The sequence below is a fragment of the Malaya genurostris genome, chromosome 1 (genome assembly GCF_030247185.1).
Source record: "Malaya genurostris strain Urasoe2022 chromosome 1, Malgen_1.1, whole genome shotgun sequence".
Classification (NCBI taxonomy): domain Eukaryota; kingdom Metazoa; phylum Arthropoda; class Insecta; order Diptera; family Culicidae; genus Malaya; species Malaya genurostris.
The window spans coordinates 8180147-8305217 of NC_080570.1; the positions used below are offsets into that span (position 1 = coordinate 8180147).

General features: G+C 39.2%; 8 protein-coding genes across 15 annotated transcripts; 4 read left to right on the plus strand and 4 right to left on the minus strand.

Annotated features, from left to right (window-relative positions):
- Positions 1–1093: 1093 nt before the first annotated feature.
- Positions 1094–38438, minus strand: LOC131431465 (cyclin G). Its single transcript, XM_058597195.1, has 7 exons — positions 37510–38438; positions 36186–36783; positions 25036–25559; positions 17029–17271; positions 5657–6031; positions 5352–5575; positions 1094–4150 (listed from the first exon to the last, which is right to left on the minus strand). Exons 3-7 carry the CDS (start codon positions 25537–25539, stop codon positions 4066–4068), a joined length of 1431 nt encoding a protein of 476 aa, XP_058453178.1. The 5' UTR covers positions 25540–25559; positions 36186–36783; positions 37510–38438; the 3' UTR covers positions 1094–4065.
- Positions 38439–43302: 4864 nt separating this feature from the next.
- Positions 43303–45187, minus strand: LOC131431473 (protein farnesyltransferase subunit beta). Its single transcript, XM_058597208.1, has 4 exons — positions 44991–45187; positions 44664–44920; positions 43927–44607; positions 43303–43861 (listed from the first exon to the last, which is right to left on the minus strand). Exons 1-4 carry the CDS (start codon positions 45078–45080, stop codon positions 43423–43425), a joined length of 1467 nt encoding a protein of 488 aa, XP_058453191.1. The 5' UTR covers positions 45081–45187; the 3' UTR covers positions 43303–43422.
- A 1813-nt stretch (positions 45188–47000) lies between these two features.
- Positions 47001–81721, plus strand: LOC131431479 (F-box only protein 11). Its single transcript, XM_058597221.1, has 7 exons — positions 47001–47526; positions 47942–48827; positions 63200–64921; positions 64991–65235; positions 65317–65497; positions 68877–69951; positions 75032–81721. The coding sequence occupies exons 2-7, from the start codon at positions 48737–48739 to the stop codon at positions 75159–75161; spliced, it is 3444 nt and encodes a 1147-aa protein (XP_058453204.1). The 5' UTR covers positions 47001–47526; positions 47942–48736; the 3' UTR covers positions 75162–81721.
- A 408-nt stretch (positions 81722–82129) lies between these two features.
- LOC131431489 (adipocyte plasma membrane-associated protein Hemomucin-like) lies at positions 82130–95094 on the plus strand. Of its 8 annotated transcripts, none has more exons than XM_058597250.1 (4): positions 82130–82738; positions 86560–86681; positions 93760–93968; positions 94047–95094. In XM_058597250.1, the coding sequence occupies exons 2-4, from the start codon at positions 86578–86580 to the stop codon at positions 95063–95065; spliced, it is 1332 nt and encodes a 443-aa protein (XP_058453233.1). In that variant the 5' UTR covers positions 82130–82738; positions 86560–86577; the 3' UTR covers positions 95066–95094. The 8 variants fall into 8 exon arrangements, with proteins under 8 accessions (XP_058453233.1, XP_058453241.1, XP_058453250.1 ...); XM_058597258.1 differs by having other exon boundaries at positions 82130–82661; XM_058597267.1 differs by having other exon boundaries at positions 82130–82605.
- Positions 95095–98886: 3792 nt separating this feature from the next.
- LOC131431524 (exocyst complex component 2) lies at positions 98887–102190 on the minus strand. Its single transcript, XM_058597307.1, has 6 exons — positions 101973–102190; positions 101078–101907; positions 100197–101015; positions 99337–100136; positions 99218–99274; positions 98887–99151 (listed from the first exon to the last, which is right to left on the minus strand). Exons 1-6 carry the CDS (start codon positions 102079–102081, stop codon positions 99076–99078), a joined length of 2691 nt encoding a protein of 896 aa, XP_058453290.1. The 5' UTR covers positions 102082–102190; the 3' UTR covers positions 98887–99075.
- Positions 102191–106171: 3981 nt separating this feature from the next.
- On the plus strand, positions 106172–107891 carry LOC131431533 (cysteine and histidine-rich domain-containing protein morgana). Its single transcript, XM_058597319.1, has 4 exons — positions 106172–106376; positions 106478–106557; positions 106617–107386; positions 107459–107891. The coding sequence occupies exons 2-4, from the start codon at positions 106488–106490 to the stop codon at positions 107714–107716; spliced, it is 1098 nt and encodes a 365-aa protein (XP_058453302.1). The 5' UTR covers positions 106172–106376; positions 106478–106487; the 3' UTR covers positions 107717–107891.
- Positions 107824–108867, minus strand: LOC131431544 (RWD domain-containing protein 1). Its single transcript, XM_058597328.1, has 2 exons — positions 108414–108867; positions 107824–108354 (listed from the first exon to the last, which is right to left on the minus strand). Exons 1-2 carry the CDS (start codon positions 108696–108698, stop codon positions 107905–107907), a joined length of 735 nt encoding a protein of 244 aa, XP_058453311.1. The 5' UTR covers positions 108699–108867; the 3' UTR covers positions 107824–107904.
- A 3389-nt stretch (positions 108868–112256) lies between these two features.
- On the plus strand, positions 112257–114678 carry LOC131431552 (uncharacterized). Its single transcript, XM_058597339.1, has 3 exons — positions 112257–112620; positions 112691–113398; positions 113461–114678. The coding sequence occupies exons 1-3, from the start codon at positions 112445–112447 to the stop codon at positions 114575–114577; spliced, it is 2001 nt and encodes a 666-aa protein (XP_058453322.1). The 5' UTR covers positions 112257–112444; the 3' UTR covers positions 114578–114678.
- Positions 114679–125071: the final 10393 nt, after the last annotated feature.

A 125071-nucleotide genomic window follows, 5' to 3' on the forward strand; every position in this document is an offset into this window, starting at 1 on the left:
CAGGTTCAAGACGCATCAAAGGTAAAAACATAAATCATACGAGTCAAACAATACACAATAAGGACATTTTGAGGGTAATCACCATCACACTACAAATACACATTTACTGTTCTGAGCAGTTATTTTTTCCCGGTATAAAGAATGGCGTGCGTATGCTACTCCTGCGACTACATAAGGCAATTCCATCTTACGTGATTGGTCATCAGAGCGGGATACATTCTTGTAAAGTGTTGGTTACCTACAAGAATCAGCGGATTACATGTCAATTTTGAGAGCAACCCTACACTGGATCTAAGAAGATAATTTCAACCAAAGATAAGGACAATTGTTCAGCAATGGATATCTTGATGTCTTTGAACAATCTAAAGAAATTTTCCAAAATTACCGTCTTTGCAAAACAAATGGTTTATCATACTAAATACATGTGCAACGTTTCATTCCAGTTCGTTTCAAAATTAAGATTTCATGTAAATGACATGGAATTTTTCGGATAGTTTTTTTTTCTCATTCTTCAGTCACGAAAGCAGATGTGTTTATAAATAAATCAAGAACTTTTATTTTTTTCTTCATTTGTTCTCAAATGAAATGTAATTGCAGTTTCTTGTTTCTTTTTTTCTCTTCTCTTCAGATATCTTGATAGATATAAATTATACATACACAATGTTTTTCTCCATCATCTTCACTACCATCCACGTTTGTTGTAATTCACATGTTTTAAAAATCCACACCCCCGGATACGGTGTGAGGAGACAATCTCTGCTCGGTATTCCTATCAAAATAGTGCTGCCACAAAATGTGCTTTTTTTGCTGTTATTCTTGTATCTTCATTTTCTTCTTCTTTTTTGTTATTTTTTTTCATTCTTATCAAATAACCTAACCGATGTTTGTATATAATAAGTGGGAGGGGCTTCTAGAGGCGCGGTTCTGCGAGGAATGCTTTTCTCCGGCCGGGTCAAAATAAAGAATGAAATGCAGTTTCCACCAGTGAAGACTGTAATGCCGTTACCAGTTTTGACCGAGCACGATCGAGAAAATCATTCCCCCGGATGGTGGGGGAAAGTGGTTCAGGAGGTTATTTGGAAAGTACATACAAGTATTGGAAAGTACATACAAGTATATATATATATATAAAAAAAGTTTGGTTTTTGAAGTACGATTACACGAATTTACAACTAAAAAAAAACGAACGAGAATTATAAAGTGCGATTTTTCATTTTGTTGTTGTTGAATTCGATGAGATGTTTTTTTTCTTCCTCTATTGTGAAACAAAACTTACACACGCGTGATGGAATTGGGTGAATAAAAATCTCTTTTTCGGTTTATCTTTGTTTGTCTCTTGCCACAGCACAACGAGTTAGGTTTACTACTCTTGCTTTGATTCTTTGACGCTTCGCTCGTATTGCATCGTTTGTCTGTTTTGTAAATAAATAATTTGTTAAAAACAGGAAAAATAATTTACAAAAAAAATATAAAGAGGGAAAGGAAGGTACACACATTTTTTTTCTTCTGCTTCTTCTAGCGTTTGCCTTGTAGTTTTGTTTTACTTTCGGTTAAAAAAAATAACGGATTTAGTTACACAAAAAGATAACTTTTGACATCTTTCTTCCCTTTTTCACCGGAATTTCTTCCGTGAGTAGGGTTTATTTTTTAAATAAATCGAATCACAATAACTTTGTTTATAAATTATTATTTAATAGTTAAAATACTATATTCTCAGCTTGTTTTACTCACTTTGTTTTCGCTCGTTAACATTCTGATTTATTATACTTTCAGAGACAAGATTTGTTTCATTTTGCTAGTTTCTTTTTTGTTTATTATTTGTATTCGATTCACAGCTCTGTAGTGCTAGAAATGTAGGGGGGATGCAGCGCACCTATTTGTTTTTGTTTGTTTGTTTAATATCGCGTTCACGTCGTACGACCGTCAACCGGAAGTATTCGAGATCAAAGATAGCGGTGAAACAAAAAAAAAGATTTTTCTTCCGGTTTTCCAGTACAAGCAACGTGATCGGTGAAAGTATCGGCTGAAGAAGATGTTACAACAAAATAGGGCACGCTGCATCCCCCCCTTTCGTCACACTGTGTTCATGTTGTCCAAGCTTCGGGTGAAGTCGTGAACCGATACGATACGGTTACTGCTACTATTACTGCTGTAGTAGTAGTAGTAGTAGGGTGATGATGCTACTACCATTGTTTTTTGTTGTGATTTTCGGGGGTAGTACGTTGTTGCGTCGTCTCAATGTTTCGCGACGCGGAAAAAGAGATTTTCCAGTTCCGTTTTTTCTCTTGGCTTTTCGTTTCTCTCTGGATTTGGTTTGTTTGACCGATTTTTGTTTTCTCTCTCTCTCTCTTTCTGTTTTTCTCACAGATATTACTACGACAATGTTGAAATACAGAAACGTAAAAGGGTTTTTCTTCAATTGTTATTGGTGTGTAGATTGATTTACTAATAGCTTTTTGTAGCTGAATTCTCTATTCTTTTCCCTTTTGTTGATGTTCGTTATTTGGATATAACGGGTTGATTTGTGAGTGTGTGTGTTTTATTTTAACTTCCTTATTTGCTATAAAAGCGATTAGACAAAGTTTCACTACTACACAGAATAAAATTATTTTTTTGACTTTTTTACTTTTTCTGTATTTTTGGATTTTTTGCGTAGTTTTAAATGTTTTCCTTTTGGCGATTTACAGCTTGATTTTCGGCGTTTGTCGACCTAGAACAGACTTTCAACGCCGAAAAACAACCGGGATTTTAAGTTTTTTTTCTGGGATTCCTTTATGTATCAGAAAAGAAATGAGAGAAACTCTACTACAAAAATCACACAAGCATAACGGTTTAACGGTTATATTCTTTTTTCCACTTTCGTATGCGTAAAATATCTAATAACACAATCAGTACTGGCTTATTGAATGATTTTTCGCGTTTTGTTTTTCGTCTTCTTGCAAAAAGTGCGGCGTGCTGCTTAATATTTTTTTTCCACAGAAGATGTAAGATTTGTGAGATTTTTTCCTTCTTCCTGCTGTTCGTCTCTCTAACAAATGAATTGGCGGTCAAGTCTTTTTTCCCTATTCTCTCTGCTTTTAAACCTGTCGAATAATTCTCGTTCTTAATCTTCTCTGCTTTTTTTTTGCTTTCGACCTACGCGTTAAACACCTATGTCCTAGATTTTTTTACGTTTTGTATATTTTGTACTTTTTTTGATTTTATTTTATGCTTTTTAATCTTTTTAGTAATAATTTTCCCAATGATTTTGTTCGCGTTTTTTTGTGTGGATTTTGTTTTTAGCTGGCTTAGATTAATTAAATCTGTATTTAATTAGATCTAGGTAAAAAATCAAAACAGTAAAAATACAGTGCTTACACTGGCGCACACACACAACCCGTCCTCTCTTTCTCTCTCGGTCGGTGTCCTTCCTCTAAAGCAGTAGAGCAGAGGTGTCCTTCAGCTAGCGAACAAACGAACGAACGAATGAACGAGTTTAGCGTGTGCGTGGTGTATGTGCTTGCTTGAATGTTAGACTGGTTGTTGTAATGTTGGGGATTCCTTGTACAGAATCCAGCATACAGTTGTCCTTGTTTTATACTTCTGTCCACGGTTTTGGTGTCGATTGCTCAGGCGTGCAAAGCAGAAACCTGTCCACTATCCTTGTGTTTTGTTATTCACTATTATTGTTAGCCACAAAGTTGCTGCTCACAGAGTCTCTTCCTCAGCCGGAGTCTTCTTTCAGAAAAGAAAACTCACACAAAAAGATTTTTCTTAGCTCTTCTTCTTTTTCGATCGTCTCACACGTCCCACGTATCAACTTTTTTTTAGTCACGTGTCTTTTTTTTCATTAAACTACCCGCCAGATAACACACTTGGGAGGCAGCGATGAATCAAAGTTAACAAAAATAATAATTCTACCACTAGTATAATTATTGTGGTAGTACAAATGTTGTAGTTTTTTTTAGAACAGAAATAGAGGGCGCCGCACTCGTCACACAGGTTCGACACTTTTATTAGCTCACTTACACACGCGTTTGCTTGCGTTATTACGGAGTTCGTGCGCCGTAGTGGCGGGAGTCGGAATTACTCGTCAAACTGTTCACAAACTGCCACAATGGGTGAAGTGGGCCAATCTTCGCCGTCGTCTTCGGAGCTAACGCTGCCAGTTCTGTGGGAATGGAAGAATAGACAAGATGAAGAATTAGTTTTTGTAATGCAAATGATGCAGTCTGAAAAAAAGATTGTGAATGGAACGAACACTTTGATAAAAAAATACCGCAACCCACAAGGAAGGCATCTGCAACCGTTTGTAGTTTACTTATACACTAATAACAACAAAATTTAGTTAACCGCAACCGTAAATCAGCTTTTTTCTATCAGTTCTGTTTTCATTTTGATCGCTTGCGTATCGGGCTTCCATTTGCTTAGAATCGGAGTTTATGAACGATGGAGTATAACATCGTACAAGTGCTGAGCTTCGCGGCATCAACGTATGATTGTTGTAAAATTATTAAAATACCTTACATCAAATCCAACTGGAAAACAAACCAGCCAAAGGAACACGGCAAGTAAATTCCATTGGATATAACTTGGATTATATTGGATATATAAGGAAGCCACTTTGAGTTACTGATAATTCGCTTATTTATCAACGACCTTTCCAAAATGTAACGATTTTGTAGTGTTTCAAGAGGAAGATGTTCATCGAGTTTATTCATTCGAAACGATAGACGACAATTCCTTCCTTATGAAATCTAGACCGAATTTTCTAATCGATTTGCAATGTTCTTTTACAACATTTTTTTTAGCTGAGTGAGTTGGAAAATGTTATCTGATTTAGTCGACTTTTGACAGACACATGCATGCTTGCTGTCCAGGCTACAACTACAGACAATTGCCACTAAATTCATTCTGATCAAAATAACTATCCAACAATCCCATTGCTCAGAAGAAATTTGAGCAACAAACGACTAGTTGTAGATCACACAGGTATTTGCTGTTCGGTATTGTTTTTGCAAGCTATTCCAATGAGTTACAATGTCAAATTCTATTTTCTGTTCATCTCATTTTGCATCGAACCGATTGCAATCGCTCTATCAGTAAATTTTTTTTTCAAACCCCCCAATCGAATCATCGATTGCAAACGTTTTTAGATCACGCTTAGAAGCCAGTTATCGTATCTTAAAGTCCCGATCTGGAAGAATTTTTGGTGTCAACGATTCTGTTGAGATTCTGGAGGCCAAAATCCAGTGAAACAGAATATTAGATGCCATTGATGTATAAACTCAAAAGCAACGAGCCGAGAACGCATCCTTGAGTATTGATCCAATCAAAAAATACAAATACAAGAAAAATGAGTCGCTACTTACCTAAATCTAAGATTATTATTGTTAACGTGACTGTTATGGGCGTGATGTTCTGCGATCGTGGGCAGGTACGAGGTGAGCTTGTCGGTCGGGCGCAACACCTTCATGGTTCGGGACGAGAGTTTCCAAACCAGCCGCTGTTTGTACGGCATCTTGTGTTGGCCGTTGTACTGCGACAGAATTTTCGCAACAATACTGTGACTGTAGAAGAAGCTGCTGTCGGGAATCTGCAAAAATTGAGAACAAAAAAAAACAACAGACAGAAATAAATTAACCGATGCTCTCTGATAAAGGCTCACACAACTTACACGACAAAACTTTTGCAGATGGATGGCATAATCAACCAGATCATGAATCTGGCGATTGAACAACCCGATCTCCTTGTTCGCACTGACGTGTGCGTCCATCTGGGTGAAGATCATGACCAGAGCCAGCTCCGAGGGACGGATGCTGGCGCAGCTAGCATCACAAGCCAGAATCTCCAGCCGCATCTCCAGATCCGCCAACGAAATGGCCGACGAAAAGATATCGCTCAGACCGAGGGCATTAGCGGCATTCTCGAAGATGTAGTAGAACAACCGGATGAAGGCCAACGCCGTTACCGGGGCGCTGTTCATCTGGACACCGAGTTTGTTGGCTACAATGTCCGCCATTCGTACTAGATCACGTGACGTGCAACGGCACTGTTGGCGAGAGAGGAAGAACATTCATTAGAATCATGCGTTCGAAAAGGCCCGAAACAAGTCGTGTGCGAGTCGTACATGTCACGATTTTGTCGTTATCGGTTGGCCGTCTCGGCCGTGTTTTTTGTATACTTGAGTTCAGAATAACAGCTAGAAACAGACATGGTCACGTGTTGCTCACTTATGTGATATAATGAGCAGAGCAGCTTATGACAGTCAGTGTCACACGTATAGAGCCAATGCGAACTTGTTGTGGGTAATAAAATAGCAAACCACGCGTGGGTATTCGTTGGTCAAATAGAAGAAAGTGAAAATAGAAATCGATTAACACGCCTTGGGATGGTCGGAGAAATAAAATAGTAAACTCGTGTGTATGAAAAAAAAATAAAACACTTGTAGTGCGGTACTATATGTTATGCGAGTTACCCCGAAGAAGCACTCGTGTGCCCCAGAGTCGCTTCGACGATGCTAGGCTTAGCAATTATTCAGACGCGTGCCATCGAATCGGCCAGTTGTGTGATGATGGTAGATAGTAGCTTGTTCCAGATTGCGCAGCAAATGTCGAAAACAAACCAATACACAGCAGTATAATCAAATTAACCCTCATCGTGACATTCGATTCGTGGTTTATGCGATAAGGCCGAATCCTATTGCGAAGCATGCATGCGGTGTTCTAGCGATTCGGTCGGATGGTTGTCTTCTATTGGTTTCTCGATAACAACCGTTTGCGTCGTTAAGTAACGGCGGTTTATTTTTGGATTAGTGACTTAAAGCCTTTCGAAATCAGCACGCTTTTCTGAGGGGTTATGTCAATAGATGACTTTCGTAACCAAATGTGTAAATAAAATCATTCCATAACGGAACGTCCTCTTATAGTGGTTTTTAACTGTCTTTCATTCTGAAGGGGCTTAATCGAAAACAATTGTGCAGGGCCATAAACGATGACATTTGAATACGTAGCTTTATAATATATATTCGGAGAATACTACCATTTTTGTTGTTCTGGTTGACAGATTTGCATGGTCGTATTGCTAATTGCTGTACGATCGATTTGGTCAAAACCAGTGGATGGAATTTTTCACGCGGTCGCTGTGTGTAGCATTTTTTTTTGTCATCTGCTGCAATGTGTACCGGTGCAATGTGTATTCAATTTCGAACAGTATTCGCTAGCTACATCAGGAATCGTCGTTTGACAGTTAAAAGTTGTGATCGTTTCCAAAAAGAATATCATCCGAAATTCCGCAGGAGAGTTATCTCGGACCCTTAATATTTTTACTGTACTTCAACGACGTTAACTTTTCTCTTGAGGGTCCTCATCTATTGTTGATAACAAGATTTATTTCAATATCCGGGACTTAGAAAACGCAGCACTTCTTCAACGGATATTTTAAATGCGTTCGCGACTAAAAAACAGTCTAATTTAAATGGAATACTTTCCATACTGGGCAGACATCAGTGTCAAAAATCTCGGCATCCTTCTCTATGAACAACTAACATTCAAACAATCGAACAACCACATTGCAGCATTCGTGATGGGGATGGCTAAGTACTTGAAATTTGTTTGATCGCCTTACTCTTCGTCTAACGCCGAGGAACAACCATCTTCAGCTACCGCGTTAAAAAATTCGCGGGCTACTGATTAGTCTGGACACACTGCAACGAGAACTTTTTCGCACTTACCCCAAATCATAGCAGATGTTTTGAACGATCGGATTGTCTGTCTCGCGTTTGGACATATCCCATACTGCATAATGCTTAGTGAAATAATGAAGTGAGATCTTCGAAAGAGGAGTTGACTAATGACTGTTTCATTCAAAACGGTTTTTCCCAAAATAAGCATCATACATAAACATCAAGTGTTTTTATTTATCTTTAATAGAAAAATACAAAAAATAATGGTCTGCTTTACGGATAAATTACCGAACTTGGCGGTGAATAATAGCCCATCATTTTTTGCGCAGTTGAAAATTTCTCAAAAAAAGACAATATCATTCCACTTATACTACTTATTCACTCGTAGTTTCCGGTCATATGTTATGTTTTACCCGATTCTCGATGACATCTCGACATTTTTTTTTTGCAGTCGATTTCGGTAATTTTAAAATGTTTGCGATCTTTCCTCCTGGCTTGAATTTTTACTGTCTTTTGCGTTCCATAGTTAATAATTTTTTACTGTACTTCTAACGAAATTTTTACTACTGAATAAACAAACCATCCGTAGCTTAAAAAACGACATATTATCTGAAGTAGTCCTTAAGTGCTCAGAAATTCATATTCAGTGTCTACAGTCTGCTGTACCACAGTACCAAACAGTCTGCTGTAAAACCTTTTTAGGTGTGTTTCTATGTACGTTCTTTTTTATCAACGATACGTACAAAGATTTTATGAAAACCGTAGTTTAGACGAAATTTTGTCGTCTCTAGAAGATTCGTGAAGTCATAGTCGATACTGCAGAAAAACATGCGTTTCCTCGCAGTAATCGGATCCGCCATGAATATCCTCAACTGATTGGACAAAATCTCCGGGGTTTTCAGATCTAATCTCTTCAAAAATTAAGTCATTTTACAAATTACGTTCTTATGATTTGAGTCATATGCGGATTTACGTCACCGACAAATTTCATATTTTTTGCTGTGGATATAAATATTTCATTTATAAATAAATGTGATATTAGCAAGGCTTTGCTTTTCATATGAGTGAAACTGTCGATTAACTAGATCATGTGCAATCGCATGAAACTAGTAAAAATCGGACGGCATAATTGTAATTGTAATTGTAATTTATCAGCCCACAACCTGGCAGACCGTGTCCGCCCATCTGCTTGAGTGAGGTTCACTTCAAGCTGGCTGTGAGCCTACTAAAGCCTGACCGTTGATATGCACTAGACCGTATAGCACACCGGCTTCCTCCACCAGCAGGCGCTGCTCTGAGTCCCACTGGTTTCAGATACATTAGGTTAGGGATAGTGGAGATAAATAGGGAAATATAGCATTTAGAAGTTTACTAACTACTACTAACTACTGTCTTTGTGGCTGAAAATAAAGCGTACGGAACAATAATAATAATTACAATAATAACAATAATAATAATAATGGTAATAATAATAAAGTGACATTAAAAACAATAGTGCACTTACCCCTCTCTCCCCACCTTACCTCAGCTTAACAAAGGTCAAGTTATCACTCAGTTACCACCTTTTCGTCGTTCTCTGGAGACGCCCCAGGGTTCTTCTTCCTAAAATTTCCTTGCTCTTAGGCCTTCGATGACAGTTCCTTATTTCAACATTCCCGTTTCATTGCGCCCCCACCATGAAATGAAATAAGATAAAATAAAGTCAGGTGTTAGTAAGTCTGTTGGATCATATGATGCAAGGTAAGGATGCGCATTCAACACCAGATTGTCCAGGGAAGCCACAGTATGTACACAATGGCACGATTGCTTAAAATGTCTTCACACCTGCCCTGATCAGTTTCGCCGTCAATGCAACCTGTATAACATCAGTACCGATATCGAACCGGATCGGAAGGTTTGAAACTTCCCCAACGGTTCATAAGATGTCAATCCGCTCCTATTCCTAATCAGAGATGCCAGAACCGCAGATATGTCTGTAAATCTGCAAATTTTACAGACTTTTGAAATTGTCGCGACCTTTTTTCCAAGTTCGTTTAGTTATAGATCATAGAGAAATTTCTGCAATATTTGCTAACAGCAGATTTGTTTTCAGATATACAGACTTTTGCAACGCTGTCTGAAGATATTTGAAATTTTTTTTTTTTTTTTTTTTTTTTTTTTTTTTTTTTTTTTCTGGCATCTCTGATAATAATAAGTCCACTTTTTGAATTTAATTCACCTGTTCCGGACGAATGTGATATATTAATCACCCCCATTCTGCATCCCGATCGAGTCGGACCCCGTCAAACGAATGTAAAAACCTGCACTCTGTAATTCGATCGAGTTATGCCTTTGTATGGAGAACTCGATCGAGCTACAGAACGCAAAACTTCACACCCGATCGAAACAATCCGACTCGAACAGAACACAGAGCCGGGGTGAATAAACATCCCAATTGCATCAGTAATGCCTGAAACAACCCAATGGCCCATTGTCAATTTCAAGCAGTATCAGTCATGTCAACTCTGTGATAAATACAGATGATATAATAAATTCGTTTTACCGTTTTAAGCGAACGATCGATCTCGGTATGATCCGACTTGGTCAACACGAAGTGTAAATTGACTCCCACCCTCATCCGCCAAGCAGGGTACGCGCCCTGTAGTTTATCATCCTAAGCTCAGGGCAATAGGATAGTTACTATTAATAATATAAAATTTATAATTTTTTTAATAAAAGTTTACATGTTGCACACTTCCCACGTTAAGAATATTAGCAACAGTCACAAAGTGGGTTGATAATCGAGACATCTATAGTAAGATGTTAGTTCCTTATCAACAGTTGCACTCTGCCCCACCGCTTGCTAATACTCCGCACCTCCTCATTCTGCTAAAAACAGGAGTCACCAGTCATCATTTGACACCGTGTAGGCATGAGGTCGGGGCTTGTGACGACCAGAGCTAAGTCAATCAAACTGCCGATACAAACAGTAAGATATGATATTTGTCGCTCCTTCCAGGATGTCGTGCACCTTTGACCCCCAACTAGTAAAAATCGGACGGCATAATATTCGAAAATATAGGGTGTGGAGCAGGGATTCTCATTCCAGGCAAGGCTGAGTGTTGTCATGTAATAAAATGAATTTTTCATGCCACTGCTAGTATTGTGACTACTTTCAGCTCTGCAAGATCAACTTCCCTCGCGTGAATGGTAGTCAACATCGATATCATCGTTTTTGAAACAGCAGAACCAATTACCGGTCCGTTGTTTATTTAACAATTGCTTATCTCCAAAAGAAATATATTAACTCAACCAAAAACACAAATAATGCAAAACAAAAATAACTGATGTGCGTCGAAGAGGTTTGTTTACCCTAAATTTAAGCTTGATTCAAAATAATTTGGATACGTCAAAATCAATCAGCTTCTACAGCTCGAACCGAATAAACCTCACACAAAAGGTTGAAAGTGCTAAACAGTATAACTTTGTTATGTAAAATTTCTTGATAAGCAGATCCCTTACAAGCCTTAATAATAAACGATGGCAAGATTTTGTTCGATCCCCATACGAGATACTCGCCTTGGTGTGAAAATATTTGACCTTCTGAGTTAAAACTGTGTCACCTCAGTTTTAAAACAGCAAGGTTGCGCTTGGATGATGAACGACCGACCGGTAAACAAGAAGCAACTACCACAAAAATTTTTCTGTTATTTATAGCAGACAGAATTTTGTTTGCTCGGTTTCCAGGTTTTACATCAAACACGGAAGGGGGAAGGTAGGTGCAATGATCGGAATCGAGACGTAGCTTGCCGCCTGTGTGACTGTCCTAATGAATGACACGATGTGTTTTGTTTTTAATCGCTTCCATGTACACTGTCGTGTGTGAGTGACGCGTTTTCTTGGTGTCTATTACAGGCGAGTTGTGGCCGTCGCAATTCAATCACATCAATGCAGTCGTCACTCGAGCCGTTCCTTAAGTTTCTGAGCAGTGACAAATGATACTCAAATTCTCTATGAAATTGTGTAAGAGGCTTATGCTAAATGATGAAACTATACATCAATATGAAATATGACGTGCTTATCGTGCTTTTTTTCAATCCCGGATGTGCAATCAGCTGCCAATCTCTGTCGCTCCGTACTCCGTCATAGCTTTGTAAGGTGATAAGGAAACTGCTTTTCGCTCATGTTATCAGATTATCTGCCATTGTCTAGATTTCCATCGAAAGGCAAATATAAATGACTAATGTTTACAAGTTAACATCTGTTTATGATTGTGCTATGGAATATCACTGTGGCGTCGTAACTTTTTTTTCTAAATTAGCATACATTTTATGTGAAATCGTTTCTGAACGAATGATAATGTTTCCAACGCACCTCTACTTCCTGTTCGAAATCTTCCGATCAATCCTCCGTTTGTAATGTAAATCTAGCTTCGTCGAATGAGGCAACGGATCAATGAGTATCTCCTTCGATATCGATCGTCGTAAATATATCATCAACCTTCGCAAACCGGCTCAGTCAGTTCCCTTCTCGCCCGCATCTGCTTGCATACAGAAACGATGCCACCGCTGTGTGTCGTCGGTCAGAGCGATGATGACGACAATGGACGAAGCTATCCCAAACTCAAATCAAGCAACACGAACAAAATACGCAAAAACCGAAAAAAATAAACAAGTTGTGCACTTCTCAAGGACTCGACGCATTCTCCGCTTCTGCTGGCTCGATTCGTACGGAGCGCGCAAACTTTTCGAGTCGTAATTCCGGTCATTCGAATGATTTTTCGGGTCGTTTACGATTCGACGGTGGTTTGTTTGCTGCCACTCGCTGAAGACGTTCCTATAAAACATGCTGGTTGTGGATGTGGATAGCAGCTAATACAATTGTGTTTGTATTCAATTATCGAACCAGCGATAATGCCGTTGGGTGTCAGAGATTTGCCCTAAGATTTCTCCTAAGTGTCTCCGAACTGTTGTAAATTGTTACAACAAAAACACGCAATCTAAATCGTCATGAAAGTGCGGTACAAGTGTTCAAATACATTTCAAACTGCTGACAGTTTGCTTCTGTTGCCAAAAATATTTACTAAATTTGCAAGTCCACTTCAACTGAATCATTGCATAGTTCTTTTCACAATACTTGTTATAACATTAGAAGTAGTTAAACTGGTTAAAACGATTCCGGGCCAGTTCAAATTTCGTTTCAGCAGTAATTTTTTCGCAAATTTTCATGTCTGCTATTCCATTCATCAGCTTTTTTACATTCACTCTGTTCTTTCGTTGGATACTGGTAAAAGTTAATTTCTTCTTGAAAACTGAAAAAACGTCTATAGTTAGAAAACAAAACAGATCATTCAGCCACATTTGCTGGAAATTACCCAGTATTTGTCGATTGATCGACATTCCGGGTAATACGGAGGATTCACTAGCTTGCGGTTCAACGGTAGTACACGCTTTTTCAGACATTTTTTCGATGCGAACTTGGAATGTGACGAATGGTTCCGTTTTCAGACTGCAACTGCAAATCGCTTGCCAAATCATGGTCTTCATTGCCAACTTGACGACGGCAAACACTAACTTGAATTTTCCCGTCCCGATGTCAAACTTTTGACCGGGAAACTGCTTAAATTGTAGTTCGAGGTATGTTTGGTCATCGATCAAAGTGCAGCTGTTGGGTTTCGTCAAAATAAGGTCGTGCCCGTTTTCTGGTCACGGAACTCTGCTTCAAGTGGCGGTTCTGCTCCTTTCCTGGCAAAAAAGGATGCGTTTTTTATGCGTTTTTTGCGCGGATTCCCAAAACTACGTGTTTTTTACGTGGATTTCCGAAGTTCAGCGGTTTTTAGTGTAAAGTTGTCCGTTTTACTTGTTCTGTTTTAGAAATGCATGAAACGTCGTTTTGGTTTTATCCCTAATCTCTTTTAAGTAAACTTCTAAGACATTTGGAATCGAAAAAAATGGATTACCGGAAATCTCAATATTTTTCGAAGTCTAAAATAATTTTTTATGGATTACACCAGGTCTGGACGTTTCATGCATTTCTATGCGGATTTCCAGATACGCGGTTTTTCACGCGGTAAATATCCCCCGCATAAAAAAGACGTCAGTGTGTTTCAATGGAATCAGTCGTTTGGGATTGATTTATTGGTCCTAAAAAGAACCGATCAATCATCGAAAAGAACCGATCAGAATCATTACCTCGTTGTTTGTTTCAGCGATGAGTTTCTCGTTAAAATAAAATCTTCTTCCTTGGTGCCTTCTAGGGGCCTACAAACAGGTAGTCACTGGGGGCCATATCCGGTGAATATGGTAAATCCGGCAGCAATTCGAAGCCCAATTCCTAGCAATTCCACTACGGTTGCGAGTGACTTGTGACACGGTGGTTTGTCTTGGTGGAAGAACATTTTTTGAATTTCTCACTCGATTTTCACAATCTCAGTTCCAAACGAACAGTTTCTTAGTCCCATTGCCTGCTTTAATTTCTCCGAAACGGATGCACGGTTCCGCAAATACCGTGTGAAGTGTGTATAAAATTGCAATCCGTCATTTAGTGATAATCGAAAAAAAAAAATTTTCCTATTTTTAGGTTTTATTAGTAGCTGGCCAAACGAACGAATTTCAGTTATATCGCTTCCCAATTCCCGGTTCCGAATTTACCGGAAATAGTGGTCAAAAATTCAAAAACGGAACTCTCATTTTCTCAAAGACGGATGAGTCGATTTTCACAGTCAAACAACTGCTAAAATATTGACTGTCGGCAGTCAAATTTGACTGTTGAAGTCATTTAACTGTGAATAGTGTGATTACATTACCAGGTCAAATATAAACTGCCGATCATTACTGGTCTGTGTCAGATGGCTAGTCTGATCGTAGCTTCAGGTTCAAATAAAAGGTTTTACGGTCTCATAGACTGCTATTCACTCTTGTTCGGATCCGACTTCCGGTTCCGGTTTGTTGCGGTTTGTACGATTCTCACGGAAAGGATGTCCAGTCGACTGACGACCGCTTTGACTCCGGAGTGTAGTGATGGATCCAGGTTTCGTCCATTGTCACACATCGTCGCAAAAAAAAATCGGTTTATTTCGGCGAAACTGCTTCAAACAGCGCTTGGACTCGATGATGTCGTTTTTTGGTCCACCGTAAGCAAACGCGGCATCACTTTGACAATTGCTTCCACATAGACAAATGTTCATGCAAAATAAAATACACACTGCCGATATCTCACGCAATTTTGATTCGGTTTCCGGTGTAATTACATCACTTGGCCGGCCGGAGCGTTCAGCATCTTCAGTGTCAGTTCGAGCACGTTCTAATTAAGCATACCATCGAAAAATTGTTGTTTTTGATGTTATTTTTTTGAGTCCCCGTAGCACTTTTCAAGCCTTTATTGCGCTAGCACTGTTTTGCCGTGAATACGACTTACTTCGCTATGTGGCGCCTTTTCAAAATTTACCCTGTACAAGACTGGGCAGAACTTTATCGCAAATATCTCTTGATGTACTTAACTTAACAAATTTTTTTTCTACAAGCTATCGGAAATATGATCAGGAATTTGTGATTAAATTTTTAACAGTGTGGGATAACCGTAAATAACTGAGAAACAAAATTTTCTGAAACTTTTGGAAATAATGGAGGAAATTCATCATGCTTGTTTGCCTTTTTCGCACCCGGACGACGGTTTTTAAGTAGTCAGGCACATATCAGTTCCGATTATTAGAGATGTGCGAAACAGCTCACATTGGTGAGCAGCTCCGAACCGATCAGCTCACCAAAATGAACCGATTCGATGTATCAGCTCATCAGCTCATTTAGATTGAACTGATGGTTAATTTTGTGACCCGTTTTTCTTGTGCCATGAGAAGTAAGAGTTCTTACTGATAATGTCTCATTTAATCCGTTGAAGAAGAATAGATGCAGGCATGGAAGAAATAACGAAACTTGGTGCAAACATTTCTTCTCGAAGATCCGTTCAGCTCGCATCTTATTCCTCGCTTCACAATGCGGCGAACTGGGTAGCAAATGAGTGAGCTGATGAGCTGCGATTCTTTTAAAAAGAGCTGTGAGCTGTCAGCTCACTTTTATGATTCGATTCATTGGAACAGCTCAGGAGCGAATTGCCCATCTCTACCGATTATCTACTGGACAAGTATAAAAGGTAAACACTGTATTGGAAATCGTTCATTTCTTCTAGTGCTTCAGCCGGAACTGGATGTACAGGTGAGGTTCTCTTACCAACATGGGTTAGAACAAACCAAGTATTAAACCTCAAACGCTCAGGTCGTGCTTTCGTTTGGACTTCAACAGTCGGGAGGAGAATTTAGTTTCAATTTTTTTTCAGGAACTTAGTTCCAGAATACAAGTTTAGAATTCAAAGCCTGCATGTTGGAACTGGATCCCGGAACTGAATTCCGTTTCGAAACTGTAGTTGAAGAACTTAATTGCAACTGAATTCTGAGCCTGTTCTAAGTTCTGAATTTAGTTCTTGAACTCAGGTAAAAGCAAAGCCTTGGTATCACATTTCTGTAGTGGAATTTCACATTCTGTTTCAACAGACTTCGCAGCCGATTCAGAGTGTATAGAACCATTGCGTGGCTGGTGCTACGATCCTACTGACACTACGAACCCTTCCAGTTCGGGGCTCGAACATACGACAATTGTTTTTTTTTTAGACCAGTGCCCTATGCATTGAACCACCAACTGGTAATCTCAGGTCGTCCTTAATTCCTGAATTCTTCGAACCGGTTCTTTTTAGAACCATTATCATATTCCCAAAGAACTATGCGAAATTCGAAAGTAAGAAGAAAGCGTTTCAGTTTAGATCGTATTCACGACATCCAGTTATGTCTCTGACATTACACACCCGTACTTTTTTTTAATTAAATAGCAATGATTGTTTTGAAACTATTAAGACTAGCGTCACTTCAATCACTGTAACTTGTGGATCAAACATCATAGTCATGCAATTTTGATTGGTATCTTTTGAAAGTTGGTATGCATGAAAAATAATACGGATATTCTGTTGGAACGCAATTTATGTAGCAATGATCCACTAGTTATTTCTGATCTGTGTCATCACAGAGATCGAAGTGATGCTCGGTCTTATGTCTGGTAACATTGATGTAAAATATTCTAGCTTGTAATCTTGCTCGAGGAACTTTTTGACTCGTAATTCGTAAATTGACTGAATTTTACAAGAACGATTTGAATATACCTTCCAAGCAGACTTCGATCTCAGAACTTCTGAGATCTAAAGTTACACGATTTTTTCCTACGCGTGTAAGACGAATTCACACCAAAAATGGAAATAAAGTGGAAAATATAATTCTGTCATCTTGTCTGTCTAATTTTGTCATCTTGTCGGTCAGTACGGGAACAAACAAACAACAAACTCACCTGTGAAATAGCAACCAAATCTTCGGTGTCGATCTGCGGCAGGGCCAGCTGTTGCACCGCCAGATGGAAGGAGCTGACCGAGATGCAGGCCATGTGCTTCGGGCGTACCTTCATCTTGGTCAGGAACCGATCGACCAAGTTAATGGCCGCGAACAGGACGTCATTCGGCAGCTCGTACCAGACCTTGAGGCAGCGCAGCACGTGTGCGGCGCCATCCCGGGTACCGATGGTAATTTCGCCATTCTATTTTGTTTTCGGAAGGGCAGGGACAAACAGAGAAAATAGAAGAAAAAAATGTGTGTTAATGACCACTGGAAAGTTTGTAAACAATTACGGCACATTGTCAGTTGACGGGGGATAATATCGTGCGGATTTAGAGGGGGAGGATGAAGCGAAGAAGAAAAAAACAATTTATTTTTAGGTGTTATTTAATCTACTAAAAATATGAAACTGGTTAGTGATCGTTGCTTCATCGCCGATCATTTGTCCCCGATGAGGAAGGAAAGGATTATCCGGGGGAAGGTTAAGGGGTAACAGCTTCTCTCGTACGCGCTACGCTATGAGCATAAATAAATCCTGCAAATGTGTGCGTTTGCTTTAAGAGCTTTGGCAAAAATTCTACATCCACTTCATTTTTAGCGTCATGTACTAAAAGCGAACCGACGAGAAATGCTCGAGTGGGTGCGTTATTATTATTATTATTATTACATACCCACCCCTGCTTTAAAAGTAGACACACGACTTAGCCACTGCTCGAGTGGTTTTCTCGAACGAACCATTACCCACCAAGTCGTCGAACCAGTATTTGGTATTTCGCTAGCTCGTGCAAACGCAGCAGCATCGCGACACGCTCGGTGTGTGTAGTATTTTTGACATTGAATTTCGGAATTTCATTAAGGCATTCGACGAGCCAGCCACCACACCACCACAGTCGCGGTAGGAGTATGGTGTTTGTTGCAAAGCTGTGTAAATTTTTCTGTACAAGATCGATGCTTGTTTTGCTCGTTGTTGACTAGGGAGGGCTAAACAACAAGTGTAGCAAGTTTCTCTGAGTACTGTGGTAACGAGACTAAACACAACTTTTACTTTCTGGAAAAATCGCCTTAGCAGATCAAGGATTGGCGAATCCGCCATTCCCTTTTAATTGTATATTTTAAAGATGATGTAGCGAAAGTTTCGTAAGGTTGACCAAAAATTTCCAAATATAAACTGAACAGGATAGAAAAAACCCTCTCTAAAAACTCAGCCGCTTGGCAAATTTTCTGCACTCACAACTCATGTCACTTGACAGCACATCTGTGTTCCAGCTGGATGCGCCCAGTCGGCCAGTTGACAGTCAACCCAGTCTGATGGAAAATGATGATGACCAGGCAGGCGTGACGGATAAAGAGACACGCAGCAGTATCATTAGAACCGTTTCGTTTTGCCACCTTTGCCGAGGCGAACTTTTCCAGCGCGAAACAACGAAATGTCAGCGAACGTGATCTCATTCATATGTAAATTGTTTCGTCTATTGTTCTCGTTGGTTCGGTTGGTTGGCAAACAAAGCCACCGTTGTGTGCTGCTGTTCGGTGAACGAGTTGATATTAATTAGGGCTGCTTGCTTTTGCCGGCTGTAGCGAAATCAACGGTACCGCTGTAATGGAACCGAAATCCGTTCCAGTTGTACTGGCAGTAGACAGCGATGTGTAAATTTAAATACAATGTCCATTCCGCGCGATTGTTCTCCCACGGCAGGTCGACAGAAATAATGACCATAATTTGGTGCCGCCTGTAAGAGGTCATTACGCTAGAAACCTTTGCTTGTAGTTTGAAGAAAACGACCGATAAATGGTTCAAAAACATCAGACCTAGACATTCCGGCTCGTCTTGGCAGCTAGCAAGCAAGAGGGAAACGCTGCCGCGTCCGTTTTGCTCCCTTTCTACAACTGCGCCTGGAGGTCTATTATCGTCTGGAAAAGCACTTCACAATCGCGTCACTTTTGCTGCGATAAGCCTCGGAGTGCGCAGTACACAAAAATCGCAAATAAATAGCTCGAAATACAATGGTCGACAGACGGATTCAGACAGGGCTATCTGCTGTTTCAAACCGGACAAATACGTATTGATTAAGCATTTGTACGCTTGCCGATAAGTTCACGAATGACCGGACGAATCCTGCTGATTGCTAGCAGAGAACAGCACTTGATAGGCTTTGGCACGCTCGGGTATCATTATTGATAGCCGTGCTTCAGTTGTTTGTTTTTTTTTCTTCAATTTTTCTTTGTCTCGACCTGTTTGGACTAACGGTTGAACTCGAAACCGAAAATATTCATCATTGTGGTGAAATCGGAACTATGTCGCTGTTTTGCGATTATTCTAAAAATAGACGATTCGCTCACAAAATAAAGGCAGAAGCTGGTGATACGCTGAAATACAATATCCTCGACCCAGTGTGCTGACTGTGGGTATTGTTTAAGTTTTGTTTTGTTACAATTCGACAATTTCCAAACAAGCCGTGAGAGTTGCTGTACTTGAGGGAACAACATATCACGTGATTCGCAGGTGATCCTCATTCATGGGGAAGTTCGTTGATTGTCATTGTCGCACATTGCAATATATCGAATTCTACTCTCCAATTCCGGAGAATATATTCTTCCCTGGAAAGTAAACTTTACGGTATTATTATACACTCTGTTATTTAAAACTTGTTCTCAACTGCAAATCGCTTGCCAAATAATTTCTTTTTAGTTATCTTATCAGTAATAATTGAAATATTATGGCCATTTCTTCGAGTCGGGCTACGTTACTTGAAATGCTCAAGATTTCCTTAGGATTGATGAACAGATTCTTTCGAGTTCAAATCCAAATGAATTGAATATATCACTGTACGTGGTCGCATGGCATCGACGAAATCTTATTAAAGTTCTTAAGATGTGTAAAGCTTCGTGTATCTGTATCCCGAATTACTTTCCGATTTTTTTCTCTTCTTCTGCCTAACAGTAGTTCAATATTTCTCGATTGTGAATAAGAGAATGCCTTTTTTCAGACACTTTATTAACTCTGTTAATGAAAACTTGAGTTTTTTTGTGCGCAACTGCAAATTGCTTGCAAAATCAGATTTTTTTAGTTATCTTCTTAGCAATAAATGAACTATTGCGATCATTTCCTCGAGTCGAGTTACGTCTGGAAAACTACATACATCTTTTCCAACAGATTGCATCCTCGGTACTTCGTGACAACTAGCTCTATATAGCTTCCGTTATCGTTTTTCACCCATATAGCCATCTGGTTTTGATCCAATACACAGTTTGGCTGCTTGCTGACAAAATAAAAACGATAGCCTTCATGTAACGCATCCTTCGGGTGGTATTTTTAGAGCTATATCTCCTTCCAATGGTTCTCGGTTATAGTTTGGCAAGTCATTTATACTGAAATCAAAGAATTGCACTGTTGAGGTCTTGCATCGTTGAAGTTTCAAGCTGCTGACTTCTTGCAGTTTTGGACAGTTGTAGTCTCTGGCTGTTGGAATTATCCGTTCGCGAACGGTCCAAAAGTTCTTATCGAAGAACAAATGAACTGTAGCTATTCATTGAATAATGATAGTTCTCTGTTGTTTTCAATAGAATTGGAAGCAACCGAATTCTTTGAAAATGTTTACAAAAATAACTGCGCAATTTCGCAATGGTTGCACTTCGAGGAATCTGATGGAACTTGCATGCCCTCACGACCTTTGAAAATGTTTACAAAAGAGAATAATTGGAAGAAATATTGTATTGGAATGTTGAAGTTCTAAGTTATTGGAATCTTAGAGTTTTTGGCTGTAGTAATTTTAGTCTCTAGGTCTAGGACTTTTGTAGACCTAAGCTATTCGGAGTTTTGGACTATTAGCGTCTTGACCTGTTGACATCTGGGGCTGTTGAAAGTTTCTACTGTCCGGTGATTTGGAATGTTAAAGTTTTGAACTGTCGAAGTCGTGTGCTATTTAGAGTCTTGGACTGATGAAGTTCTAAGCTATAGGAATTTTAGAATCTGAGGAAATCTCTGACTGTTGGAATCTTGCGTTGTTGAAACCTCGCACTGAAGCCTAAGGCTCTTTAAGTCTTAAGATATTCGTAGTCTTGAATTGTTAGAGCTTTGAATTGTTGAAGTCTATGATTTTATAAGTTTTGAGTCTTGAGTTTTTAAACCTTGAATTGTCGAAAACTTGGACTGTTGAAGTCTAGGACTTTAGTAGTCCTAGGCTATTTGGAGTGTTAGGCAATTGAAGTTTTGAACTGTTGGAATCTGAAGCGGTTGAATTTTGATAAATGGTGTTTTGGAGTGTCGAAGTCTTGAGCTATTTGGAAGTTTAGAGTCTTAAGCTATAGGAATCTTGAAATATCTGGCTGATGGAATTATCGGCTGTTGGAGGTTCGGACTGTTAAAGTTTTGAACTTAAGGTAGCGCTTCGCCGTGGTCACGGGAGTTCGCTGCCTATCCCGGGGTTTCACGCACTTTACCCAAAATTGTGAGAAAACGGTAAAGAAAACGGAAATTCCAAGAACATACGATTCTAGATAATTAATTTTTCTATCGATTCGTATATAAACTGTGCCTGATAAACGTTTTTATCGAAAGATTTCGTGCGAGTTTTAAAAATAAACGAGTTTTTCCTTATTCTTTCGCACGCACACAATGTCAACGCATGCATTGGGGTGTGAAAAATGCCACATGCGGTAGACGCTAACAACATTTCTTTTGTTTTCGTTGTCCGTTCTCTCTGTGTAAACGTTGAATAAAGATGAATAGAAAATGTAAGTAAGTGTTACCACTTTGTAAAATAATTTCTATTCATGTTTCAGTAGAACCAGAAATCAGTAATGATTTTCATCGCTACTAGCTTTCAAGCTTTGTTGAAAACGTAGCACATCCCTACATATGCGAGTTGTTTATAGCGAGAAATGGAAAAAAGAAAACAAAAGGTTTAACAAAACTCGCACGAAATCTCGCGAAAGAAAAGCTTTCTAACTAATATTTTTCGCCAAATGCATAGTAAAATCATTTACCTACAATCGTATGTTTTTGATTTTTCGTGAATCGGGTTAGTATTGGAGAAATTTGCAATTTAGAGTAAAATTTCGGCGACAAAGCAAGAGGAAGCAGTGAGTTGTCTCGCTTCGACTTGACCACGGCGAAGCGCTACCTTAAGTGTAAGACTTTTCAAGCTTTATGATATTTGTATATTTTTTTAGACTTTTGAAGTCTATGATTCTTGATGTTTTGTCTTCGACTGTCCTAAACTATTGGTCTTAGAGTTTTGGACAGTAGAAATCTTCGGTTGTTAGAAACTTCATCTGTTGGAGTTATAAATTGTTGAAGTCTAGAACTTTTAGTATAAGTTCTTGAATGAAAAATTGGTAGTCTTGGAAAGGACAATTTTTCAACTTAGCAGAATGGGTTTGAAAGCCCTCACATATACTACCAAAGAAACCCAGTAAAAGACGACGAGAACCAAAAAATTAAATAGAAATACGATATCAGAGACAATTTAAATCATGATAACAAAATCACCCGCTATTTATGGTTATCTCATCCTACTCCACACATCACGAGTTGCTGAGAATATTTTCATGGAGCAACAATTATATTGTTACGTTCATTACAACACGAGATATTCGCAACCAAGCTTGATCAAGTCTTGTCCTGGGTAAGTCTTGAAAAAACGCCCCATAAATGAGAAGACGTTATTCACGTTCAAAAACGTTTCTCGATAAACATCGAGGAAAGGACGCAGATTCGTGCGCCACTCGTGAAGCGTCCCTCGATAAAATAGTATAAAATGAAGATAATCCGTTGCAGCAATCATTGGCTTGTAACGTATCGTTTTAACCAGTTTTCGATAATTAATTCCCGTCTCCATTAAATCTGCTCTCGTTACAGATCATTTTCCCTTAAACAACACACTCGCCTGCGTTGACTCGCGACATGACTGAAGAGAAAAAAAACTGGTTCTCCGCGGTTTAGCTAGACACCAACCATAGAAGGGGATAATTCGAAAAAACAACCCCTCTGCTGGTTAGCCCGGGAATCGCACAAAAAAATGCGAAAATATAGAACGTCCCAGAACAGCTGCCAGTCGGTTTGCTAAGTGCCTTGATTGAATGTAAATTCACCTATGATAGAATGAAACTAATTACGTGACAGGCTACAGAGAGCAATGAAATAAAAAAAAGCCGGAGCGAATATTCATCAAGTCATCATCACCGTCACCGGTTAAGTGAGTTGAGTTCGGTGATTGGCGGCGTATCAGGCGTAATACGGCAAACTCATCGCCACTGATTGAAGACCAGCTATAAACAGATAAACACAACGGCGCAAACGATCGATTTTGGAAAACATTTGCGAAATTAATTTGAACGCAGCGAGAAAAAAAAAACAGTGGCTTCTTATCGCACTTTGGGGTGGTGGTCTTTCGCCGTCGGTCAGGTGATGTTTGTGGAAAAAATAAATGCTTAATTATGTTGAAACGAGTTCGAATAGCCGAGTCATGGACTGTGCCTCACAAAGCCTACATAATCTTCTATTTATTTTCAACGATTGCTTAACTCCAAATTATAAATGTTTGAACTTGAATAATTTATTTATTTCCATTTTTTGGTTATGACCCTAAAGTGAAACTAGGTCGCATCATTCACACCGACTTGAATGTAGGAGTTTTATCAAACAGATTTTCCCGCGGATTGAAGTTTAAACATTATTTTTAACCATCAATATGATATTTAGAAAACAACTATAATAAAAGGCTGTGTAAGATGATTTAGAAACAACTATCATAAAAGGCTGTATAAGAACGATTTAAATATTAATATCACTACAAACTTTCATCAATAAAGGCGGAGCTAACGTCAGCAAAAATACTACAAACAGTATTTTTATATGGAGACTTTTATTGTTGACTCCAATAGAATTACTCCAGAATATTGTCCTAGATAGAGAAAAGCAAAGACATGTCAAAAGAATTCTTGTTTGAAAAAAAACTCAAAAATCTAACTGACGACGTTATGTATAGTTCTTGAAAACAATTTTATGAAATGCAAAGCTACCCATTCCATACTCATGCGATGGGCAATAACGCTAAATAATATATATAGCACCAAAGTATCGACTCGGTATCGGTATCCCTATTGAGCACTACTACTTTACGAAATTAGAGATGACTATTTATTATTGGCACGCTAGAGAACAGTTTAGAATCGATTTATTAGCCCTAAAAATGACCAAAAGTGTTAAATTTTGTTCAAAGCTTCTAGTTAGAGAAAACCAATCACGCCGTCATGAGTGTTCTCATGCTATTTGAAATTAATACAAAAAGTACTCAACGTTTGGAGCATGATTTTTGTTGGCACCTTCATTATAGCACGCTAATGATCAAGTTTAACCCATTCTTTCACATGCCTATTTTACAAGGTATTCTATACTAAAGTAATACATATTCACGTCAAAATTGGTAAACATCAGAAATTGTCCGTAGAATAAACAATGCTCACTTTCTGTCATAATGTTGATAGAATCCGATTGTTTAGCGTTACGTGGTTTGCAAATTAATCATCAATTTTCTTCAAACGGTCGTTGTATCCTATAGAAAAAGTTCAGTAAATTAAGCAATCATAGACTCGGCAGCTCACACAGAACACACGTTACGTTAAACTTAGGGACAAGATCCCGACAACAAAACGGAGCAGTCGTTTTGCGTGGAAGGGCACCGCAACCGGTTTCGGTTTCAATGGTGCCATGCTATTTGTCATCGTATGTACGCTGTGCCCTCGATGGTACAAGTAACAGAAAATACAAATAATGGCTTGCCTGTCAACATTATGAAACTCGTAAGTTCAAATGATAAATTGCCGTGAGCTCGATATCGCACAAAATGAATTAGGTAAATATTCGTATTGAGATTTGCTGTTTAAAACTATGACTTTACCGCAAGGGAAAAGGAGGGTAGGATATGGGGTATAGAAGAGAGAAAAAAACGTTTAAGGTACTTACGCATGACTGCTGGGGCAGGTAGAGATTCGGCTGGTACTTCGGTTCCAAGGCAAGCAGTTCGCTCAGCTTGGCCATCATCTGCTCGAACGACAGTCCGGACTGGGCTGGATGAGGAGGCGGTTGCTGCTGATGCTGCGGTGATGATGATGATGATAGTGATTGTTTCTGCTGTAGGGATAGCGACCTGGCACCGGCCAAGTCCGTGGTGGCGTCACCTCCGGTGAGGTGACCATCATTGCTGGTGGAAGCACCGGACGGCATCAGGTGATAGTCGTCCGGCGGTGCCATAAGAACTGCATCAGCAGCATCCGGTGTCCCAAGCCGGCCCTCTAACAACATCCGCTGATCTTGTTGCATCTCCTCGGATACCTGAACTTTGCTCAGCATCATCGACTCGTCGTCATCCATTCGGGCGCTCCCACCGTTGATGATGTCGACGTGCTGTTGCTGACCGATGTTGTTGTTCATAGTATCGACAGAATAGCAGCGTACAGGGACAGACATACTGAGGGCTGGCCTAGTACCTATTGTTTTTTTTTGTTGGCGCAACGGATTGCGTGGAAAGATGTAGGAAATCAGTTAAACTGGTCTCAAGCTACAACCTCGACCAGTGGTGCAAATGATTGTCCAGTAGGGACTCGAAACACACACACACTAGCGAGTTAGGTACTGAACTTCACAACTCAAAGCGCAACCAAATGTTCGGTATCAATGAACCTACTTTACTAATGGTCCAGCGGATATCGAAAATACGAATGCGTTTCAAGGAAGCGGCCTTTTTTGCTATTGTTTTTCGACGTGGAATTAATTCGATGAGAAATTTTCTGTCACACTCGGAACCCTCTCTCAGGTACAAATCAGTTATGAAGAAACTCAACCCTTCAAACTTTAATACCCTTTTTTCTGTAATCCGGACACGCGCACGGTACGGCACGTGACCTCCCAGATTGTTGCTGCTTCACCGTGTGCTGGTGTGTGAGTGCGCAACGCAACCCTCAACTCTAGTGTCTACTTTCGTACAAATCGGTTAACTGCTACCGACGACACGGACAGCAACCTTGATACGAACTTTACGGTTAGCCTTGTTCAATTTGTATAGCACCGTACCCAGCAAAACAAATTCCGTTTCATTCGAGGTTCTTGGCTTCGAGAATCGAGAATGTCGATCAACTTTTTGAATTTTCGAGTTTGATCGTCACTTGCTAATAGGAAACTACCGTCCAACCGAAACCAAAGGCCACGAAGCGGAAACGGAACACTGGAACGGGAACACACACAGGCTAGAACTAATATGTCTGTCTACCCTCGGGCGCTAGATGATGATTTATCGGTCGTACAACGGCGGGTGTTTATGTTTACTCTTTTCGTTCGTACTCCAAACCCAAAACGAGCAAGAGATATGGCCGAAAACTTACTTCTTAGGTGCTTACGATCTGGAAAATTGGTACACAATTTAATAAATGATGATCGGGTGTAGGTGTGATGAGTGAACGAGTGGAATGTGGGTTGTTTTGGAGATCGTCGTATAAACAGACAATCGAACCGCGATGCGTTATTCAACAGAGCCGATTCCGGCGAAAGCCTCGGTTCAGGTTGTGTGTGTGTTTGTTTGTTGTTATGATGAGAAATTTAAACCGACATCTTGTCATTGAAAATTGACCCTCGTTGCCCCGTTTATTTCCGCGTCACCAAACGAAACGAAACGCTGTTGACGGACGCGCTGTGATGTCAGTCGTCGTTGTACTTGTCGTGGTTGTCGTCGGGCTAAAGATAGATCCGGGCGGCGTTGATAGGAAAATCACACCACTAAAAAAAGAGGATGGATGATTCGGAAGATTTTTTGTTTACTTTCGAGTCTGATAGAAAGCTTGAACCGGAAAACGGGTTGGGTATAGGGCTGCCATCTTGGAGACATCACTCGCTTGATAGCAATTATATTTAAGGAAAAATATTCTGGAATTGAAGTTGTTTTTTTTTTAATTTTCTGTTATATTTAATTATAAAAATTGTAATTTAATATCTGAACGTACTTGATTGTGAAGTTGATTAAACACTGGAGATCTAATTACAAGAAGGCGTGGAAAATGCGCATTGTTTTGTCTTAGTGAGATGATTTTGTTCTTAGCGACAATTTTGATGAAACACAACTTTGTTTTCTATACAAGTTCTATGCAAGTTTAGGCAATATAGGGAAGTAATACACTATGGTCTTTTTTACGCGGTTTTTTATGTGTTTTCTTTTTACGCGGATTTTGGAAGTTTAGCGGTTTTGTTTTGTCTTAGAAATGCATGAAACTTCGATATCTGGTGTTATCCTGAAATTTTTTTAAGTTAACTCTTTGACACTTAGAAAATTTTCGATTTTTTTCAAAAAAAAGTTTAGATTACACCTGATCGAAAGACGAATTTCACACCAAAATTTTTTTTGCAAGTTACACCACATCTTAACGTTTCATGCATTTCTAAGACATTTGGAATTAAAAAAATTTCTTTCATTTTGCGTTTTTTTTTCTACGCGGATTCCCGAAGTTACGCGGTCTCAAATTCCCAAAGTCGATTTTTACAAAACTTTTTTTTCAGGTTACACCAGATTTCGACGTTTCATGCATTTCTAAAACATTTGGGATCAAAAAAAAATTTCTTCTATTTTGCGATTTTTTTCTACGCGGATTTCCAAAGTTGCGCGGTTTTTTACGCGAACTTCCGAAGTTACGCGTGTTTTTTTACACGAATTTCCGAAGTTACGCAGTTTTTTGCACTTTTTTTACGCGGTACGTATCCCGCGTAAAAAGAGACCTCAGTGTACACAAAATTATTCCGGTTTTGAACACTCACAGCTCAGTCAATTTCGTTTCGATTAGTAATATTATTTCACCTACTGATGTTTTTAACATTAGACACTATCCTGGAAGCAGCTCATGAGCCATGGAATCTGCCAGGGTTGCAAAAAATCAAATGTAATTTCGCAATCGGAAGGACTGAATAGTTTTTAAATGCAAAACATTGTTTTCCAATTATAAATACAGCAACTCAAATAGATGTAACGGGCGTTTTTCTAGGTTCGTTTTTCCAAAGGGATTACTCTATTGGCTGAAAGTGGTTTTGACAGTGTAAACTCAGTATTGTTTGGCATATCATAATCAATAGAAAACCTCCAGAACAACGTTTTCAAATCGTGTAAATTTATTTTCAAAATCAATGTTCAATTAAAACTTTTTATAGAGCAAACTTCTCTTCAGTGATGAGGAGCATTTTTGGTTGAATGGATAGGCCAACAAGCAAAATTAATTTGAAGCAAAGATAATCCACACGCCGTTCAAGAATTGACGGTCTATGGGCTGGTGGAATCCTTATTTCTTCAAAAATGAGGTAGGACGACGTGTTACCGTTAATGGAAATCGATACAGAACCATGATGAATGCCATAGTGTTGGTGCTTTTCCAGATTGCTCCGTGAGATGTGTTAAGCCACATTCCAGGATTGATAGAACACTTCCCGGGATTAGAAGAAAAGCACAGGGGAGTACGATGTTTTCCTATTAGGAAAATTGCTTTAATTTTCACAATCTCATCTCATCACCTATCGTTTTCCACCCTGTGTTTCGTTGCATAATTAGTAACAGTAAAGCTTTGTGAAAGATGACTACGTCACAATGAATGAAACGATATTCTAGACACTGTCGTGTAAAACCGATGCAGATGGCAACCCAAGTTGTGTATCAGCAGCAGGCTTCCCAGCAGTACTGCTTTTCAATGACATCCGCCACGAGATAGCATGAACTGTCGGAGCGCAAAGTCGAAAGCCCAGTCTACAATATGTGTGAAGCATACGCCGAACTGTAATGGCAACAGCGCTCGCATGCCTAAATGAATGCTGTCACTGAGACAGTTTGTACTCGCCAGATTGATGAGAGTATTCTATCCGGAGAGTAGTCAAACCGAACGGGCTGTTTGTATCCTGTTTCTTTCTGTTCGCTCATTCGCATAAAATGTTACGGAGACAGCCTTTGAAAATCGAAGACATCCTTTGATTTTAAGGGCATTACTGTTACGAAGGGCTGTCGCAAGCCGGCTGTCTCATCAATGTCTCTTGAAGCAATGAACCGGCTGTTTCTGGAGACGAGCCGTGGGTCATAGTGCGCTCGCACTATTTCGGCTGCCTCAATGAAATGGTACTAGTACATACGATTGCGTTGTTGGGATTACCTTTGCAGGAAACTTTAGTAACGTTTCATTACAATACCATTGTGAAATAAAGAAATTGTTTTAGATTTATATATACTGTTGGCGAAGGCAATGAATTTTAATAACTAACGAATATTAAAAGATAAACACTGAGTTTTGTGTAACGGCTCATATGTATATATGAATTTCTAAAGTATTGATCCTTACTGCTTCCTTCTTATTCCTAAAGAAACAGATACACTTCCATTCATTAACAATACTCCGAAAATGTCTTATGCACCCTTATTCTGAATAATGACGTTTGATTTTTGGATCGAATCGTAGCTACTTTTCACAACTAATTAATTATGTAGTGTATTTAACGTTACTCCACCAATAGTCGGCACACTTTGGTACCCGTGCCTCACCGATTTCGTTGAAACTATAGAATATGATACTCTGAACCCAAATAAGATGTTTGGTGCACTTTGAATAGTTTTCGACCATAAAATTGAATGGGCAACTTTTATGTTTATATGTGAACATGTGCTTTCAGATTTTCGCTAAAAGTGTTTTAAAAAGAAAAATATAATGAAACCATTATTTTTCCCAAAAGCATCAAATTTTTTGGTTTACCCCAAACTTTGTTACAAATTTAGTATTCTCAATTGTTCTTTTCCACATAGGAATCAATCAACTAATAGCTTAAATTTATTTAAAATAGCTTAAATTTAGTTGTTCATTTAACATTCACATAGGTTTTGCCAGCAGTTGAAGGAATGAGAATATAAAAAACGTTGAGTTCTTAATTTGTTACTACCTTTGAGAACAGATCTTCAATAAACCTCTTTTGTTTTCATAAATATCACAAAACTAGAAAAATAAGTTTATAAGTTTTTTTATGGAATTCAGTGCCTATTAATATAGCTTCATTGCGGCTTAAATTGACTTTCCCTTTGCTCTCATTGCAAGTTTCTAAGTACTCCCCGGACCTTGTAATTGAGCTCTTTTTCGTTGAGGTGGTAGATCTTTTAGTACCATCTACACAAATACAGGGTCCGCAACCATGAAGTTGATTGGGGGAGCTCGCAGATAAAAAGTAGTTCAACAGATGGTTGTTTATGTGAAGAAAAGTTAAGAAGAAATTTTCATCGCAAATCATTTAATCATCGCAAATCATTTAATTAAAAGCCTTCCATTTAGTTTCATCCATATTCGACTTCTTGTTTCGAAATTAAGGGATGATCAGTACCAAAACTGGGAATTTAAAAATTTAATTTTTGAATTTTAAATAAATGAAAGACAAATTCGTGTCATATACAGCTCTTAAATTCTGTTTCTCCTAGGATAACTAAAACAATGAGTTTCTTAGGGTCGGAAATGACTGCTACAATATTATTATTATTATTATCATTATTATTATTATTATTATTATTATTATTATTATTATTATTATTATTATTATTATTATTATTATTATTATTATTATTTTCATTATATCTTTTATTTATTCCCGGTTTCAAACTTAATTGTTCACCGGGGATTTACACCTACATTTTTCAGAACATAATTTCTTTTTAGAAAGAAAACTGTTAAATATGTGCAAAGAACTCGGCTCTCAGAAAGTTTGACTATTTAGTTACAATATTTATAGTTCCAAACGTTTGATTTTTTTAAATGCAGACACAAGCTACTAAGGCAATTAGATTTTAGAAAATTTTCGACATTATTAGACTTTTAACTGCGGAAGTCGGATCCGAATTAAATTCAATAGTTCGCTTTGCTATTCACGAATAACTTTCCTTTTCCGTGAGGGCGTGAGAGTCGACTCAAACAGAAAACGAAAAATGTGTACGAGAATTGTAGCGAGCGCATATAAACTGGATGTGCTGTTTGAAATTTCAATGCACCGCATCTTCTTCTGCGTGCGGCTCGTGATTGCAACATCTACATTTCCAAAATTGGATTGAGCGTAAAAGCACATAAAGGAAATGATTGAGATACTTCTAGAAGTTTACATGAAATTGTCCTTTTAACTGTAGATATAAATTTGGGCCTCAGTTACTTTTATAGCAAGTTTTGTGGTAAACAACGACATTAAGTTAAAGATTTCAAAATATACTGACACAAGCTTCTACTTGATGAAAGATACGCTTTAACCGAGTTTTAAATTTTACAATGTAAAGTGACAGTTTCAACGTGTGTAAAAGTCGCGAACTTCTGGTAGCTATGACCAAAATAATGTAATAGTTAATATGCTGTTTCTGGAAATAAGATAATTCTATGCATAACAGGAAGAAAATGATTCAGCAGATTATCAGCACAACCCTATATCATATAAGTAACCGTACTATATCCGATTTTTTTTTGGAATATATTCCAGGGTAATAGAAACACCATACTATTCATATATAGAAGAGAACTTGATATGTATGGAAAGCTTGAGACCACATTACTCAAGAAAGACATTATTACATAACTTGGGGAATTAAAACTTTTTTTCTAAATAAAACAAAATAAACATTCGAATCTGTTACGGGCAACCATGCTGCATTCCACGCTTGGAAACATATTTTTTTGAAGAACCGGAATTTTTCATTCAGTTTTTGCATTCAAAGCTTTGTTGTACGGTACCTGAAAATAAGATGTTTCTGGATGATTTTTGCCTTGCAAATTCCGACTCCAAATTTTTCACTCAAGGTTTTTATTCGATTGGTGGTTCAACGTATAACGAACTTAACGAGCCAGGTTTTGTATGTTTCATTCCTGACTTGAAAGAATTCTTAGTGTCCGTAGTATTGCAGCACTGGCCATGCAAAAATCCCGTAGACTTACAAGTCGACTGCAAAGCTAACGCTAACGAGTATCGAATACGGAATCTTTGATTTGAACATATCTTTCGCTACGAACATTTATTTACCGTTAACATATAAATCTAAAATCTGATTCAATTGGCTTTTACACTCTTATATAAGGAACGATTGCGCCTTTACTATCCTGAAGGAAGAGATAAAGAGGATGAAAATAATGCTCCACGCACATCAGTACGCGCATACACTATGAATGTTACAGCCCACAAACCGACCGCAAACTGCCTGAAAGGAGCACGCCGAACTGACTCAGCTATTAAAAAACATTGCTCTTTAATTAATCGATCTATCAATTCATAGAAGATCGACCAAAATATAAAAATTAACTTTCATTAAAACCAAAGTCCGTTCTTCAATCCGTTTCGTATTAGGAGTTTCGTATATTATTAATTATCAATTATATTGTTATCAATGCCCTACCAACGGTGATTGCTATGCGCAATGATCAACCGCTGCGCAAAGCAATCACCAAAGGCAAAACTAAAACCCACATGCTTGCCTCGAATCTTCATAGCAAACCAAGAGCAACAAATTTGAACCGCACCGGTTACTGTCGCAGACCTGGTCAAGGGAGAGTAATATTTTGCTCTCGACAGAAACAACGCAGTGACTGATACCCGAAGCTTACTGTCGCAACAGCGAGAACTTCATGCTTCTTCGGCTGTCGTGGACCATGACAAAATGTCTTACGATGGAATGAACTGTCGAACGAAGTGAATGACGGCAACGTTGGCTGTACAGAACTATTTGTCTAAGGGCTGTCGTGATGAAACCTATCACAAGGCTGTCATGGAAAGAGTAGCATGACATCCTCAATAATAATGTCGCGCGGCGGTACATTTGGGAAGCCTGATCAGCAGAGTACAATTACCAGTCGGATGCTTTGTTTGCGCTTCCTTACGTTGGAAAAAAAAAACCGGAGCAGTCAGTTGATAAGGCCCCCTCGGATGAAGTAAAGGCACAACTATTGGACTAGCGTAGAAAAATGGGGGAACGCCTGATTAGGACGTGTGAGCAGAGTGATGCTCGGGGTGGACTTTGCTGTGCATCGATCGAACCAGAAAGGAGAGACCTACATCGTTGCGAATGCTAGCTGTTTTTCTATGCAAGTATGTAAAACAACCTAGAGATGAATTCACAGTATTTTATATGAATATGGCATCCGCTTTTAAATATTTCAACAGCATCAAGCTGCCAAACAGCACCTGTCCGTGCTCATTAGGGTTCCCTACTGTGAATGCCGCTCACCCTCTCTTCGTTTGCTGGCACAGGCAGCATTTCGAAACACCCTTGCATAATTAAGCTAAGCAATATGCAAAACATGATTGAGGGTTGAAAATCGGAAACGCCAGTTGACGCCACTTCATAATGAATTTTGGCTTAATCTTTCCAGGTAAGTACGGTGGTAGAAACAATGCAGACGCAAGGGTCTTGTAAAGTAATAAACATAGGTTCGAAAGGGGCAGGTAGAGGATTGCTCACCTCAAACTAAATCCGGAAACCAAATGAGTCATGTACAAACTTGTCCATACAAGTCAATCCACGAAATTTTCCAGAGCAAAATTGCTTCTAGGATTATAATGATTATCAGTGGTTTGGGTCGGAGAGGCGCGCCGTGATAAGTCTAGAATTAGAGCAGAATGCAATTTCAGTTATAATGAATTCTGACAATGTTATCCTCATTGAACCCATTGACTTGTTGACCCAATCAGAATCTTTCAACATTCTACAAATGAGCTAATGACGGCTCATTGATTTCACAGCATAACTCAGTTAGAGTTCACACTCATACTAGCACAACTAGTCACTGTTAACAGGGATTGACTTTGTGTTTACCACTAATGCATAACTAGTGACGCCAACGAAGCTAAGCGTAAGTTTCAAAATTTGTTATGCAAGAAAACAAAAATCGTCTTCTCCAAACTTATGCGCTGCTCTTCAAGCGTTGCGTCAGTTCTTATCGTGTTGTGGCAGTTTGTGTAGCATTCGGCATACACTTAAGCAGCTCGTGACCGCATCCATCGGCGGTTGCATTAGAAGCTGTGTTTGTTTACATGCCAAGCCAATAAATGGAGTGTCATTCACCGAGGCACAGCTCTAATTGCTACACCACCCTTGCGGCGGGTCTGTTATCGTTGTGAATTGAATAAACATTGACTTGGTTTCTTTTATGTTTCTCTCACGAATACTGCTGTAACCGTGGTCTAGCAGAAACGCGGATGACCTGTAAATTGGGCTGATGAAATTTTCATTTTTTCCTGTGCAAACGGGTTTTTCTCTTTTGCTCTGTTCCGTCCGGACATGCTGATTTCTAGATTTCTTCTTTTCGCAATGCATGTAGCTTATTGCTAATAAGAATAACGTGAATTACAATGCACGGTTTTTCGTTAGAGGCAGAGAAATAAAAATTATTAAGTTGGTAGAAAATCTGAATCGAATATTTCATACTGAATAAAAATCGAATGAGTGTTGAAACTCATTTCACAACTAATGGTAATGAAAGCTCTAATGACCGGAGAAAGTATTTCATAAATAAACCGCGATGTGGCATTCGTAGTCTAGTGAAAACTGTTAATGCACTGATGAGTCGAAGACGAAACGTGAAAAGAAAATACAAGGGACATCCCTGAGAAGTTGTTCAAGCTGTTGACGTAGGACTACACAACTATTGTCAAAATCACTGCGTTAATTTTGGTTTCAAACATTCAAGAAACATCACAATTGTGGGAAGACGACATAACTACACGAATAAAAATCCATTACCGGTGTCATAATTAAGAATCATGAAATCATACCTTATTCTTCATGATTCCATAAGGAAAGTGATTGATATTATGAACAAAAACTAATCTCTCATGAACATTTACATGACATCAATCATTTTGCTCATGACATTTCATGAGACAAAATGTCTTCTCGATGTAGTTTCATGAGCAAAATAATTTCATGATTTTTAATCACGGCACCGGCAATGAATTTTTATTCGTGTAAATTATTTATTCGTTCGGGACGTTAGTAGTCATTGCACTTCGAGGCAAATGTTGTGGTGTTTTGCAAATAACATTAACTTTACGTCTGCTTATTTATGTTGAGAAACACCGCAGTTCAATATCAAAGTTTCCTAACTGAAACTATTGCGAGACACCTAAACAAAATGAAGCACTCGAAATACGAAATATTAAAACAAAAACTGTTCAGGAGTAGACTATATTGCGCTCATTCTTTCACAAAGTTTGTAGTTGAGCTTTTGATTCGATCAATTAGCAGACACAGAATGTTGGCCAATCCATCAATACAGCATCCTAGTCAATTATCACTTTTCAACATCAAATTATCGTATGATTACAACCCGAATATCTATGCCAAATATCCCGAATCAAGCAAAAATTGGCACCCTTTTGCAAAAGCGAAGATGAGTTCATACATAACTGTGCTACGAACAAACCGTATCGAACGAACTCACACAAGCATTCTAGCAACCCGCGTATGTATACGAGTTGCATCGGTATACGACCAATAAACAGATGATTCGTTCGCATTCCTCTCCACCACCCAATTCCTTCAAACCCACCCACAATTTCTGCTAGCAACAGAGCCAATCATCATCATCAAACAAGCTGCTGAATCAGTTTTGGCAAAAAAATCCTGTCAAATCGCGTTTAATCGTGCTGAAATATTGGACCGTTGCTTGGAAGTTTCTAGATCAGCATCGATTAGCTCACCGAGCAAGGGTCAAGAAGTCACCCAGAGACGCTCGGGGAAAAAAACGAACACAAAACTCTTCCTACTACTTTGTTTCTTAAGGTCATAACTCGGCCAAGTTGCTTCTTTTATGTTGAACCAAAAAAAAACATGAAATCTCTACAGATTCATGATGTTCACAGGCCTTCATTAATTTTAATTTCTAACAAAATCAAAAAAATTATCCTATCGCAATTTGAAGGCAAAGTAGCGATGAAAAAAATCAAAATGGCCGACTCCTACCTAGTAAAGCACTGAGTGGAAGAAAATTTCACCTCGGATTTATCGCCTATCGAAGAAACATCCGATGTTGGCTTGGCCAACGGTTTACGGGTCAACAAAAAACTATCGAAATATGCAATGATTAGAAACTTACCCGGATGCTTCCGTGATTGTAACTCTCACTTTTGCTTCACCCCAATGTCAGTAACAAAGAACTATTCGATTCGGGATTAGATTCTACAATGACGATCCGAATGGAGACTTCAGTTTGCTAAGGGGCTGCTGCTCTGCCTGCTACTGCGATGATGTACTACCACACACAACCAGCTGTTCTGCCATGGAATGTGTGCGTGTGCTAGCACGTAAACTTTCTCAGCTGATGATAGGCTTCTGTGATTGCGCGACGCTACTACTCCGCTGTCAGTAGATTCAATTCATTGGCACTGGAGCTTTTACGCACACTGACACACACACCCGCCCGTACGTAAATACTCGCAAACGCTGGACTGATGATGGGAACGGTGTTGGTTCGGTTTGTTGATATCGGATTTTTTTTTGGAGACTTTGTACCGTACAGGGAGCGAAGTTTGTACACGAATAAACGTAGAATACTGTCGTTATTTCGATGTGGGTGCGCGAGATTTTTCACTTTACTAGAGATTATTTGACTGTTGACGCAGATGATGGGAGATGATTTATGCTCGTTGTTTAGTGATTGCTAGCGATGGCAACATTAGATATTTGACAAATATCTGGAATACAAAATTAAAAAAAAAGATATGATTTTGGTATTCAAAAATAAAAAAAAAAAAACCTTAACATTTTATTTTCAATTGTAATGCAAAATCATGGCTACCATTGCGAAAGATAAATTTCATTGATAAAAAAACAGTGAACAATTCACAACCTTCCACATTGTTGACCAGAACGACTTGTTCGGTTCGTGTTTATAATAAGACTTATGACCCGAGCCAAGGTAAGTGGCTACCTACTTCGAAGTCGTCTAGACCGAGCCTTAGCCACTTGAGAACAAGAAAAAGAGAGCGGGATAGAGTAAGAAAAACCGCAAAAGCAACGAATAGCCGTCATCGTATTCTCAAGGATTATTTTGTTTAGTTGAACGGCTTACTAAGATCTGCATCGCACAGGAAATGTTCGGCATTTTTATAACATTTACCAAACAAGGACTATCGGTTGGAACAACGCACTTCCTCAATAAATCAGGATGTCATGACAAACATCCAAAATGTCAGCTATGCGCAACAGATTCGATTGTGTAGGTAGTAGTGATTTCTATATTCAAAATAGTAAATGACTCATCGAATGTTTCTGTCGTTAGCTTACAAATTACAACAAATTAAACGCTGTAATGACTCTCTTGGTATCGTTGGGACGTTTCGAACAAATTGAAAACTTATTTTTAAATGTATATCTTGAGCAAACAGGATAAAGAATATGTAATTAGTAAACTTACTAACCTTTGGAATCTGGACCCAGGCCGTCGTCTCCTTAAGCTGGCATATTTTTAATATGAGGCGATTAATCGACTTAAATTTGAACTCTTCTGGCTTCGCTTCGACAGGATAGTGTCGTCGTTTTGTATATTGATTATATTAATTTAAAATAATATCTACACATATATCACAGATGTTACAGTTTGTCAACTTTCACCTTCGGCTGATCATCGCACAGACTGCTAGAGTTCGCTAACACTTCTGCGTACTGCTTCCATAATATATTTTCGAATTTTCTGTTAATTAATGGCTTCTCATTTTTTTAGGCTTTGAATTCCTCCCGTCGCGACTTAACCCTTGTCTTTACTCCTTTTCCAAACAAACATTTGAATCTGTCGAGGGTTATTGTGATTTGTTGTATGCGTGCCTATTCCTACGAAATTGCTGTATGTGTTCGTGTAAGTTTTCTTTTCAGGCTTGTACACCGTTTTCCCATAAACAAAAAAAAACTTTCTTCTGTCTGTTTGAGGCTGCTTCGTTGCTTTTGCAATAGAAACACAAATATGGCTTCTGAAGTGTTAAATAGCCAGTTGGTTAAAACAATCGAACTTAGGGTTTTTTTTTATACACTAACGAATGTTTCGCAAAAATAAAACTATTATGGCTTTCAAGTATAAAATTTTCTACACTATGCTTCCCGTTAAACTGACGCCACTAGATGATATTGCATCACTTTTCCTGGTCAAACTTATCACCAACAGAAATAAAACGGAATTGTTTAATGTTCGGCCTGAAGCCTTTCTGCCCACCAACTTATCACGTCAGACTGCCGGACTATTCCATTGTCGATTGATTTCTTACTCCACAAAATGAGTGAAAAATGGATACAAATTTTCAACACAGTCACGGACACAACTGACGGCACCTTCGCACTGCTCGATGGACAAACAAAGAATATTGAACGGTTGAGCTCGGACCAAGTTTTTGAAACGCAAACGAGCACGAAATGAACGTTTGTAAACAGACGTGTGTGTAGGTGTTGGCATGAACTCAATACATATTTACCGAAAGCGGTAAGCTTTTCCTCTTCGTAGAGATTTGCGATATTCTACGATGGTTCTAAAATGCGTGTTAACACCAATACCGCCATAGTTACGAAAATTAAGTACAGGGTGTCATACTAAAGGCGACAACATTTATAATTAATTGTTGCAGATATTTTGAAATGTTTGTCTGTATGAATGTTATTGCTTGAAACAATTTTTTTTTATTTTTATAACATATTAGATTGTTTCAAGGTAACACATTTCAGATTCAGATAATTAATATATAGTAAAATTATAAGTTTTTTTTTTAAATTTTCGTGTTCAAACCGTTGGGACCGACCGTTAAAATCAGTGTAGAAAAATAATCAATCTTGACAGATAACCATTTGTGGCTGATTTGTCAATCACGTGCTATTAAAATTGTCAATTGTGAATACGCTTCACTTTACTATGGTACAATGTCTCAAAATTCGTCCTGTGGAAGGATGGGTAGAACTCGATCGTTAATATCCCGAGTTGTACCAAACGCACAACATATTTCTTGCTCCTTGTCATCAGAAGTATGATCAGTAATCTGTGGTTGAATGTTTTCAAAAATGTTCGGACGACGGGTTCGAGCTAGGCACATATCAGTCCCTATCTTTAACTGGACGAGTAGGGTAACAGAGCTATTTTGACCCACTATAGGATTTATTTTATTTTGGTTCACTTTATAAAAATATCCACCAAATGTTGTAATATCTTTGAAAACCCCTTCCGCAATAGGTAATTTAATGTGATTAGTTTCAAATTGATGCAACATGTGTTACCTCACATCGGTCAAATCCATGAGGTTTGTTACGTGGGCCAAAATATATGAAGTGGCCAAAATACCTCTGATATCCTACACGCTGCCAAAAAATTACCTAATTTTAAGTACTTTTCACTCAATAGAGGGGTTGTGTGCAGAAAGCCAATTTTGGGTAAAATGGGTTTTACTTATTTTTGAGTAAAAGCATCAATAGTACTGATTAGGTAGAAACTACGCAAGCGATATAAAAATCAACTTGGGTAATTTGATTTCAGTTTTCGTTCGATGGTTTGAAAAATAAAACGCAAACAATAAAGTCAACTATGATTACTTTATTTATTTAATATTAATCTTTTTACATATTTCAACAATGTAACTATATCATTGAACTACCAATGCTGTTCTATTCAGCTGCTGAAACTGCACCGTTGAGCGATCTAACGCATCTCAATATCTTCCATCGCCTGAAATGATATTGCGGTGTAATTATCATATTAAAAAGAAATTATACAAAGCTACTCACACTGCGATTGATGACAATCATTGAATTATTCTCCCAAAACCGGCAATTTTACAAAATAATTTCACTCTGACCGATAGTTTCTGTAATGCAACACACAAAATTTTTTCACCCAGCAGCAACTTATTGAAGTAAACTACACTGTTGAGTGAAAACTACTCAACCGATACAGTACTTTTCACCCAACAATTAAAAACATGCTTGATTACTTCATGTTAGGTGAATTTAAGTCAACCGTTGGGTTTTTTTTGGCAGCGTGTATAAGAGGTAAAGCATGATCGAAAACGGTCATTTCTTCTTGTGCGGTATAAAATCTCAAACACTCAGGCAACGCTGCCAGGTATATCGATTTCTCGGCATTTATATCGATTTCTCGGTATATAAACCAATTTATGACCTCTATACCGTAATACAGATATGTTCCCCAAAAATACCAATTTAGGGTGAGAAAAGGTTGTCGGAAGACTTTTTTTTGCTCATTGAACTGAGCCCTGGTAAATTTTTTTCTGGTACTTATGATGCAGAACTCTGATACAGATATAGTGCACATAGATTTTTGCGCCAGATACAGATTTTTGAAAAAAAATACCTGGCAACGCTGTGCTCAGGTCACACTCTCATTCGTTTTTCGGACGGCATAACCTTTCCCACCACCAACAGCAACAACAAATTATTCATTTAGGGATTAACCTTATTTTGTGCTAGGGCACATAACCAATTTCATTCTCTCCGCTTTTCGTCTTAGACTCGTCAGAGCATAACAGTCTATGTTGAACTTTTATGCCACCTGCAGTTCAACATAAACCACTAGAAAGACGTAAATTTATTGCTATTTGCAATACACTTATAATTATCACTCGGCACGTCAGGAAGGACTTAGCACTTCGGTGCTAATTATAAGTGTATTGCAAATAGCAATAACTTTACGTCTGTCTAGCGGTTTGTGTTGAACTGGCATGAACTGATGGCATAATAGTTCATCATAAACTGTTTTGCACTGACGAGTCTAAGACGGAACGTAAAGATAATGAATAGGGGAACTGAGTTCTAAAACTGATTTCAGAACCTGAATTCTAAACATAATTTCAGGTTTTGAACTCAGTTTCATAATTCGATATCAAGTATTAGTTCCATAATACCGGTTCAGAATTTAAAACTAAGATTCTGTAACTGAATCCTACTGGTTCTGGAGATTCCGGAGTGTGGTTCAATTCTTCAATTCAGTTTCAGGATTTATTTCCAGATTTCAGTACCTGCATGCAAGACTTAAACTTGGATTCGAGAAGAGGATTTTGAAACAGAATTCAGTTTCCTAATTTCGGATCGAAATTCAAGATCAGAATTCAGCTGTAGAACTAATTTCGGAGCCTGAATTTTGAAAATGAATTGATGTTTTTATATCTGACCCCTGTCTCCCGAGTTCCCGAGTATTTTTGCTTACATCGGATTGTTGACCGCCATACTCTCCGTAAATCTGACAGCCAGGCAAGAAGCAGCCAGGTTTTCGTGCTGCCAGCCGCTCGTAGGATTAGTTTCTCCCCGAAGCGAAAAAGTTAAATATTGTGAGTCAGCTCGTTTTCGAAAATTGTTGTCGTTTTGGCATTTGAAATATTATCTCCTATCTTGAGATAGGCGGGCTCGCTAACGGAGAATTTGTTCAGAATATGTGAGGCAATTCGTGCAACCGCAAAGTGCAGCAGAAGCTAAAGGGAAAGACGAAATGTTAGGTGCCTTACTCAGTGCCGGGAGCTCGGTTGGATCCGAGGACGAAATGGATATTATTAAGCCTTGGTATTACATTCCTGTTGTGGAATTTGACATTCTGTTTCAACAGACTTTGCAGCCAATTTAGTGTGTACAGAACCATTGCATGGCTGGTGCTACGATTCTACTTACATTACGAATCCTTCCAGTTCGGGGCTCGAACATACGACAACTGGTACAGACCAGTGCCCTATGCATTGAACCGCCAATCCGGCATCTGTCGAATCCGGTCGTGTCTCAGCAGACCAGGAAGAAAAATCATTCCTTGTTAGTTCGGAACCGGAAGTATCAAGATAAAATTCAATAATTTAGTATGGCATTTTAATACATACCATTTGAATCTAAAATTGTGAAAATCGGTTCTGCCATCTCTGAGAAAATTATTTATTCGGACAGTTCTATTAAATACAAATTATAATACGGAGTACTCCGACAAATTTTCAAGGACACACTTTACATCGTGCGGTACATTGTCATGATACACTGTCAGAGTGACAATGTACTTTAACGAATTTTCTATAAAACTAGCAACACTGAAGGGTAAGAACAAGTTCACTATAGTTACTGTTTATTATAGTGAAAAATATGTAAACATATTACTTACATATTTTAATCCTTAGGAAAACTATGGAGCGAAATTTCGGACGACCCTGTTCGTGTGTCACTAAGCAACTTCTCACCATTTCGAAAGCTTCTCGGTTTATTAAACGGCGATATTTAGACTGATTGTTGCAGTTTAATACAGCAACGATAAACAAACAAGTTTGTTTTGCACCGTAGCAACTAGCATAAAGCGTTGCCAGAAACGATCTCCTTTCACATTTTCACACTATCGCAACGAAAGGGCGATATTTGCTAGGCTTACTTGTTCATGCTATGAACCAAACATTGGCGATTCGTTTATATGGGACTTAGGGGTATTATTATTTGTATTTGGTTCTACTGTCAAATTTAAAACTGTTAGGGCATATTCAGAGCAAATTCAGCAGCTGCAAAATTCATATGGGTGGTCTATAATGTAAATGAAACTGGAACAAACGTATCTCCAGCAAGCCGTTTTAGTTTTATTTATTCGAACAGTTCTACTGTCAAATTTAAAACTGGTATACACTGCCGTTCTATTTTTTCTATATTTGAAACACAGATAAAACGCTGCTGGGGCTGCCAGTTTATTTTGTTACAATTTCTAGATTTAAATTTTAAAACTGACATAATATGCAATATGCCCTCAGGAGAGTTCTAGTTCTAGATGCATTAATTATGTCAGTTTTAAAATTTAAATCTAGAAATTGTAACAAAATAAACTGGCAGCCCCAGCAGCGTTTTATCTGTGTTTCAAATATAGAAAAAATAGAACGGCAGTGTATACCAGTTTAAAATTTGACAGTAGAACTGTTCGAATAAATAAAACTAAAACGGCTTGCTGGAGATACGTTTGTTCCAGTTTCAATTCTGTTATAGATCTCCCATATAAAACTTCAATCTGTTGAATTTGCTCTAAACATACTCTTAGCCACTCGAAGTTAAATTACCTTCATGTCGACTTGCCGGTTTATGTAAAATTGCTAAGTGGCTTGAAAGTTTAACACCAACTGTTACCCGCTGACGAGTTGAAGGCGCAAAAATGTGAAGTTCTAAAATGACTTTTTCTCTGAGATTAACGTTTTCATAATCCGTTCTATCATTAGAAAGGCATATTTATTTTCTATATTTTAAGTATTAAAGCGCATATTCAAGATAAGAAAAATATAGTAATAATTCAATCACACACTTTGTCTCACGTTCCATAACAAAATGATTTTGTGGAGAACAAATGTTCAAGATTGAGACCTCTCTGCTGAGGATCGTTCACTGCTGCACGCACTCGACGATTCGGAGGCTGTCTCCACCGATTGTTCCTCCTGCAGATCGGCCCCAGCGCTGATGCCGGACATCGAGTCTGTGTCCCCGGCAGGGGTTTCGGCGCGCTTTCTGCTTGATTCGCTTGTATCGTCCATTGGACAATCTTTCATCTCGATATCGTCACCACCACCACCGTTACAGTGACCGTTGACGCGGTCCGGCTCCAGAAGTTCGTTGTTCAGAAAGTATTTATATGCATCGATAACCGCTTTTGGAGGGATGTTATGGACCGGATGAGTTGGCAGTATTTCATTGTCAGGATGTCCCAGTACTACGGGAGGTTTATTTGTTTCGCAGTGCTGTGCAACAGCAAGTCCGCTCAGAGTATAGCAAGTGTGATACAGATCTGCTGGTCTGGAATGGATAACAAGTTTTATTAGTGTCAATCTCTTCACTTACCTCGACGACTCAGCACATACTTTCCTGGTTTATCAATTAAACCACCGGATGGCTTTTGACAGCAGATGAGCACATACTCCTGCAAGGCCATCCGATGGAACAGCACTGTGTCCATAATTTCTGGTCGCCCCTCTTTCCGAGCCATTAAACTCTGGACAATCGGAATCAAAGCTCCCTGCCAGAATGAATAACATCCGTCGACTAGTTTGTTTGTACGACCTTGGAAACCACCTTCATATGCCATTTGGCGGTTCACAGCCCACCGCAGCAGAGCGTTCAGGTCACATTTTTCTTCCCCACCTAGGATAACAAGAGCTGCTGCCGCACAAAACGAATATCCTCCGTGAGCCTCCAAATCTGGAGTTCCACCGAAACCTCCTTCGTATGTTTGACACTCAGCAATCCAGTTTGCTGTCCCCTCGAACAGGCGAGATTCATCTTCTGCCGAGAAGGTAGCTAGCTTTGCAGATGAAATTGCACAATATGCTCCACGTACATCCAGCTCTCCTCCGACGTGCATTCGAAAGGCACCGTTTGGTTCACGAACTGTCCAAAGAAACTCCTTCAGTGTTCTACGATTGATGGCGTTAAGGGCTTTATCTGTTCCAATAATACAAAGAGCGTTAACCGCTGCATAAGTAGGTGCTAGATGCGGATCCTGACCGGGACCACCTGCGAATCCACCATTCTGGCTGCGGCACCTAAAAAGCATGCTCAAATTAAAAATTTGTATCTTTAAGAAGCGTTAGTTTCAAACTTTATTAAAAAATCCACTACTCGGTTAAGTAAACTGTCGGTGAACTTTACTCCCAAAACGCTAGCGGCATTCAAGATCCAGTAAACCAACCAAGGACGGCTACAATCCAAACATTCGTATCCTGAGGACAATCTTTCTAGTGAGATTTCTAAATAACGAGCATGATCCATACGAGTAAGTGTCGGCAGGGATGGGTCCATTGCTGCCAGCTGTTCATATCTGCTGTAGAGCCGTTCGACCGACGACTCCGTTTTAATCTGAAACGTCGGTGCAGTTCGAGTTAATCTATTTTTAAAACGACCAAAAATCACATGCGACGGAACTAACCTGATCCGTAGTTGTTGCTGTTTTACGTCCTTCCTCGTTGGTTTGGAAACGTTTGATCTCCGATAGGTCACGAGCTTGTTCGGTACACATTTTTGCTTCCTTTTAAATGCTGCCGAGAATTATAGGATTTTTGATAATCGCATATGTTTTCTTCCGTACGTCCGATTATTTTCATTTGTTCGATTTGACAGATCACAATTTGCACGAACTTTCTGCACTCTTAATCACAACTAAAACATCTTATTGAAAATGAACTTATTAACATTTTGTGTGATGAATATTCAAATTACTGAAATTGCAGTTAAAAATTACTCACATTTGACAGACCATAGCTTTTCGCACGTAGGTGTACGCAGTGGGGCATTTTTGAAACATTATTTGCTGCGAATTAACTCATTTGATATTATAGAGCGTTTAAAAACAATTCAATTTTAAGGTAACGGATATAACGTGATGCGTAAGTACATGTCTATTGAGCAGCCTTCCGGTGTTCAATTCCCAACCCCGCACATAGAGTCACAACTTTTCTAGTCTGGGAGGTGAATAACCGTAAAGTAAAAAACCTCCACAATCGAATCAACAACAACCATAAACAAAATGGTTTTAATCTTCCTGTCTTGACTCTTGATTCAATATTAGTTATTGGCACATTGACGTTTGTTTTGGGGATCACTATGGAATATGATTGAATCGAAAATACGTCATGATAGAAATGCTACTAGAATCGCCTCATTCGCATCATCCATTTAATGTCAATACAAAGTCATTGAGAACCAAAAACGTACGCTAAACAACTAGGGAGAAATCACTCTAATCTTTATCTGAGCATAAACAAGATGTAGCGGGCTCAGAAATTTTTAGGAGAGATTGTGTGAGTATGCAAGATTAGGAAGAATTCCGGGTGATAAAAATAGTTCAGAAGGTATTTTTCGGGTTTAAACAACTTTAACAGGTGATTAGGTGCGATTATTAGATTAAGTTCGAATTATATGAGTTTGTTTGTTCGAGTACCTCTTGCTAAACAACTAATGCATTGAAAAAGGATGACTTAGTATGTGAGGAATACTCACAAGAATGCACAACTGTGGCTTAGAACATTTTTGAATTAGGATGAGACTGGAATTTGAAATAAAATATTACTAAAAACTTGAATGGACGGAGCTCTGCCGCACGACTCCGTGCGATCTGTCAAGTTTCGCATCGTTTCGCTTCGCGTCGTGTGTCGCTTTCTCTCTGGCTTCACCCTTACCCATGTCCGGTTGAGCTCAAATGTTTCATGGGAACTTTTTATAACATGCTGAATATTTGTGTGCTACGATTTAAATATTAAAGATGCTCAATTCTCACACCCTGTTGGATACAGGTCAATAGAGAAAACATTCGAATTTTCATTTTTTTTCGAGAAAAAGTGGTAGATGCTATGTATTTTGAGATAAAAAGAACTAATCATCTTGAAACGGATTTGCATTTGGTGTTATCAATAAGCTGTCAGAAAGCCAACGAAATTGACAGAATTATATGATACTTTAAGTCGATGTTGGAAACCTATTGAGTTAAAAGTTATATTTATTCAGCACTTCACGGACTCCGTGTAATTCGTCAAAGTTTTCTCTGTGTAAGTTAATTTTGTACACACACTATTCAAACTCGACGAAACTGTATCATCAACTGCTTTGGCATTTGCGCAATGTTGGCAGTAATTTTAATTACTTGGGATTAGAATTACACATAAGTAGGGTAATAATATTCATTATATAGCCCGAATGTAATCCATTTATTGATTAAACATTTTCAAACTTTTGTTGATCCACAATAGTTTAAAAGTCTGCGTTTACTGATAAAGTCTACTAACGATAATGTTCGTTTAGATGGCTCCATTGTTTCCTTTTTAAATCGTAGCAACTCTGACAGCCCTGCCAACAAGACTCTCTTTACTCTCTTCCGTCGTCACACACACCCATGCACATTTCTGTAATGAAGCTTGCGTGATGGGATGGCTGCCAGCGAGAAATAATTCGTGTCTCGGATCGGTGCCATTGTGTGTAGAAGGAAAACTTTGTACCTTGTCGGAAAAGGTGAAAATTGTGCAATTTGTTTTGCTTGCCGTGGTTCGTAAGTGCGAAAAATTGTGACTTTGTAATGTAAACTATCCGAGGGATGTTTTTGCGAGTAGTGAAACGTTCGTGAATTGTACAAAAACTGGTTCGGAAAAATCGGATCGGTCGGTCGTCAATCATCAGCAGTAACCAGAATTAGTGTCAGCTTTTGGATAAAGAGCAGATGGAAACGAAGGGTGCGCTGGAGATTCCTTCCGAGCGCAAGTAAACGGGTAAAAGCCCGAGAGAAAAAAGAACACGACTGTGTGCGTTTTGGTCAATCCAGAAGAATAGAGAGAGAGAGTGCGTACTTCATCGAAACTTTTTACTATTTGGACTTGCGAGCGTGGAATATCTCACAGTGCAGGCTGTCTCGTTTTTTGCTATCCGGTGCATGTATACTGGAATGCCCCATTTAAACGAAGGTGAAAGTGAGACAGGTAATGCCGAAGTTGGGCTGTGGGTGTTGCCAGGGAATTTAGATTTTATGAGATTAATAAATTGTGTTATATTTATGGAATGTCTGCTACTGACTGATTTTCAATGCGATAGTGGATAATCCTATTAAAATCTGTAAATTGGATATACAATAGGGTCCCATACACGAGATCGAGTGATGCCATTTCAATGATTAAATAATAATGACAATTCAAATTTGAATGGAAATTTCACCATTACTGTCTTTACACGTTCATTAAAAATGCCATTGCTTGGTAATATGGTTTTTGATAATTATTCGAATGACGTGTTTGGGCATGCTAGATATACTGTATGTTTACATGTTGACCCTAATAGAATTAAAACGATTTTTCTTTGTATTCTACTACTTATATCTCAATTTTTTTTTATTCCTAGATCTGGCAACACAACGAACCGAATCTAGTCAACTTTGTGTTCAGAGTGACATTCGGAAACAGAAAGCAGCCCCGTAAAAGCAATAGTACTGGAGAGTGAGCAAGCAAGTCACCGCCAGGTCTCACCCAATGGGGTGGAAGAGCAGAGAACGAGCACTGGCTGATGGTGAAAAGTTGAAAAATGGCCGCACCGAATTCAACGTCGACTCGCCGCACTGTTTCTGCTGATGGACTACAACCACAGAATGGTGGCCGTCGTCTTTGTTCGATCGTAGCGCATTCGAGTGCGTAGTGAATGAAAAGTGCTGTAATTTGAAAACACCCAAAAAAAGTGTCCGCCTCGAAGCAAGTGTTGAAAATCACACACAAGAAAGGTCCGTGTGTTTGGTGGAGAAAAATATTTTCGATAAAAGAAATAGTAAATGTCTGTTCTTAAATTTATTGTCTAGCGTTTTCCTATGCTAGTATTAATAATTGTACCAGCCAATCGGCTTACGGTTAAATTTCGGTACAATGTCCATCCGGGTGGACATTTCGGTTCCGGATGAGCTGTCAGTGGTATTAGGGGAAACCTCTTGCTCCGGGGAGTTGTGAATGTGCCAGAGAAGCACTGATCCCTGTATTATTGTGTGTGAGAGAAGAGCAAGGAAGCAGCTGGAAAATCGATTTCCAGTACCAGTGCACATAAACAGGACTGTCTGTCAAAGTCGAGAAAAATAGGAGTGAGAAAAGCATAGTTTTTTTTTCGGATACGCAAGAATATCAACAGTGAAAAAAAGCAACATACACAAGAAAAATGCCGAGTGCTTCGTTCTCCTCGTCCCGATCATACGTGCGACGATCCCGAAGGAAGGGAAATCGGATTCCACTGCCCTCCAGAACATCAGGTAAGTGCAGACGGCAACAAACAAGAACAAGTTTGAAATAAAGTGTAAAAATAATCACGCAGCCTGGATATCGATGTGTGAGTGTGTTAGTGTGTGTGTGTGAATCGTTTTGTTTGTGCCATCATTGCTAGCAGATGAAGATTTTTACGAGTTAATGTAGCAGTTGAAAACTTGCTACTTTTTTATTATTTCTCTGTTTTGTGCCATGCAGATGGCAGATTTCTCCAGATTGTAATTATTGTTTGAATATGAATTTTATTTTGATGTTGGAAGTAGCTACAGTTTTTGAAAAATATTGGAAGTTCTTTTATACATTACTGATAAATTTAGCGGGAAAGAAAATTTTTCATTGGTTTTGCTTTTTTGTTCGCCATAAATAACTCTTCTTGCAATTTTTTTTCGTGTTGAGCTGTTTACTTGTATATAAGCTCAAACCATCTTCTATGTAGTAGGAAATATTTATCTTGTATACAGTATATTAGGATAAAACAATACAATGCGTATTTCTTCGGCATAGTCAACCAACAATCGTTTCAGTACTGGAATACCGTTGATGAGTTTCGATAGTCTTACTATCTAGAAAACTGGAGGAATTAGTTACGCCTGAATGGGCGACCAGAGGGTCGAAATTTGGTTTCTCCAAAGACATCAGATTTGAGTTCTTCGTCTACTTAATGGTTTATGTTGAACTGAACACTCAGTTTATCATGAGCTGCTAATGCACTTTTGAGTTGAAGACGAAACAAGAATAAAAATACTCCAGTTGGCCGAATTTTTAACCACAAGCCCAAATTACAATAATGAACTCGATTTATTTTGCTTGATAAAGCATAAATCCGCTTTATTTAGCTAGTTTTAACTACTGGAGCTGATAAAAAATATCACACAATCATCGTAAAATGGAGAGTCTGGAGAAATCTAATTCTGCCTAACACAACTCAATCTGTTCAATTGAGTCCCTAATCTGTTCAAATTTAGTAGACACCAAACCTGGTAGTATTCCATTGCGCGTGTATCCTCAATCGACGAAGAGCGAAGCGAACATATCTGCGTTGTACGTATCGCCTCGAAACCCATCCAGACCAAAATTGACATCATTGAAGTGACTTCCCAGATGATTCCCAGTGGTTAATTTTAACTGCTAAACGACGATTCCTGAGTCATGCATGTAGCTAACAAAGAATGTTCGAACTGAATTCAAGTTTGTCCAATTTAGCAAGACGAACTAACGTTATTTTATGTTTCTGTAAGGTTATTTTAAGTAACAAGTCTTGAAAATCATCCTGCACTTGATGATAGAAGTCGAATGCGAAGAATCAGCAGAACTTCGATGAAAATCATTTCCACTCGAACGGTGCATAAAAATACTCAGAAGGCTCATTTGCACAGGAGCACAGAATCCATTTTCACGGTGTTAACGAACTTCAATACTAATTTTAATTGTGTGAAGATACTCAGTTCAAATAGTCGAGTCCAGGCTGTGCAAAATACAAAGTAAGTATCTTTTGTATACGAAATTCTCGTCACTGTTAGAGAAAGTTATGAGTTAACGGCTTGGTGAACAGGGAAAATTCTACATTGTTCGTTTTTAATTGAATTTTCGACCACCCACAATCTCAAATATATAGTTTGAAATGCTCGAGAAAACTTACCAATGCTATTCGAAAAGATTGTTGGAAAAAATGTACTTTTCTAATTTTCGAACTACTCGAAAAACTTCCGTAAATCATTAAAAAACTCGAAAAATCTTATCGAACTGCTCTAAAAGCTAAACTACCAAATATATAAAAGCATTTTGCAAAAACTTCTTGGAAATTGCTAAAGATTGCTCAAAAAACCTGTTAAAAAAAAGGACGAAAAGACTGTTCGGATAAAAATGCTCAAAAGAACTGCTCGAAAAAACTCATCAAACAAAAAAAATGTTCGAAAAATTTCTCGCAAGAACTATTCGAAAACTTGCTCGAGAAATTTACTCTTAAAAACTCAAAAAAACAAACTGCTCGAAAATCCTGTTCAGAAAACTTACTTGAAGAACTTTACGAAAAGATTTTAAAAATCTGCTCGAAAAAGTTCACAGAAGAAGTGCCCGAAAAATACTAGTCGAAAAGATTAGTTGAAAAATCTACTTTTGAAAATTGCTAACTATTCGCAAGAAAAATTCGAAAAACTGCTTGAAAAAGGTACTCGAAAAATTGGTTGAAAAAACTTTTTGCTAAAGTGATCGAAAAACCTGTTTAAATAGATTGTTCGTTAATAATGCACGATAAACTGCACGAAAGAATGGTCTAAAAAACCTACTGAGGATTTCCTAGAAAATTTGCTCCAAAAAACTACTTGAAAACTTGTTCGAAAAAACTGCTTGAAAAATCTACTCGTAAAACATGCTAACTGCTACCGAAATGTTTTAAAAAATCTTAATAAGCCAAAAAAACTATGAGTTCGAAAAAAACTGCACTAAAAATTATTTGAAAGAAATTCAAAAAATTTCACGTCAAAAATGCAAATTTCAAGATTAAATTTGTCAAGCAGTTTTCTCGAGCAATTTTTTTAGTAGTTTTGTGCAAAATTTTTCGAGTAAGTTATTTTGGGCAGTTCTTTTGAACATTTTTGTCAGAGCAGTTTTCGTGCCATTTTTTCGAACAGGTTTTGAGCAATCTTAAGCAGTTTCCAAGAAGCTTTTGCAAAGTGTTTTGAAAAATTTGGTCGTGCACCTTTTAGAGCAGTTTACTCTTGAAATATGCTAACAGTCAAAACAAAATTTTAAGAAAAAATATCTTACGCAATCTTAAAAAGAAAAAATATCTTAAGCAATCTTAAGCAGTTTCCAAGAAGCTTTTGCAAAGTGTTTTTTTTTTTTTTTTTTTTTTTTTTTGTTTCAATTATAGAGGCTTTAACATTAATGTCATTCGCCTCTTCGGGCCAGAAAAACTTTCTGACCCTATGTGCGGGGTTGGGAATCGAACCCAGGCGGGCTGCGTGAAAGGCATCGACTTACCCATCACGCTATACCCGTCCCCGCAAAGTGTTTTGAAAAATTTGGTCGTGCACCTTTTAGAGCAGTTTACTCTTGAAATATGCTAACAGTCAAAACAAAATTTTAAGAAAAAATAGCTAACTGTTCGGCTAAAAAATATGCTCGAAAAAACTTATCGAGGAACTGCTTGAAAACCCGCTCCCTCTGACTATAATTCCTTATTACATTGTATGAGGAACGATAAAATATCCATCAATTTAAGATCTCCATACACAGATTGAGCCATGTATGGGGAACCAAAAACCCGGATTCGTAATTGCGTCAATGCGGGACAGTTACATACCAGATGCTATGAAGTGCCGTAATCGCATTCACACAAATCACAAGTATAATATTCAGTACGCTCTGATCATAATACTGCAATGATGCATGGAAAAATGCAGTAGACATTTCAACATTTTTAGATTCAGAACTGGTAAAAATATTTTTGTCTGAGCGTAAGTTTGCAAGCATCACCATCAGTTCATTATTTTCCAGTTATTACAGAATGGCTGAGTACTCTCAAGAAGTAAACGCTATTTAAAATGCAGATGTTTTTGATTTAAGATCTACTTGCGGTCACTAGATTTATCCGAGAATCGTTCGGACTGAGGACCTTTAAAGCTACCTGAGTGTCGGAACAAAAAAAAAATCGTTTACAACAGATTCTCTGCTGAAGTGTCGATTGTACTCGACACAGAATCGAGTGGATTTCTGCTTGAAACACAGTACAGTATTTACCTAGTGAATGAGACGGCTCTAGTCTCATTTCGCGACAGTAGACACCAGCAGAAGCACGACCATCCAACAGAGAATCGTCATGAAATATAATTGTTACGGTCGTCACTGAATGTTGGTTCTGTATTTTTCTTCCGGTTTAACAGTTTTGACCCAACGATCACAAGCATTAACCATAGTGAACAAATCACAGATTGCCGACTATACAAGAACCAAAAAAAAAAAACCGCAACATAACTGACCGAAAAACACTTCAAATTATCTACACTTCACTATGACACAAAAAACTGCCCAGTTATTGTAGAGACTTCGAGTAACGCAGCGAATAAAAACGAATAAAAATCTGAAAAAAATAATAATCTGAAAAAAATAATTATTAAAAAATACTATCCCTTGAATACCACTCATATCGGGAGTAAAAATAAATTCGGTCCGTCCCAGGCAATTTTCGAATTCCATCTCGAAAAAATGTCTTGTCTTCTCAGATGATCCAAGTTTGAAGCCAATTTTCGATTTCTGCGAAAGAAGAAAGCCGATTACCTGCCAGATCGTGCAACCAGTAATCAGAAAGGGGCAGTGTCAGGAGAATACGACGGGTGCGGCAAAATGTCCCACTTGAGCGTTTCTAAATATTTGTTCACGACTTTTGGACATGAGGCTGAGCGTTGTCGTGCAGGAGAATAACTTTATCATGTCTTTGCTCGTATTCCGGCCATTCTTCTCGTAATACACGCCTCAAACGCATCAATTTCCACAACTGACCTTGCATGGCGTAGTATTTTTTTCTTGAGGTTTTCACAGAATATCCATTTTTCATCCCCAGTAAGAATGAATAAAAATAAAAATGAGATTTTTTCATTCCTAGTATAAATTCGATGTAAAAAACCCTTTCTTTGTCAAGGCAGCTTGCCAAATTTACTTACTAGGTCTGTTGTGAGCTGTAATGTACGAAAAAATATGCTTTTTTAGGCACTTCTGCTTGTACATTTCGGATAACTTGTTTGTCGGTTTTTTCCGTAACTGCAAATACCTTGCCAGATAATATGCTGTTTCGCAAATTTATTATTTACATCATCACATCATTACACCAAAATAAATTCTATAAAACATCAATCGATGGTTTTATAGAACTTATTTTTTTTCCGGGAAGTCTGTTATCGATCTTCACGTACGTTTTGTCCTTTCATTCTCCACTGAATTTTTTTTTGACTTTCGCAGATTCTGAGAAATCTTCCAAACATTAAAAATGTAAATTTGCAAAGAGATCATGAACACTGTTTTACATACTTCTAATTAAAAAAACAGAATTAACTTCTTCACAAAAAAAATTTTGCGGGAGTATAAGAATTTTCACGACCAGCGAGCACGACTGCCAAAAAAAACATGATTTGTATTTAAAGCTACTGCGATGCTTCAGCTAATAATTTTTCGGTGAAATTTCGACAAGTGAACGACAGAATGCCTTCCGAACGAAACGTCAGCGGGGTGATGATGGAGTACACGTTGTGGCCTTATTTATTTCCATTGATTCATTCATTTCAAATTCAGAACAAGCGATGAACAAAAAAAAGCGTTCAGAGCACACAACAGGGATACAGCGCAAACAGAACTGGATTTTTGTTTCCCCCTTTTTGTGAGTAGCCGACTACGGTTTGCTTTCTACCTCGTCGCCCTCTTGTTTTTCATTTTTATTTCTTTTTAATCCATCCCTTTCGGTCACATTTCTCGCATTACTTTTGTAGTCTGTCTTTTGTTGTTCTGTAAGCAAAGCTCTCTCTCGCAAAGATAACTGAACATTGCGAGGTTCGCAAAGTTAACAAAACTCGATCTCGAGTGTCGATTTCCGGTTGGGTCCATGACTGATAAAAAACAGCCCGACAGTAAGCGCTTGACGTGGATAATAAATGATTAATCTTAGTAGACTACTTTTGTCTGGCAATTTGTTATTCGGGACCATTGCAAGAAATTCTGGATTTTCAACTTTCTGACGAAATTAAAATAAGAAACAGAAACTTAACTGTGAAATAATTAACCCTTCGATTGGCCTGACTTTCGCCAGTAAGGAAACAATTTGGTCAGCGCTTTCCTCGTCATGCAAACACCCAACCGGTCCTCACTTTGTGTACGCTAATGGAAAACCTTGTTGATTCAGAATTCATTGAATTCCGATATGCGGTGTCTCTTGCATCGATCGGCACTCACTCTGGGGCCTCCGTTACATTGCAAAGGTGCAAATTTTACATCAACAGTACCTGGCTGGATTTGTTCATAGCGTCGTCTCATCAAACCGAACCGAACCGGACCCGGAGCCTGTGTGTGGCGTCGTTCTGCGTCGAACCAAGGTGAGCGGCATCTTACATTTGTATGCGGCTGCCGCCGACTCTGAAAGGTTTTCAGTGTGCAAAAGAAAAAAGAAATTTCGGTGCATTCGGGTGTTGTTTGCTTGTTGTAAGGACGAAAGAAAAGGTTACGTGAGGGGAAGAGGGTCTCATTATCGTTACCTGCTTATAATGACGGGCTGATTTAATCACTGTACTATAAGGATTGTCGGTTTTAATCACGAAGGTCTAGTTTCCAAATAAAACACAGGCTAGACGGAAATGAGGTGTAAAATTTGATGCATACTCATTATACTGTTTGGGAAGAATCAGTTATGCGTGAAAATGCGCATTGTTTTGTCTATGCAATATAAATCTGGGAAACGATTTCCTAGTCGAACTAGAAAAACTCATAAGGATTCGATTTCTGCTTCTGGAATTACGGGGTGATGTGTGTTTGAAAATAAAATAATGGCCTCAGTTTCAGCGATAATCTCTTTATTCGTGCGAAATTTCTTACCGACGAGCATTTTTCCAGGCCTGCGAACAGCCAGTAGTCGCTGGGAGCCAAATCTGGCGAATACGGTGGACATGGGAGCAATTTGAAGCAATTCAACTCACGTAGTTTTGTCATTGTTTTGAATGAAACAATTTTTTTTCTTTGTCATATGCGTTCGTTTCTTTGCAATTTCAGCCTTCAAACGCTCCCCAATAACGCTATATAATATTCACTGTTGATGGTATTTCCTTTCTCAAGATAGTCGATAAATATTACACCACGCACATCCCAAAATACCGTGGCCATAACTTTTCCATCTGATTGTTGTCCTTTCATTTGCTTTGGACGAGGTTCACCAGTTGCTGTTCACTCAGATGACGATCGTTTTGATTCCGGAGTGAAGTGATGATTCCATGTTTCATCCATTGTCGCATATCGACGCAAAATTCCGGTTTGTTACGTTTAAATATGGCCAAACACTGCTCAGAATCATCAACACGTTCTCGTTTCTGGTCAACGGTGAGCAAACGCGGCACCCACTTTGAACAGAGCTTTATCATAGTCAAATGCTTATGCAATATAAAGCCAAAACAGTCCTTCTGGTCAGCTAACTCACACAATTTCACTTTTCGATCGTTCAAAACGATTTTTTGGATTTCGTTATGTTTTCTGATGTTACCGCCTCATTTGGACGTCCACTGCATTATCTGCATTATCGGTGTCTCTAAAACCACGTTTGAAGCCAGCAAACCAACGTTTTATTGATGTTTCTGATGATCCCTGCATGCTGATCAATACCGACACCGGCCACATCCGAATGCAGATCTACTTGGGAAGGAAGGATTGTTAGTTCAATGCCTCTGCATTTCCACATGCATCACAGGAAGGGGTTGTTTGTTAGTAACATTTCCAATATTATCATGTGTTTAATTCTCTGGGTAGCCGGCTTCCGAGAATAGGTTACAATTTTATCGCGTTTTGTAGTAATATGTGCTTCCCAATAAAATTCGAAATTTCTTTCAAAACTCGTAAAACTCCGCACACCCGGCTGTCGGGAGGTTCGATATCAATTCATTCATTTAATTCATTGTGTCGGTCGGTGAAGACTATGCAGCTATGAAGATTAACTGCTTTTAGAGGATAATGACTCCGAACAATGGTGCAACAACTCTAAGTTTATCTCAGGATATTTTGGATCGTAATTCATATCGAATTCATCATAGTTTACCGTTTAAACGTGGACAGTAGAAAATAACGTCACGACAACGGACTGACCAGCCCTCACAATCTCCAGATGTCAGCCCGATTGAAATAGTGAGGACGATTTTAGATGTCGTCACTCTCGGGAAAACCAGCGCCACGATTAGAAGCAAGTGTGTCAACAAAACTGAAAAGTTTGCTGCAGTTCCGATTACACCACCTAATAAAATAGTGTGTAAATACATTTGTTTTTTCGAACAGTTATTTAAACATTTTCTAGAGTAGTTTTCGATCAGTTATTTAAACATATTCCAGAATAGTTTTCGAGCAGTTATTTCAGTTTTTAGAGAATAGCAGTTATTTAAGTTTTAGAGAACGAAAACTTCGAGCAGTTTTTCAAACAGTTTTCGGACGGTTTCTCTGTTTAGTTTTTCGAGCAGTTATTTAAACATTTTTTAGAGTAGCTTTCAAGCAGTTATTTAAACATTTTTAGAGTAGTTTTCGAGCAGTTATTTAAACAGTTTTATAGTAGTTTTCGAGCAGTTTTTCAAACAGTTTTCAACGTTTTTTTTCGTACAGTTTTTGGGGCAGTTATTTTAACATTTTCTAGAATAGTTTTCGAGCAGTAATTTCAATAGTTTTTAGAGTAGTTTTCGAGCAGTTTTTCGTACAGTTTTTGGAGCATTTCTTAAAACAGTTTTTAGAAACGTTTTCGAGCAGTTTTCGGAACGTTTTCTCGAGCAGTTATTTTTTTTCACTTAAAAAAGTATAGCAAGCGAATGCCTCTTGTAAATAATCTAGTGATCTATCTGTTAGCTCGACTTCTTAATGAAGATTCAAATTAGATTTGAAGGCATCCACTACTATCCAATTGTAGAATGATTGTTTACTGAGATAGACTCATTACAACAAATCAAAATTCATCAATCACCATCCATTCAGTTTCAGACTATTATTATTCGGAAATTTGCTTCGCTAGTGACAGGAAAGAACAGTACAATGACCTTTACCGGCATAATGAGCCGTGCTGTGGTCGTGTCGTGGTAGCCTTCTGTCAAATCACTTCTCCTTTCATCAAAATAAACGAAGCAAAAGAGTTGTGTTTTTTTTTTTTGTTGCTTTTTCCATCATTTAACTCTAGCCCTCTGGTAATAATTGTCCGGCAGCGATCAGCTCAGCGTCGGGGTGCGATTCAAGCGCCGCTCTATGAATCTATGGCTAATCGATGCCGTAAACGTTATTCACAAGACATTCAAGTGCACAGCACCGGACCGCACCGGACCGCACCGCACCGGATTCGGTGAGATGCAAGTTTCGAGGGTCCGTTAGACCGGTGTTAAATCAAGGATCGTAGCAGCGTCATTGACATTGGCAGGTGAATTCGGTTGGTGCATGAACGGTGGTAGCACATTCGTCGCGGCAGTCAACATAAGCAATGCAATTCCTTGGATCCGAGTGTGGCTGTAGACTTTTCGGAGGATGGATGGATGGATGGATGGTGGGGTGCAAGGCTGAAAATTTTCACTTTTTACTGAATGAAACGGAATCGAGCTGAGGTCCACAAAGTTGTCTTTCTGCATATGTTGCTGTTTAAGTTCGACGTGGGGACGCGGTAGGATCCTTCTCATTAACCATATTCATTCGAGACAGTGTAGTTCGGTAACAGAAATTTTGTCCATATTATGTTGGATATTGAAATTTGTGTTCGTCGGATTCGACGGTTGGTGGCAATTACCAGTGTTTTAGGATACGGTGGAGCCGGAGGTAGTGAACTGAAATAAATAGTGTTAAAAAAAGGGATCGAAGAGTAAATATATATAATGGATTCCACCGACGATGTCCATTGACATCGTAGTATGTATTTGGTCTGTACGACAAAAATTGGTTGTTCAATGACTTAAAAACCTGAGTTATTTGTTTCGTTTATAGTGGTTTTATCCTTAAGGTCATTTGCCTCTTCGAACCCGAAAAACTTTCTAATCCTATGTGCGATCCGTACCCAAAACCCGTGTCAGTTTGACCAGACGCAAGAGAAAATCCGCTTAATTCGAGCATTTTACCTTTAATAGCTTAAAATATTCACATAATAATCTCTTCATTGTAGGATTACATTGTGTGGCTAACTAGAACTCGTCAAATCATTCGATCTCAAGAGGTTCGGTATATAAAGATCTGAAGATTTCGGTGGATCGGGCCCTATGTGATCTTTTAAAATGTCTGGCTGCTAATTATAAACTTTCAAGCCAACCCATACGCTTACTGAACAGAGTCAGCAAATTACAAGAGAGAGTGCAAGTTTCTGAAAGGGTAGATCTACATTACACTACATTGCGATAACGATGCTGGATGAGAAAATTTTCGGTGGACCAGTTTTTTGAAATTATCGCTGACGCACTACAGTAGTTGAGGAGCTACTTCCAGAAACGGGCATTTCGTACACAGAACAAATCGTGTTCCGAGGTCACCGTTCCATCGAACAGCCCCGCCTAAATGAAATGTTTACATCAAATGGATTCAAACATTACAGAAAGACTTTCGATCCCTTGCAATTGGCAAGCAATCGACACATTCTTCACACTCGAAGTTGCATTTAATGTTTCATTTCATATCGTTTCGAAACCTTCTAAACCAACAGTCTTCTGAACCCTTGGATTATAATAATTTTGGCGTTTCAAATGAATTATTACCTACAAATCAATGTACACCCTATCATTCTGCTACTAACACAGAAGGCGATAGTACCCAGTCCATACCGTTCCATTGACCAAATGTCATCTTAGACACACGGGGAGACATGAGATAAGACCTTGTAAGTACGTAGTTATTTTACCTTTTGATGCTCTGGGTCGCGTAAGAGCAAATTCATCAGCTAGAAGTTTTATATGGAAGATCTATAATAGAACTTGAACTGTAACAAACGTATCTCCAGCGAGCCGTTCTAGTTTTATTCATTCAAACAGTTATGTCAAATTTAAAGCCGGCATACGATGCCGTTCTATTTTTTCTATATTTGAAACATGAGTAAAATACTGCTTGGGCTGTCAGTTTTTCTTGTTGTAAAATTGAGATTTAAATGTGTTAAATTGGTGATAGCATGCAACTTCACTGTGAACGGTGAAAATAGTTGCGACCGGCTATTATGTGGTTGAGATGTTCAGTTTGAGTGTGAATGGTATCAATTCCCAATACTATTTCCTATGCAACTCTCATTTGTCTTTCAGCAAAAACCCGGATGAGATCAGTGTGCAATAAGCCAAGACCATCGTCACAAAGACGTAATGCAGCCGATAATTGGAGAAATGCAGAAAAATGTAGAGGATATATTTTCTATAAAATTTCTGATTTGGCAAGCGAATTGCTGTTGCGACTACAAACTAATTTGGTGTGAAGTATATAAACTTGATGCTCAAGAATGTCTGAACTTGCGCAAATGACCATTAATTGAACCGCACATAGGAAATCCTACAGGATATGGGACCATTATGCGTAACACGGCAGCATAGGCTCTGAAAATTTGTGGATAGATTTGATTTGTCGCCATCACAGTTCAGATACATAAAAAAGTCAAGAGTCAAAACTAAATGAACTAGAGGTCGAATCCAGGGCACAATAAACGACAATTATAAAACCTGTTTTATTCCACCTAGTGATGCCTTTCTCATATCAATCATACTATCATATATAATACTGTGGTACTCTTCAAAATAATTTTCTTCGATTCTTAAAATCAGTTTGTTTGACCGTCTACTGATAAAAACTATCAATTGGAGAAGATTTGAGGTCGATTTAGAAAACTTTCTACGGTTTTTCACCCCTTTCAGTGATGGTAAAAAATTGTTAATACTGTTTACCCTATATTTCCGGATCCGGAAGTCGGATCGTAATGAAATTCAGGAATTACTTATGGGATCACAGGATCTTTCATTTGAACCTAAGTTTTTGAAAATCGGTCGCGACATCTATGAGAAAAGTTAGAACACATATTTTCATTTCTTGCACATTTTATCCCATAACTCCGGAACCGGAAGTCGGATCCAAATAATATTCGGGAATTTTGTATGGGACCATAAGACCTTTATTTTAAATCTAAGTTTGTGAAAATCGGTTCAGCCATCTCCGAGAAAAGTTAGAACACATATTTTCATTTCTTGCACATTTCATCCCATAATTCCGGAACCGGAAGTCGGATCCAAATAATATTCAGGAATTTTGTATGGGACCATAAGACCTTTATTTTAAATCTAAGTTTGTAAAAATCGGTTCAGCCATCTCCGAGAAAAGTTAGAACACATATTTTCTTTTTTTGCACATTTTATCCCATAACTCCGGAACCGGAAGTCGGATCCAAATAATATTCAGGAATTTTGTATGGGACCACAAGACCTTTATTTTAAATCTAAGTTTGTAAAAATCGGTTCAGCCATCTCCGAGAAAAGTTAGAACACATATTTTCATTTTTTGCACATTTTATCCCATAACTCCGGAACCGGAAGTCGGATCCAAATAATATTCAGGAATTTTGTATGGGACCATAAGACCTTTATTTTAAATCTAAGTTTGTAAAAATCGGTTCAGCCATCTCCGAGAAAAGTAAGAACACATATTTTCTTTTTTTGCACATTTTATCCCATAACTCCGGAACCGGAAGTCGGATCCAAATAATATTCAGGAATTTTGTATGGGACCACAAGACCTTTATTTTAAATCTAAGTTTGTGAAAATCGGTTCAGCCATCTCCGAGAAAAGTTAGAACACATATTTTCTTTTTTTGCACATTTTATCCCATAACTCCGGAACCGGAAGTCGGATCCAAATAATATTCAGGAATTTTGTATGGGACCACAAGACCTTTATTTTAAATCTAAGTTTGTGAAAATCGGTTCAGCCATCTCCGAGAAAAGTTAGTGCAAAAAATCGTTACATACACACATACACACACATACATACACACAGCCATTCGACGAACTGAGTCGAATGGTATATGACACTCGGCCTTTCGGGCCTCGGTTCAAAAGTCAGTTTTCACAGTGATTGCATAACCTTTCTATATGAGAAAGGCAAAAAGACACTAAATTGTACTGGATGACCGGAAAGAGAAAGTTCGCGAGCTTACCATAGTTTTGCAATCGCTGTGAAGGGGTTTACATGAAGTACATGAGCATCGCTGCTACGGTCAAAATCAACGGTCAACTCCAGTTACTTGCCCATCCACCTTGTTCACCTGATTGGGCTTCTTCCAACTATTATCTGTTCCAAAATCTCAAGTCAACTCTGAGAAATCGATGTGAGTTTAGTTTTGAAATTTGAGACCTCTACTTCCGCGACCTGATACCGAAACCTGTATAACCAGAGTAAGTTTGTATGGGCATAAACTAACATGACCTACAAATTTAGAAGATGTTTTCCGTTCTCCACGAATCTGAGTAAGGGAGCAATCTCGGACCGAAATCTTTCACAAGTCTTGTGGATTTTTGTGCTCTAGAAATGGATATTTAGATGATCTTAGACATGTGCGACTGAAATGGCATGATAGTCAACGTTAAGAAATGTAACACAACAACCTTCTCTCGGTCACAGTTAGAAATTTAATTTAAATTGTTAATAATGATAGTTCCAGTGTCTGTTGGAAACACCGGTAAAAGGCGCATCGAAAATTGTGTACATAAGCAATCCTCAGTAACATATTTCTTTTATCTTTGGGCCCCTCCCGAAATGAAATCCTGGGTACGGGCCTGAATACAGTCTAGATAAATTTTGAAAAACAAAGTACGCAAAGTGGCTTTTTGTGACAACGTCTGCATGTCCAGGAAGCTATTAAAATCCATTGATACCTGAGAGAGTTCTGCCTACCCGAAATACGATTCGGCGCGAGATTCGACAGAAGAGCTTATGATTTTGAACTCGATTCATTTTTGATGTTACATTCTTAGCATTTCGATTTTTTGAGTTCGGATATTATTGCGAACATGCTTTACACCAAGTAGATTGCAAAGTAGCACTGATTTTAGGTACCGGTCATCATACCTGATAGAGTACGTGAAGCCTGCAGGTTTATTTTTTAGTTTGCATGAAAACAGCAGAACGACAAAGAGTAATGCAAAACATTCAACTTAAACCTATATCAATACGATTTTACTTCACTTGTTACTTCATCTAAATTTAAAAAAAACGTTAACAATTCGAACTTTGGAAGCTAATGCCGCTTCCACATAAATAATTTAATTTTAATTCCATTCCAAATTGTTGATTTGTCCATTAGCCTATACCAAAATCCTCTTACTTTCAACTGCTACTGCTGTCATCGAATCGACGAAGGAGGAGAAGAGGAAACACAGTGGGTGCGGTTTGGTTTAGTTTGCGCGGTACCTAAATATAATAATTGATATATAGAATCTATTTATAATATTCCTCGCCTCGCATGGATGTGTGCTCTGCCGATGATGAAGCCAAGTCGGGCGATCTCCATCAGACTTTGTAATTCAGACGATGCACCACCACTTAATTCGACGTCGACGTCGACGAAAATTGATTATTATTAAATTGTATTATTGAATACGGATGATGATCACTAAAGGGTCTCATTTGTTTTCTTTTTTTTTTGCAGCACTCTGCGAGCCACCATGCCAGAACATTCCTGCACCGAACGTGGGTGCTGCTCCGACTGGACAGCAGAACAACGGTCCAGCACTGCCGGCGGCCCCCGGTTCAGGATCATCTGCCAATTCTGCCTCTTCCAGCTCATCTAGTAACAGTAACAGTAGCAACTCCACCACCGGCAGTAATGTAAATAATCTGAACAATCCGAACGGACCGAGCAGCACAAGTACCACCAGCACAGCGTCCCCGTCTTCTTTGTCTGGGTCCTCGTCGTCGACGTCGTCGTCGTCCCAGGGACCCTCCACTTCATCGTCATCGTCGTCGTCGTCGTCGTCATCGTCGTCGGCGGCGGCTGCCAGCGGTGGTGGAGCGTCAGTGTCATCGTTATCGTCGTCCACGTCATCCTCAACACCACCGTCGATTCCCTCGAATGCCATCTCCTCGGTCGCTTTGTCCGAGGTTAAACAGAACTCAAACTCGCCGTACGATTTAAGAAAAAAGTCCCCACTGGCTGCGCATGATTCGGGCAGCTGGCTGGCCGGATCCAGCAGCTCCGGTGGCTCCAGTGGAACCGGTCCTTCATCATCCGGGGGGACCACTAGCTCTAGTACTAGCAGTAGTTGTCACAGTCTCCTACAATCGCATCAGTATCAATCACTGGCATACGATGGAAATGCCGCCTACATGCTTCCCGCACGGAAGCGACCCAGACGTACTTATTCTACCAGCACAGAAGCGTCGTCTTCGTCGATTGGTTCGGCATCGACTGCATGTGCTGGAATGACAGGTGCTGCTGCTGCTGCTGTTGCTGCTGCGGCCGGTGGCAATCCTGTAATCACTTCCGCCAGTGCCGTGGCATCGACTCTCTGCATGCAATCAGCTGCCCATTATTTGCAGTACGAAATGCCGGACGAAGTTCTGCTGACCATCTTTTCCTATTTACTAGAGCAGGATCTGTGCCGGGTTTCACTCGTTTGCAAGCGCTTCCAGACGATCGCCAACGACACGGAACTGTGGAAACGCCTATACCAGAATGTGTACGAGTATGATATGCCACTGTTCAACCCCGAACCGTGCAAGTTTATCTTTGTCAAATCGGAAGATTCAGACTATGCCAACCCGTGGAAGGAAAGCTTCCGGCAACTGTATCGGGGAATTCACGTGCGACCAGGTTACCAAGATCGGCGTCAGCAGTGTCGAAGCATAGCCTATTTCAACACAGTCCAAGCGGCACTGGATCACGCCGACGAGAAGAACTCGGTCAACAACAGTCCCGCTGGTGTGGGAGGTGGAAGCAATAGTAGTAGTAGTAGCAGTAACAGTAATAGTAATGCCAACAATAGTAGTACTAGTAACAATTCCGTTGCCGGTGCTGCGGGTGGCGGCGTCGCGGTAGATGGCGACGAAAACTACCCACCGGAAAACAATGGTTCGTTGATTTTCCTACACCACGGCACGTACCGGGGTGAATTTTTGGTGATCGATTCGGACGTGGCGTTGATCGGAGCCGCTTCCGGGAACGTAGCCGAATCGATCATTCTCGAGCGGGAATCGGAATCGACGGTGATGTTTGTCGAGGGTGCCAAGCACGCGTACGTAGGGCATATGACGTTGAAGTTTTCGCCGGATGTAACGTCGACGGTGCCCCACCATAAGCACTACTGCCTGGAGGTCAGCGAGAATTGCAGTCCGACCATTGATCACTGCATCATCCGGAGTACATCCGTGGGTAAGTTTGAGTGACATCGGTGAATGTTTCTTAATAAAAAAATATATTTATATTATCCCCTAATTCCAGTGGGTGCGGCTGTGTGCGTTAGCGGTGTCGGTGCCAATCCGCTGATAAAGTACTGTGACATCAGCGATTGCGAGAACGTCGGTCTGTACGTGACCGATTATGCCCAGGGCACGTACGAGCATAACGAGATCAGCCGGAACGCGCTGGCCGGTATCTGGGTGAAAAACTATGCTAGTCCAATCATGCGCGAAAATCACATTCACCACGGCCGGGACGTGGGAATTTTCACCTTCGACAATGGAATGGTCAGTACCTAGTGTTTGCTTTTTGCACTTTTGGTTGGTTAAATCCGTTCAACCGAAAACGTTTGCTCTCTTCTTTTGCAGGGGTACTTTGAAAAGAACGACATTCACAACAATCGGATAGCGGGTTTCGAGGTGAAGGCTGGTGCCAATCCGACGGTGGTCAAGTGCGAGATTCACCACGGTCAAACCGGCGGTATTTACGTGCATGAGAACGGGTTGGGGCAGTTTATAGAGAATAAAATTCATTCCAATAATTTTGCGGGTAAGTCTAGAGCAAAATTTCGATACTTGGAAAACAAACCAATTCACGGTGCTCCGAAACGGGAAATTTTCAATACAAAAATATTTTCTCTGTTGAATGCTATTATTTTTCGGTGTTTGGTGTCTGCTAGAGATGGGCAAAACCGTTCGTTCTAAAGAACCGCTCAGATCTTGACAGTTCTAGCGAAAGAGCTTGTTCTTTTGAATCGTACTTCCTTTCAGAATTTATATTTTGTAGTAAACATATTCAATAATAATAAACGTTTGAACCAATAATCATTTTCTTATTGTTATTTTTAAAGGTCGTGATTACATGCAACTTCTAGCTTATTCCTAAAACCTGCGACCGACCAGTAAATTGTTATAATCTGTCAAAGAATTTGAATACTTACATTTATTTTGCATAGAATAGAGATCTGCTTGCGTTAATAAAGAACTCCAGTTCACTCATTTTGCTAGTTCTTTTGAGTGGTTTGGAACGGATTGTCCATCTGTAGTGTCTTCAGAAGGTTGGAAGTGCAACAAATCGAAAAGTATGGTAATAGCAGATAGACAAGATGGTGATAGCTATTATTGAGAACATATCTATTCTGTGGCTCGCAAAGGTGGGAAGTCAAAAACAGAAGTATAAACAGTGAAGCAGAGGCAAGGACTGAAGGCGTACAATGTGGAAAATGTGTCCAACCGTGCGTGGTGACTAGCAAAATTTTCCTGCACAGAGTCGTACTAAGAAGCTTTACACAACTTGTTTGCAAAAAATTTTCTTGTGCCATAATAAACGATGCAGCATACATGCTCGAAGTCTAAATAGCTTTCGGCTCTGGCACGATTTATACACCGCAATGCGAAAGGATGCCGTCAACGAGCATTTCCGGAAAAAGGAGGTGTCTAGATTCCCAAAAAAAAAGTATTTGATTTGCCAGACCATATGTAGTTGTGCTCTTAAATCTGAAGGTTTCATTTCTATCGGCACTATCAATAAAGATGAACACGAGAAAAAGTGCGAAAGCGGTTGCTGCCATCACTACTAACGAATAACAGACAGATAGACAAGAATAAATCGAATGAAACAGCGAGAAATGAGAATCTGTTTTCAAAAGTATCTCAAAATTGGTGTACTCGAACCTTCACCCTTCTCCTTTACGTGGAGATGCTCTACCGAATACGCTACTCTGGAACATGTGCAGAACACAATTTAGAACGCAACAGAAGAAATAGCGCTGAACTTGTGCGCGATACTGCACACAGGCCGCTTGAAAATCAATTACTGCACTAGCGACTCTTTTTGAAAACTAACACTTGGGCAACTGTCCCACCCGATTAATTTTAGTTTTAGAAAAGAGACAGAACCTAGGGTAGTCACTATCACTCAGTATGTATGCAGTATCACGCATAAATTTAGCGTTGTTTTAAACATGTTCTAGTAGTATCTTCATGATAAGGAGAAGGGTGAAGGTTCGAGTCCGCCCTCTTGGCGATACTACAACATAAACTGTTATGCACTAACGAGTCGAAGACGAAACTTTAACTAAATTAACAACGGTTTTGAGGCCTGCTAAGGCTAATCCCCAAATGAACCGGTTTTTGTGTCAATTTGGTTAGCGAAATTTGGTGTCCGAATTTTAACATGGATAGGTTTTACATCAGTTGCTCGAGAAAGTCGTCTTCGGAAGAGTTGTCAAGCTAATTATTGCGCACGATTATGGTAAAGTTAAGTTTTTTTATGTACGCTATCATTAGAAAGTTATGATTGTTTTCTCATCAAAAACTAATCACACTTCAAAAATCAATATTTAATAGATGCCAGATCAATCCTGAATTCTCCACGGTATCTGAAAGATCATAAAATAAGTAAAGTTTTAAGAGACATCTGAAAGGGTGTTACTTTTGTAAATCATTTACATAAGTATTAAAAATGACTAAAAGGATATCAAATAACTCTTGAATGCCATAACGTAAGGAATGTACGGACTCATATTGTATCACTTTCAAATAGCTATAACTTTTTACCCAGCTATAACTTTTATTTTTTTATTAAGAATTATGATCGAAACTATTGTGTTACTGACAGTAGTAGCTTTGCAATCGTTGCGAAGATGGAGTTGGAAAAACAAGCAGCGACGTAAAAAAAATTGCACACGCACCTTGAAAATGCGGATCTCTCTCATCGTGTTATCAACAGGAAGTTGGGAATTGCACAATCTACAGTATCTCGATTTTTAAATCGACACAACGAACTGTTGATCAGAAAGTTATACTGTTGATCGTAAAAATGGCCCAAAATTTCAAGAGGAACCCAAACAATAAGAGATGTGACGGAAAAAACTGCATTTGAGTAAAACTTTCGCACAAGACGCGGAAAAACATGAAGGATTACACTCGTACAAAGTTTGAAAGGCACAAAACAGCATTGAACGGCAAAATACGGTGATCAAATCACGAGCGCGGAAGCTCAACATAAAGATTTTGACAAAACTGCATTTTCTCATTATGGATGAGGATACGTACTTGAAAGCATACTTTCGGCAGCTTCCGGGAATTCTGTTTTTCACTAGCTATCATAAGTTTGATGTCCCCGAAGACGCACTCCATTTTTGACAACCGAGCTCATATACATCAAGGAATGCATTCAAAACACAAATGATGGCAGTTATTATCGAAAACAAAATATTTGGCCAGTTCTGGAAAATGTTCTGAACTTTTCTATTTTTATTTGTTCGACAATGCCACAATTTGAATCAGAAGTTAACAGCTAATAATCTTCGATGTTCACAGCTTTGTTGAATTTTTAAGCATGATACTCTCCGCAGTCTCGAATTCTTTTATTTTGTTTACAAACAATTTTTGTGAAAACACCCATCACCAAAAAATAATATGTTATTTTGGTTTTAATTGCCGCATAATGTCTACTATATCGATTTTAATTGGTTCTTTTCGGCAAACATTAACTGAGAGAGACGAAAGATATGAAATGAAAAGACGGATAGGTATTCTAGATTGAATCAGTTATAAATTTAGAATGGAAAAGCTAGACTAGGCAGGCTCATATAGGCATGATCAGAAGAAAGAAATGAATTCTATTTTACCTTCTATTTGAGGGGGTCGAACACTAAATTCGAGTCCCCAAGTATGGTCGTGTAACAAGTGTAGTTTTTCATCACACTATGCCACTGACACCGGCAAAATAGAATTCAAATCTTCCCGCCTAGATCCGATCACGCGATTATTATTCTTTTACTACTGACACCGCAGCTGTGTCCAATGCTTTTCAGGCACATAATGTTCAATAGAGAAAATTTTTCTCGTCTCACTAATTGCCCCGTCTCGGCCTACTGTGCAAAACATTTTTAATCAAAACAATTTTGTTCTTTTTTTTAAAGGTGTTTGGATTACTTCCAACAGTAATCCGACGATACGGAAAAATGAAATCTACAACGGCCATCAGGGTGGAGTTTACATTTTTGGCGAAGGTCGAGGGCTGATCGAGCACAACAACATCTACGGGAACGCACTGGCCGGTATCCAGATCCGTACTACGAGCGATCCGATCGTTCGTCACAACAAAATACACCACGGTCAGCACGGTGGAATCTACGTGCACGAGAAGGGCCAGGGACTGATCGAGGAGAATGAGGTGTACGCGAATACGCTGGCGGGGGTGTGGATTACGACCGGTAGCACACCGGTCCTGAGGCGGAATCGGATTCACTCGGGCAAACAGGTTGGGGTGTACTTCTACGATAATGGCCATGGCAAGCTGGAGGATAATGACATATTCAATCATTTGTACTCCGGAGTGCAAATTCGGACGGGAAGTAATCCGGTTATACGAGGAAATAAAATTTGGGGCGGCCAGAATGGCGGTGTGTTGGTGTACAACGGAGGGCTGGGTTTGCTGGAGCAGAACGAAATATTCGACAATGCGATGGCCGGTGTGTGGATCAAGACTGATTCGAATCCCACGTTGAAGCGAAACAAGATCTACGATGGACGGGATGGTGGCATTTGTATATTCAACGGTGGCAAAGGGGTGCTCGAGGAAAATGACATATTTCGAAACACCCAGGCCGGCGTACTGATTTCCACACAGAGCCACCCCATTCTGAAGCGTAATCGGATATTTGACGGCCTGGCAGCCGGTGTGGAAATCACCAACAACGCGACGGCCACACTGGAGTTCAACCAAATTTTCAACAACAAATTTGGAGGACTGTGTCTGGCCAGCGGTGTTCAGCCGATCACGCGGGGCAATAAAATTTTCAACAACCAGGACGAGGTGGAGAAAGCCGTGTCCGGGGGACAATGCCTGTACAAGATTAGCTCGTACACGTCGTTTCCGATGCATGATTTCTACCGGTGCCACACATGCAACACGACTGACCGGAACGCGATCTGTGTGAACTGTATCAAGACGTGTCATTCGGGTCATGATGTCGAGTTCATTCGGCATGATAGGTGAGTAATTGATTACTTATTTTTGTAGGTATTATTATTCAAAGGTCGTTTACACCCCGTCTCATTGAATCGTCTGCTAATCATCATTCCGCCATGGCGAACTCAATCCTCTGTCCACATAGTTTTGATCTCGAGACCATAGCCGACTACTAGTTATTTTTTCGGTCAAAATAAAGTGGGTTGGAAAACAGCACAAATCAAAAATCTGCATTCCCGAAAGGATGCTGAACTATCTGCTGGTGCCAAAATGCACATTGAATAAAAACTCCAACCTCCCAGATGGTCTAGCGATTTTACAAAGGCGACACTTTTCTACACTCCCGGAAGAATGCAGATTGCGAATCGCGATATGTATGAGCAAAAGTAAATTCTGCACCTCATAAGCGAGGTCAATACAAAACGGATTCATTCACTGCAAGAAGATAGAATATACTTCAATTTTAACTCCGCATACACAGATTCAACCATGTATGGAGAAGTACCGAGTACCGATACTCCGAACATATATAAACATATTTCCTGTCTATGCCATCAATAGTCAGACCAACTGTGACAACACAAATATCCCGAGTTGTGAACTCAGATATGAGAGATACATTAAGAGCACTATTTGCAAGTATGCATGCTCGTGGCATTTCACGTGGATTAGTCATGAAGTTCTTGTTGAACGTAACGAGAACTGGGTCTAATAACTTTTCAACGTCGAAGTTTCACTTTTGGAAATATGATTCCTAAACCCAAGCTATAGACTTCTGCAAGATGTTGAAGCTATCTTGCAGAAGTCTGGATAGATTCATAGTTGATGTATGTTTTATGCTGGAGATTGATTTGTGCTACTATTAGCAATTAGGTAATGCACACTCCATCTCCAGCACTTATAATACAGTAACTAGATGAAACCAAATATATTGGCTTACATTCGCCTATAGCGAACCATGTAAGGTTTTCTTGGGATAGTTAAAGCTTTTAAAATCCTATGAGAAGCAAAGAATGGAGCTTCGCTTAACGCAATAAGGGCAAAACCCAAGATTCTTGTTTGAAAATAATTTCGCTGGATGGACCACGGTTTCAAACACAGAGACATAACTGAATGACGTGAATACGAATAAAACTTAGTTCATTGATTGTGTAAATTGTGCTAGCTTCCAGAATTGTAATGGACAATCTATTACATACATTTAAGATTAAGCTAAACCTTGAGCTCGCAACAAATTACTCTCACTGCGCTTAACGTTCCTTAATCTAATAATGCATTAAATCTCATAAACATTGACGAAGATTCTATGCGGACGGCAATCGCTGGCATAACAGCCTCTACCTACAGTTATCTTGAAAAATTACTGGACTGGTTGGTAATCATTTCCCTTTGTCGACCATTTCGGCCGTCATGAGAAGCTTCTTTTATGTTTCCAGTGTATAAAAAGGGGACATCACATCTCTTAGTGCAGTTACTAAATTGTATGAAAAGCTTCATTTGACACTGTTTTTCAAACACTGCAATACTCAACCTGACATGATGCCTAAGAGCTCCACAACCTCTAACCTGGTTTACTAACAGACGCTATTTACACTGATCTTTCCTCTGGCCTTGATATAATTAATCACGATATCACGATTGCCAAATTGGAAAGACTTGGATTCGGTTCGAACATTCTTCGATGGCCGCAATCATGGTCTCATCCGAAATTTTGCAGGGTAGTCATCTCTAAGAACTAGTATACTCTCAAAGGGGTATGTGATATTAAAGTAAAGTAGGAAGATCAAAGAACTCAGGTGACTACCTACCGCCGGTGCAGCATTTCTTTAGAATGATTGCCGGAATGCCGTCAGGTCATGGAGAAGCTGAAGTCTTCAATGACCTTATCGCCGTTTGCACTGAATTTGGCGTGATGATAAGTTTTCTGTGGTGAATACACTGGCAAACTTTTGGATAAATTTCTTGAAAATATGTCCCGACCCGTTCCTTGTAGGACAGTCGAGAATGTAGTCCCAATTCCTTCCTTTGTTCATTAACATGCTTCCACAAGACTTTAGTATATAACGTTGTCGGAGTACAAGCTGTCCGTTCTTTGAGTATTTCTTCAGTCGCCTTAGCTTCGGAGCTTACCAAGCTGAAAATGTTGAATGATACATTTGGGCACAAATTGAATGTATTTTTGACTTTTGATCTTTTGATGGCGCTATGTTGGTACTCATAAGCTTGACTTATGCTGTCAATTCCGGCCATGTTGAATGCGACTTTCGTAGCTTGGTAGTTGGTAAGGTTTGTTCCACGGCACGCGCCGAAGAGCGAAGCGAATGGATCTGCGTTGTATCGATTGGATTCTATGGGCACCGTTTATGTAGTGAGGATTCCGAACGACAGAACAATACTCCAGGATGAACGAACGAGTAAGCAATACAGAGATTTTAAACAGTACACGTATGTAAAATGTTTAGTCATCCTCATTACAAATCCTAAGTTTCAAGAAGCTTTGGAAACAATATAGCTGTAGTGTTGCTTGAATGTCAGTTTCTCATCGAGAATGACACCAAAGTCTCTCACACACGTTGTTCTGGCTATCGGGGATCCTTCGAGGAAGTTTTTAAAATGAAATGGCTCATTTTTCTTCGAGAACTCAATGGTCGAGCGTTTGTCAGGATTCAATTTCATACGGTTTACTTTACACAACTCGACGAAGCTCAACAACTGTCGTTGTGGAAAACCTGCATCTTCTGGGCTTCGAATGTAATAGTAGAACTTAACGTCATTGGCAAACGATAAACGAGGGCTCTCTAGAATAAAGTTGAAGTCGTTGAAGTACAGTAAAAATATTAAAGGCCCGAGATGGCTACCTTGCGAAATTCCGGACGAAGCGATAAACTCATTGGAAACGTGATTGGCGATTTTCACTGCTAAACGACGACCCATAAGATATGATTGCAACCATCGAAGGATGTTAGAGCCGAATCCAAGTCTTTCCAATTTAGCAATTGTTATATTGTGATTTATTATATCAAAGGCAGAAGAGAGATCGGTGTAAATAGCGTCTAATAGAATAGAATGAGAATAAGTTGGTGGCTTTGGAGCGCTTTGGCATAGAAGCCATGTTAAGTGTCGACAATATATTGCTTGCAGGGGTTGAAAATCGGTCTCAGAATAACCTTTCCAAACAATTTAGGAACTGCACTGAGCGATGTGATGCCACGGTAATTGTTCACGTCTTTCGTGTCACCTTTCTCATACACCGGGAACATGAAAGAAGATTTCCATAAGTTGGGTAAAAAACTTCTTTCGCGAATGACATCCGAAATAGTCGAGAAAGGGGAGCATTTTTTCAGAATAACTGCCGGTAAGCCGTCAGGGCCAGAGGAGTTGTCAAAAACTTACAATAGTATGCCGGAATTGTCAACGTAAGTGAGGGTCATGAGTACCAACATAATGCCACAAAAAAAAATCAAAAATCGAACATACGCAGCTCGCGAAAATTCACTACTTGATATTTATGTTTTGTTTTGCAATCGCATATCAGATATTTTTTTTTTATTAAAAATTTTTAATCAGGCCTTTTTGCGTACAAGCTTTATGTGGCCAATTGGCTTATATTTTGTTTTTTTTTTGCTATTGGATCTCGTTGTCACCCTTTTTCTAGGGTGAGATGAGCTTTCATTTCCATCTAACGAGGATCGAGAGCCACTTTGTCCGTGGCTTATCTCATCATCCATCGCTTCATCGTCGGTGTTGTGTGTGATTTTCGTTTCCCTTGTTGATCGTAGTCTTGGGCTCGTTGAGAGTTGTTGCAGATGCGCTTTGTAAGTTGTTAACGTTGAAGGAGATGCTTCATTGTTGTTGATGGCTGTCACAGGTGTACTGGGGTTGCTTGGGGTTGGTGTGAAGGAAGCACCGTTGTCCTTTGGTGTAGTTGTCTCCTTGTCCAGTTTATCACATGGCTTACCGTAGTGAACAGCTTTTTGGCAATATTGACATGTGGCCATCTGATTGTCATAGGTAACCAGTGATTTGCACGGGATTCTTGTATCCTGATCGAAAGTCACATAGTTTTGCGAATATAAGGATCGATGACGCTTTAGGGAAGATCATGCACACGCACTTTTATATCTTCCATATATACTGGAATGTTGTACTTTATGTTTTCGTGCTCCACATAGTGCACATTGTTATTGTCTTTTGCGAATTGAATTGCATTCAACTCTTTATAAAACTGGATGCAAACAACATTATTTGGCTTATTGCATTGAAGTAAATGTACACGTTTAATGTCCAGATGCATTTGCTCCTTAAGTAAACCTTCAAGTTCTCGTATCGAAGGTCAAATTTTGCACTGCCACTGCACAACAATAATTGTATTCTTTCGTATCGGCGGTAGCTTTTGTTAGTTTGGTTCACTCATTTTCGAGGTCGTTCTATTGTTCACTACACAATACTGTACTTGGTTTCTTCCGTCCCGAACGTAAGCGGTTTTGTTTTATCGACTGACTTGGATGAGATGTGAAAGCGTACTGCATATCAGATGTATCATATGACGAATAAGTGGAGCGTTAGTGTGTAACTGAATGGATGTAAGGAATACTCGGAAAAGTACCAAATGTTGTAATGCGCAATCTAAGAAAGAACTGCATTTATCATGCACACAAACTACCAGGTGTGCGGTCTTTGAATTATGTGGTTCACGTCAACAAATGTCTGGCCCGCAAGTGAAATCTATGTTTGTGTTTCTAGAGAAAACTTACATTTCATATGATATCAATGTATCCTTATTCCCGATAATTATGTTTCCTTTTCGAAAAAAAAACATCAGTTCAGGACGAATGCTTTAGTTTGCGATTGATCTTAACCGTATCAAGTCAATTCGAGTTGATAACAAATTCTATGCATTAAAGCTAATTGTAAGAAGGGTAAAATGACTCTGACTTCTCTTGGTCAACCGGGAATACGCGCCCTAGGTTCATCATCCGAGACCCATGATTTTATAAGATTTTACCATCTGTTGATCTGAATTTACATCGGCTCACAAAACCATATGCCTGTTACCAAATATAGACTACAAATATAACCTCCTATCATTCTCTCGTTCCGCAGATTCTTCTGTGATTGTGGTGCTGGAACCCTCACCAACCAGTGCCAGCTACAGGGTGAGCCGACCCAGGACACCGACACGCTGTACGACTCCGCAGCGCCAATGGAATCGCATACGCTGATGGTAAACTAGGGACTTGTTATATTCATAATCCTAAGCTAAAACAAAAAAAAATCTGCAAACCGTGAAAGTGAGCAGCTCCAAATCGAAGTCTTACCTGTGGCTCTGCACAGATTGTACGTGGTAACGTGTTTGTAAATGGCGCCGACGGGTTTTATCTCTGTTGTAAGGAAACAAGTGACAAAAAAACCGAAAAAGGCTCTCCTCCCCATCACCCCCTGCCATGTTTGGTCTGAGAGGAACGAATTTTTCAACAGTTGAGTTGTGTGAGGAACAAACGAAGGAACATTGACTAGAGGAATTATGAGGTAGTGTAATGATGATCGTACTCGTTCGGCTGAAATATCTCTTTCGTTTCGATAATAGTTATTAACTAATCCAACAACAACCAAAAAACAAAACAAAAAAAAAAGAAAATGTACACTATATGCTACTTATTGCCAACCGCTCGCCGCTGGAAATACTCCTTGTTCGCAGCAAATGTTTTGCTTAGAAACCAGCTCGTGACCTGGCAGCCAAGCCAAGCCAAACCAATTCGAGCCACTCTCGAGAGAGAGATGCTTTGGCTGGTCCGGTTCCAATACACCGTGCGCGCACAATGATATAGAATCTCATCTTGTTTTTACCCTAGTTAAAATATGGCATAGGAAAAACGAAAACGAAAACCAATCAAGTTTGAACCTAACAAGCATCATTTTGAAAAAAGACTTAGGCATTTCTGCTTTGGCGTGTAAAAGTAACGATTGTTTTTTTGTAAAGAAATTTTGCGGTTTTTTGTTTTTGGATGGATCTGTGTGGTGGTGCACCTGATATGAATTCTACGTTCTCTGTATTTTCCTGTAAACAAACGAAACACAGATTAGCAAAATTGATTGATTGATTGATTGAAACACTGTAAGTATTATGCTCTGTCTTTTTGGGGCGGGCGGCTTCCGACAGACACCGGTTCCGCCCGCTGTATGTATTCTGTATTTAGTAAACATTATTTCCTGTTGTTTCTGAAGCAAAAAAAAAGTATCAAAACTACTGTGTATATAAAGTGTAAATGTAAGAGTCGCGTGCGACGAAGTAAATCCGATATTATCTGAACTGTACTAGAAATGTGTATTTATGTTTTTTTCCTTCTAATTTAGTTAGATATTTTTGTGCTGCTGCCCGGTTTATGCTGATTAATCAGGTCTCCTAAGTTCAGGCCGAGTTTCAAACATTTGCAGGAAGCAAGCAGTGCATTTTCCTGTTAGGTAGTTTTAATTCATTATTTTTACCGTCCCCTAAAGGGCAGCTTTTCACGCGGATTTTTCGTGGGGCTTTTTTTTCTGAAAACAGAACTATTTTAACTGTAGGAACAGAACAACCGATTAGGTGACTTCGATCGAGGGATTCGATTGTTCGAATTGTTCATTTCAAGTTAATAGCTAATCAAAATAGAACCGCACTCCCCGACGATCTGTACCTGATCCAGAAATTCTACGTAATTTAGGTTTTATTTTCAACATCGTAATTGAATCACCCCCGCCACTTGCTTAGTTATACTGCTAAAATAGTTCCGCCTTGATCCTGACAACCTACAAACATTAATTCCAGAAATGTGTAGCAAATCGTCATACTTTGTGCACGTCTTCAATATGATTCCAATCCATTTATTTTTCACGAAAAAAATTAAAATTTGAAACAAATTGAGACGCTTTTTTATATGATTTTTTCGCTTCAGTTTTTATTCGACTTTTTTTCTCAATGTAAATATTTTTTGAATGTTCAATCGATTCCTTAGAAGTTCTTCTTCGCCACCAATAACAGTTCGAATCAAATCGATCTCTTCATCCGTGGACAAACAAATGGTTCGGCATACTGGAGATGTGTGTAAAGTTTCATCCTCAACGAAACAAGTCAATCCTATTATTGGCACCTTATCAGCTGTTAATTTTTGGAATTGTTCAATTGAAAAAAAAAATTAAAATCCGACCACACATGAGACTGAATGATGAACTTGACGAACGACAATCGACCGAACATTTAGCGAAAATCACCGATCAGACAAAATGCTCTCTATCGCTCTGTTCCGGCCGAAACAATGCCATCGAATCATAAAACCCACACCTATCCGTTGTTGTTTTTTTTTTCTTCTTTTTTTATTTGCACCCGGTACCGGACGTCGTCGCGCATCCTAGTACAAAGTGGATAGAAAGTACAACAGTTCTTTTATTTTTCATACATTAAATTTCACGAGCTTCCCTCTCGTTCCGATTCACGTTGCTCTGCCGTTTGCAAAAGCGGCGGCATGCGGAACGGTTCGAGACAACTGTGTCCCAGTGCATTTATCTGTGTTACAGGCTAGGTTTTTTTTTCACAGCAGGAACAAACCGATTCTACTAACTTCTTAATTCTTTTCTGTGAACTAGTTTTACTTATAGTAATGAGAGATGAATGTGTTCTACTTGTCTGTTAGTTTATTTCTTTTATAACTTTAAATTTCGAAATATATTACTTTACATAGCTACGTGTTCGATTTTGTAATATTATTAGTTTTTATGGCCCGCGTACATATAGAGAGCAAGTATGTAAACTTATATGTGAAATTTTAACTGTATTAATTTTTTGTATGTTTATAAAATTTATACCTAGATTGCAATTGTACTGAGTAACCTAGCGTTTAAGTGTAAGGGAATTCTAGCAAACCGCAACGAAACAGGAGAGTTTAACTGTAAATTATTGTATGTATGTATTCACCAACACAATGCACTTTTTGCGCTAAAAGCAAGCTTTTTATATACATTTTATAATTTGTTTTCTTTTAATTTATTTGATCGTAAGGTTACGATGTAAGTAGAAAGAAACATTCCTTTTTTTTTTCCTTGTTTTGTGGTCCTCTTATTTCATCTATCACATTGTGTTCTTTCGTTTTTGTTACCTAAATTTGGGTTATTCGTTATGTGTGTGTGTGTGTGTGTAAACCCGAAACTCATGTGCTAACGAGATGTAAATTTTACACACAGACAGTATATGTTGTGTTAGAGTTTCTTCTCCCATTTGGTACCAAGAGAACGTTCCACTTGAGCCAATTTGTTCTGATCCTTTCCATTTGATACAGCGATGTATTCAACAATTTGGATCCCTAGCACTTTGTATTTATGGAAATAGCCTAAATTCACCCCCCACGAATCCTCCGTGGTCCGCGTGGCCAGTGTCATACGAAATATTATCGATATCAAGGTAATAAAAAGTTAGATTCATAAATTCACATCTAGCAAAAAAGTAAAGCGTCTAAAGTTTTGTTTCAAATATCGCATTGTCCACAAAAAGATTTTTATATTGTTGCATTCGGTCTGTGCTTTTTTCAATACCACAAGAAATGTCTCGTGCATGCGTTCTCTTATAAAGGGTGATTTTTAAGGGGTATAGGATTTGATTTTGAAAAAAAATGAGAAAATGAAATTGATGAAATTTTTATTAGAAGGGATAGAACGATCAATATAGTTTATTGTTTGAAGATGCTTTCATGCAAATGTTGGTCGCGGCTCCGCGCCTATGCGCAAGCTACAATTCTGGCACACTCTATCCAACATATCGGCCGTATCTCACGAATAATGCCACCGGCCCATAATCCATACCAAACAGTCACTTTCTTTGGAATGTATTGCTAGCTCTTACAATGCCTCTGGCTGGTCTTCACTACAGATGCAGAAATTTAGCTTGTTTGCGTATCCATTCAACCAGAAATGAGCTTCGTCGCTGAACACAATTTTTCGATAAAAAAGTGGATCTTCCTTCAACTTTGCCAGTGCCCATTCATTATTAAATTATAGACCAAACGACGATTCATGATTAAATTCTGGACCAATGACACGAGACACGATTCATGTGTGATCTGTCAAAAACAGTGTTGCCAAAAAGATACTAGCAAAAAATCACCCTTTCCTCATACGAGTTCAGCAGATATAAAAAAAATTCAAGAATGACTCATGTCAGAAGAGTGGACTTTCGGACAAATTTGCCGCCATGCCATGGCAGTGTATGTTGTGTTAGATCTTTTACCATTTGATAGCCAGCTATTTGATTCGGAACACTTTTGACATTCATGAAAATTAGTCCGTTTTATGGTGTTGACTTCCGAATCTCGCATGGAACAAACTTGCTGGACAGCATATCGCAGAGAACCATTTCATTGAAGGCCGTTTCGTGGAAGAAGTCGAATCGATTGAGTTCAATACTTCGGTCCTTTTTAGAACCACCAAACCCAATTAAATTCTGGGTGAAAATTCTTACAGATCTAAAATTCATATACTGAATTTTGTTTCAGAATTCTGAAGTTGAAACTCAAATCAGAATTCTGGATTCGAATTCCGAACAAATATTAAGGAAGTAAATTGAGTTCCAATATTTAGTTAAAAATCATTTTCAGATTCCAGAATTAGGATTCATTGCCAGAACCCAGAATTTCGAATTTTGTTTTCAGAATGCGATAACCCTTAGCACCAGTCATGCAAAGGTTCGCTATCAATCAACTGCGAAGTTTGTCGAAACAGAAGGTTAAATTCTTCAAAGGAAATGTAATATTAAGGCTTGGCTTAAATTGATACCAAATAATTGGCCCTTATTACCGTTCTCACTTCCACTTTCACATTCACTTCACTTGATTATCCCTATTACCAGTATAACGCATAGTGAAGTGATCATTGTAGTGGAAAAACACATTTTTTCAACGAAATGTTGGGGGCGTGATGTTCATAATGACATCAAGTTCATCCAAATAATTACTTTTGCCTTTGAAGCGACTTCCGTACTGAGGACCTAAATTCACTTCACTCGATTTTCACCGTGACGTGATGCCAATAATAAGGGTCACAATCACTTCACTTGGTTTTCACCGTGTAGTGATACCGGTAATAAGGACCATTGTTTACGATCTTTTCTTGCTTTAAAATGAACCAATCTACAACAATAAGATCAATACAGATGTTGTTCGTTGTGGTTTTGCTTTCCTCCACTCCGCCTTGTTGGATGTAAATGTGTAATGACGCAAATATTTAAAGAGAACCCTCTCGCACAGCTAGCTCTGTGGTGTGGCAATGAAAACAGCAAGACGGACAAGTGTTTATTTTAAGCGATTTTCTGCAACGGAGTAAAATGCTCAACATTGTTTAACTTGAAATTCGGGTCTTTTTGATGAAATTCGGGTCTTCGATGAAATTCGGGATCCACAGTAAGACAGTGGCATAACCTACCCTTCATTTTCTCTGCAGAAAGCGTGAAATTTTTTGATTGATTTTATTTGAGTAGCTCTCAATTCTCGGAACGAAAATGCCGGGAAAATTAGTTGTTTCATTAGTGACAAATTGTGAAAACTCAGGCAAATGTTTGATATACGATATCGCAGCCGCTTTTTCGGTTTTTATTTAAGGTACAAGAAAAGTAATCCTAGACAGTTGTAATGCCTGTGCAGTGGACAACACTTCCAGCGTCAGGTTGGCGGTGACACTCGCAGCCTGGAGAACCGTAATAATACCTTCGATTATTATTTCTAGCAACGGTAAATGAATGAAGCTGTGGACAGTAAAACTAGTGATGGGGAAAAATGTTTCAAATTAATGTTCTATCGTTTTACGTAATCCATTAAAATAATACCGTGTGAAAATCGTGATCAAAAATTTGGTTTACAATCTCAATGACAGCACCATGTTTGCAGGCTTGCTTTGATCTTGGATCGTTTGAGCGTTGTGCCGCCCGGTGGCAAAGCTATGTTGCTATAGAAGATTCAATTTTGGCTAACATCTTAGGGTACTTAGTGTTAAATCAGTATTGACATTTTCTTTATCGTTACGGGAAAGATGCTAGCCGTTCGTCCGATAATTGATACTGTTAAAATGGAGTCGGTAGTCAGACGCATGAGTCGGACGGTGGCACATCGTTGGTTTGTATTTTTGTTTCATTTCACCTTTAATTTTTGTATTTTTGCTGTTATATTCTGTTGTTATAGAAAATAGTTACCATCGTGCTTGTTATTGTATACTTTCGCCGAAGAAAACAATCAAAGGGAACAGTAAAACCAAACTATAATTCCACCTCCGATTGTAAATACCGTTTAATCATCTCTTAAAAAGTGAGCAAAATCAGATTTGAAGATTTTTGGAACTGCACTAGAAAAAAAAGAAAACAAATCGCAAAATTCAATACTCCGAAAAATGTTATCAGTCGCTACAGCTGGACCGATAAAAACGGCACAGATCCAATCATTCTACTAAAATACTACTACTACAACTACTACTACTATTGCTAGCATTGTAAATGTGTACGTGTTTAACAGAAAAAGAAAGCAAAGCAAATTCATCTTTGAAAAAGAAGAGCAAAAATATCGAAAAAAAATAAATTTAGCGTGATTTGGTAGTTTGATTGAAATGAAAACGGTACTTCCTATATGCAAATTTTAACGGAATGAAATGAAGTTTGAGAAATTAAGGTAAACGTATAAGGAATTCCAAAACAGCACCTATTCTACTGTTAAGAACATTGCTGAATACATTTAATGGAAGCCGGCGATCATCTCCAATTGAAATCCTATACCAAAAAAATGGAAACACAAAACTATGGACTAAATAAAGGCAAACATAAAACGTGTTGTAATCAACAAAAAAGGGAAACACAAAAATAACAGTAATTAATAATAACCAATTGGACGAAGAGAGCGTGCCGAAAGTTGCATGCGGAATGAACAAATAGTGAAACCTAAAATGATCAATAACCAATGCAAACAGTGAGCAGAAAGTAAGTAAAGCAAATGAACAAAAAAAAATGATATTTATAATTGACTAATAAATGTAATTGGTTGTTTGTTTTGCACTGTCGAAAAAGAACTCCCTTCCAAAAATTGAATCCCCAATTGAATGATTTCGACTAAACGATTTCCTCTACCATATGCCCCATACACTCAACTGGCTATTATTCATTCTAACCGAAGATTCATTTGTGTATCGAAAGAAACCATCTAAGCTCGGGTATTGAGTCTCTGACCGTTTTCCAATCGAACGACGATGATGTAAGCGTCGAAAAATAATTCTCGGTGCGTCTCGCCCACCACCACGCAATTACCGCAGCGGATGTGTGTGAGTATGCCGTTCTCTGTACAGTACGAATCAGAGCCTTCCCATACTCCTCCAAGCGGGGATAAAAATAATAAATCCATATCCATTCCATGGCGAAAATAATGATTGTCGGGGAATCGGAGGCAGGAAATCGAACGGACAATGGTTCGAGTTGCCTATCAAGTTGCTTCGCGTTGTCTTTGAAGCTAGTGTACCCTCGGTTCCCCTACGGGATGGATAGATAAAACGTTTTGAAAACATCTTGCTGAGTCGGTTCTCGTATGGACAAAATCAACAAACTCGCTCAAAAGTTTACTAGCACTGGAACGGTTCGCACGCAGTAGGGAAACCGTTGTTTCGTTTAAATCGAAAGAAGATAAGTGCGTGGTTACTAACTTTGTACAGTTTCAAACGAATCGTTAAGACCTTGATAGTGGTGAGGTGGTGCAGAAGTCGGTTAACTGTTTGCAAGTGATTTCGGAACCATACGCAAAAAGAAGTTCTGAGTTGTTGGTAGGCAGGCGGAACGGAACGGAACGATCAAGTTTAAGGAGCAAGTGAAATTTGCGGAAAAGTAGCCACCTTCGGAATATGAAAAAAAAAATATTTTGCCGTACCGGGATGTATTTTTATGTACAAATATCAGTAGATTATGTATTGAATAATCAGTTCGATTGGTTGTTTGTTACGTAGAACACTGGTTTAAAAAACCAGTTTTCGTTAGCTTAAGCCCCCATGTGCTAGGAATTTTAGCGTCAGTATAATCGTAACAGTTGCCATTCAACGGATTTTGTACGTTAAGAATTGTCGGCTAAGTTTATTTAAACTGATTGATAACATCCCACAAAAGAAATCTAACACCAAGATTTCGTTTTGTTTTCGGTAAAATGAAATCGGCAAGCAACTGTCAAACTTTACCGACTTATTTCATACTTGATAGCTTATGTTCGGTGAAATCTGGACTACAAAAATGTAAGTTGTTTAATTTTACAAATAATTCAGTGATTGATACTGGAGAAACTGTAAAGGAATCAGCTGTTATCAAATCAGCTTGACTGGTGTAAAATTCACGAATTTCTCATACCCAAATAAACCTGCTGACGTTCTCGAATGATGACTGTTGGTTAATTACGTGATTAGAGTTTCTAAAGCTAATTTACACATACAACACTCAATGTGCTTGTCAAACAGTACGAAAAATATATCGATGCATGTTCTCAGTCTGGTGAAGATTTCAACAATCTTTACTTTCAACTCGTGCTGTGAAAACAAATATATTTTATTGAAAAAAAATTTTCTTTCTGATCAAAACTTTCGGTAAACAACCAATTATTCGGTAAATTCAATTTGACAGAAATGTGAGGTCTGCGGACTACAGAGTGCACCTCCTGGATTTTATCTTGTCCGACTACCGGTTCCGGAAGTGATTGGTGTTGGATTTCCCATAAAATTGGTTTAAAAATTTCTCGAATCTAGATTTGTTTGTATCATTTTATAATTAGTTATATCGGTTCTCAGTTTTCGGTTCCGGAAATACTGAAAATAGTGATAAAAAATTTAAACAAAACTCAGTTTTATTCGGATCTGGTATTATAAAAAGATGAATGTTGACCATTTCAAACCATCAAACAAAGTTACGATACAAAGCACTCAAAACGTCTCAGAACTGTTCTGAAAACAAGGTATTTCGTAGACCAATCGAATCGATTTTGGCAACACCGGTCATCAAACCAATCAGTTTCCAGAAATAGTGGTAAAATATTTCAAAACGAATCTCACTCAGTTTTCTCAGAGATGGCTAAACCACGGAAAACAGGCTCGCATATAAACTGTGTGTAAAATTTGCTCAAGCAACGGGGCGGATACTGGCAGATGTCATCGCGATCGACACTATTTTGAGTGCAGCATTCACATCACGACTACATTCACTTCAAGCAAAATTTTTGCTTGGCTGTTGTTAAAATAATTAGTGATTTTCGTTTTATTCCGATTGACTTCACGTGTTATTCGTAAAATCGTGTGAGAAGTGTTTAAATTCTTGTAGTTGGAATATTTCTATAACAGACAGGAGAATTTTGTTATCGATCCGGAACGTTTTGAAAGCTCGCGACAAACAGTCGAGTAGGTGGCGGAAGTGTTTCCAACGTATTGCATATCTGAAATTTACACAGGACTTTGAAAAATTAGGTTCGAGCCTGTATATCTGTTATATGTGGCTTAATCGATTTCCAAAAATGTATAATCAACGACGAACCTACACACTTAAATTGGATTACCGATCTCAGCTGTTCCAGCCTCGGTAAATTAATTTTTCAGTAAAAATAACATTTCATCACAGCGGTACCTTAGGTACTGCTGTCAACAAATGTTTATTTGTACTGATATATCAGTAGAATGTTGAGCTGTTCTAAGCTCGTCAAAAGATGAAAAAATACCGAAGTAGTTTAGTATGTAAAATCGGTAAAAATATATAAAATGGGCTCACAACTAATCCAATTGTTAGGTTATGTTAGTTGACGGCCAAACGAACATGTCGCGATTATACCGGTCCCTGGTTTTCGGTACCGAAAATAGTGATCAGAAGTGAATTAATGGTTCATATTTCCGGTTCTGGAAATGGTGGACAAGATTGTCGTGACCACCAGCCAATTTCGATTTGGTGTATTGCCGTCTCCATTTTTTTTTCAGCCCGAACTGTCTCGTGCAAGTGTCGTCGAACGAATCACGAAATTTTAAAAGCTGCAACATTTCCAGCAAATTCTTGCACAATCATTAACTCAAGCCCAAGCAAACACCAGGACTGCCATGGTAACATTGTTAAGGAAACGGAGGGGAAATAAACATTGAACAGAAGCATTCGAACATTTATGTATTCGTTCATTCATCTATTTATTTTTTTGATAAAGCTGACTTAAGATTTATATTTAAATATTTAAATATTCTATTCTACGTATATTACATCCTCCACAAAGATGAGTGTTTAAAATTTTCAAATTTGACTGAATACGGATCCAATTTTTAGGTTATGTTAGTTATGTTAGGTCATACGAACCAACTTCGGCTATAATGACTCTCAGTTCCGGAAGTACCTGAAGTAGTGGACATAGCTGTTGATGCTCGAACAATTATTTTTGGTTTTATTTCAACAATCAAAGAATAGTTATTTGAAGAATACGACAGGGAGTATGAGTGACATGAGAAAGGTATCATCACACCACGCTCAGTAGTCGATTGTCAGCAGTTGAAAATTCGGTGAAAATTTACCGAATTCTGTAAAATGTTCATGACATTTGGTCGATTTTATACACGAATACCTGTAAGGACAGTAAGCATAACAAAGTTCCGATTTTTCTTTGTATTGATTTTTGTGTTCATAAATTCGTACTCTTAGGCTGTGAACCGGTTATTTTGATTTTTTCAAAAATAACCCTGCTCGAAAGCATGGTTATTTTTTTTAAATCAATGGTTATTTACCGACACTGAAAAAAATCTTGCGAAGAAAATTCTAATATCCATTCTTTAGTTAAAATTATTTCCATAGCAAAATAAACTCAAATAACTTTCCATCCGTCAAACTTTGAAATGGGCCGCAGTTTTCGTTAAATTTAACTACTCAACACAAAATAACCGCTCAAGTGTCAGATTTCAACCAAAAGTTTAAATTAACCGCAAAACGGTTTACAGCCTTATTCTGCATTTCAATTGAATGTAAACATTTCTATTCTGCATTTCGATCGAGTGAAGATATTATATGAAAAATTTGAAGTCGATCAAAATACAGAATAGGGGTGTTGAATTTTTTCATTACGATCATTCATTTCAGTACTGTACTGTTCAGTGCTGGGAATTGGTGATATTATATATTTAAAAAACTATAAAATTTATAAAAGAAATTATCGGCAAAGACAACTGACTATTCGATAAATTTGTTGAAGTAACGAAAAGTTTTCAATCTTTTACAGATATTTAAAAAATTGAAACAATTTTCCGGGTTTTTCAACAAAAATATAAATTTAGTATTTTTCAACACAAATTACCGAACATTAAAATGCATGTCAAGTGTTTACTACTGATGATTTATTAAAACACGAATCGCTCGCGGCTTTCCTCCGGAGTCTTTAAAGATGGCTAATTTTCCAACAGATATCACTTGACCCTTAAAGCTACACAAACTACCAAACCGGTAAAAACTTTCTCTTCCACGCCATCATTATAGCCTATAGGCAGACAGCCACCGATCAGCTGCTTGTGCCTCTTCCACAAACTCGTTCCGAGCTTGGTGTTCTACCAGTCTGTGTTGTGTCGGTCGTTCAAGAAAGATAGTTTGTTTCTAGTCCAGCTAGCAGTACATCATGGGATTCAAACAAAAAGTGTTCAAAGTTGGCCTGTTCGTTATGATTGTGGCCATTTTACCCGGACTGCCGCCTTATCCGACGTTTCCGTTCAAATCATTCAGGTAAGTTGTTTAATTTGTTCGAATCCGAAGTGTTTCCAATTATCCGCGATGGAAGTGAATGACTCCGGCCACCCGTTCGGTCATGGTCAAGGTTAGAAACATCGGCCGACTTCATAATTATTGCAAGCTCATTGAGTGAAGTCTGTTTTTCGTCTGGTTGTTGTAAAGATTTCTATGTCGACTGACGTCAGCTATTTAATGTAGCAAAAACCAAAAAAAAGTAATTAGATAAAAAAATGCTGCTAAGATGATAATAAAAATTGCCATAAATATGCTTTGTTTGCTTTGCAAAGTTAACCATCACTAACAACAAGAACGACCACCAAAAAATGGTGCTGAGAAATAGTTATTGTTGTTTTATTGTAAGTTTAATACCAATAATCATCTAATTCGTAGTGCAACTGCCTGTCATTAAAGCATTTATTATCGCTCCTATCAATGTGAAACTTAGATTAGATTATATGTCGTTTATTTTACCCCGGTTTTATTTGAAACTTATTATTATCTAGCTTAAGGATGCAAAAGGATTAAATTATAGTGAATGACAGTTTCGTTATCTTTTATCGACGATTTTATCAGAGCATTCTTTGCTAATCGCCAATGATAATTGTGATGTCACAATGTGTCAAAACTGTGATGCTGAGTTAAGTCAAAAACGCTGACACACGTTGAAATATGATGCATTGAATATGTCATAATCACACGACATGATGCTGAAAATTTTGGTTTGTCTTATGCAAGCATAGAGTTTCACAACGACATGTAAGCAGTTATGACGAGGAGGTCGTTATTTTTATTCAATATTAATGGAAACTATTGAATCATGTGGAAGGAAACTTAAATCCTGTACGCGTTGATATGAATCAGAGACCAAGAATTCTTCATTCATGTACACACAAATCATGTTCATTTTTATTCGACTCAGATGAGTTTCGTTCATTCGATGCAGTTGACCCGACGACACGACCTGCCACTCGTCTATCAAAACTGTATCGTAAATTTAACTACCCCTCAGTAACTGGAAATGTCAAATTGGAAACGCCAATGATTTTTTTTTAAACTGGCAGCACAAGTTGATATATTTATTTATTTTGAATAACAGTCACCATAACCTTGGTTACTGCATATCGAAGGCAAGATGAATGTAAACAAAATAAATTTCAGATCGGTTATTATATTATGGAACATTCTAATGGATTTACCTGACTCGAGCGGAATGTAAAAATTGAGGAGTATGAGTTATGTCTTTATAAAGCCAAGTTCAAAATTCAGGTCTTGACATGAAACCGTTGTGTGAGAAGGAAGACATGGAAATGACCGACAACGAGCTGAGCGAGGCTAGTGCTCTGCGGTACCTGCATAACGTACGGTAAAATGATTTCTTTGTGGAATTCCACTAGTAATCCTCGAATAGTGGTCAACAAGGTTAAATACTGTTTCCACTGCTGCGCAATCAACCGACACAAAACAATTATGACACCGGCATATTACACCGAATCCTACTGCCCAGAAAAGCTAGCAGTTGAAGTGTACGGATGAATCGCTGGAAGCAGATCATTGTTCTCGTTCGTTGGTTTCATCCATAGATTCGATTAAATTCCGAAAATCAAGTTCATTTGAATGCATTTCTGCTTGATTTGGACAAAGTTTAACACTAATAGAAATATTCCACCGCCTTCAAAACATGTTTATTTGTTTGGGGGTTCCTTGGTAACTAGTCCATAGCAACTTAAACAGTGTTGCTCGAGAAGATTATTTTTATCATTTACAAGGGGTCGCTAGATTTGTGGTAACTGGCGGTGAATCGTTAGGGAACAGTTTTAATGCTGATTTTTCTTCGGAGTGCCTGGTCGTGTCGTCGGTTGACCCTTATCCTGTATTTCGATCGAATGTGACATTTGCATTCTGTTTATTGACCGAGCTCAAATCTTCCCTGCAAAAACATCAAACGATTGAAATACAGAATTTCGAGAGGAAACGAAAAACGAAGTAATATTTATGCGAACAGAACCCTCAATTTTCTTCTCGCTTTGCCGTGGTGAAAGGTGTTCAGTGTGTGTCGCTTCTGCCATGCGTTGACAGCTACGTTTTATTTTGCCTTAGTGCCGATTGCTGTGCCATCTGCAAACGCTTGTTCAATGTCTTCCAGTTGACTGCTTAGCAGTTGGAGGTTGTGCAGGCGTCGTCTGTGTTCTGTGAAAAAAAAAAACGTTTAATAACGAATCAAATCAAGTTTAATGCTCCCGAGTGGCCTACTGCGTTATCGTGGATAGCCGGGTGAGTCTTAAGGTTCATTTCAGTTTCTACAGAATGTAGCATTTATTAGAAAAAAATTGCATGAAGCTTGGTGAATTGTTTTTAGTTCGTTTTGGCGTTTGGTTAGTAGTTAATCCATTTATGATTATGTAATCCTTTTTGTTATTCCAGTGTCACCGAACCTCGGCCTCTAGAGGGCGTTCTGGCGCCGAATCAGTTATTGAATAACGCAGAACATCTGCTGGAAAACCAACTAGTAGCTCCAGAAACCATTCTGGTGCGAGGAAACACGACCTATGCCACGGTTTATGGAGGTAAAATCTTAGAGATCACAAATGGCGATCAGATACGGGTGGTTACCAAGTTCGGGAAAGAATGTCGTAAGTATAGTTATTATAGATGAGACCATCAGTAAATAACCAACGTTTTTTTTCGTTTTCTAGAGGGTCTTTACGATGAACGAGAATGCGGTAGACCATTGGGAATGGCATTCGACAGCCAGGGAAACAACCTGATCGTAATAGAAGCGTACACTGGTATCTGGCAGGTCCAAATCAAAACGGGAGAAAGGAAGCAACTGGTGTCAGTGGACACCGTTATCGAAGGAGGAAAAGTAGCGCGGAAGCCAAAAATTCCGAACGCTTTGGCGGTGGCTAAAAATGGTGACATTTATTGGTCGGACACTTCGTCGAACTTTGTTTTCGAAAACGCCATGCTGGCGTTGATGCTCAACCCTTCAGGACGACTTCTGCATTATTCAAGAGCGACTGGCAAAAATCGAGTACTGATAGATGAAGTGTATGGTGCGAACGGAGTTGCTTTGAGTAAAGACGAAAGTTTCGTTTTGGTTGGAGAACTCGGCGGTCAACTGATTCGTCGGTATCATTTGAAAGGACCTAAAACGGGAACGTCTGATATTTTCATCGATGGTCTACCAGGATCAGTCGACAACTTGATGGCGGATGAGACCGGAATTTGGGTTGCACTGGTAATCGCAGCTGATCAGAATAATCCTTCCCTCTTGGCAATGCTGGCTCCGTTCCCGAATTTGCGGAAATTCTTCGTACGAATGTTGACCCTCATTGAGCTACCATTCGAGTTTGTTTATCAGAAGACGGGCAACCACCTGGCCTTGCGTGCTTCCAATTTTCTCGGGAACTTAGGAAGTGTGAAGGCTCTGTTTCCAAAGCGTGGTACCGTTCTACGGCTTGATTGGGAAGGTAACATAGTGGCGACTCTCCACAGCGACGATGGAGTTACGAACCTAATTGCTCACGCCGTCCAAAGCGGAGAGTATCTATTGCTCGGTTCTCCGGTTTATCCGTGGATTGGAAAGGTACGGTTAAACGAAGAAACACTCAAAACTATTGGATTCAAAGGCGTGAAAGCTCAACCGAAGGTGCCGTCACCTAAACCGGTGGTAGTAGAAAAACCAAAGCAGAAGGTCGAATTGTAGATTTTAGTACTTGTTGAGAATTGTTAAAATAGAAGTTGTTGAATAAAGATTTATTGAAGTATAATTAACGAGATAAATTCATTCATTGATACTCAAATCTACAAAAATAAAACTTTGACACCATACTCGGCGGTCTTACGCCAGTTGGTCGGAACCTTAGCTATGGCTGATGAAAAGTATTAATTTTTGTCGGCTAAACTGTGAAATCTTTTGTGAGCTTGACGATCAGTTCCGGAGCAACTAGATTCTCCGTTAGAGGCTCACCAAAAAAATGTCTTTTGATCTCAGCCGAAGTGTTGGCGGTTTTCGGAACAACGTCTATTTTCAGTCTTTTTCCGATGATTTTCACCAGTACCTTCAGCCGCTTTCGCGTAACAATGTCTATTTTGTACATGGAACTTCTCCAATACCGTCATTTATTAAGCCAATTGGATTGACGATATTGACAATAATATTGTCCAGTATAAGGGGCGCTAAACAGCTCTTATTGGTGAGCAGCCCCAAACCGAATAATTCACCAAAGTGAATCGATTCGATGTATCAGCTCATTTGAATTGATTCGGTTTATTTGTAGTTCTTTGCGGCTTTTTTATTTCATATTCATGATCCAAATTGAATCATTCATTTTCACAGAAAACTATTCAATGCAATTCATTTTTATATGTTGTGATAATATTCAACTAAATTGTGCTATAATTTTTTTATAGAGGCTATTCCTCAATTAATTGAGGGTTTTCAGTGGCATAGAATCGACAATTTTGCTTGTTAACGCTTCCATTTAACATTTGGTTTTGGTTTGGAGAAGTTATTTTGAATGTAAAGCTGAACAATTCCATCGCGTTCTTTTGGTGTGTACTATTGTCCTGAAATGACGCTTGCAACGCGGTATGTCATTAGTCGATCTGACAATTCTGTCAAAAGTTATTGGGTTGCCCGATGCTTCCTCTCTAAATGGCCCACCCTGTATTATAATAGAAACATTCAATTAACAGGTTTACCACAGGATAGCATAATGCTTTTGACATATCCCATGTAGATTATTCACGTGTTGTCATTTAACATGATGTATGAATAAAAATGCCCTATATATTTAAAAAGCTCGGAAGAAAGTTGAAATTATGTATACACATACAAATTTGATTCGGATGATAAAACATCCTGCAAAAAAACTAAGAAACTCAATGATTTGTATATAGCACCTAAGCACAATTCTGCGAGTTTGATATTTCATGATGAGTTCATGATTGAGTTGTTCACATATTTGAAAGGAAAAAACGATCGCAGTAGGCGTGCGCTTTGCGGACATGAACAATTTTCGCTGCCATCAAAATTTTTCGAAATATCATTTGTTCTTATTTTTATAGAAAATGTAATACATGGAGTCTTTGTGATTGGGATTCTGTGCTAAGTAGAAATGAATTTTAGTTAATTTTCCGTGTGGAGACGTGTGATTCGAATTTGGCGACACATAGCGAGGTTCCCGCATGTAGTCGAGTGAAACGAGTGTCCTTTGGACTATAAACGAAAATTAACCGGCAACATAACCTAAGTTTCTGTGCCATTAATCAGCGTCATCTGCAGTGAGGTGACGCCAACCAGAAAGAAGAAGATGAATACATCGGTATCGCACAAAATATTTCGTAATTCCGAATTCACGTGGAGTCTAATAAATCTAATTTGAAATGCCGTCTTCACTAAATGCTGCTATAACATCCTAACACGAAACGCTTAACAACAACTAATGTCATGTTTGTTTGCTTAGTGTGACTTCAACTGAATTCACGTGGATACTCCGGGTGAGTTTTGAGGTCGATTGCTGTTTCTGTAGGGTGTCGGTTTTTTGTAATTTATTCCTGGAGTAGTTGTTAGCTTCTGAATTCTCGTAGTGTATCGTCTATAACTATTTGAAATTGTGATCGTACAACCTGCTTGATAGAATTCATTGAACTAATTTCAGTATCACGGCACCTCGTCCACTGGAAGGTGTTCTGGCCCCGAACCAACTACTGAACAACGCAGAACATTTGCTGGAACACCAACTGATAGCTCCGGAAACCATTCTGGTGCGAGGAAATGTGACCTATGCTACGGTTTACGGAGGAAAAGTTTTAGAGATCACAAACGGCGATCAAGTTCGGGTGATCACCAAGATTGGGGAAGAATGTCGTAAGTAGTCTGTGTAGACTGTGGACGAGTCCCTCAGTAACTTATCGCCGTATTGCATTTTTTTTCAGGGGGGTTCTACGATGAACGAGAGTGTGGTAAGCCTCTGGGGATGGCATTCGACAGTAAGGGGAACAATCTGATCGTAATTGAAGCGTACACCGGCATCTGGCAGGTGCAAATCAAAACGGGAGAAAGGAAGCAACTGGTGTCAGTGGACACCGTTATCGAAGGAGGAAAAATATCGCGGAAGCCAAAAATTCCGAACTCTTTGGCGGTGGCTAGAAATGGAGATATTTATTGGTCCGATAGTTCGTCGGATTTCATTTGTGAAAATTCTATGCTGGCGATGATGGTTAATCCTTCAGGGCGTCTGCTGCATTATTCAAGGGCGACCGGCACAAATCGAGTACTAATAGATGAGGTTTACGGAGCGAACGGAGTTGCTTTGAGCAAAGATGAAAGCTTTGTTCTGGTTGGGGAAATTGGCGGTCAACTGATTCGTCGGTATCATTTGAAAGGACCTAAAACGGGAACGTCTGATATTTTCATCGATGGTCTACCAGGATCAGTCGACAACTTAATGGCGGATGAGACCGGAATTTGGGTTGCACTGGTAATTGCAGCTGATCAGGACAATCCTTCCCTCTTGGCAGTGTTGGCTCCGTTCCCGAATTTGCGGAAATTCTTCGTCCGAATGCTGACGCTCATTGAACTTCCATTCGAGTTTATATATCAGAAGACGGGTAACCACCTGGCCTTGCATGCTTCCAATTTTATCGGAAACATACTAAGTATGAAGGCACTATTCCCCGTACGTGGTACCGTTCTACGACTTGATTGGGAAGGAAATATTGTGGCGGCTCTCCACAGCGACGATGGAGTTACGAACCTAATTGCGCATGCCGTTCGAAGCGGAGAGTATCTGTTGCTCGGTTCTCCGATTCATCCTTGGATCGGCAGGGTACGGTTGAACGAAGAAACACTCAAGACTATTGGATTCAAAGGAGTGAAAGCTCAACCGAAAGAACCGGTTGTGGTAGGAAAACTGAAGCAGAAGGTCGAGCATGAGTTATAGCTTTTAGTTAAGAATCGTTAAAATAAAGTTTTCGAATATACTGAAGGTTTTTTTTCATAACTTTATCTTGATCTACCTAAATGAAAACAGCTATCATTTCTGAACGTATTTTGTATCAATTTCAGTGTCACACCACCTCGTCCACTGGAGGACATTTTAGCTCCTAACCAACTGCTGAACAATGCAGAACACCTACTGGAACATCAACTGGCATCTCCGGATACGATCCTCGTACGAGGAAACATGACCTATGTCACGGTTTACGGCGGGAAAATTCTGGAGCTTACCAATGATGAACAGATTCGGGTGGTTGCCAAGTTCGGCAAGGAATGTCGTAAGTGTCGTGTCTGGTAGATTTCTAGACTCCTCTCAATCATTTTGCAAGTATCATAAATTTTTATTCTCCTACTAGGAAGCCACTACGACGACCGAGAGTGCGGCCGAGTGCTGGGGATGGCCTTCGATAGCCAGGGAAACAATTTGATCGTGATCGAAGCGTACAGCGGTATCTGGCAAGTGCAGATCAAAACGGGAGAAAAGAAGCAACTGATTTCCCTGGACACCGTCATTGAAGGAGGAAAAGTTTCGCGAAAACCGAAATTTCCAAACGCGTTGGCGGTAGCTCGGAATGGTGACATCTATTGGTCGGATTTTTCTTCAGATTTCCTGTTCGAGGATGCAATGATTGCGATGTTGATGAATCCTTCCGGTAGACTTGTACACTACTCACGTGCGACTGGCAAAAGTAAAGTGCTGATAGACGAAGTTTACGGTGCGAATGGCATTGTCTTGAATGCCGATGAAAGTTTCGTTCTGGTAGGTGAAACCGGCGGTCAACTGATTTATCGGTACTATTTGAAGGGTTCTAAATCCGGAACGTATGACATATTCGCGGATGGACTACCAGGATCGGTCGATAATTTAATGGCCGATGAGAATGGGATTTGGGTTGGAATTGTGATTGCAGCCGATCCGAACAATCCTTCCGCACTGGCTCTTTTAGCTCCGTTTCCCATTTTGCGGAAATTCTGCGTCAGAATGTTGACCTTCATTGAACTTCCGTTCGAATTTGTTTACCAAAAAACAGGCAATCAGCTGGCTCTGCATGCATCGCATTTCATCGGGAACTTGTTGAGTGCGAAGGCTCTATTTCCGAAGCGGAGTACCGTGTTACGATTGGATTGGGAAGGTAACATTGTGGCGGCTCTACACGGCGACGATGGAACTGCCAGTCTCGTTGCGCACGCCACACAGAACGGAGAGTACCTGTTACTTGGTTCGCCGGCTACTTCGTGGATTGGCCGGGTTCGGCTGAACGAGGAAACGCTTAAGACTGTTGGGTCCAAAGTACGCCTAGGTTCGGCGAAGAAACCGTCACCTAAACCGGTGATAGTAGATAAATCGAAGCAGAAGGTTGATGGTGAATTGTAGGTTTTTTTTAGTGGCTGTTGGTTGTAGGGAATTTAAATTGAATAAAAATAAGAATTGTGATAACGGTTGTCTTTTATTTGAGAAATTCCGCAACAAGGTATTGCCTTGGTTATTAGCGAAAGATTGACAGTCGTATTTTGAGTACGTCTTTTGAAAAATAGGACTATATTCTATAGGTAGGACATCTTTGAAAAATCTATTATATTTTCTTTGTATTTTCATATAGTAAAACATGTCAAGAAAATTTTGTCAAGCTTTCAGGTTTATCAGAACCAAACTCTGAAAGCTATGGGCCTTTATCTTTTCTTATCTCATACTGCGAAGAGATAATAGACGGTGCTGATGCCCAAGAGTTCATTTTGTTTTTTTTTAACTTGGGGAAGATTTTAAAGCTACAAAATGGCGGTTTTTTTCGTGGAATATCTTAGTTCTGATGTTAAATAGTCAACCAATAACCAGTTTAAAAAAATAAAAACGTTTGGGTCTTGAAAAACATCTACTACACCTGTACTATATTGACGCCGTCAATCTTTCAAGTCCTCAAAATACATCTTCACCGACTTGTTTCTTAATATTTTTCCACGAAAAAATAGCAAAATGTTGATCGATTTTTTTTAACAATAGTTGAAAAAAAAGTCTTATTTTTCAGACCCCTTATTTTTTTTCATCCGTTAATCATTTTCACGATTATTTTTTTTTTGGTCCGATTATAGAGGTTTTAACCTTAAGGTAATTCGCCTCTTACGATTAATTTTTTTTATATAAATATATTGACTGTTCGAGGAAACTAAATTCGGGAAATTATGCCAGTTTTCGATACGATAAATGGGTATGGTGATGATTCTTCTACTGACGACAGGTTTTGCACGATAACAACACAAATGAACTGTCGATGAATCAAATTCATTTTTGACAGTGGCCGTGTATTTGTTTTGATTTGCGACTGCAAATTAAAAATTGAAAAATGACGAAAAAGTGCCTGTCAAAAACGCTTTCCACAGTGAAAAGAGCTGAAAATTGCCCTGTATGCGTTTCCGCCATCAAAGAGCGATATTTGTATAAATCTGTTTAGTGTAAGGCGACTTGCATTTTTAAAATTCGAATGATGAACCTCTGATGAACTTTTAAACTGTAAACAAATACACGTCGACTGTCAAAAAAAGTTCATTTTGTGAGGTTATGTCATGTTCGTGCAAAACCTAATTAGGTTTTGCACGATGACGACATAAATGAATTGCCGATGAATCAAGTTCATCTTTGACAGTTGCCGTGTACTTGTTTTGTTTTGCGACTGCAAGTTAAAAATTGAAAAAATGACGAAAAAGTGCCTGTTGAAAACGTATTCCACAGTGAAAATAACTAAAAAGATTGCCCTGTATGTGTTTCCAGCATCTAGGAGCGATATATGTATGAATCTGTTGAGTGTGAGGCGACTTGCAATTTTTACATTCGACCGATGAACTTCTGATGAATTTTTAAACTGTAAACAAGTACACGTCGACTGTCAAAAAAAGTTCATTCTGTTCATTTTTGTGAGGTTATGTCATGTTCGTGCAAAACCTAATTAGATTTTTTATTGTGATGTCACAAATGAACTAGCATTCATCCTTGACAGTTCAGCGGTACTGTTTACAAACAGGCTTAAACAAAAATCGAAGAACACGTCTTAAACAATCATCTTTACACTTTGAAACTACCGTATCCAATCGTGAACAAATGTTTTAAAACTCTATTTAGGCGATATGGACCTTAAATGGTCTCATCCAAATTGTTAACAGACAAACAAAAAAATCTCTGTTTACAAACAGTACTGCTGGACTGTCAAAATGTGTTCATTCGATTGAGGTTAGCAGTGACGGTAAAAAACCTTATGTAGGTTGTTGCTTTGTTGACAGAAGATGTGATTATAAATTAATATTGGATAATTTGTATAAATGGGATATATGGGACCATTTAGTTCCTTAGTGCTGATGAATCAGTGTTGGGAAGAAAATCAAATCACAGTAGAGTAGTAGTTCAGTACTGATTTTTTGACAACGCGATTCTCACTGAAACTGATTTCACGTGGCCAAAAATCAGTTGTGAAAGTTCACTAGCGAACATTCTACTCGATTATATTTAAGAAAAAAGTTCGGACATTGAATATATCAGATTCTCGAACAGAAGATTTTTAGAAAAGAATTTTTATAGCCGTTTTATCTTACCCCTTTATAGAATACATGATGAATAAATTCACCGATGAACAAAAACTGAACCTTTCTGAAAATGTTCAGTTCGCGAAGGGTGATTGATAAGTGGGTCAATGGTGATGTATTCGAATTTTTTTCAGAAATACCGTGGTAGTGGAGTAATATCTTCAATAGAAGCAGCAAGTGCTGTGATTAATAATAGTTATAAAAATAACAAAAACAATCGAATTTTATGTTATAAAGCTGGTTAAAATTTTTTAGCCAATTTAGCTTGAATATCATACGCTGAAGTAACACGAGCGCATGCTATCGCAACGTCAATCAAACACTACGCTTGTTGTGTGTTTGAGACATGCACAATGTTGCACTCCTGTTACTTTTATAAATGAAATTCATGCGAAAAAGCGTTTTATTTGGTTTAATTAAAATAGAGCACTGTAATCATAATTAGAGCCTTTCGTCGCTATAATCACAATTGTGGAATGTGAAAAATAATATTAATAATAATAATAATAGTTAGTATTGACCACCCTACGTGCATCGAAACTATCGCAGTCATTAATTCTCAGTTGCCAACTTATGCAAGAAAAATTTCTTTGGTGATGAAAATATAATAATTAAATCTTGCATGAATCACTTCGGTGTCGAGCTGAACTGAACTGTCTACTACCATTCAGCATCGAAATATCATCGGAGACTTTTCTCCCTTTCAATTATCTCTTTAGCGATATTTCTGTGGGTCATCATGTTTCGCTGATATAAAAAATCACTTGTGAGCTTCGAGGTTCCAAGTTTTGTGGATGTTTATTTCATGAATGAAATTCTCGGAAGTTATTTTTCACAAATGATAATGAAATTAACTTCTTCTGATCATGATTTTCCCAACTCTGCTAACAATGAGAGTGACTGATTAAGATCATCCAACGTATTCCTCGAATGCGAAGAATTCCTATAAAAATTATCGTTTCTCGTGCGAGGCAAGGGCCGCACAAAAATAATCCACAAATGGTCTACTTGTTGGTATGTACTACTCTACCTTCTCCCCAGCATTATGAACCGCATAGAGCAGGGGTTTCCAAACTATTTTGAGTCATGGATCCCTTTACTAAAATAAACTTAGACCTCAGACCCCCATTGACAAATTCCTTTGAAAATTCAGTTTCTTGCTTTATTAATATTGATGTAAAATACTTACCAATTTCTGCTGTTGGTCAAATAAACACAACTTTTTTAGCATGAATATTTCAAACAATAGGGAATCGATTCCAAGACCTCGTCGACCCCCATAGTCAGTTTATGTTTACGTCGACCCCCGCAAAAAAGATATCGACCACTTTGGGAACCCCTGGCATAGAGTGTGAATCTGTTCAGTACTTATTCTGGTCGTGTAAAGAAGTTCTATCGTCTGTGTTAGGAGAAACCGCGATAATTTCTTGAGAAAAAGAAAATTAGACATTGAAATTTCGACCACTAATGATCTAAATTATATAATTGTATCTACTTGAGTCGACCCGTATAATTATTTCCAAGCAGCACCTGATATCGGAAATCTGTTCACAATTAGTCGAGCTGTAGTGTTTGAGGTTGAATCAAATTTGCATTATCAAAATACTGAAAAGAAACTATGAGGAGAAAGTTTTCAACAATTTATTTGCGTTATATTCTGTGGTTCGATAGTAAATAATTTCAGCGTAAATATTTTCGTCAATTCGAAGCAGCACCTGTGCAGCCAGTGATCCAATCAGCAATGTTTGAGTAGTACGTATTTCTTCATTTGTGCAGTGTTTTAACACTGAACATCCTGAAATTTACAGCATCATGTCAAGGATCCACAACCTGCAGGCACATCAGTTGGAGGCGCATGTTATTCTTGATTTGCCTTACTGTCTCTAGCATTCTGAAAAATAAAATGAGAAGCATTTAAAATCCCATTCCAATTCGATTCTAGCCAAGTGTGGCTTACCGTTCTTCACTTTCAGGAACCTGTGGTATTGCATCTAGTGCTTCAGTAAAAAACGTTCTGATGAATGAGAAAAAAAGCATGAGAAACTATTCAATACGTAATCACAAAATAAGTCATACTTTGCTGTATCATTGCTATAAACTCGTACGGCATCTCGAATGACGTGAATGTCAACCTTGGCCTGTAGGGCTCCGTTAACGTTAAACTTTTGCACGCAGGTCATAAGCCGAGCTAGTTCTTCAGCTACGGTTTGTACAATAGGTTCTAGGACCGGCCGCAGCAGTACGGGTGAGATCGAAAATATTTCCGAATATACCGAGACCAAATTGTCACAGCATTCGTGTGCATATGGGCTTAACTTTTCCGAAACAGATACCTGGTCCCACTGGAAGCGGCCAATGTACATAGAAGGTTCGATTGTTCCAACCAGAGGGTCGCTCTTGTGTTCCACGTACATGTCCAGCAGGCTACTAAATAAAACGTTGACCGTTGATCGAGAATTTTCGATTGCAATCGTTGGAATGGGATAGCCATGCTTGGTGAACAGCCCACCGAGTTTGGGAAAGAACAGCTTGTTACAGTAAATACAATTGGACAGACAGCACAGCAACCGATGCTCCCAGGTGATGTTGGAACCCCAACTTTTGTCACCGGTACTGTGCTGCTGCAGTAGCGTCGCCGGGAACCCGATCAGTTGAGACAGCATCGGTGCTTGCTGAGGATCTTCATCGGAGCGCTGTAGAGCTAAGGTTTCAATCACACCGCAAAAAGTGGCCAACATTTCCTGGATGCGCTTGGACATTTCCCGCTGCCCATCTGACTGTGGCTCCAGCAGAGAAGATTCTCGTATTTCCGGAGTCAGGCAGACAGCTTGGGCATCGTCGATCGCCTCGGAAAGAATTTCTTCCAGTTTGCTAGGCTGCAATGAAGGATTTTCGTAAATTTGTTAGTTACATTTTCTTTAGCTCCAAATACTTACCAATCCGGTGGCTCCGGCAAACTCCGATACCGTCAGTTCCCAGGTTTCCTTCTCATGCAGTTTCTTCGCTTTTTCGTTGGCTTTCTTCAAAATAGTGGACAAACAGTACAGCCGCAGTTCGTCGATAAATTTTAGTACTATATCCAGTGCTTCATTCGGTAAATCCAATCGAATGAGAGTAGCGTACGAAACTCGAACGTAGCGCAGACAGTGAGGAATCCAAGTGATGAGATAATTCAACGACGGGCTGGTAGGTGGCCATGCAGGTAACCCTTTCATACTGCCGGCCAGTAGCGACCGTTGACTGTTGGCCGGAAGTAAAGCCGCTTTCAAGTAGGAACAAAACTGCTCGATGACTGTCAAAATCATGCGCTTGAAATTGCCTGGTTTTGGTTGCCCCGCGGCTCGAAGTTCACCGGTAAAGTATGCTTGCCCAAGACGCCACAGATCCGGAAATTGACTGGCCGCTATTTCAGTCATTTCTTCACAGAACTGCACACGATTCGGAGTGATAGTTGGATCAGCACGAGACTTCGACTCCCCAGGAGCTGCCTCTTTGGCCGTGTACTGTTCGTAGGTTTTCAGAAACGTTTCCTCCAGATATTTGGCCCGAGCCTCGATGGCATCCCAGGCTGGATCTTCAACCGAGAATTTACTACCGACAACAGTGCCTACCTGTTGCGCTTCCAAACTGATCAAGGCTTTAATCAGTTTCTTCTGCTGTTCCACGCCCTGTGGCATCTCTTTGATTTTACCGTGCAACTGCTGCCGAATACCGAGAATCTTCAGGTCCACCTCTTCGAGCACTTTTCTAAAAATCTATCGACAAACGTAAATTGAGAATTGAAGTATCAGCTGAAAAGATGTCCGAATGTACTTACGGGAACTTCGGTTTTACCAAACAAATTCCGGACTCTGGCATAATCGTTAACCACTATATCGAACTCGTTCCGTGCGGCACTCTTTTCCACCGAATTCGGTAAGCAGAACAAAAATTTGTGCCGGGACAGGGCCGACAAAGCAGCTCTGGTGGCATCCGCTTTGTCCTTGCGAGCTAAAACATCTTTGAACAGTTCGTGAGAAGCACCGATCGAATTTTTAATAGCCATCTCAAGATCCTTCACTTGATCTTTCCCGTGCAGCTTTGCATCCTGGCTAACACGGTCTCGCAGTGCCATCAGTGTATCGAGCTGGTCGATAACCGAACCGGCATTGGATTTCAAAAAAGACAATTGTCCTTCTTTTTGACTTTCAACCCGGCGACGCAGGTAGGATAATCCGGCCTTCAAATCGTCAAACGAAGTAGCATGATGGTTCTCCAGCAGAAACCAACCGGGGAGGAAATTTTCCTGCGACAAATCGCCTGACCCATCCGGAAAAATGTCTCGTAAATCTTCCGGAAACTTCTTATCGTTTCCTTCGATTGACAGTCCCAAAGGGTCCTCTTGAATGTAACCAGTCGGAGCCAACGATCTTCGGCCCCAGGCTAAGGACTGCATCGGTGATTCTTCGATCCAAACAGCCGATTCTTTCATTGGCCCAATTGTCTCGTAGTAGGCTCGGAACTGTACCGTAGATGTTCCTACGCCTCCGTTTCGAGTCGTGACGATGATGTCACCTTTACCTTTGGCCGCCCCTGTGCGAGCAATGATCTTCTGATCGGACTTCCATTCGGCCGACAACAGACAATCACAGCCGCAGATGGTGAGACCTACAAGATGTTGTTCATTGATTGTCCAATACATCATCGGAACGAAAAATGAAGATTTCACTAACCAACTAAATCGCTTGCTTTGGATCCGAGAAACTCTCCTCGTATCGTGACTCGCGTTCCTGGTGGTCCTTCCTTGGGAGAAAGACCCGTAACAACGGGTCGATTCACCATAATGTCCTGTTTTCGTTACACTAAACTAGATTATGTTGATCTGAAACGGGATCGTTTAATTTCAATGATGAAAAATCACAATAAAAACAGCACTCCTTCTATCGTTGACTGACAGTGAAACAGTGATGCCAGCTGCTAAATAGGGTAAATGCTCATGCTTTGGGATGAATTCGACAGTCTCACGACAAAGGAACCTAACCACAGACTAACAGACAGGACACTCAAATTAGATTCTTCAATCATTTTAACTGTCATTTCGAATATTCCTTTATTTGGGACAGTACTCACATGTGTCATGATGGCGCCACGTTACCCTATCAAAAACATCCTGTCTGTCATCTAGTCTGTGTTTATATTTTTCATTTACCAACAGAGTTGCCATTTATACAGAATTACCTGTAATGTATTGATATGTATTTGCATTTGTATGCGAATTTCATGCAGGATACAGATTTAATACATATTGCCAAAACTATATACAAAATTGTGCCTACCTCTCATCCTTCAACGCAATACAAAATCGAACCCGTTTAGTGGCAATATTTACTTGCTTCTGATCTGCCGCCACTTAATTTCGGGTGAAAATTACCAACACAATAAAAAAATAGTCTAGATGAACAATGTTGAGAAAAATAAATGGTTACCTTCCAACATCGCTAAAAAGTTTAATATATTATTAACGTAATATAATAATTTACTGTGACGATTCATTTCCAAATATTATGATGCAATCAGGCATCCCTGCAAGCAGCTGATCGGTGTTGACAAACGAGGGGGAACCAACTAGTAAATTAACTTTTACATAACACAAGGGGTGTACCGATAGTAAATAGTTCGCGCAGTATAATATAGGTGGAACTAGTGCATCACGAAAAATTATTTTTTATAAGAATTTACTCATACTGTCATGTCTGTTAGTCTGTGACCTAACTGCAAATGAGAGCCTCTCTTTGTTTACTTTCTCTTCTGATTATTACGGAGCCATTACTGCAACTTCTTGATGATTCCAATATAAATCGAAAGTTTGTAGTTCGTGAAAGAAAAACTGTCATTTGCAGTGAAACCCTTTTGTCGTGGGAATGTCGAATTGTACGCTGAAATTATCAGAGGCGAGAGTGACGGCTCACAAATCTTTATAATAATTTCTATAAAAATTGTTATTCCACATGAGTTTTTTTAGCAGTTTTCCTAACAAATTGTCGAACAGTTGTTTCGAGCAGCTCTTACTGTTGTCTTTTCGAGCAGTTTTTGAAGGAGTTTATCAGCCAGATTATTAAAAATTTTATCGCAGTTTATGAAGCAATTTATTGGATAGCTATTCGAACACTGGTTTCAAGGATCCGGGCCCCTGTCACGACGCCATCTTGATGAGCTTCAAAATCAGCTGATTGCAACGTAAACAAACAAACAAACAGTAATACATTTGTTTTACTCGTTTACCTTGTTTAGTGCACGAAAATTAGTGAATTTTGGGTCGACTCTCTCGCAATAGCTTGTCGGCACACAGCAGACAGTGTTTTGGGACATCAAGTGGAGATAATTTTCACAATTTGAGAGTCGCGATGAGTATCAAAACATCGCAGTGTTTGGGGCTCGAAACCGCTGGTGCTCACATACCGGTGTCAGAAAAATGCAAGGATGTTTCAATCGTTTTTTGAGAAGTGGTTCTGATAATTTTTTAGCAGTTGTTTCGAGCAATTGTTTCGATTCCTGATATCTTTTCGAGTAATTTTTTCGTATGAAAATTTGTTTCTTGAGTGTTTCTCTATTTTCGTTACTTCTGGAAGCGGTAACAAAAAAGCCAAGGCGAGTTTGGGTAGTAATTAATTAACAAGACTTAGGGGACGGGTATAGCGTGATGGGTAAGTCGATTCCCTTTCACGCAGTCCACTTGGGTTCGATTCCCATCCCCGCAAATTTTTCTGGCCCGAAGAGGCGAATGACCTTAAGGTTAAAACCTCTATAATCGAAACAAAAAAAAAATTAACAAGATATGGAAACTGAATAAATTCAGTTTAAATCGATGGAATATTTAGCAATCATTCTGTTGTTCCGGAAACGATGTTAGGACATTTTAAAAGACATCATATTAACAAGATATCCAGCTCTCAAATTTCCCGAACAAATCATTGGCAACAACATTTTTTGCGAGCATGGCGCCCTCAGGCGAGTCAGCATCGAATCTCGTACACAGAAGTAGGGAAGAGAAATGTCAAATTCGTGCGCGCCAAAATAGCAGCACTGCGCACCCATACAATTGACATGATATGTAGAATGTGACACCGTGCGATGGCGTTGCTGAACTGAAGATTGATTTCGCTTCAAGCTGATAGGGTCTGACATTATGGAATCTTTTTTTTATGCTAGATATCTTAGAAATGCATACAACGTCGCCAAATACACAAAAAAATTGCATAAAATCGCAAAACTGTTCTTTTTAAAGGTACATTGGTATAGAGCTACCAGGTATACCGGTATGAGGTGAGTGTTACGATACAAATGTGTCTATAAAAAAAATTGATGGGAATGAGCCTTATTTTTTTGTTTAGTTGGTATTACATATGCTAAACATATTTAATATACATTAAGTTATTGATCAAACAACATCATATATTTTCATTGTGTTAAAATATCGAATTTTGTACCCGAAAGTGTTGATATGCGGAAAGTATTTTTTTTTGTTTTCATTTGAAGAAAACTGCTGTAGACTCGCATCGAATGCAAATGAGTGCAAATGGTGACCATGTTCTATCAGAAGCAACTTTCAAAAAATTGTTTTAAACGACTGAGAGACATGACATAAATGAAGAACCATAGAAAAGTTTGAAGACCGCCGCATTGCAAGCAATATTGGATGAAGATGAAGATACTCCTGGTCAAAAGCGAATGACAGCAATGTTAAATATTACAAAACAAAAAATTTCTGGTCGTTTTATAACAATCGGAAAAGTACAATGAAGAACAGGTGGAAAACCGAAAAAACACTTGTGAAATTTTGCATCAAAGACACGTCAAAGTAATTTTACTAAACGACAATACACCTGCACACAAAGCAAAACCGGAACAACATAGAAAACATTCGGCAAACAACTACCCCACCCATCGTATTTACCAGACTTAACCCTCTCCGATTAGCATTTGTTTTCATCGATGTGCACTTCGATTCCTACGAGAAAAAAATCTGAAATTGGATGTCTCATTGATTTGCTTCAAAAGACGAACATTTTTATTGGCGTCGGATCCATAAATGGCCAGAAAAGCGGTAAAGATGTGAATAATGGACAATGCTTTGATTTTTTTTATCTTGTTCAGAATTAGTGTTTCAATTTAACAAAAAAAAATTCAATTCATACCATACCGGACAACAAGATTAGTCGACATCGAGATTTGAGCTGAAGGTGAAGATTATTCTAAGTCTTGATTGAAAAATCGAGGGGGATAGAAGCAGATTTTATGAGAAAATCACAACATCAGATTAAACTTGTAGATTTATTGTTATTGTTTTAATTATAGAGGTTTCAACCTTAAGGTCATTTTCGCCTCTTAGGGCCAGCAAAGCTCTCTGACCCTATGTGCGGAGCTGGGTCACGCTATACCCGTCTTGTAGATTTAGAATTTTCAAGTATTTGTAGATGAGATACGCATAACTTTGAAAATTCACTTAGAAACTTGGAGAATTTGTATAAAAAGATCTGAACGTTTATTGAATCGTTTAAAAAAATGGCCTTGAAAATACAATATTAAAGCATATAGATCTGGCTTCGAATCAATTATTTCTGCAATACATCGAATGGTTAATTTTTTTACGGGAATTTAACGATATTGTCGAACTAATTCATATGATATATTCGAAAGTATATTTTTAACTTCGATCGCATATGTTTTTCATATAAAAAAGCAAAATACATAACGAAGTTCGAAAAAATAAGTACAAACTGCTATTCAATGGGTTTACGGCGAAGTCAATCAATTTTGTTGGAAAAAAGAATTCATCATGCATCAAGGAAGCTAGTTTTCGATCAGTTGAGCCAATACCTCGGTAGCTGATAGTGACAGCAAGCAGCTATAATTTATGAAATTCTTATAAGAAACATCAGTCGCATCGCACATTGATGGGTGAAAAGTTCGGTATAGATTTGTAGTAGTTGTTTCGTTTAGTTACTCCTTACGAGTTCGAAATATCTGGAAAGTTCCTTATAGCTTTTCCGAAGTGTGAAAGAGCATACGAATGAGTTTTATGCTCGAGCAAATAAATAGCTTCAAGGTGTTTTATTGAAAGGTTTCTACAAGATTGGGTAAGTATGTATTGATCAGGTTTATTGACTACCTTAAAAGGACAATATTTGACTAATGTAAAGCTAGGGAAAGGTTTTATAAACATTTGTATTTTTGGCAGAACACAAATCATGGCAGCGCTACTTCCCTGTTACAACCGTGGATGCGGTCAAAAGTTCGATCCCAACGATAATCTGGAAGGTATGAAGGTATCTTTTGAAGTGATATAACCTGAAAATAATCATGTTTCTTTCGAGTAGAAAATTGCATCCACCATCCGGGAGTACCGTTTTTTCATGACGCATACAAAGGCTGGACATGTTGCAATCGGAAAAGTGTAGATTTCACTGAATTCCTAAACATAAAAGGTTGCACTGCGGGCAAACATTCGAATGTCAAACCGCCAGAACCGGAGAAACCCGAGAAAGATGAAACTATTCTCGAAGAAATGCCCCAGGAGAAGATTCCGGAACCGATTAAAAAATCCGCTCTCACTCGACCACCGTGGAATACCGCTCTGACCACACTGGAACCCACAGTAGCGCCTGCTTTCCGCAAGCAAATTGACGAGTTACCGGTGACGTTGGTGGCCACGAAGAAATCAGATGCAAATTCATTGGATATTCAACCGGGAACTATTTGTAAGAATGGGGGTTGCAACTATGGCTACGAAAATGATAAAAGCAGCGAGAAGCCATGTGTTTATCATCCGGGAGTTCCTATTTTCCATGAGGGTCTTAAGTTTTGGTCGTGCTGTCAACGAAGGACATCGGATTTCACGGCATTCATGAACCAGCCCGGTTGTGAAACTGGCCGTCACAAGTGGACAAGCGACGAAGACCAATCGAAAGCCATCAGCTGTCGGTTGGACTGGCATCAGACGGCCACGCAGGTCGTCGTGACGGTTTACGCTAAAATGTATCATTACCAGAAGAGTACGATATGCTTGAATCCAATTCGATTGAAGGTTTGCTTAGTGTTTCCGCAGCAAAACAACATGGAACATAATCTGGACATGGAACTAAGAGGGGTGAGCTATCATAAAATACAAGTAATTAAGGAGGGCAGTAACTAATCATTCGAAACACCAATCTTTTTCCAGATAGTGGATGTCAGTAAATCCAAAGTCAGTATGTTTGGCACAAAGGTAGAAATAACACTGGTCAAAGCAGAGCCTGGTCAGTGGCCAAAGTTGGATTTTCCACGAAAGAACCCACCTAGTGATGATCAGATTAAAAAGCAAATGGAAGAAGAGAAAAGAAAGGCTGCGGAACAATCAATCGAGGATTCCGATTCTGATGTCGATCTAGATGATATAAGCCCAGCGTTCAGTTCCGCGACGATAAAAGAAATCAAGTAGAATAAAACTTTGCGCAAACGAACCAAGTCTCCAAGAACATAGAATTCACCCTCTGATTCAATCAGCTTATTCACGGGCCATTGAAGTAAAACGAAAACAAATTGATGTTCAATTAGTTAAATAAGCTTTCGTATATTGCTAGATCCTAAACAAGTAAATATGTAAAAAACAGCAACATTTGCAAACATTTATTTACCCTCCGGTACGTAATCTTCATCATCATCATCATCCTCCGAGTCCAGTTCCAGATCGCCAATATTCTGAAACAGCGACTCGTCGATTCGCACGTTCTCAATCGGTTCTCCGGCATCCATCAGGAATTTCAGATCCGATTCGTTCAGCGTGTTATCAGTCAGGAATAATTCCTTGCCGGTTAACTTTCGGTTTTCGGCAAGAACCTTTTCCTTTCGTTCCGTTATTCCCAGCTCAAACTCAAACTTAGTTTTCCAGGCCATGAACGACTCGACCGTGACTCGTGTACCTTCGAACTTTTTCCGTTCCTCTTCGTCTATGCGTCGCTTCGCCTCTGCTTTCTCATTTTCCGCTTCATTTTTAAGCTCATCGTATTTACAGTTGAGCCATTCCTGGGCGGAACTCACCAGCGAAAATACCATTTCTAGTCCGATGCTCTCTTCAATCTAGAATCAAACACTTTTCTTTATCTACCGAACCAAAAGCCAATATTTTCAAAACTCACCGTTTGTTGAATGTGCTCCAAAAGGCCTTTCTCGAAACCATCGCGGAAGTTTTCTGGATCTTCTATTTCTACCAGTGGAGCCGTATCTGGATATTTTTCTGTGTAATGAAACACAAGCTTGCAGGATAGGCCTTCGGTTTCCACCTCTGGGTCGTACTCGGTCGTAGCAATTGGCAGTTTGAATCGATGCAGCGGCTCCGTAGCCAGCACTTCCAGTTCCCCGCAGTAGATCGAGTCTAGAGCTTCGATTTCATTACATTGGTCCTCTCGATAGTTACGTTCCATTTTATGGTATGTTACAACTGGTTACAGACGCTCCCGCAGCACCTTGGAATCACATAGGAAGATGTTGGAATTATCTACCACAGAAAAACGCTCGATGAATTGTACTCGCCGTCCGTGTGTTGTGCAGAGAATTTAGTAAACATGCCAGATTTTGCCGTACTGCGTATTGACAGCTTTGTCAGTGAGTCAATCAGTCAATGTGCTGAGGTTTCGTTACAGTAGTCGAAAACCAATTATGTCGATTAAGTCGAACTGGAGTTCACTTGATAAAGGGCCAAGCTTCGAGACCGCTTTGGGGCAAGAGAAAGGATCAAAAATGCCGAATTATTGAATTCGCTTTGCTAACGAAGGTATTTTGGTAACTCACTCTAATATGTTTTGACCAGGCGCTCATAGTTTGAGTTGTATTAAAAATGAAGTACATATTCATATCTAAAATGTTAAAGAATGGAATTCTGAAACACAGTGTACTTAATTTTGAATAGAAAACATATTAGAGTGGTCAAATACCTCCGTTACCTATATTTAACAGTATTAACTGAATCTGGTTTTGTTCCTTCTTTTTGGCGCGAAGTTTTCATTCCGAACGGTCCACAAAACGGATTAAATCGTTTCGGATTTGCATACTTTAATCGAAAAATATATCGTTAGGCTTTTTGGCTGGAAGAGGGTTGATTTATTAAATTTCTTCGACGTTTAATACTGTTCAAAGCATTAAATTTGTACGAATTTTATAGCTAAAATTATATCTGCATCTTTCGTTTCCTAGGAGCTTTGCAACAATTCAAGCATGTGTATTGTGTAATCAATGATATATTTTTTAAACCGCATAACACTACATTACACATTTTCTTTACAAAATATATTTTATGCAGAATCTCCATCTTGACCGGACTGATAAAGCACGGAATCATTGGATACTCTAAAAATTATAATACCAGAGCTTGATTGTGGTATGTGAATAATTCGATCGTCTCGCGATAGAAGACGAGTGCCTTACAAGGTTACAATATCAATCAAAAGCTCGGTTTTAAAGAATTTGAAAACGAGAATAAATCGAAATAAAAAATATTACTTCGCAAATGCATTTTTGAATAAATAGTTAGTTGAAATAACAAATTGTTTTAAGTTTATTTATGTCAACTAAAAGTAGGTAAATTCAAAGCGTCACAATTATTAAATTTCCTAAGGTTCGTTAACTTAAAACTTATTTTTTAAATAGAATTCATTGGGAAATTGTTTGTCTAGGGATTGACAGGAACGGGCCAATAAAATATTTGTTATTTTTATCAAAACAATGATTGAAACAAATTAATCATTGAGAAAAATTGATTCATTTATTGTTTTGTAGTTTCAAGCAGCAATATATACTCACAAATATCTGCTTATTGCCAGGTAAAGACGTTGATAAGCACTAAAAATTATTGCCAAGATGTTTGGCAAATGAACATTAATAAAATACCCGCTCTCCCCAACTTTAGCTTTTGTGATATTCATTTCATAGAATAATAACGAACAATCCTTTGTATGTACAATTACTGACGACTCGGCAATTCATAATTCCATCCTGATCGCTTTTACCGAGTTAACAGAAAAATTTCTGCCGACCTAACAGAAATAGTTCGGCAATAATTGACAGTTAACAAATTTAAGATTGCCAAGATTGTCACGAAAACCTCTGGGGTGCTCTAAGGCGCAAGGGAATCCCAGATAAAATCATCTACCTCATCGAAGCGCAGTATGAGGCTTTCACGTGTAGAGTATTGTATAATGGAGCCTTGTCGGACCCTATTCGGGTAATCGCTGGAGTGAGGCAATGATGTATTCTATCACCGCTACTGTTCCTTATCGTGATAGACGAGATAATGGTTGGTGCCATTGATCGTGTACAAAACCGTGGGATGCTTTGGTAGCCTATCACTATGGAGCATCTCAACGACCTCGATTTGGCAGATGACGTTGTTCTAGTCTCGCAACGGCGGTCTGACATGCAGAGTAAGCTCAACGCTCTAGTCGAACGCTCCTCAGCGACGGGACTCAACATAAACGTCAGTAAGACTAAATCGTTGGATGTCAATGCGGTCAATCCATCCAACTTTACGGAAGCTGGTCAGGTAGTGGATAAAGTTGAAAATTTTCTATATCTTGGCAGCCAGATAGCGTCAGACGGTGGGACCAAGAGCGACATAGGCGCACGGATTAAGAAGGCAAGGAGATCAAATCAGATTCGTTTACGCACTAAGTTTTGAATTTTCAACACAAACGTGAAATCTGTACTGTTGTACGCCAGCGAAACCTGGGGTATACCAGCTGAAAGCACGCAAAAGCTGCATGTGTTTATCAACCGATATCTGCGGTATATAATTCGTGCGTACAATTGGATTTCGAATGACGAGCTGCATCGTCGTTGTAATCAGAAGGCGATAATAACTGAAATTCGGGAACGTAAGTGGCGGTGGGTCGGACACTCACTTCGGAAGAGCGGAAACGAAATCTGCAAGCAAGCGCTGGACTGGAATCAAGCCGGACATCGCAGCAGAGGTAGACCTAGGGGCTCATGGCGGCGGACCCTGAACAAGGAATTTAAGCGAGTCGATCTGAATTTGACCTGGGCCCAGGTCAAGGCGCAGGCAAACAATCGCCCAGAGTGGAAATCTTTCTCGTTGGCCCTTTGCACCACTGCCGGTGCGTAGGACACATAAGTAAGTAAGTAAGTAAGATTCTCAATAATTATACTTTTTGCCGAGACGATTACCGAACACTCGGCTGTGCAAATCTCGGCATTTTTTGCCGAGATTCAGCAAAAAAAAATTTAAGTGTGTAGAACTCAGTGATGGTATACTTTTGTTAACCACTTGTTAAAAAGCATCGATAAACATAAAGAAGAGTTATAAAACTACCATGATTACACTACAATACCGAAGGAAAATAAACATGTTTATAAGTTTTTCTGCGAAAAAGATTGCTCGGAAACTAGTCACAACAGTCCGTCTGATGGTAAAAACAATTTGTTTGACATTTTGTTTACTGGCCGTTATAAAAGAAAATGACACATTTTCAATTGCACTAAATCTTAAAAGCGCAGATCGAGCGTAATCTTGGTTTCTGATGGCGACTAGAAAAAAGATATTTTTTTAGAGAAACCTATTTGAAAAACTGTTGATTTTTAGCGGTGTATCATGCTCTTTGATTGGTCGAATTATGGCAACGAATACATTCGGTTTTTAGAAATCGACCACAAGAAAAATCGCTTCTCAGCAGCGCTGCCAACTATACCGATTTCTCGGTATTTATACCGATTTTTGGACTCGATACAGGAATACAGATATGCTCTCTCAAAATACCGATATTTCAATTTTCATACAGATTTTGTGTTGGATTCCATAGGGGTAAACCAGGTCGAGCGACCTTTTTTTTTTTTTTTTTGGTCGCAAATCAGTTTTCGCACTAAATTGATGTTTGATTTTTCGAGAAAGATATTGTACAGATAGTTTTTTTCACCAAATACAGATTTTTGGAAAAAACAGTTGACAGCACTGCTTCTCAGTGTGTCTTCCTGTCAAACCGGGTCAGTTAAGTAAAACAATCACAAGTTTCTAGTCGGTTTCTTCGTGATGTACGCTTCTTGTTTCTTTTTCCAACGATAACGTTTATCTAGACGTAAATCTTTCAATGCCAAAATATATTTTGATTGATTGAAGTTTAGTAACTAAGTGCCTTCTGGTTCACTAATAATTGTTCCAAACATGAGCTCCTACACACATTCAACCGAGCTCTGTCAGGTTCAGTTCGAACTGAATACACTCGCCGATAAACTGGAAGATGACTGGCGCACATTGTTCTACCTAATCCCTTCTGATATAGCCGACATTGATCTACCGGATGGACGCTATAAGAAAAAGTACAACGGCACTCAGGAACAGTGAGTCACCTAACTTCCGTATGATATATTTCGATAAATCGCATGAAAACTTATCTCGATACATTTTCAGGGAATTGGACAGTTACTGTGAGAGGCAGAGAATTTCTCGTGCATGTCAGCTGCTTGAAGAATGGGGTACATCCGGTAAAAAAGAAAAACGTCCCCAGTTGGGTCATTTATTGCAGTTGCTGATCAAAGGAAACCTGTTCCGTGCAGCAGATTACGTTGCCAAGGATCTGCTGAAAGATGCTCCTCCCGAGCGACCTAGCTGTGGACCAGCAGCTCCGATCGATATCGATCGAGTGTTGGATGGCGAGCTCGAGAAAATGCTCGACGCTGCATCCTACCCGAACTCAACGGCGTTGCAGAATGGGCTTGAATCACTCACGTTAGACAACAACTTGGACCGTCCGGACCCGCAGAAACGGGATCACGTTATGGATCTTGGATTAGCGCCCGGCAGTCGAGTATCAAACAGTGATAATAACGACCAATCAACCATCGCCAGTAGAGATATGCCTCGGTTGAGTGCATTGCTGAGTTCGGATGAAGCCGGACCATCCGGGACGGCTCCCGTGCCAGCAGTTCTTTTGGACGGATGTACTCTTTCCTCCACATCGGACAGTTACATCTACAGTGGCAGTCTTCCAAGTTCAAGCAGTAGCGAGAGGAGTCAGAATAGTCAAACACATCCATCGACAGTGATGGGAACGATCAAGGAAAATGATGAGCTGCCTAATCTATCGATGTTTGGTGCCGTTGCTTCTACCGATGGAGGGTAAGTACATCCAATGACGATCGGACAGAGGATGTTAAAGTATTTCCTTTTTTTAATTGCAGAGCTGCGAACGTGCCTCACCTTTCTGCGCTTTTTAACAACTCCAACAGCGTTGATCAGAGCCATTCCGAGCTGTCAAATTCTGTTCAACTACCGAGACTTTCGGTGATGGGTTTCTCGAGCACAAACTCCAGCGATTCCGCTACCAACTCGAACCTGATTCAATTCTCATCTGCAAACTGTCTGACTTCCACTGTGATTCAGTTTCCATATACCACTCTTGAATCTGCTACGGCAAATTTTGATCAACGACCGTTCACGAATTGTAACCCGTCAGCTCCGGATGGTCGTTTACTGGGAGTAGGTGGTTTTGGAGAAGTTTTCCTTGGCATTAACCTGACCCCGGCTGTCTCGCTCGCAGCCGTAAAACGTCTCTTTCCGTCAAACTACAAATATCGAGAAAAGTTCGACCGTGAACGAGAAATTCTAATGAAATACAGTCATCCAAACATCGTCCAGCTGCTCGGTTATTGCGATATGGACCAACTTTGTCTGGTATATGAATTTCTTCCGGGTGGTACCCTGGAAGCAGCGTTGGACAAATGTCGTCAAGGGCAGCTCCTGCTAACATCTGACCGACGAATAAATTACCTTTTCGGAATCGCCTCGGCTATCGAGTACCTGCACAGTCCGCAGGTTCAAGTGATTCATCGGGACGTAACCTTGGCAAACATTCTGCTGGCTGATGACATTGCGAAGCTGTGTGATTTCGGACTAGTCAAAAGGGTGGACAGTCTAACGGCAACCGGAGTTATGGGAACGGGTCCGTATTTGGCTCCGGAATCACTGCGGGGGACCGTCACACCGGCGATGGATGTTTACTCGTTCGGTGTAGTTCTGGCTGCCGTCGTAACCGGCGAAGATGTTCTGGCGGGAAACAGTGGCGAGCTGAATGGTGGCAAAGATTTACTTGAACGGGTGACAGCGAGAGAGGCAGAGTTGCAGGAGCTGGTGGATCGGAGGGTGCCACCGGAAAAATGTGAGCGATGGTTGCAGGATGGTACAAATTTGCTGGAACTAGCCAAACGGTGCCTTCAGGAGAGATTTCATCGACCGACTGCACACGATGTACGGCTCCGGATAGGAGAAATGAATAGATGCGGTGCCGGGATGGTTTAGCAAACGTAATCGAAACTAGTTATCACTATATTAAAATTGACGAGTTATATTTATAGAGCATTTATATTTTTAAAAGAACGCACAATATACGAAACAGTCTAGATTATGGATGTCATTTTGAATATCACAAATCCGGTGACAAAAGTGAATCAAAGCGACTGAGCATGGCAGTAGGCGTTGATTTGAAAACGGACGATCAATGACAGCTTTCGATTTCCTCTCTGTCGATGAAACTTTTCAAATGTCAAAGGCTTACCGTAAGAAAGTGTAAGTTTAGGCAAGAAACAAGAGGAAAGTATTTGCATTGCCCTTTTATTTTTTCGTTTTTGGTATACTTCAGGGACGGCTCTCACTTTAGGGACATTAAAGAGAAAAATCCAGGGGAGTTTCTTCAAACAATTTTCCCTACTTCCTGCTATGAATAATGGCTTCTGCGATCAACGACTTTTGTTGTCAAGTATATGTTAAGTTACGTTCATACCATTTGGATTTGCACAATAAATGATTATGAAAAAGAATTTCTATCTGGTGCAGAAAGTCCGGAACAGAGAATTTAAGTCGAATTATTTATATTATTTATAAATGTAAATTCAATTGAAGCTCACTAAAATTTCGTTGTATTTTCATATATTAGAGGTATACATAAGTTCGTGACGTTTCGATAGCCACTACTTTTTCCCATCTTTCTGGCAATCCACGAATACCTGAATTGAAAAAATGAGGACTAATTGAAGAAGTTCTGGTCAGCCAAGCCATGCTACATTAACCGGATCAAATAGTAATCGGAAAGAGCAATTCCCTGGCTATATGACCAGTTGGGCAAGACTTCCAACATGTGAGCGAGCGTTGTGATGTTGCAAAATTACGCCGTGTCGTATCTATCGTTATATTGTGGTAGTTTTTGTTGTTTGATCGGCTCAAATGCAATCAACTGTTGTTGGCAGATCTCCCCCATTATTTACTCCTTTTACTCGGTTGCAGCGGCTCATAACGGCTGTCAAAAAAAGACAAACATACTTGAAGATGATCTGATTGATTGAAATTAAACATACATTGTCCATTGTTGAAAAAAAATTAGTGAACATTTGAAAACGGTCCGTAATCGGATGTTCGGCGAAGCTTCCGTTTGATGTCGGAACAGGAGTGTTGTACGGCCTCCATGTCAACTTTGCGAATGCATCTCTTGATTCTTCCAAACAACTGTTTGCAATTCGTGGCTCTCCAGTTATTTTTGTACACCAACGAGCTCAAAACCCCGAAGAAATCTTCGATTGGGCGACATGAGGCAGATTTGTCGGGTTGTGGTTTTTGGGTACATTCGAGTATTCAGGAACGATTGTGTTTTTTTGGCGTAATGCGATGACGCTTTATCCGGCCAAAACACGTATTGTCCATCAGCATGATGGTTTTGAAGGACCGGGATCAAAATTTTGTTCAAACATTCGTTCTGGTACACATCTTGATTGGTTGCCAAACCAGAGGGCTTGAACCATGGCTTAGAAATACCTTTCTCGGAAATGGCAATGTACAGCATCACTTTCTGTTAAAACTTATGTTTAAACTTATATTTTATGTTCGGAGGTGCAATAGAACTATCCGTTGAATAGTATCGATCGTTTCCGGGAATCTGCGTCTTCGAAAGAGGAAAATAACTTTCGTCGTCCAAAACAAAACTTTTTCCGGAATAATTTTTAATCAACCAGCGGCATTGGGACTTCAGCGTTGAAATCTGTGCGTCAGTATATTCCGGGGCTCGTGTCTTCTTTCGGCACTTTATTCCGACTCTTTTCAACGTTTTGCAGATGTACTGGTGAGAACAGTTGTTGTTGAAGGCACGAGAAAGAGAACGAAGTCCTTTTGCGTCCATAATTTTGGCTGGTCGCTTTTAAAATGTTGTACCGTATACGCTTTTAAAATGGTGTACCGTATACTTTTTGCCGAGATTTCTGTACAGTTTGTAGAACTGTACAACGCGCTCGTGAAATACTTCTTGTTTCGACGGTATTTTGAGCAAAACTGAGCAAGCATAAACAAAACAGAAAATACTAGCAGAAAGAGGAGAGAGAGAGCTAACACATACACACTATTATTTTTCTCAGAGCTCGTTCCAAAATTTTAGTTGCCACCCGTTAATACACTACATCGATCTGGTTCCAACATATACAGAGCATAACCTTCAGACCATAAATATTCTGAACGGCCATCGACGATCATCAATTTGTATGCTTCGATGTGCCAAAAACTATTTATTATAAAATCTCTAGAAAAATACTAAGGACGACAACATTAACATTAAAAAAATACTAATTCCTTCAAACGATCACAGTTTACCGAGATACCTCGTAATTTTTGCCGATTATCGAGCAACCGGCGATGCTACTGTGGGCAATCTTTTCGCCGATTATTAATTTGGTACGACGGCAGTGTCCACGAGAATATTAATAGATCGGCCGAAAAGTTCGTATCGTTTCTATGAGAGGGCGCCACTAGAATTAAATCCATACCATTTTCAGTTAGTACCAACCTTCAAAAGATAAGTGTATAAATTTGACAGCTGTCTGATTATTAGTTTGTGAAATATTGCATTTTCAGTGTAGCGTGAAGAAAAAAAGTGCCGCCGATACCAAAAAATGGCTTGATGAGTGTTATCCAGACTCTGCACCGGGCGAAGCAACAATTCGTAAGTGGTTTGCAAAATTTAGTACTGGTCATATGAGCACCGAAGACGATGAACGCAGTGGACGTCCAAAAGAGGCTGTTACCGATGAAAACGTGAAAAAAACCCACAAAATGATTTTCAATGACCGTAAAGTGAAGTTGATCGAGATAGCTGACACCCTAAAGATATCAAAGGAACGTGTTGGACATATTATTAACGAATATTTGGATATGAGAAAGCTTTGTGCAAAATGGGTGCCGCGTGAGCTCACAATCACAATGTCACAAGTCGATGAAAACCATGCTGAAATTGAACGAATTGGACTTCGAATTGCTCCCTCATCCACCGTATTCTCCAGATTTGGCCCCCAGTGACTTTTTCCTGTTTTCAGACCTCAAGAGAATGCTCGCTGGTAAAAAATTTAGAAGCAATGAAGAAGTAATCGCTGAAACTGAGGCCTATTTTGAGGCAAAGGACAAATCGTACTACAAAAATGGTATCGAAAAGTTGTAAGATCGCTATAATCGCTGTATCGCCTCTGATGGCAATTATGTTGAATAATAAAAACGAATTTTGGCAAAAAAATGTGTGTTTCTATTAAACGATACGAACTTTTCAGCCGAACTGTTATGTCGGCACTCTGGTAGAATTCGGTTGAAAGTGCTGCTACCATTGTCTGCAAAATATTTCTCTTATTGGTTACTATCCGGCATCCTGCCATACAATCATGACATAACCCTTCTGAGCTGATTCAACATTCCCCACCGTTGCTGTTTTGATTTCTATAGCATTCGCACAGTCACAGAAGGATTTGTTCAAAATACCTTAACATTCCACTCTACAAGGGGCATAACTGTACTGGTATTTTGAGCAAATACGAACTTTTGCATTCTGTTTCTCGATCGAATTCTCCATACAACAGCATCTCTCGAGCGAATTACAGAATGCAAATTACATTCGATCGAAATATTCCGATTCGATCGAAGTGCAAAATAGGGGTTAAATAAATTTCCTATAACCTTTTGAAACAAGATTATTCATTTCAAGAGGGGGAGATTTTTTTTTCTCGACTTAGTATGGACTGACAGGATCAACATTTTAGAATGTTACACTTGCAAGATCAACATTTTAGCTAGAGTTCCAGGTGATCGTTCTTGAACTCGAGCAATGATCTCTGAATCTAGCAAGAAAAAGGAAGGAACAAATGAATTCTCTTCAATCTGTACACCAATGTATGTAGACAGTAGTCTCAGAATACATTCGAATTCCTGTAACCAGTTGTAGCATTAATCCGTAAACAGTTTCGTTAACTGATCTTCAAGGATGTCGGAGCCAATTTTCTCTCATTCAAACCACCAGCCTCCTACCAAAACCACTCAGGATACAGGAAATCTCATGACTCTCATGACACAGTCAATGACCAGAGCAAAGTGCATCATCTCAGCCGTGTGGGGAAGTAGATTTTTTTCGCTATCCATTGTTCCGTGCTCCCAAACTGAAGGTCAACCAGATTTCGCTTTGCTTTCAAAAAGAATCAACCGCTAACGACTGCCACCATCCTCCACATCCGCCAGTGCGTTGAACCGGTATTCGTGCTGATCGTATGCCGCTGTATTCCAATGAATACAGGTGGATTTTTCAACTGTGTCGTTTTGATCGATGATGATTTACTAAGTGTACTAAGTGGTCAAAACGGAAGCAATGCGGAAAACTAGGTACCACACCTCAATTAGGCTGAAGGATGGAGAAGAAAGCTGTGCTTCTGGACGAAGTGTCTCCGGTTCAGCCCCACAATGGAGAGTTCAAGATCGCGATCGTTTCCAATGGTTGACTGCCTCGATGTTGAACAGTAAGAATGGTCATGCGATCAGTTGAAGTTTAAAATTGAATTTGAAGCTGGTTGATTTTCTAGAAACGTTTGAGTATGTGGTAAACCAGTGACACTACTAAGTGGCTTCGGTTATCTCCATTCGCCATCGATCACTTGACCAACGTCGGGTGGCGTGCGTTTGAACATGTATGCGACTAGACAAACTGGTGAAATCATCGTAATCAACAAATGTGACGATAATTATGACAATTATAGCTACTGTCGATAAATAGCTTAAACCGAGGTGTGTTCAAAATGTGATTTGTCAGCGAAAGGAACCTGATCAATTAGACCCCAGGACTGACTAGTTCAATCGTTAGCCCACGGTAGTGATGAATTACGGTGCATGCACTTCCTAGATTCGATGAGTTCTTAGAAATAAAAATATTATTCTAAATAATTTGCTATGAAAGTAAACTGTAATGGAAAATAAAAAGATTCCGGAACTGTTTATTGTGTGACGTTCTAATGATGATCGATCGTACCATAGTGAAAATAAATCATGTATTCCATTAAAAAAATACAATTCAATTAATCTCCCTGGAACTCCAGAATGACGCAATGCATTTATCGCTCACAGGATCTAATTGCGAAAAGGGCTGGCTGATTGAATAATTACCAGAGAATGCAAAAGATTTATTATGTTTAGTTATGCATGATTGCTTTGATTTATTTTATTACTCTACGGTTACTTCGATGTGCGCCGCTTGTATTGCTGCCGAACAAAGTTAACGGTTAATGTTCGATGAGTAGAATATCTCGGACTTCATTTGAATGACCAGCATCACCGATTACGATAATTGCATCGTCATCAGACTGAGTTTCATTTGTTGGATCGCCTGGTAATGTGAGCTGATCTTTTCTTGCACTCTAAACTCTAGTTTGCAAACTCATTCCATTCCGAAGTTATATAGTCTAATCCAGTAAGTTTGCCGAAAAACACGGCAAAAGAAGTATTAGAGTTCAAACCATGGCAACTCAAAAAATGCAGATAGAATTCTCAGTTGGGCTGGAATGCACATCCGGTGTCCATAAAAAAATCATTTATTGTGAGAGTTACCATGGTAACTTTTATTAGAGAATTTTTAACCGTTTTTTCGGCTGCAAAATCAAATTTTTTCGTTATTATTGTTAGCTGTTCTGAGACTCTAATTAATTAAGATCGGCTTTCGACTGGAGTTGAATTCGGTTGGTGCCCTACGAGTGCTTAATAGTGAAGGCTAATTTCTTTGTATCGCGACATCTTACACTTCACTCCTTGTTTTTTTTTGTGCCCTATTGCTCAGCTTGCTCCCGCACTTTATCACTAATAAACCCGTGCATAGCAAAAATGGAAAAAAAATTGTGCGGAGAGTGTCACTTGCTAATCAACGATCTGGAGCCGGTGCGTTGTGGCTTTTGTGATGATTTCTTCCACATTAGTCAACAGTGCTGCGGTTTTAACAATCGCTCGAACAGGGATCTGTTCACTCAGAATAAAGCGATTTTTGTTTGCTCAAAATGCAGAGTTGAGTTGAATGGTCGCAGCGTTTCTGTTTACATTAAAGACACTTTGGATGATCAGGAGTTCCAACCTTCCAATTCGGCCAATCTATCTGCTCAGGTTCGTCAACTATTTGATCTGGTCCAATCGCTAAGCAAACAAGTCGAACATTTAGTGTCTGAGCGTTCGACTTCTGATCCCTCTATCGGTAATAATTGGCCAAAATTAGGAGTGAAGCGGCGCCGTGGAAACAACGGTCGCCCCGTGCAAGTGACCGCAGATCGTGGAACTAAGTCTATCGACTTGAGTGATTTATCTGTTCCGTTCATCGTTACTCCACCCGCGCCACAGAAATTTTGGATTTACTTATCGGGATTCCAGCCCTTGGTTACTCCCGATGATATACAAAAAATCATCTCTCGTTGTCTGGATGTGTCCGATGCTGTTGATGTGGTACGGCTGGTTCCGAAAGAAGCAGATGTCTCTAAAATGTCATTCATCTCGTTCAAAATTGGACTTGACCCTGCGTTAAAAGAAAAATCACTGGATGCATCTACCTGGCCTAGTGGAATTTTGTTCCGCGAATTCGTCGATCAACGAAGAATGCGTGCTTCTGAACGAGTTACACCTAGCATCCCTTTAGTCACCAATTCAGAGATGTTTTAGTCAACCCATTCTCATCACACGCTCCGGGACACCCTGTAACAAGCATTGAGGAAGTCCCCCTACCACCCGGCCCAGTCGTGCTCTCCGCTGACATCCAACATCGTCATCGTCCCGGTCCTGTGGTTGGTGATGGTAGTGGGGACTTTCGACTTGCTACTCCAGGCGAGTATTTTGTTTGTTCTAATCCTGCTGTTCCTGATACTCAAATGCATTTTAGCCATCCACCCTGCTCTACTTCATCGTCTGAGTGCATCAGCATCTATTACCAAAACGTGCGTGGATTACGGACAAAAATAGATGGATTCTTTTTGTCTGTAATGGAAGCAGTACATGACGTCATCGTTCTGACAGAGACCTGGCTCGACGATCAAATTTTCTCCACTCAACTTTTCGGACATCAGTATACCGTTTTTCGTACCGATCGGTCCCCGGCTAACAGTCATAAAACTCGCGGAGGTGGTGTCTTGATAGCTGTGTCTAAAAAATTTAATTGTTACATCGATCCCTCACCGATCTCTGACACCATTGAACAGCTTTGGATTGTCGTTAAGCTGCCACAAGTTGCTGTCAGTATTGGTGTGATTTACCTGCCACCAGATCGGAAAAATGATTTTACGAGCATATGTGCACATGTAGACTCATTGTGCTCGATTTCATCACGTTTCGATCCTCACACTCCTGCACTTCTTTTTGGCGACTACAACCAATCCGGTATTCAGTGGCATTTCTCAGAGAAAGGCTTACCGTACATTGATCTATTGCATTCGCATATGTCAACCGCCAGCAGCGCTCTTTTTGACGGGTTTAATCTAAACGGGTTCAACCAAATCAACGATCTGCTGAATCGAAATGCTCGCCTGTTGGATCTTGTTCTCGCCAATGATATTGCCACACCAATCACCACCGTTTCATCGCCGATTGAACCTCTTACGGACCTCGACGCTGATCATCCCGCCATTGAAGTTTCTCTCAGAATACTGACACCAGTCGTCTTTGAAGAGGCTGCTGTACTGCATTACCCAGATTTTCGACGAGCAGATTACAACGTTTTGAACGATTTACTCTCTCACACAAATTGGCGCGCTCTTGATGCAATTTCCGATGTTAACGATGCTGTAGAGTATTTCAGCGAAGCAGTTGAGTTCGCTATTTCCTGTGCTGTTCCCCCTAAACGACCTACACAGAAGCCACCTTGGTCTAATAGTCGGTTACGTGCATTCAAGCGTGCTCGATCTGCTGCTCTTCGAAAATACTGCAACTCCCGTTCTGCTTACTTTAAACGCCAGCTAAATTTTCACAGTAATAGATACCGCCACTACAATCGCTTTCTCTATACTCGATATGTAAGACGAACCGAGGAGAACCTTCGCCGAAATCCAAAACGTTTTTGGTCGTTTGTTAACTCGAAACGAAACGAAACCGGCTTACCGCGCTCTATGTTCTTAGAACAGGAAACAGCCAGCAATGATAATGAGAAATGCATTTTGTTTGCGCAACACTTCAAACATGTTTTCCACGATCATTGCGCCACATCGAGACAGATAGAAGAATCCACAGTTGGTATGCCACGTGACGTGTTTAATTTCGACATACCTCACATCACAGATGACATGGTTACAGCTGCCTTACTTCGACTAAAGTTATCGTTTGCTGTCGGTCCGGATGGAATCCCATCTTGTGTGCTAAAACGTTGTTCTGAAGCCCTAATCCGTCCGTTAGCAATACTATTTAATCTCTCGGCTCAACGAAGTGAGTTTCCCTTGCGTTGGAAGTCATCCCATATGTTTCCGGTCCACAAAAAAGACGACAAGCGTAATGTTGCTAACTATCGAGGAATAACGTCATTGTGTGCTTGCTCCAAGCTGTTTGAAATCATCGTGAACGACATTTTGTTTTCGTGTTGCAAAAATTATATAGATTCTCAACAACATGGCTTCTTTCCAAAACGGTCGGTTTCGACAAATCTCATGCAGTTCACTTCAAACTGTTTACGGAATTTGGACTGCGGGTTGCAGATTGATGCGGCTTACATCGATCTTAAGGCGGCATTCGATCGGGTAGATCATGGAATCCTTCTAAAGAAATTGGAGTTACTTGGCGTTTCTACTCGTGCAGTTTGTTGGTTCAGATCCTATTTATCGCAACGCTGTGTGCGAGTTTTAATTGGCTCGGCTATGTCGGTTGAGTTTTCGAACCTTTCTGGAGTTCCACAAGGTAGCATACTCGGCCCGCTGCTGTTCTCGATCTACATAAACGATGTGTCTCTGCTTTTGCCACTGGATTGTCGATTATTTTACGCAGACGATACAAAAATTTTTCAAATCATCAAGTGCCTTTCGGACTGCATCGAATTACAAAAAATGCTGAATGTATTCCAAAATTGGTGCTCTAGAAACCTTTTGGACTTAAGCGTCGAAAAATGCAGGATTATTTCCTTCCACCGTAAAAAAGCTCCAGTTGCTTTCGATTACAAAATCTCAGGATGCTCCCTCGCCCGAACAGAGCACATTAAAGATCTTGGCGTGATTCTGGACCGTGAAGTTACTTTCAAGTTACACTATGACAACATCATTCGTAAAGCAAACCGACAACTGGGCTTCATCTTTAAGATTTCGTCCGAGTTCCGTGATCCGTTATGTTTGAGATCCCTATATTGCTCGCTGGTTCGGTCATTGCTCGAATCTAATGCGATTGTATGGTGTCCGTTCCACTCTAATTGGATTACCAGGATTGAGGCAATTCAACGAAAATTCGTGAGATACGCATTGCGGTTTTTACCTTGGTCTGATCCAACGCAGCTACCGTCATACGAGGACCGTTGCCGTTTACTAAATCTTGAACCTTTGGAATTGAGAAGAGCATATGCTCAAGCATCATTTGCTGCGAAACTGCTTTTGGGTAGTGTAGACTGCCCTGCTTTACTCGAGCGACTAAATTTGTATACTCCTGAGAGGCCTCTTCGACAACGACCTATATGGTCAAAATGAACCATTCGTAACACACTATATGGTCAAAATGAACCATTCAGATCCGTTTGCCTACGATTCAATGAATTTGCCGAATATTTTAATTTCAACGTGTCGTCTAATGTTTTTTATCTTAGATTACTTGACCGTTTTCGTGTTGTCTACCGTAATAATGTACTTTAAGTTTTACTTTTACATTAAAATTTTTTATTCATTAAGACATACATTGTCAGATGAACTATAAAATAAACAAATAAACAAATAAACAAATATATACTGAAATCTGATCTGATATACGGTGAACCGTATCATTGCAAATGTCAAGAACAAAGATATTTGAAAGAATATATCTCGCCTGCAGACGATCGCAGACGAGTAATTCAACCACGATATGAAATCTCTTTTGAAGTAGTTTAATATGTAAGTAGTCTCCTCTGAACCTTTCTGCGCCTTTTGATGATGGTCAAGTTAGAATTTTGTTTAAAAAAATCATGAAAAATGACTCTATTTAATTAATTTGAAAAGATGGCAGCATAGTATGTTTGAGAAAGTTGTGTAGTTTTGAATGATAAAAAATTTTGTTTAACATGAAAAAATTCATATAAATTAAAAATATATGTGTTGTCGTATAAAAACTGTTTTTAGGACACCCTTTTCAGAAAATACATTATATCATGAATTACACTCAAGTTACGGGAATAGTACCTTCAGCAAATTTGTGTGAAATAACTTTTTACACAACTTTGTCGAAGTAACTTAGCTGCTATGTTGGCCCTGAGCAAAACTAATATTTTTATCTCACTTTTAGGGGGATTAATCACATAAATGAAATTTGCCAAAAGATAGCGTC

What these genes read in the sequence shown, in the direction of transcription:
- LOC131431544 (XM_058597328.1), bottom strand. Translation starts at nt 108,698, where the DNA reads ATGGAACGTAACTATCGAGAGGACCAATGTAATGAAATCGAAGCTCTA. An exon ending in TGGAGCACATTCAACAAACG is followed by an intron (nt 108,355 to 108,413) that starts GTGAGTTTTGAA and finishes GTTTGATTCTAG; the next exon opens with ATTGAAGAGAGCATCGGACT.
- LOC131431533 (XM_058597319.1), top strand. Translation starts at nt 106,488, where the DNA reads ATGGCAGCGCTACTTCCCTGTTACAACCGTGGATGCGGTCAAAAGTTC. An exon ending in TCCCAACGATAATCTGGAAG is followed by an intron (nt 106,558 to 106,616) that starts GTATGAAGGTAT and finishes TCTTTCGAGTAG; the next exon opens with AAAATTGCATCCACCATCCG. An exon ending in TGGACATGGAACTAAGAGGG is followed by an intron (nt 107,387 to 107,458) that starts GTGAGCTATCAT and finishes ATCTTTTTCCAG; the next exon opens with ATAGTGGATGTCAGTAAATC.
- LOC131431524 (XM_058597307.1), bottom strand. Translation starts at nt 102,081, where the DNA reads ATGGTGAATCGACCCGTTGTTACGGGTCTTTCTCCCAAGGAAGGACCA. An exon ending in TTGGTAAAACCGAAGTTCCC is followed by an intron (nt 101,016 to 101,077) that starts GTAAGTACATTC and finishes GTTTGTCGATAG; the next exon opens with ATTTTTAGAAAAGTGCTCGA. An exon ending in TATAGCAATGATACAGCAAA is followed by an intron (nt 99,275 to 99,336) that starts GTATGACTTATT and finishes CTCATTCATCAG; the next exon opens with AACGTTTTTTACTGAAGCAC.
- LOC131431489 (XM_058597250.1), top strand. Translation starts at nt 86,578, where the DNA reads ATGGGATTCAAACAAAAAGTGTTCAAAGTTGGCCTGTTCGTTATGATT. An exon ending in TTTCCGTTCAAATCATTCAG is followed by an intron (nt 86,682 to 93,759) that starts GTAAGTTGTTTA and finishes TATCAATTTCAG; the next exon opens with TGTCACACCACCTCGTCCAC. An exon ending in CAAGTTCGGCAAGGAATGTC is followed by an intron (nt 93,969 to 94,046) that starts GTAAGTGTCGTG and finishes TTCTCCTACTAG; the next exon opens with GAAGCCACTACGACGACCGA.
- LOC131431473 (XM_058597208.1), bottom strand. Translation starts at nt 45,080, where the DNA reads ATGTGTACCGAACAAGCTCGTGACCTATCGGAGATCAAACGTTTCCAA. An exon ending in CAGCAACAACTACGGATCAG is followed by an intron (nt 44,921 to 44,990) that starts GTTAGTTCCGTC and finishes CCGACGTTTCAG; the next exon opens with ATTAAAACGGAGTCGTCGGT. An exon ending in GTAGTGGATTTTTTAATAAA is followed by an intron (nt 44,608 to 44,663) that starts GTTTGAAACTAA and finishes CATGCTTTTTAG; the next exon opens with GTGCCGCAGCCAGAATGGTG.
- LOC131431479 (XM_058597221.1), top strand. Translation starts at nt 48,737, where the DNA reads ATGCCGAGTGCTTCGTTCTCCTCGTCCCGATCATACGTGCGACGATCC. An exon ending in ACTGCCCTCCAGAACATCAG is followed by an intron (nt 48,828 to 63,199) that starts GTAAGTGCAGAC and finishes TTTTTTTTGCAG; the next exon opens with CACTCTGCGAGCCACCATGC. An exon ending in CATCCGGAGTACATCCGTGG is followed by an intron (nt 64,922 to 64,990) that starts GTAAGTTTGAGT and finishes CCCTAATTCCAG; the next exon opens with TGGGTGCGGCTGTGTGCGTT.
- LOC131431465 (XM_058597195.1), bottom strand. Translation starts at nt 25,539, where the DNA reads ATGTCTGTCCCTGTACGCTGCTATTCTGTCGATACTATGAACAACAAC. An exon ending in ACCTGCCCCAGCAGTCATGC is followed by an intron (nt 17,272 to 25,035) that starts GTAAGTACCTTA and finishes AAAACAAAATAG; the next exon opens with AATGGCGAAATTACCATCGG. An exon ending in ATTTGGTTGCTATTTCACAG is followed by an intron (nt 6,032 to 17,028) that starts GTGAGTTTGTTG and finishes TCTCGCCAACAG; the next exon opens with TGCCGTTGCACGTCACGTGA.
- LOC131431552 (XM_058597339.1), top strand. Translation starts at nt 112,445, where the DNA reads ATGAGCTCCTACACACATTCAACCGAGCTCTGTCAGGTTCAGTTCGAA. An exon ending in TACAACGGCACTCAGGAACA is followed by an intron (nt 112,621 to 112,690) that starts GTGAGTCACCTA and finishes ATACATTTTCAG; the next exon opens with GGAATTGGACAGTTACTGTG. An exon ending in GTTGCTTCTACCGATGGAGG is followed by an intron (nt 113,399 to 113,460) that starts GTAAGTACATCC and finishes TTTTAATTGCAG; the next exon opens with AGCTGCGAACGTGCCTCACC.